The 125,254-nt window shown below is 49.2% G+C and overlaps 1 protein-coding gene across 7 annotated transcripts; it reads right to left on the bottom strand.

Annotated features, from left to right (window-relative positions):
• Nucleotides 1-5,780: 5,780 nt before the first annotated feature.
• NFASC (neurofascin) lies at nucleotides 5,781-80,974 on the bottom strand. 7 transcript variants are annotated; one of them, XM_059940055.1, is made up of 30 exons: nucleotides 80,869-80,959; nucleotides 74,744-74,761; nucleotides 74,026-74,131; nucleotides 71,518-71,714; nucleotides 70,916-71,038; nucleotides 67,829-67,999; nucleotides 57,383-57,494; nucleotides 56,758-56,942; nucleotides 55,327-55,458; nucleotides 52,727-52,870; nucleotides 51,955-52,066; nucleotides 51,493-51,659; nucleotides 50,848-50,995; nucleotides 49,449-49,573; nucleotides 48,534-48,578; nucleotides 47,190-47,291; nucleotides 46,703-46,900; nucleotides 45,813-45,883; nucleotides 44,250-44,472; nucleotides 42,132-42,247; nucleotides 40,305-40,509; nucleotides 39,012-39,134; nucleotides 37,726-37,899; nucleotides 35,296-35,310; nucleotides 29,617-29,847; nucleotides 26,005-26,121; nucleotides 24,672-24,824; nucleotides 17,251-17,382; nucleotides 14,905-14,974; nucleotides 5,781-11,433 (listed from the first exon to the last, which is right to left on the bottom strand). In XM_059940055.1, exons 1-30 carry the CDS (start codon nucleotides 80,957-80,959, stop codon nucleotides 11,202-11,204), a joined length of 4,038 nt encoding a protein of 1,345 aa, XP_059796038.1. In that variant the 3' UTR covers nucleotides 5,781-11,201. The 7 variants fall into 7 exon arrangements, with proteins under 7 accessions (XP_059796038.1, XP_059796049.1, XP_059796060.1 ...); XM_059940066.1 differs by lacking the exons at nucleotides 40,305-40,509; nucleotides 42,132-42,247; XM_059940077.1 differs by lacking the exons at nucleotides 24,672-24,824; nucleotides 26,005-26,121; nucleotides 29,617-29,847; nucleotides 74,744-74,761 and adding an exon at nucleotides 63,555-63,605.
• Between the last annotated feature and the right edge of the window lie 44,280 nt (nucleotides 80,975-125,254).

Genomic DNA, 125,254 nt, shown 5'->3' with positions numbered 1-125,254 from the left:
GGACACCCATGTGGTTCAGGAAGAAGGACTTTTTGTTTTTTGTTTCCCATGGAGGTTGTTGCTGGGCCTTGGGAGGGAGAAGGATGGCAGATTTTAGCTTCTCTGGACCTAAGAGCTGATTGCATCAATGATGGTCTTTGCCAAACTCCCCTTCCTTGGGGAGAGGTGTGTCAGTGTTGAGCAGGAAGGAGCCCTGAGTCTTATACCTGTGGCCTAGAAGAGGTGGTTTCTCCTGTGCTGACCTTGGGCACTGGGTTCCTAAATCTCAGGGGAAATGACCCCAGGGAGGTAACTATATCCAACTGCATCTGGACCAGGGCTGTGAGAGCTCATGGAGGGGACATTGGCTGAGTTCTGTCCTGTGGTCATTATCCCTTGGGACAAACCCAGGCCTTCCAGACATCTAGCCTCATCCCCTTTTGCCATGTGGGTTGTCTGGTGGGTAAAGGGTTGTGCTGTGTCCTAACATCCAGGCTGGAGCTAGAAGGGGCAGGAGGGAGGGAGGTGAAAGATGGACAGTCCTTTCCGATAAGTGAGAGTGGGTTCCTAGGCATTCAAGGGAGACAAGAGCACTTAGGGGACTCTGGGAAAATTTATTAATGGGGCTGTAGAATGAACCTCTAGCTCTCAATACTCATCACTGGCCCTTACATCCAACCACTTGGAATGTGGTAAACTTGCTTTTAGGAAGACAAAAACTGCCTGCTCCCATCCCCTTTCACCCCACCCTCCCCATCCCCTCACCCCCAACCCAGTTGATGCCCCACAATCTAAACCACTAGCTGGGCAGTAAATACAGTAATGCAGACAGCTTGAATACAAGGAGGGCCTGCTTACCCTGCGGGGACCATTGAGTCCTAAAGATCAGTGGCTCACCCACTGTGCATGAGGTACCACAAAGGTTCAGAGTCATGAGCTTCTGGTCCTGCCCTCCAGAGGCCTGTAGACTGGCCAGGCATAGGGGGGACAAGTTGGGCACTTATGCTGAAGGCCAAGCGGCAGGGGAGGCAGGAAGTTCAAGAGAAGCTCCTTGGAGAGAGACAGACCTGTGGGCCAAGGCACTTATGAAAGGAGGGGTTTGAGCCTGGCTGGAAGGATGGGAAGGACTTTTGAAGGAAGGAGTCAAGGTCAGGGTGAACATTCGAGAAGGCAGGAGAAGGGGAAAGTGTAAGGGGATTCATTCATTTATCTAAATTTAACAAATTATTATATAGTGCTTACTATGCATCAGGCATTTTTCATATTTTAACTAATTTGACCCTTACAACAACCTAAAAGGTAGCTACAATTATAACCCCTGTTTTATAGATGAAGAAACTGAGGCAAAGCAAGGTTAGGTAACTTGCCCAAGGTCACACAACTAGGACCTTACTGCCCTGTCTGCCGAGCCCTGTCTCTTTCTTGGTACTCAAGGCCGACTTGCAGAAGGATGAGCGCCTATGGCTTCCCTGTCCCTCATCCCATGACCAGTGGCTGCACGGCACCCCAACCTCTCCTGAGCTCTCCTGGGCTCTCTTGGGGTGGAGTCAGGAGCCCACATGTCCTGCTACAGCAGCGCAGAGCAGGAAGGGATAAACCGTTGCCGGGTCCTGTGAAGAGCTGGCAGGGGCTGCTCTGGCATGAAGCCTTCGAAGCACGTCGCCAGGGCTAATTCTTCACAATGATGCCCATTCATACCCAGGTGTAGCAGTGAAAGCTGAGGTTTCAGAGTCAGACGGACCTGACAGCTGGTTCTGGCTTTGTCACCTACCTTGGGCAAGCTATTCAGCCATGTGGAGCCACAGTTTCCTCATGAGTAACAGGATATAAAGCTACCTGCCTCAGAGGGCTGCTGTGAGGTTGAGAGAACATTTGCATAAAGTGCGCAGCCCTCTGCTTTGCACAGTTGGCCGGCGTCAACATTATTAGTTACTCTTCTCCTAAGTCACTTAATGTAAATGCACGGTGACCCAAATACCAGCTGGTGCCCTCTTGCCTCTTTGACATCTACATATAAATGGCTTAGTTGCCTGCCAATTCCATGGTCTGTGGAAATCAAAGTCTCTCGCATAATTTTTGCTAATTCCTGAGGTCTTGTGCTCTGACCTCTACATTCTCCTGTGGTCTCTGCTTCATCCTGCGTCAATTTGGATGTAGAATTCACCAACTTTGCTAGTTTTTATAAAACGTCTACTCACACGAAGCTAATTCATCAATTGGGTAAATTTGAGTGACAATTTGGGGGCACCAGGTAGGGCCACATCCCAGAGTGCCCAGCCTTCTCATTGTGGCCCTCTAGTCTAGGGGTCCTCAAACTTCAGTCTGCCTCAGAATCACCTAGAGGGTTTGTTAAAACACAGATTTCAGAGTTTCTGAGACAATAGATCAGGGTGGGGCCCAAGAATCTGCATTTTAATAAATTCCCAGGTGATTCTGATGCTGCTGGTCTAGGGACCATACTTGGAAACCACTACTCTAATCTTCCTTCTGCCTGTCTCTGCGCCTCAGCTGCCTTTTGCCCTGGATTGCTCCAGAGTTCTCAAATCTCTCCCCTCTGTTATGCAGGATTCTCTTGCTGCTATCTGCAAACTCCCTACCCAGACCAATCCTGGACCCTCCATTTAATAGGATTCAGCAATGTTAGAGGGCAACTGTGATTTTAAATATATACTAAGTAATTTTGTTTGTCTGTTTCAGAGTGAACTACTCCCCTGCCCTCCAGACACAGCCCGCCCTCTGCTGTGGTCTCTTACTTGAGCCTGAGGGGTCAGAGTTCCTGTTTAGGGTGGGTAAGATGAGTTCCTGCAGATCCTGAGCCAGGACGAGTGTCTGTTTGTGGACCCTGCCAGACTGTTCCCTGTCTACACAAAGCTGTGCTTCTCTATCGTGGGGTCTGGGGCTAATCAGCAGCAAGTTCTGGGGAGGGGGGTGGGAGTGGGGATGGGGAGCTGGGCCGCTGAGCCGCAGCTGTGGCTCCAAATTGCTCTGAGGCCCACTGCCTGGTCCGTGCTCCAGCAGGAACCAACATCAAACAAATGGGCTCTGATGCATTAAGTGGGGAGAGGGTGGCTGAAATGGGCCCTCCCCCGCCCGCATCCATCTAATATGGTGTTGAGCGGTAGAGGCTGCCTTGATGAGAGGAACCATAACGAATCCTCAGATTCCATCCCTTTGGGGGCAGCTGGGCAAGAGCGGGTATAGCCTTCACTCTTAATAAAGACTGGAAGATGACTTGTCCCCTCCCACTGGGTCAGTTAATCCAACTCCACGCTGGAGATTAGCATTTCTAATGGGCTGGGAGGCGCAGCCTTCAGAAGACAGGGATGAGGGATGACAGATATTCTGGGGGTTCCCGGGGCTCTGAAGGGAGGTGGGCCTCTCTTTGTTTGGCCTCAGTTAAATTGAGGTTGATGTTCTTCGAATAAGATGGTCGCTTCATCTCTCCACTTCTGTCCCCTTGAGAGGGGGCTCCTGCTCTAAAAATGGGCCAGTGGACCCCCCAAATGTCATATCCAAGTCCAAAATCCAAATATCCAAAGAGGATGACACAAAAGTCTCGAATTCACCTGACCACTTCTTTCCTTCAAAGCCACAAGCTGTCTCTGTCATTCATTCATCCACTTATTCACTCATATTCTTTCATTTTGTCCTTGCTCTGTGCCAGACTGGCCTGTGGATACAGAGGTGAAAAAATGGTCTCTTACACTTAGGATGGTCACAATTTAGTGAAAGAAACAGACAATAAATGTTGTATTACAAGCCCCAGTGAGAGATATAAAATAGGTGTTCTGGGGGCATAGCGAGGGGATCTCAACCAGACCGTGCTGATGTGTGTGTGTGTGTGTGTGTGTGTGTGTGTGTGTGTATACGTGTGTACTTGTGAGGTCATATCAGGATCAGGGAGGACTTCCTGAGACAGTGTCACCTGCACGTCCTGTTAAAGATGTGTGACGCAGCACGGAGGCGACAGCCTGCCTTCCAGGAGCCCAGAGAGATGATCTGTAAGGAGAAAGGTGATTAGAGAGGTATGAGAGCCTGGAATCAGGACTTACAAGGCTTGGTGTGAGCATCAACTCCAGGGATTATGAATTATCCAGAGGGAGGGGGGTCTGGAAGGTTGAGAGGAGAATATTCCAAGCGGACTCACCTTTGGGCCATAATTCATTTGTTGAACCCACAGTTGTTGAGCCCGCTGTCCTGGACACTATCACATTGCTTTTGTTACCTGACTGTCGCCCGTGACAGTCTGAATTTCCTGAGGACTGGAACTCTATCCTACTTACTTTATGTCATTAACTGGCCCAGAGTAGGTTATTAATAGGTGCTTTTTGAGCTCAATTGAATTTCCGAAGTTGAGAAGTCTGAGAAATCTTTGCATGTCAGGGGAGCTGGAAATAGCTTGAAATGGCTAGAATTTAGGGTATATGTGAGTAGTAAAAAAAAAAAAAAAAATGAGGCTGCAGATGTAAGGTCTAACATGTCAAACCATGGAGTTTAGATTTTATCCTATTATAGCAAACAAGGTTATTACAGCAAACAAGGTTATTGTAGCAAACTTGAAGGTTTCCAGTAAAGGAGTGACATGATCAGATTTGTATTTTAGAAGACCCTTTTGGCTGCAGTTTCAGGGGGAGTAGGCAACACAGGAGGCAAGGACACTGTCAATTCAGGATGAGGCCTTGGACTAATGGAGGGACAGTGTAAGTGGACACAAGGAGCAAATTTCTGAGACAATCTGTGAACTTGAGAATGATAAGGTCTTTCTCATATTCCAAGTGAATAGGGAGGTTCAGAGGTGGTGTGTGATAAACCCAATGAGTTATTCAGAAGGAGCCAGACCTGGAAATAAGGTCTTATTTTAATCTAATGAAGCAATAACCCCTCAAGTCAACGATCTTTTCTGAAGGAAGAATAAACACAGGTGACTTGGATAGTTACTTTGCAGTTCTTTGTCCGAGAGATTTAGGTCTACATTTGCAGGGGAATCTTTTTGCCCTTATTTCCCATTACTGCCTATAAACCACTAGTTATCTTTCTACACAAGCAGAACCACTCTACTCCCCACACTACCCTGAGGAAAGGGAGGGGACTTAACAGTGTCTGGGTGCATCCTCACGCTGCCTGGGCGATGGTCTTCAGCCTCTCCTCAGGGGGAATGTGCACAACTACAGGCCAAAGTATCAAGAAAGGCGGCGTGATGAAACTTGAGCGGTGTCCCTAACCAACACAGCTCTCTCTGTTTCCTTCCCTTCTCTACTTGCTTGTTGACTGAGATTCCTTTGAGTCTATTAAGAGGGGGTTTTGGTTTGTTGTAAGCAGTTTTATTCATCCTTTCAACGATATGAAATGTCTGTTCTGTGTCAGGCACAAGGCAGGGCATATGCCAATGTTCTCACATCTCAGGGCAGGCAGGGCTGCAAAGGAGGAGTGGCTAGGAGGCAGAGCTTCACTGCACATTCCTTTCCTTCTCCCAACATCCCAACACGGCACTTCTCAACAGGTGGTTGTGCACAAGCACACGTCAGTTGCGTTGAATCAGGGGTGTCTCCATGGCTGAGCACATTCCTATACCACTCGTTCTACGTTGAAAACACTAACTGTGCCAATGAGTTTTCCAAGATAAGACCAACTTCAAGATGGGGGCTGGTATCGCAGAATTCTCTGTGTATGTTGTCTGTTGCCCATGAAAAACCCCATGATTCATTTCTGTCATTAATCCCTGGACATCCCTCTTCTACCCACTAAGGAAAATGAACAAATTACACGGCCAGAGTCCATTTTGAACAACTTTTATTATACGTTTAGTGTTCTCTATACAAAAGAAATCAGTTTTTTTTTTACAGTGATTCAAAAAAAATTCTGAATAATTTGGCCTTTTCATTGCTCATGCAGTCAGTTTATAAGTCCACATATTAGATGGTCCTCACGACCCAGAAGCCTTCCCTGCTGAAGGTCGAGCGTGACACCCTCAGATATGCATCTGTCACTGACAACGTTGGTTAATGCAAAACAACTCGCAAAAAGGAAAGAACACGATGTGAGAGGGGTTAAAACAAGGTGTGCCATGGTGAGTTAAATATTTAACCAATGAAAGAAAAGATCAGACCAATTTGTGGGTGTGTGGGTAGGTGGGAAGGGATGGAGACATTCGGAAAAGATTTCCCCACTGAAAGGAACAAACTGGAAAATGTGTGCGTTGAAGGGAGGTGAAGGGCCAGAGGTCCTCCAGGGCCCAGCATGGGTGAGGGTGGGACCAGGACAGAAGGCGGCCACGTCACAGGCAACTGATGCTCAGTGCAGGAGGATGTGAGGTTGGCAAAGAGCTGGGAGCTAGGCAGAGGGACAACACTGACTGAGGACGTCAAATTTGGGAATCAGAAAGGAGAGCAGGGCAGGGTCACCTGATCCGCATCCTTTTTGAAAAAGAAACAGAGAAGTGCACAAAATTCTGGATTTCTTCTCCCAGATTTTTGTATTTATTGCTTCACTGAAGTCTTTACACGTGCTGACCTCCAGCCCAGCAGATCCTGGGGGTGGAGCTTCCATGGGCCCTGCTGCCCCTCGGCACCCTGCGGCCGGGGGTGGAGGGGACAGCGCCCTCCACACCCGCTCTTCCGAGGGACAGAGTATGCTGGGGGCCCGATGTGTTACGAAGCGAGAGACACCACCCTAGGGGATACTCTAGGCTTCATGGTGACAAACACCAATCAGCTCGTCACTCTCTTCTCTTGGCTTGGGTCTCCCCTTAACAGCATGGCTGGTTCACCACAGGCTGGCACAGACTGGCTGATGTGGGACTCAGAAAAATCCACTGATTTCATCTGCGGAGGTGTATGGGGATGTGGGAGAAGAGGAAAGAGACGTGGGAGACAGTGAACCAGAAGGCCAGATCTTAAGTAACACCGCTGTTCCCAAGGCGGCAGCTGCGGTGAGATGAAAGAACACTGAACAAGGAGTCCGAAGGCCTGAGCTCAAGCCCCACCTCACCTTGATTTACTAGCTGTGTGACCTCGGGCAAGTCCCTTTACCTCCCTGGATTTTAGCTTAGATGCATACTTTCAATCAGATCAGCTCTGCGATCCCTCTGCATGCTGAAATCTGATCCTGTCTTAAGCTACACAGCTTTGTACCTATTTCCCTTCCATCCTTATCATTACAAAACATCCATTTAATACTAATGTACTGCTAGAGGGACACTGGTTTCGGGTGTGGCTTGACACACTGGGTGGTGGGGTCTGGTGGCTTCCCGGGACAGCTGTCCTCCTTTCCCTCTGCTCCGTCTCAGGACCCGTTCTTAGTAGGGGAGGGAAGGAAAGGGCACTGCCCTGGCTTGGGCTGGGCAGGCTGGGGACAGCCACAAGGTTGGCTTGAACTCCCATGGGGTGGCCCCTGCCTGGTGTCAAGGAGGGGTTGCCCAGGAGTCGGGCTCTGACCGGGGCACTGAGTGTCCTCCTGACATTTCAAGCTCTTTGTTTCATTCGTTTGACTCCTCTGGTTTTCTATTTTAATCAGGGATCTCCCTATATGCTACTCTTAAGCCACCATGTAAAGATCAACCAGGATCCACAGGGTGATTTCTTTCCAGTGGACCTAGCTGGGTGGAACGATTTACAACACGGGCTTGTGTGTGTGTGGCAGGGGCTGCTGCAGTGGTGACCGAGGTATCGCGGGCGGGCGGGGAGTGGGCTCTGTGCCCCCCCACCGAGAAGTGATTCCTGACACCAGCCCCACCAGCTGAGAGCCCAGGAAGCCTCCCCTTTTCAGCGTGTTAGTGGAGCAGCCTTGCAAAGACTGAGGCAAGAGTGTGTGAAATCCCCACGGCTCTCGTCACACGGGCTGTTTGGGATGCTCTGTGACTTGGCTCTGATACTGCAAAGAGCCCCAGGAGCCTTAAAAAGCTGCTGCCTGTGCTGTTCCTGGGGAAAATTCGCTCTCCTTCGGATCAGACTCTGTCTCTCTTGGTTTGGCCTCCAAGAATCGCCCAAGTGGGGCCCAGCTTGGGCAGCCTCCTTCCCCTGCCCTGAGCTGTGCACGGCACCCCACACAGCCCTTTACATTTCATCTCCAGCGGGCCTGGCTATGGACTCATCCTCTTCAAGACAAGGTCGTAATCTGGATTGTTCCCCCGAAAGTGCCGCCCTGCAAAGGGGCCTAGGTCTGCCGTGAGTGTGCCGGTGCAGCTGCCGGCTGTGTGCAGGGAGGCAGTCCAGCAGCTGGAAAAGCCACAGACATCTGTGGGTCTGTTCCCACCCCTTTTCCAGGGCTAACTGCGTGCACGGAAACCATGAAAGCACTGTCTGGGCCCAGGCTGCGGTCCCCTTGCAGGGTGAGCAGTACTGGCACCGGCAGCCTCTCGGACCTTGGGACCCGCCAGGAAGGGGGTAGACCAAATGCCTCCGACCCCTCAGGGCAAAGGCAACGGACGAGGGAAGCGGCTAGTTTTCAGCTGAAACTCAACCATCTCCCCAAAAGCAAGGTAAGGAAAGAAGGGTCCCATTCATCAAGACCCAGGCAAGGTGAGAGGCAGCTGTCCCCCGGCCCTGCAGTGGTGCCCTCCCCAGACACTGGCCTCCCCGCTCCTTTAGCTGGGCCCGTGCCCCTCTGTGGGGACAGGTTTTCAAAGGAGGGACTGACTAGAGGAGACAGAGGCACCAAAATACAGACAAGTTCAGCAACTTGCCCCAAGGGGCAGAGAAGAGAGGCTCAGGAAGCAGGACTGCCCCTGTCTTGCCCAGCCTTCAGGACCAAGTTCCCCCTCCAAAGCGCTTCCCTTTGAGCCTGGAGCCACTGGCGGTTAAGCACTGAGTAGCCCCCAACCAATGCCACTCTGTCCCAAGACTCAGTTCCACGGCTGTCAGCCCTTCCCCCATCATCAGTTGTGTGGAGGACCTTCCTGAGGCAGGGGGACGGGTGTGACATCTTACGGCCCATCCTGCCTAAAGAGCTTACTTCCGGTGCAATGAGTTTACTAGTGCGGACCGTGCAGTATGGAATGAGGGCCCGAGAGACGGACTGCTCTGCTCAGATCCAGAGTGTTTTCTGGAAAGGCCGGCCCTGTAATCCAGCTCGCAGGCACACTTCCCTGACATTCCCTAGGCTACCGGAATGCCCGGCAGTATCCAGGCGGGTGGAGGAGGGGAGCCAGGGGAGGGGACCCCTGCGCCGGTTCCCCAGCCCCCTGCTGTTCACCCTGTCCCCTATCATCACGAGAGAGCTGCCCCCAGGCTTCCGGGCAGCACGCCTGGCTACGGCTTGGACCAAAGGACAGTTACTCGCTCAGGTTCAGACAACATAACTGGCTCGGCTCTGGGCTACATTTTCTCACCTGCAGACAGAGTAGGTGTGCCTATGGGCTTGACCTTCAACTGACTGATTATTAAGTGATGCAAGCATTGCTAATACCTTTGTGGCTTAAACGTGCGGCAAACGATGCTTTAATAACGTCTCTGAAGGACACAGCCCTGCTCCTGCCCAGGTCGCCTCGCAAGAAGCTGGAGGCTCCAATCAGAGGCTGTGTCTGTGGCAGGTGGTCCACTACTGGGGGTCAGCTTCATCCTCCTGAAACCGACTTTAGCTGCAGCAACAGCTGAAGGGTTACTCTTAGGCTCTAGGTCTCTCTCTTTCTCTCTCTGAGGCTAGGTACCTTTGGTTTCAAAATGGAATAGGTGGGGAGCATGAAGGCAGTGCCTTGGGTCTCAGAGAACTGCAGGTCTGCGAGTGTCTCCATCTGGGGCAATGGGCTGCAGGGCACATTTTGAGTGGCTGCTTCTGGTTCTGCTGTGACGCTTGCATAGGCCGCCCCATTCTCCTTGAGACAGATGTCACTGGAGGCTTCAAGGCTTGCAGGGAGGGGCTGGGAACCTGGGAACTGCCGGGACAGGTCAGAGCTGCATAAGGCATACGAAGAGCACTCCCAGGCCAGGCTTTACAGCACTGTTAGTGCCGCGTTCCTGCGGGGCGGGGGGTGGGGGGGGGGCGGTGTCTCCTGATAGGTAAATACCCTAAGGAAAGGACACACCGGCTCAGTCTTGGGGGCAGCAGGGCCCCATCCACACGCCACAAAACACCAGTTTCAACATCATACAGAACTGAGGAGCTGCTATCTGCTAGAGACGAAAGGGGGAGCAGTGATTTCCATCCCCAAGCACACCAGCACAGCCTTCACGTCGCAGGGGTCCATCTCCTGGAGGGCAGCAGCACAGACCCTGACCAGGTGGGAGGCACCCTCTACTCTGGATGCAGTGGGTGTGGTCCTCTCTCCCACATCCTTTCACTGATGGGGAGGAATGAAGTCCAAACCTAGCCCTTTCCTTCTCTCTCGAGGTGGGCACAGCTCCCTAGGGACAGATGCCTGGTTCTCCTCTGCTTGAGGTACACAGTCACTGGAGCTGAAGTCCTTCCCACTCCTGTTCCTTAAACTCCTTCAGTCAGTGCAGCTTTTGTCTCAGACACTCCAGAGGAAGGGGCAGGGTAAGAGTGAGGGGCAAGAGGTAAGCCCACCTCCCAACTGAACCAGAGCAAGGCAAGGAGGCCTGCTGACCCTCTCCCTGCCAAAAATACTGTCATTTTCCAGAAAGGAGCCAAGTCCAGCTCAGCAACTGACAAGGCTGAGGTGGATGGGTTGGGGGCCAGGGGAGGCATCTGGCGAGAAAGGCATCCTTCGGAAATACGTTGGCCCAGCCGCGGTTTGAATACTATAGCTTTTCTATATGTTCGTTTACGGATCAATCCTTTTTTTGCCTATCTTTGCAGTTTCCTGGGGGAGAATCCACCTATTCTTTCTTTTTTTCCAGGGACATTTCTTCAAAAGGAAAAGAAAATGGAGATGTTGGGTCTGGAGGAGAAGACCCACAAAGCAAAAATAAAGACAATGAGTAAGTACCGTAACCAACAGAAACTGGTGAGTGTGTGTGTTGAGGTCAAGGGCAGGCAGTGTGGGTAGAGGCTGGGGGTGGCTGTGAGGCTGAGCAAGGGACCTGGGCTCCCTCCAGCTGAGCTTAGCCATGGCTCCAGCTCGCCCACCGGTGGCACCCCGGGGGGGGGTCATCGGGAGGGGGCTTGCGGTTGGCTGGGTGGTCACTGGTCCTCACAGCTTGGCAGACTCCCATGTTGTACCCTTGTCCCTGAAGGTGGTGGCGGCTTTGTGGTAGGTCTGCAGCGGCTCATCTCCCCCTCTCCCCTCCTTCTACTTGCAAAGTAGTGGCTGTGCCTGGGGGGCTCTGTTAGGCCAGAGAATAGATGGCGTTGACAGGAGATGTGGCCTCTGAGCTTTCGTTGCCCTCTGTCTCTTCCTTGTCCTTTTTGACTGTGTACTGGCCGATGAAGGAGCCGTCCTCATTGAACTGTCCCTCGCCGCCCTCGCCATAGTCCACCAGGCTGTCATCACTCTCCTGCTGCTTGATGGTGCCGTCCAGAGACGTCTGGCTGCCCTGCAGGGGCTTGTTGTCCTCGTCACTGGATGGAGAGAGGACAGAGAGTCAGGGCTGGCCCACCCAGCGCAGCCCAAACCCAGGCCGGGCGGAAGAAGGCCTCCAGCCTATTGCCAGGCATGCGTACCACACAGCTCAGAGAGGACGGGACCTCAGGGATGACCCAGACCAGCCCTCACTCCCCTCCCTGTCCGGCCAGTTCTGCAGAAGGGAAGCTGAGGCCTAGAGAGGACGGCATCGTCTCCCAGGCGAGGGGCAAGCTGGTGCAGAGATGGGAGGGACCCACACTCCTGGACGCCGGGTCTGGGGTCCTCTCCGGGAAGCTGGGTCGCTCTCCGGGGTGGAAGCAGGCAGAGGACGCCACCCCATGGTGAGGCAGAGCCAGCCGCTTGTAGACCAGGGGGACAGGAAGGGTCAAAGAAGGGTAGTCGAGGACTTAGAGTTCTGGTCCCATGTGTGTCACTGTGTGGTTCTGTGGCCTCGGGAAAGCCCTTCCTTCTCACTGGGTCTTAGTCCCTCCATCAAGAGGGTTCAACTAGCTTTGACTCTCTGTGATCTGTGACTCTCTCTGGAAAGACTCTGCCCTTGACAAAAAGCAAGGGTCTGGGCCTTAAAGGGACAAACCTCTCCCTGCCTTTCGCCTTCTCTGTCTTGGTGGTGTTCCTCTCAGCTCTGGTTTATCCACAAACAGATGCTGTTGCTTCGGGGCTAGCAAGTGATGGAGGGAGGAGGGAGGGGCATGCAAATGAGATAGGAGGGGCCAGCAACTTGAGACAAAACCAGCATGGCTCAGAGGATCCAGCTCAGCCCCCCTCTGAGGCCCCAGGTCCTGCCCTTAAGCTCCTCTCATGCAAGGAGAGCTGGTAGTTAAAGTGGCATCTACCCACTGGGGTGCCTGCTGTGCCCCCAGGAAGTGAGATACCCCGAGTGGGCCAGCATCTGCTCAGGCACCACATCCCTTCCCCTGGCTCTTTTAGGCTCAGAGGCGGGGACCAGGTGCTGCTGGCTGCACTTCAGAGAAGAGACAAGGTCCCGGGCAGGGGGCAGCCGGACCAGCAGTGGGCATCTGGGTCCCGGCAGGCAGGACCACAGCGGGGCCAGGCAGTCTGAGCAGACACCCCCCACCCCCACTCCCCTGCCCCAGGCCACACTTAGCCCTTCCTGGGCTTGTGGCAAACCACCGGCTGAGTTGCCATGAGAGTGGGCAGTGAGGTCTCACTTCTAACTGCAGTCCTGGTCAAAGACAGCTGTCGGGGGAGGGCCGCGAGCCAGAGGAGCTAGGCATCAGGAGATGGAAGGCTATTAGCCCACTGCCCCCATGAGCTGAGTGAATGCGGCCCCGTTACCCTGCTTAACTGTGTTCTCTGACGGCAGAGCTGTGGGAGAGGCAGCTGAGTGAGGGAAGTGGGTGTCTGGGGTTATGTTGTATTTGTTCAGGGGGTGGAATTCACATTTTGAGAACCAGCAGATTCTAATGACCAGGCTCCTTGCCCCGCTTGCCAGTCTTTTTCACAGGCACCCTCTCCCCAGGGCCCTCCACTCCCCCTGCAGGGGAGTGACGATTGTGTCTATGTGGTTCTCGGGAATTCCAGGCCCCCAAGCTAAATGCAATCACTGAACAGGGTGGCCCAGTGGGGGTGGGAGGGGTCCTTAGTGTGTCAGGTTCTCGTGGGGAAAGAGGATCTAGGTCTGGAAAGAACAGATCTCTCCTAAGGGAAGCCTGAAAGGAACCCAGTGACTGTGGCCCCCTGGTCCAGCCACCTGTTAGCCTACCTTCCAGGAGACCTTCGAGGACCAGGTGGCCAGACAAGGGAGAGAGAAGCAGAGAGAGACACACCAGAGAGGTGCTTGGGCAGCGAGGTCCCAGACGAGCAGGGTGAGCCAGCCCCCCAGCCTGTCCCGCCCAGAAACTTGGCTTTTCCTCTAATGTATTAATTTCTCCCCTTTCCCAGTTTCGGACTCTTGGACTCATCCAAGTGGGGGCTCTAGGATGGATGCCGCAGGCCTCCCCAGAGCCAAAGCCAAGGGGTGTGTATGTGCGTGCGCGCATGTGTGTACATGCGTGTGTGTGGTGTGGAAGCCCGTGCGTGCGTGCACCAGTACATGTGTATCCAGCCTCAGTGTCGGTGGGTCAGGGGGTTGGGGTGGTGAGGAGGCAGGTGTTTTCGCCCAACAGCTTTGGTGTCTGGTGGAGGAGAGGTACCTGAGGAAGTGGCTTCTCATAGCGCAGGTTACCTGGCCCTGTATTTGAGGAGGTCCTCACCCTTCCTCACGCTGCACTGAGGGCCTGGGGAGAGAAGGCCCAGGGCCTTTGGAACTGATGGCCAGAGGATAGCTCCTGGCCCATGGGGAAGCTGGGCCCCACCAAGGGTGCTGAGGACAGCCTGGGGAGGGGTCTCTCGTGCTTGTTCTTTGGGAGGCTACTGGGGATGCATGAATTGGATGGATAGACAGGGTCTATAAGCCGCCAGACAGGCTCCTGTGTGGGCAGTGGCTCTGCCGCCCATTGATCTGATCCTGTTTGAGAGGCTGCTGATGGGCAAAGTGGCGGAGGCCCAAGATAGGATAAGGAGAGGTCAGAGGAGGATGGGGTGACCTGGCCCCAGAGAGTGACTTGGTGGGGGTGGGGAAGGAGGGCTCCAATCAGAACATTTCCTCCCTTTGCACTTGGCCTGGGAACGAGACCTCCATGACTCATCCTGCACCATTCCTTTACTCAAAGCATACTTGCCAATAAAATGGACAGATTACAACTTTTGTTAAGCCAGATACAAAGGCCCGTCCAGATCTGAGAGGGAGCATGGGCATAAGACGGTGGCAGTAGCTGGACGCTGGTAGCTGGACGTTGGGCCCCTGGGCTCTCTAGCTCTGCACTAGCTCACTGAGTGGAGAGTACAGGAATCTTCCAGGTCACTTCCCAGCCTGGGGCTTGGTCTTCTCATTTGGGACGCAGGCACTGGACCAAATGCCTCTCCAAGGCCTATTCCAAGCTTCAGCCCAGAGAAGTCATTCTAGTTCCTGAGGAAAAGGCCTAGAACAACCGCCCACGCCCCCTTCATCCCTCACCTAGTTGAGTTTTAAAGACAATACAACTTCCCCAGGTCATCATCTTCAGAGTTAAGGTGGGGTGTAGTCAGAGAGGAAGCTGAGAGCAGAGCTCATTTCACAGCAAGGGGGGCCTGGGTGCGCTTTCAGAACGAAAAGGTGGAAACACACATACAAAGAATGCGATAAATCTGAGTTGTGCAGTTGAATGAATGAAATGCTGTTCATCGAATGAGTGTAAGTGTGTTGGGCAGTGCTCCCCGTCCCCGGGGGGATGGGGGGTGCTGTCGCAGAGGCAGAGGTGACAGCCTGATGGGAGAGGACATCCGTGCAGGAGCGTCTCAGCCCAGCTGAGCAGCTCTGAGGGAAGGGGGCTGCCTCGGGGGGCGGTGAGGAGAACCCACCTGACAGGGGGTGCTCTGTGTGAACAGGAGTCAAGGAGATCGCGCACCTGTAATCAAAGGAGCCATCCTCTTCTTTGGGGTCTTCAGGGCCAAGGGGAACATCCTTCTTTTCTCGCACTTGGTCAGTAAGGGAAGCAAAGACACAGACATGATGACTGAGCGCGCTCCTGCTCTGCGGGGCCCCGAAGTACAGCCAAAGGAGCCGCCTCTGGGTTCCGTGACTCTCCCTCTTAACAAGGCCCCATCCATGCCCCCCTTGTTCTTGCCTCCCACAGTTGATCGGGTGCCAAATGAATTCTGCTTCCTCCTCCCCGTCACTGGGGCTTTTCTTACATCTCCACTGACAACTGAAATCTCCCCCAACCCGGCTCCCCACCACCGCTCCACAAGGTCTTCTCCAAACACACCAAATGGATGTGATCCTTGGCACCTTTCTTTTTTTCTTTTTCTTTTGGCTGCGGCATGTGGCATACTAGATCTTAGTTCCCTGACCAGGGATCGAACCCATGCCCCCTGCAGTGGAAGCGCCGAGTCCTAACCACTGGACCACCAGGGAATTCCTTGGCACCTTTCTTAATCTGGCTCCGTGTTATAATTATTTGTGCACATTTATTTTGCCTGTAACAGAATGCTAGTTCTTCTCTCGAGGGTGGGGACTGTGTGTTTCTTCAAAGCTCCTAAGAGAGTGCCCTGGGCAGACAGGACACGCCACACACACCTCTGGAATGGAAGGTGCTCTCTTCACTGTGACCTCACTTGTTTGTGCGACTCCCTCTTCCCACACCTCCTCTGTGATGCGTCAGCGTCCCTCCCAGGCCCTGTCTTGTGCTGTGATCCTCCTACTATGCCAGCTGCACTGTCCTTGAGGGAGAGGTCACCTCTCCTTCTAGTATCCTTAGCACCCAGCACAGAGCCTGGCACACAGCAGACACTGAGGTGAGTGACTTTGTTTCTTTCTGAGGTACGAGGCAGGATAATCATCCCTATTTTAGGGGAGGGAAGCTGAGGCCTTGAAGATGTCACGTAACTAATTAGCAACTAAACAAAGTTTAAGGTGGAGACTGGAGCCCTGGTCTCAAGGCTCCTGGTTCACTCATCTTCCTAATGGATGGCGGGCTTCCCTTGGAGCTGGAGGAAAGGAGATTAGCTGTAAGAAGAACTTTCTGGAACAGGCAGAGGAAGGCTCAGAGTTTATCTGATCAGTTCTCAGGTGCATCAGTTCCACCTGGAACAGAGGGTAAGCTCAGAAAGGCTGCCCCTCTCCTAACTCTGCCTTTCTCCCTTACAGAAGAAAACCAGTCCCAACACAGCACAACAAAGTGAAAGAAAACATCATTCACCAATAAAGAAGTATAATTTCCTGCCCTCCCTGACTTGAAGGAGAGGCATAACTCTTTAGAATCCTAGGGTCTGAGGGCACACGGGCCAGGGGAAGAAAATAAAACAGAATCTCCTCTCTCTTTGCGTTGAGTTTTAGGGGATCGTGGAGGAGGATGTGTTCACAGAGATGCGGAGAAGCTGGCACTTGGGGAGCATGGGGTGTGTCTGGCGATGGCTCTGGGGGCAGGGAGCAATTTCATTGTGCAATCCAGCCGGATTTTCACTCTCAGGGTCATCCATTATCCTGTCTCCTGTCACCCTACCCACTCCATCACAGACAGATGGCTTTCTCATCCCTGTTTGAAAAACAGTCAATATTTCCAGAAACAAAAAAGCCAGAGGTCCTTGTCCTTGACCTTGGTTTGTCTGGGCTGGAGGATCTTCAGGCCACAGAAGAGAAATACTACTCTGGGACTCAAGAAAAGCTCAAAGCCCTTTAAGGACTGGGGGTCCCTCTCAGTGCAACCCACCCCTCAGCCTCTGCCTGCTCCTCATGTAGGAGCATCTGACCCTCTGTTGGTGTATCTGTGATTTCAACCCAGCCATGCTGAGAGCCCAGCTCTGCGGCCTCTCTCATGCATGTGCTTCTTCCATCCAGACCTCTCTTCACTCCGGTCTCTCTCTTACGGTTACAGAAAATGCATCTCTCCTTCCCACTTCACTGGGACATAGGATCCTAATGAGATTCAGGCTGAAAAAAGCCAATTACTGAGCAGATGGGTGGTGAGTCAAGGGGAGGGAAGGTCATTCTTAACGGGAGCCAGGGTTCTTTCCATCTCCTCTCTGGCCGCCTGGACTGCTCCATCCCCCCACCTCAGGCGAACTTAATTAACTCAAGTGCTTTCTGGCAACTCTAAGATGCACAGAACAGGCAAGAGGACCCTACGTCCGAGCTTGGCAAGGACCGTGCTCACTGAGAGGACGGAGCCGCCTGGAGCTGGCAGGGGACCTGGTGACTTGCAGGAAAGCCTGCGGGCCCTGTCCCCCAAGCCCACTCCCCTGACACATCTTACCTGGGTACTTGCCGCCTCGACTCCTCTTGATGAAACAGACGATGAGCAGGATCAGCACGAGGAGGGCGACGGCGCACATGAGCCCAATGAACCAGCCCTGGGTGGCGATGTCCGCCTGGTTGTTGGTGTAGGCTGGCGGGGGAGGGCCAGAAGCACACATGCGGTGAATGATTCACGTGGGAGGAGGGGAGGAGGGGGCGGGGAGGGAGGAACTTCAGTTATTTCCTGTCCAGGTTCCTCCTGCAGCCCAACGGTACCACCCAGCAGCTCTCCGGCCCAAACTACCCTACCCTACTACAGGGACAAAGAGAAAATAATTCAAAAGTCAAGGTCAAAAGGTCAGAAAAGAGGCACAGGAAAGGGGTCCAGGGAGCAGAATAAGCAGCAGAAGGCTGAACAGGCCCTTTAGGAGGGGAAGTTTCCTGAGGATGAGGCACGGCACTCTTGCAAACGCGATGGCTGGGCACAGCCTGGTGGGGAATGAGGGAAGGCCAGGGATTCACTATGATTTCCCACGAATGAGCCAGGGGTGAGCCGGCACGCTACCCGTCAGGGAACAAGGTCAGCGGTCACATGGTGAAACCCCTGGAAGAACGCCTTCGCAGGCCTGCACAGGCACAGAGCAGCGGCCTGTCCCACCAGTATGGCCCCGAAGCCAATCAGGCTTCCCGGCAGTGGGTCGCAGGTGGGGTACAGTTCCAGGATGCCCTGTGCTTCCTCGTGTCTCCCCAACTGCACTGTGGGCTCCCTGACAGCAAAGACAGTCCCTGTGTGGGTAGCCCAGATGGGCCGGTGGCGAGGTTAGGGCCAGGGCTGTGCCGTCAGCACACCCCATGCTGCCGCTTCCAGACCACTTCCATACGTGGAGGCCCCTGTGACAGTGGGCCCCTCGCTGTCCCTGCCTGGACATGTGGAGACCTGTCTCAAAGTGGGCAGACACCTTCATGACGCGAGGGGCAGATGGGCGGGCCTGGAGACCAGAAGCAGATCTGATGGTGTCCTGGAGGACCAACGGCTAAGGTTAGAGATCAGAAGGGCTGGGGTGGGTAGGAGTCACCTGCCCTCCTCCTTTCTATGGACTGGAGAACAAAAGAAGCAGCCTTCCATGGAAACCACGACGCGGAGCACAGGAAGGATCACGGGGGCAGAACAGACCCTGGGTAACCCCGGGGCCAGCAGAGCGAGCGGAGTGGCCTCTGGGAGAGCCAGACAACAGCAGGAGTGCTGAGAGCCACGCAGCCGGAGCTGAAGCTCGGGGCCTCCTCGGGGAGAAGCACAGGCACAGAGGATGGACCCCGGGCCCGTGCTGTACTCTAGGGTCTGCAGCACACACCATCTTGCGGGGCACGTATCTGGGTGCAGTCTACCCTTTGCTCTTCTTGGACAGAGAAACTGTCTTTATAGCGTTCTCAGCATCTAGCCAAGGGCATTGCACCAAGATGGGTCTCCATGAACAATGAAGACTGATGAACAAGACCTTCCACGCTCTCTGTGCTCTGGCTGCCCAGGCAGCCCGGGCTGGAAAGCAGCTGAGTCCCATGGGAACATGGCTGTGACTTCCCTGATCCAGGTACGCTGTGGGGCAAGTCCCATCCCTGCCTCCACTCCTGCTTCCAAAGGCCATTGCCTGCACAGGGTCAGAGAGGTCTTCCTAAACCCCATGCAGGATCAGATCACTTCCTCACTTCAGCCTCCAATGCTTCTCATGACTGTTAGGAAAAACCGTCCACTCCTTATCCTGATCTGCTGGGCTCCATCAGCCCCATCTCCCACCACCCTGGACACTCCAGCCGCACTGGCCACTCCCACTCCTGCCTCAGGGCCTTTGCATCTGCTGCTCTTTTTTTCAGATGGCTGCCTCAGCAAAGGTCATCTCTTCAGAAAGGCCTCCCTGGAACTTCCCAGCTAAGGCAAAAGCCCTCTCCCCCACCCAGCCACTATCTGAGGGCTCCAATTTATCCTCTTCATAGCACTTATAACCATTTGCTACCTTACTACTACTAACAGTTTACACCTATAAGCACTTCCTATGGGCTGGCATGACTCCAAGTGCTTTCCCATGATTATCTAATTTAATCCTCACAACAACCCCATAAGGTGGATTTTTACTATTACCCCTATTTCACAGGTGGGGAAACTGAGGCACTGAGGTTAGTGATTTGCTTAGGGGCCCAGAGCTGGTAAGTGGTAGAGCTGAGCTGTGACTCCTGGCCATCACAGCTCGAGTCTGTGCTCTTCACTACTCTACTCTCATCTCTCCACCCAGAAAGCTCGCTCCTTGAAGGAGGGACTGTCAGGGCTACTGTCGTCCCCCCAGTGCTGGGACACAGCCTGGAACATAGAGGCACTTGATTCACATCTGCTTCCTGACTTCCTTCCCTTCGCTCAGTCCACTCATCCTCTTGGCTTGATGGGGTCTCTGCTTCCCTCAAACTCCACGCTGTCCTCCCTTCTGCATCACCCATTCCAGCACGTGACTCAATCGCCAGCTGTGGGTCCCCTTGGCAATTACTGCATCTTTCTGCGCTTGCCCTGAGCTTTGCTGGAGGAAGATGAAGACCCAGGCCCCTCACAGATTCATTAAGTCATACTTCAACTGGACCTTCGTTGCAGCCTGGCCACCCTTCCACTCCTTTCTCACTGCCCCTCCCAACTGCTCCCCCTCCCCCTCTCGCTGCCCCCACGTGACCCTCTTTCTGAGTCAGTGTCTCGGTGTCGAGCTCACCTGCTCCACTCTGGAGACCACTGAAACCTCACAGCCTCCATGACTGTCCCTTCCTTCTGTGTCCAGTAGGGCTCTCGTCTCTCCCATCTGAAGGGACCCAATGCCTCGCCTCCTTGGTGGCTCAATCCTGCAAGTATCTCTGAAAACTCTAGCATTTTCAATTTCTTCCTCTGTGCTGTCTCCTCCCTTCTGCTGTTAAACACATTGAAGCTCCTTGTATCTTAAAACAAAAAACGCTTGAGGAACCTGGCAGACTTTTTGGCTCTAGTGCATGCACTGTCCTCTTATAGGTAAACTCTTTAATCTTCCATCACCTCCAGTTCCTGCCAACTCCTTTCTCCGCCCCCAAGACGCTAACCTCGAGCCCCTCTGTACTCAGTGCTCATCCACCATCACTGAGGGCATCTTTCCCAGACTTACCTCGACACCCTTGACTCTTACTCTCACCTGCCCTCCAGTCCTGCCTTTCCAACTGGTGATCCTATTTTTCATCTCTCATTGTCCTTCCAGCCGGTTCCACACTGAGGGCTTGCTCCTGACATTTCCTTGGATGGTCCCTCTGCCCCCTTCTTGCCCCCCTGCTTCTGCCAGTGGCTTCACGACTCATCTCTAAGGGCTATCGTTTTACTCCTTCCAAAATGTCTCTCATATTCATGTCACTGCCCCATTCTAAAGGCGTCCCCTCACCCCAGTGTCCACCAGATCCCAAGGATACAATGACACATCACGTTATCATGTTCCCAGAACACTTCCGTCATGCCAGGTGCTCTGGTCTTCCCCTCCCTGCACCCTTCCCATCCTGCCCCAGAGAGCCTGGATTGCCACCCTTCTTGCACTCCACCTTTCCACATTCTACCCACTCCTTCCTGAATCTCCCATTCCTCCAGCTCACAACAATCAATGAACTCCCACTTCACCCCTATTTACTCTGCACAATGTAACATTTAATTGCTCTGTTTCCTGGGTTCTGATGTCCAATGATACTATTAAGGCTTGAGAAAAGGGGATTCCTTGGGCCCCCGCGTACTTAGCATGATGCTGGTCACCTAACAAGCAGTCACTGACTACTTACTGATTAATGACCAATTTAATCCTAATATACTATGGTTAACCTGGGGTATCTCTTTCATTTTCTCCTGATACCAGCTGGAGGGTCACATGGATATTGGTTTGACCACATGCCACCTGGGCACTGGGATGAAGGAGTCACTACAACTTGTGTTTGGATGGTGGTCACCACCTTTTGCAGAGAAGTTGGTCTGAATGTCTGCAGTGACCTGTTTGCTCCACCATCTTGCTGATAGCTGTCTCCCACGAGACTCCTTTCTCTTGGGAGAGAAAGTCACAATTCCAGGGAAAGTGGCCATATGGGCAATTTAGAAATAAAATGTAGCTTTCTATTCCTGACAGCACCATGTAAAGTTCAAATGTTACCTTCAGTCCTCACTGAAAAGATCAAAGAAATTTCTGTGAAGTTTGGACACAGAAGGCTGTTCAAAACCAAGTAAATTTTATAACTATGTTTGGTGATAGATGTTAACTAAACCTATAGTGATAATCATTTTGCAGTATATACACAGATCAAATCATTATGTTGTACGCCTAAAACTAATCAGTGTCAATGATACACAAAAACAAACAAAGAAACCAAAAACCCAGTGGGATCTGGGGTAAGGTGGGCTCAACCAGACCCCATCAAAATGACTTAGTTTCTCAAGAATCAAAAGAAATTTAGGACATGATCTCACTCACAATGTGACCCCACACACAGACTCTGAGAGGAATAAGGCGTTTTTGCAAGGCTTCAGGGCAGTTACATTTGTCTGCTAACACCACTCTTAATCGATCCGTTCAACATGTTTCCAGATTCCTAATGGACACAGTAATAGCAACATTCCAAGACCAGGGTATATTTACACTCACCACCTTTGCTGTAGCTAACGGAAGCAGAACAGCACCTGTTCACTGGGTACACACATGTCCTAATAACTCTTACTCTGGCCTAGAGGCCATATTTTGTGTGCCTTCCACACCACACCCTACAATCCTGCTCAGAAATGGGCAATTCACCTGCAAGGCAGACAGTTCCCATAACTCCTAACTCGAATCAGGAGGAAATTGGTTTGGCCATTGGAGAGAGGCCAGTCACTCAAAGTCAGCAAAAAAATTATATTTCAGAAATAGGGCAGATGAACAAGTATGACAGGGATGGGCTTCTTCAAATGCAGTTTAGCTTGGCTGCTCTCACTTAAGCGTCACTTTACACCTTTCCAACTTCACCTCGCTCCATCCTGGGTTTCTCCCAAACACAGCAGAAAGAGGCCAAATACAAGTAGGTCCCCTAATGTCCCTCCTCCCGGAGTCCCTGAGGTCTAAGGCAGTTTGCTGTCTATCTCGCTGGCCCCCGTCAGCCCCCCATCCCACGCGCCCCAGGACGTAAGAGCTGGCAGGCCTCTTGGAGTCCAGGGTTATGTGTTTGTGGTCCCTCGGGTCTCTTTGGCTTCAAAAGCTTCAAGAAGGTGATTAACTTCCCGTGTGGGATCTTTCTGGTGAGAGTCAGGGAGCTTGTTAGCATTCCTTATGGTTTTCTTCCATTTCCTGCCTGAACCACTGTAGCATGTTTGAGTCTATAGACTACAGTGATGGCCTGTGGTTGCCTAAATGACTAGTGGTTGGGCCCAGAGATGATCATAAACTTACTTTGATGAGACACAGGGACCTGGGAGATTGTGTGAACTTGACTCTGGAGTCCAGCCACTCCTTTGTGTGTTTTCAAAGGATCTGAACACACACTCACAGACACACATGAACTTCAGAAAGTGGAAATCTTTTCCTTCTCCATGTGGTTTGCACATAGTCGTTTCCAGCCAGCCAGTGAGGTAAGTGAGCAGTGTGTATTCAGGGCGAGGGTCATACCTGCCCTCTCCAGCTTGCACTGGGAGGAACTGGGAAGACATGCAAGTGCTGAAGGCCTCAATCACTCTGAAAGCAAGTTATGGGATCAGTTTCTCCATAGCAACCACAGGAAAAGAGAAATGAACATCTGAGTCAATATTCAGAAGTGTATTATCAATCATTAGTATTATTTTTCTGTATTGCATGTTTCATATCTCAAAGCAGATTGGGACATACCCCAGGGCAGGGGCTGGTCCTTTTTGCTCTGGCTCTTTCTCCCCAACCCTCACTCACAGTCCCAGGGCTCAGCTCTGGGAGAAGCCAAAGTCTGAAAGCAGGCTGAGCTGGCTTTTGCTGCAATCCCTAGGATGGAACGCTATCCTCAAATCTCATCTTCGCTTTCTGCCTCTGTGCTGGACTCAAGTTTGTAATGAGCAAAATCAAACGCACGCACTGGTGAGAAACAGCTTGGGACCCCGACTGGGTCAGACAGAGTCCGGCCACCTGCTCTGCTTGGTCAACTGTCCAGTCCCCTGGCCTGGCTCCCAGGATGACCTGGCTGCTCACGGACATCCTGCCTGAGTTGGCCTGGTGAGCCTCAAGCGGGCAGCCGGACTCTCAGACTCCCCGAGTCTTGATGGCATGGGCATGCACAGGACAGGCAGAGACACACAGAGGAGGCCGGGACGCCCAGACCAGGAGGCACCAGGCTAGAAGGGGTGGAGTGAGGCCCTTATACACATGGGCAGTGACTCTCAAGATGCAAGCTACCGAGATCAGCCTCGTCAAGCCAGGCACAGGGAGAGTAAAACATACTTAAGTCCACATTCAGAAGTTCATATAAACCATTGTGTGTTTTTTCCTTTATCCTGTGTCTAGTAACCTGCATCTGATTAGGATGTGCCTTGAGGCAGGGACTGGTGCTTTCCTCTCTCAGTCTCTTTCCCCACACTCATCCTTACCCCAGGGCTTAGCAAACTGGCCACTTGGCTAGCTTGCCTGGCTGATTTTAAAGAGACACACAGACAAACAAGCAAGTGTCCTCACGGTCTCCAGACTGCCAGCCACCCTGACCAACAGAGAGATTTCTGAACCTTGTATCCTTTACTGAGCCCCAGTTGGTATAAGTGAAGAAGCTTCTCTATCCACAGCCCTGATAGATCCAGAGCTCTTTTAGGATTAGAAAGCTTCTTCCCCTCCCCAGTACGACCAAAGGTCAACTACTTTTAAGCCACGACAAACTTGGGGCAAAATTAAACCAAAACAACTTGTGTAACACACTTTCGAATTTTTAAACAACAGATGACAGTGGCAAGGCAGTGACATACATGCTGATCCTTGGTTTGGTTCCTGGGAGGATTTTTGGGTCAAGAGCCTTGGGTGGCCTATCCCCTAACCCCACGTGCGAGAAGGAAGCCCCTGTGCCTCCGAGACACACTGCCCCCTGACCCACATACAGGGACCACGTCTGCATATACACCAAGACCTTGTGGTTCAAGCACAGTGGAGGCCAGGTGGTCTCCCCTGCCCTCATTCTACAACACCTCCGTTCACCTCTGACATTCCACTCATCCCCACAGGGTCAGAAGCATGGTTTCCTATCTACTGGCATGCACTTTTGGCTCGTTTTATCTTCCTGGGAGCTGCAGACTGACATATAAGAAGAGCCGAGCCATGTCATGCAAGGTGAGGAATGGGAGGATGAGTCTTCTTTCCGAGGAGAAGAGACAAGCAGGAAGCCGACAATGAGAACAACATGCCCCATGCTTGTAGGGGACGGCCAGGCCAGATCCCCTCTCACCTGTACTGGTCATAAAGGTGATGACGGTACTGCTGATGCCCTCGTTGTCCCGGGAATAAACTCGCAACGTGTATGTCATCCCGGGATAGAGGTCTGTCAGCTGTATGGGCTGGGCCTGGGCCTTAACAGGGACAGTTTTTTTCGTATGGTTGCCTGGGGAACAGAAACCTCAGTCAGCCTAAGGCTGGGCACGAGGAGCTGGAGAGGCAGTGCTTAGGCTCCTGGGCACCTGTCAAAGGTAGAAGCATGGAGGGTGGGGGAAGGGGCCAGGCTCTCTTGCAGACCTGGAGGTCACCGGGCAGCTCCACCAGCTTTCTCACATGCTGACTCTCCTACACAATGGCCCTGCAGCCTAGGACACTGTTCCCTCTCCTAAAGTTTTCTGTCCTCACCCCAGTCTTAAGCACTTAGCACATCATGACCTGCTTCCTTATGCTCTCGGGGTGTCAGCCAGCGCTCCGTTATCCTGGAGAGGGTCAGAGAGCCAGTCAGCATCCCTCACAGTAACCGGAGGCCAGACGGCCTCTGCTTCTCAGCTCTCACTCCTGGTTTCCCCTCTCATTTCTCGCTGCGTGGTGAATTCACACATCAGGAGAAGCGAGTGCCTGGGTGTCTGAAAAAGTACGGACCAAACTAGGAATTCTGGATTCTGTGGATGTGAATCTCTCTCCAACCGCAGACAACTAAGAGTTGGCTTTGTTCTCCCTCAAAGAGCTTCGGGTGGATTTCCAGCACAAGCCAAATAGGCCAGCACGGTGGGTCTGAGCCCTCAGGAACAGGGGCCTTCACTCAGAGAAGGCAGACAGCCTGACCACACTGTACAGCCTCACAAATCTGGACGCTTGCTCCCAAGATCCAGTAAAGAATGAACAGCTCAGCTCGAGCCACCAGCTGAGACGAGGGACCCTGGACGGTGTCTCTGACCTGTGAGCAGCTAGTGACCCTCTGTGAGCAAAGCACAGCTGAACCCCAAGTCTGGACTGGCCCAGCCTGTCTAGGGGAGACTGCTGAGAATCTGGATCCTGAATTAAGGAGATCCAAGCAAAGGTGAGATCTGGCTCATCTGTGGGCCACCAGAACCCTCATCCTGGGCAGGAAATGGACGAAGGGCCCCTCACCCAGGCCGCCCCCACCGCAAGGCACCCCTGGACCTTCACTAACGGCCGCAGAAACCCCTTCCTCCTCCTCGAGTCTGCTCTTCCTACCGCGCTGCTGCCTGAGCACATGGTGACTTCGTTAAGCCACAATGAAGCGGCTGGAAGGCCTCCCTGAGCCTGAGGGAGCGCATGGGATCTCTTTAATGGCATCTCCGCCACCCGCAAAGAATGCTTACTGTCGATGTACTCAACCACAAAGTCAGTTCCGGGCCCGAAATTGTGCTTCCAGGTGATGTTGGCCCATTTACTGTTGGGGAGCACTGTGACGTTCCAGATGGACTGCTCATCGGGGGCTGGTGGGGGGGTTAGAAGAGGAGTTAGTGGTGAGGAGGGAGGTAGCACCGGAGACGCACACACACACACACACACACACACACACACACACACACGGGCAGCTAGGAAAGGGGAGAGTAGGAAGTGGCTGTGTACAGGGCCCGACGGAGCTCCAAGCTGCAGCCTTGGTAGCCAGGCTATGTACGAGCAAGTACAGTCAGGAGGACCCGTGATGTGAGGGAGAGCCGGAACCTATGTGTCCACGTAGGTGGGAGTAGGAATGAAAGAGTGGGTTTGATCCAAGCCATTGGAGGCTCTAACCTGGGTTTATTCCCTGTTTAGGTCCCTTGTCGTGGATTTGAACAGTGCAGCGAAAGGGGCCGGTGAAAAGCCCCATTAGCTAGGATGCAGATGGGGCGGGAGAGGTGTGCCAGCCTCTTTCCCCTCAACTATAGACATTCTACAGGAAGGAGAGAGGGTATCTTGAAAAGCCACTCGAGAGTCATGATGAGATTTGCAGAAAGGACAGGACCAAACAGGGGAAAGCCTTAATGGCATCCTGAAACTGGAGGTGGAGAATGGCAACCTACACGGGTGACTCTGGTCTGAGGAGCCCCTGGGGTCATTCTTGGTCAACAAGATGCTGAATTACTGAACAATGGCCTCAGATTCTCTAAGGGGACTTGGGGCCTAAAACCCCAGGTCCCCAAGCAGAGACAGTACGAATCCTTCCTCTCTCTTTCATGGGCTAGAGGGGACCAGAGAAGATAACTCCTTCTTGACACCCAACGTTCAGTGGTCCAGATACCAGAAGAATCCTGCTCTGTTGTCTTCTCAGCACTGTATCTTTGAGGCCTGATCTCTATGTAACACAGAAGACATTAATTATCTAGTTCCTATGAGCTGGGAGCTACTTTATCAAAGCCATCACCCTGTCGGAAACCACAGCCTGTGGACAGGAGAATGGCACTAATCTTCAAATGTAATCATTTTTCAGGCATCCCAGCGGTCTGATTACCCCATTTCCCAGCAAAGATTTAATAGTGGAATAGTAGCATGAAGCCTTATATTTCAAAGACTTTACAAGTGTGGCTCCTCTATATTTTATTAGCATGCAAGGGGGCACTCTCACCGACTCACTTGTCAAAAATAAATGAATAGAGTACATTTGTGATGCATTTATTCATTATCTATTTGACATGTGACTGAGTCTGCAGGGCTGGGGAAGTGATAAAAGATCTCCTGGTCTCCCCTTCAAAGAAACACCTTCTCTACTACAACCTTGTCAGTTGTCAGTTGCCCCAGGTGAATATGATTCATTTTAGAAAGAGATTCCATTGATGGCACCAGGCATTCTCTGTGGGGAAGGCAGAAGGCAGCCTTCTTTACTGATCTGCCAAAGGTTTCCACTGTATTGGCTGCTTTAACTCAGCCCAAATCCCAGCTCCTTAGAATCTCATGGCTCTTTCTAGTGGGAATGAATTATGATCAGTTATGATTTGGGGACTTGAGATTTTTCCTCCTCAGCCCTGGGCCCTGGAAATAGCCAAAGGATTTGGGTTTAGACAGTCTGACCACCAATACAACCCTGGCCCAAATCTGACTGTCTTAAAGGTAATGGAGATTGGGGCACTATTAGATAAGGTCAAGCAATGGGAAACCAAAATGATTTAGAGGTGGGAGCTGGAAGAAGGCACTGCCATCTAGAGAGACCAAGATGACGATCACTAAAGAAGAGAAAAGCTCAAAGAAAGGCGCCAAGAAGGAAAGCTATCAATTACTACAAAAACAAGAGGAAGAAGTGATGGGAAGCATGGATTATCCTGTCAGCTCCTGGGATGTGAGACGTAAGGAGTATCCCTTGAAATCTGAAAAAGACAAGTTAAGGACAGAGAAAAAGTCCCATTTCACCACCCAAAAAAGTAAACTTAGGAAACATTTTGTCCTAAGTTGTAAGACACGATAAAGATGAACTTTCATTTTGAAAATCCTGGACAACAGAGCCACTCTGCTGCGTTGAGGGAGATGAGGATGTTGAGGGGAGCCCCCGAGCTGTAAGGATAAGGTCAGAGTGTGGCCAGGCCCCCGCAGCATCTCAGGCTCAGTTAGCAGTTGGGATGTGGGAGTCCATAGGCTAGTCCTCTGTGGCAGCAAGGCCAATCCTTCCAGAAGGAGCAAGACCCACTCCCTGTCTTCATTCTTGGTACATCTCTTCTGTGAACTCGGAGCATTAAAGTGGGGCACGGAGGCCCATCTGAATGCAAAAGAAGCCTCACTGTGGACCCAAAGAACACCCAACACCAAACTGCCAGTGGCAGCTTCTCATAGCCTAGCAGGTTTCTCTCAGCCAACTTTTCCCTACAGAGCATGCTGTTTAAATTCTCGTTATTGCAGCTTTAAAGCAAATCAGTGTTTTCAAGGTCTGAGGAGCATAATGTCAGCTACGTATCACGTGTCTCTCCTTATGGCTCACACAACTCCATGTAATTGGATTAAAGAAGATACTCACACATGCATTAAGCCTCTATCCTCATTCAAGTGCTGAGAGAAGAGGGGTGGGATGGGTGACAGTGAGGCCTCGGAAGGCGAAGGGACTTGCCCAGGAAACAGAGGGGGCCTACAATTCTACAGCTGCTGGAGGAGGGTTCTGGGTACTTCCTGCCAGCCCTGCCGGCTACATCGTGCTGACTTTACAGCTGGCCTGTGGGCTCCACAAGCTAGAGGCCCTCCCCTCCGTGGTAATAAGAGTGTTTGATGTCAGTTCTTAGAAGTACTGCTGGATTCCCGAAGGGGTCTCCTCATGCTGGAAGAACAGCGCTTCCTGGCCTGGCTGCGTGATGCAGGAACAGCACATTCTCTGGGCTCAGCAGGCCAGCCCTGGGATCGATTCTTACCACGGGCCCCTAGAAAGGCTGCGGTTTTCCCTCCGTGTGTATATCTGGGGGCGTGGGGAGAGCCACAGAGTACTCTCTGGCATTACAGGACTCCTGGGTAATACCATTGCCTGGAAGCTCTGACTAGAAAAGTCTGTAAGTGCGCCTTTCGGGGAGAGGTGCAAGGGAGGCGCAGGGTTCTGGGGACAGAGCCGCCTGGCATGGCTGGCCACTCCCCACTCCTCGCCCTCTGCTGCAAGGCTGGGGCATCATGGCAGACACAGGAAGCCTTCTCAGGCTGGTTGGCCAGTGTCAGGCCCTTTCCTTCCCCACTCTCCCCCTTCTGGAGTGCTCAGCCCTAAGCTGATCCCTCAGCATGTGGTTGGAGGCAGCCCTACAGTCTGGGGCCTGGGGGCCCTCTGTTAAAGAACGGGGATCCGAGGTTAGGACAGGGGCTCTGAGCAGTGGAGGCCACCACAGGGGCAGGTGCTCTGTGCCTCTAGGCCACCAGATTGAGAATGCAGCCTCCTGTGCTTTCAAAGCGGAAACAAAGGGAGGTGTTGACCAGCACCATCTCAGACCCCCCTCCTATCTGGGGAAGCCTGTGGGTGGAGGGACGGGAGCACGGATGATGGGCAGTACCGGATTCTTGAATCTTAGTCCTGGTGGTGGTGGGAGGACTCTCCGTGGTGGTGGTGGCGGCGGCAGTGGTTGCAGTAGTTGTGGCGACGGTGGTGGTGGCGATGGTGGAGGGTGCGACAGTTGGGATGGTGGGGACTGTTGTGGCTTCGGTGGTGGCAGCAGTGGCAGTGGCATCAGTACTGCCCACTGTGCCCGTCACACCCACCGTGGTCGGGGGCGACGTGGGAGGAGCTAAGGGGGAAATGTAAAACAGCCAAGTCTGGTCGGTGTGGCCGTCCCCAGCCTGGACACACGGCCCCACGTGCAAGGCAGGCAGCCCGCAGAAGAGATGGAGCTTAGTGACCAGAAGCCTCCCCGAGCAGGATGGACTGGGTCAGACAGGTCGCCATGAAAGAGAACAGGACCATGGCAAGGGAAGAGAATGAAGCCTGTGTGTTTCATTTTCTTCTCATGGTCTGTGTGGCTCAAAGCACCAGCATGCACACAGCCAAGGGCGGTGATGAAGACAGGACGCATACCAAACCACTCAGACCCCAGGGATGACATGGAGTCCCAGGTCAAGCACCACCCAGCACAGGCCAAGCAGCACCACTTGGGTCCAGGCCTGGAGCCCCGGCCTTGGAGGTGGGCAGGTTGTGGGGCCCTGTCCTGCAGGAGCACCGGGAAGCCTGCCATTCCCAACCATTCACTCCAAAATTACCCCCTCTCCTGCCTGCTTGAGTTCTACCACCACCCAAACCCAGTGACAGAGGGAGAACAATCCCCACTCTGTGGGCAAGACTTGCACCTTGGTTCATCTTTCCTGCCTCCACTGCCACCACCTCCCCAGGTTCTCAGCTCTTGTTCATTCCCTGGCCTCTCCTCCCTTCTTCTCTGCCCAGCGACGGTCCTTCCTGTAGACTACCTCAATCCATCCTGACTTGTAGTAACTGCCTTTCTCTCTAGGACATCTGGGGTCTGGGCACCCGAAGCCCTTTCCCTTTGATTAGAATGTGGGAGAAGGGCACTGATGGACTCACAGTGTGGCCTGCGCTCAGTAGCACCATCTTCCCAGCGCACAGTAGATGTAGAAATCCTAGGACACGAGTGAGGCACAGGCTGGGCTGCTCTTTTGCATAAATCTTCAGAGAAGTTCAAATCTGCACTACCTCTTACTTCCTCATCTCCCATCCAAAGCTACCCTTCATTGTTGGTCAGCCCTAAGGGGCTAAGTCTACCGTGACAACATTTCCATAGACCGTCTTTCCTTCTACAGAAGGGTTGTGGACACAAACAAAGGGCTGGCCTATTACTCTTTAGTTCCAGTATTGCTAAAGCTGAGGGTATGAGAATGATGGGCAAATCAGAGAGAGACAGAGCTGCCTCTCCTCCTTGCCCTCTATCTCCTGTGATCTGACCACAGTCTACTTTCTAGTGTCACTGCTGATGGGCAGAAGGCAGTGATGTTAAGACATAAGTAGGTAACTCTAACTTTCAAGGAAGAGTGATATCCTACCTTATCTCAAATCTGCAGAAGATCAGGAAAGTACTATCCCCACTTTCCAGAAGGGAGCCAGGGCAGGGAGGGAACCAGAGAGAAAATTGCCAGAAAGCCTTTCTCAAGAAAGAATCAAGAGATCCTAAGTCTTCTCAACAAGAGCCTGACCAACAAAAGCCCTTTCATTCCCCCGGGACTCCAATATTACAAGTCCCCATAGAGAAGGAGGGACTGTTCCCGGGATCCCAGTCACTTCCCTATTTGTAAGATCAGAGGCGTGATTGGGCCTGAGGGTGCTGACCACAGAAGTCACACTGGACAGCTGACTATGCCCCATGCATTCCAGAGATTCCTGGACAAGGTCAAGGCAGACAGCGCTATATTCCCCAAACCCCAGTCAACTCGCAGACATCAGGAAGGGCGGGGGGGGAACGTGCGGTGGGAAAAACTCTCCCTCTCACAGTCAGTATTCAAGGATGTATTTCAGTCCAAGGTGGCCCCAGGCCTGGAATGCAAGCTCAGTGCTATAAGAGCTCAGCCTGAGGAAATTCGCCTATCCCACCCACCAAGACACACACACACACACACACACACACACACACACACACACACACACACACGGGCCTGAGAGATCCACAAGGCAAAGGTGAGCTCCCTCTCAGGCCTGATGCCTGGCAGCTCCCGTGGCCACGGAACACACATGGGCTTTTCCTGCTGTTCTGAGCTGCTGGAAGGAACCCTGAGAAGCTATTTTGTCCATCTGGATAGGACTGCTCTGCTTTGGCTCCTTATCAATAGTGTATTTTCTAATAATTTCTGGCAAGTGCAATGTTCACAAGGTTCCCCTTTGCTATGACTATTTAAAAGGCGTCATCAAAAAACTGAAAATCCCTTTAAAGTTGAATCATCCCACTCTGTGCAGTGCAGAGACGCGGGCTTCCCTTCCTATGCGCGCAGTGGTGCTGCATTTCCCAGCCCCCGGAAGCTATTCGTACTCTCACGTGGGCCCTGGTCCTCATACAGGCAGGTACGTAAGCTCATGCGCACACAGGGCCTACAGCCAGGCCCACACGCTTCTCTGGGCGCTCCAGCGAGCAGCCCTAGAAACGGAGATGCTGAGAGAGGCCAGGCTAGAGCGAGTTTCTTCCTGGGTCCTGCTGGGCAGAGACAAGAATGAGCAATGACTGAGGATGCTTCCACACTCTCCTCCCCTCCCTCTGCCAAGTGTGACAGGAGGAAGGGTTTTCTTTGATGATGGCTACCTAGATGCTTTTCCTTCAGCTCAGCAGCAACAATCAGGTATTAGTGAGAGGGGACCAGAAGGGAGTGGGAGGAAAGGAGGCACTTCCCAGGCGTCCTCCCAGAGGGTCCCCAGCACTGGAGGCACAGTGGAGAAGGCACCTTGGCTGGCTGAGGTCACAGCTGGTAAATCAGCATCCTCTCCGGCCTACTCATTAGCTGTGTCTATTGTCCCAGGGTTTGACAGGGCCAGAGAGACTGGGAGGGCAGAGGCAAGAAGGCAAGGCTCTGAGGGAAGGGACAGAAGAGTCAGGTGAGTGAATTGTTAGTGAGTTGTTATAGGTGGGAGGGGAGGGCAGGTTTTCCACGGGAAACGGTCCAGCGCTCAGGTCTAAGGGGATTCAGATGATTTCAACCCCTGGGGCGGGGTGGGGGTAGCAGATAAATGGGGAATAAGGCCCAGAAGCGGGGCTTATAGTCAGAGTGGCCCACAGGCTAGACAGACTCGTTGCTGGGCTAGGGTGTCATCTTCAGCCACAGCAGGAACTATGGGCTGGAGAACCACCCTGGTCACTGCCCAGTGGAGACCACCAGCCTGGCAACCGAGAGTAATGGGGAGTCACAGCGGGCCTGGAGCTGGAAGCACAGGACCCCTACCTGAAGGCAGTGTCAACCTAATGGGTTACCTAATGCACACGGGAAGGCACCCCAGCTATGGCCAAGGGTTCTCCACCAGAGTTTTGGGCGACACCACGCAGGAGATGGAGAAAATTAAGACAACATGTCTCTTATTCACTTTTCGTTGCCCAGAACCTGCCATGGAGCTGCCCACCAAACACTGGCAGATCTGAGCCGAGTCAAAGACAAGGACAGCAGTTTCCAGACATTCCAAGGTGGAGGGCTCAGTCCAAAAATGTCCACTTGGTGCATGGACTACCCTGGCCAAATCACAGATGGCCAGGACAGATGGGCAGCAACCCTAAGAGACTGCAGATATGGGTGCATGAGAGGGATTATCTTTACCGGGTGAGATAGGAACAGATCAGTCTGGGGGGGAAAATGCCCACATTTGGAGAAGATGAGAGGGAAGGGAGCAGTGGGCTGGACTCCAGGCCCACGTCAGCAGTATAGAACCTGGGCGCCATCACTTTGCACCTGCAGATTGTGCAGGAGGTTCTTATGCATTTAAGGCTGGGAACAGCTGATGTTACCAGCACAGCTCATTTACCAAGATGCGCGTTGTGCCTCTACCACCATGTCACATGGAAGCTGGAGCCTAGGAAACACATCTGACAGATGGACAGAGGCCCTGGCACCCTCTGCACACCAGGGTGAGCTGGGATCTTTCCTAAATGAGAAGTAGGAAGTGGGGTGTTTGGAATTACATCCATCCCCCTCATACCTGCCACACACGAGAGGGGCAGCACAGACTGGCACGGATGCCCACAGAGCAAAGCATACTCCCCGCGACCAGATCCACCTGCTTTGGGTCCTGGGTGCCAGAATGGGGAAGGTGGACTGCAAGCTGCTTGACCAAAGAGCTTCTAGGTGATTCATGTGGTACCCTCCCTGCATCTCCCCTTCCATCTCCACTAAGTCGCTTCGGCTGCCCTGAGCACCTGCTATGATAGTCCCGGGGAAACCCTTATGCAAACTTGAATCAGGAAGTTAGGGCCACTCCCAGACTGCAAGGATGTCTTTCTCCCGGTCTCCAGGCCCAGGACACCTCTCTGCCTCACATCCCAGCAGAGGTGGGGAGGCACTGGCCCCTGCCGGCCTGGGTTATTTGGGGGCGGGGGGATGGAGAGGACTGGGGGTGGGAAGGATGATGGCAGCGCACCACCCAGATCTGACCGGTGGAGCAAACGCAAACAAAGGAAGCAGGGTGCGCAACAGAAACAGAATCAACCTAAAATGGCGGGGCGGGGGGCGGTAAATGAGCGAAGGTGGAGGGGAACCAAACCGGGTAGGGTGGCGTCCTCTTCCTAAGCCAACCCTCCAGTTCCTCGCGGCTCTGGCTCGCGGCTCTCCCTGCTGCCTAGAGCCTGAGAAGGCTCTGGCAAACCCTTGCCCTAGAGCCTTGGTTCTGCCTCGAAGGAGGGCAGCGGAAGGCACCCTGGGGCCCCTGCCTAGTTCCTCCAGCTTGAGGACCGGCCTTCGGTGGTGATGTTCCTCAAACCCACAACATGAGGACTTGAGACAAGGACCTTGGCTAGCAGGTCACCTCCTGCTGCAGACCTGCCTGCCCAACTCCTCACTGTGCGTCCACCTCCCAGACCCCAAGAGTGGACACTGCTCTTAACAACCAAGACTCTGAGAAGCTGGGTTTCTGAGGGGTGAGTGGGCCATCAGCGCATGGCGCCCACTGAGACTCCAGGTCCTGGGGCACCTGGCCCCATTCTGGGACATGCAGACTCGTTCTCACTGACTACAAGCCATGGTGGATGGCAGAGCTGGTGCCAGGCCCCATGCAGCATGCAAGGCCAGCGTGCACGGCGTGCTCACCCACAGGCCACCCTTTCAGGGTTTGGCAGCCTGACCAGGAGACAGGAGCCAGCTGCCCCCACTCCTTCTGGGGCGCAGCTGGCCACCCAAGGGCTGTGGACCCTTTCTCTGTGCTCTGAGATGTCAAGCCTGGGCAAGGCCCCAGGTGGCTCAGGGGAAGTAATCACTCAGCTTCAGAGAAAGCTGCAGCTCCAGAGAACAGGTCTGCAGCCTATGCATGTGGGGCCCCTTCTAAGCCAGCCTCCTTCTCTAGCGAAGGGAGGAGAATGCGTTTGATCTCCTCTGGTCCCATCCTCCACATACATCCTCCTGGAGAGTCTGGCTCCCCAACCACTGAAAGGGTGAGTCCGGAGCATGCTTTCACCCCAAGCCTCTCCCTCCTTCTCCGCTCTGGCTGGGCTGGACTCCACCTGCATTGCCCCATGCCATGCCCATTACCCCTGCTGCTGGTACGGTACCTGCGGTTGGAGCAGCTTCAGAACACAGCGCCCAAGATAGCCAGAGAGGAAGAGGGCGAAAGAACGAGAGGGAAGAGAAAACAGCACAGGTGAAATGACAAGACAAGCAATCACAGGACAGAGAAGGTTCTGGCTCAAATCTGACCCAGACGGTGTGGCCAAGTGCTGGTCACAGCCCTGAGGATGCCACCTGGTGTTCGGGGATCATGTTCAACTCCACTGGGGTCTGGCATGTTCCTATGGAAAACTTTCCTGGGTCTTGGAAACCTTTCTAATATACTCGCTTCTGCCTCTACTCAAGGACATCTAAGAGGTGGCAGCAGAAACAGTCCACCTCGAGTGCTATGTTCCCAGGTCTTTCTCAAAGGGTGTGTCCTTTCCTAGCTGGGCTGGGGTGAAGGAGTCTGGGTAACCCTCAGTGATGCCAGGAATTGAGGGCATAAGGTACAGGTGGTTTAGGAGGACATCAACGCCTGTCAAAAGGATGGTTCCTTCATCCCCAGGGGCAGGCGTTGAATAGTGCTGGGGTCGGGGGTGCGGGTCGGGGGGAGCGCATTTGGCTGAACACTCCCCACACCAGCTCAGCCTCAGAAGGCTGGGGCATGTGATGGACTGGAGCCCGGAGCCACTGTCCTGCTGTCCTGCTGCCCCGCTGTATTGTATGAAGTAAGAAACTCAACTGGGGCCTGAGAGCCCTAAAAGGAATTCCTGAATTTGCTGCAAACCCCTAGGTTGAGAAGAAAGTCTTTGTTCTCTTGTCCCCTGGAGCTGAAGATCCTTCCCTGAGGTGGTTACTGGGGCTGGGCAACGGGGCTTTGTTTATCTGATGTTCTGTAGTGGGGGGGAGATGGGGAGGGAGAAGAGGCTCTCTTTATGTATCTCCTTACAGAATTAAGTAATCAAGAAAGTGCATCATCCCTGGCCTGGCCTTTGGTAATAGGCATATATTAACCACTTACTCAAAGTCCCCCAGCCCTAATAAATTGCCCAAGTCCCCAGGAGATTGGAAGGGTGCACTAGGAGGGGAGCTTATTGTGTAGCTCACTCCTGGTTTACAAGAGCAGAGAGGTAGAGACAAAGCACTGTCAGCCTTTCTCTACATTCTGCCTGCCCCCTCTCCTCTCTGCTTCAGTGCCGGCCTGCTGGCCAGGGAAGTGGGGCCTGGGGAGGGATGCAGGGCTGCTTATGAAGCTGCACTGGGAGCCTGGGGTAAGGCAGCAGAGGCTGCAGGGTCTGGAAGCACTGCTCCTCTCCTGGGTTGGGGGTACGGGTGCTCAGGAGGTCCAATCAGGCCAGGGTCAGGCCACCAGACCTCAGCCTTCTGGGGAAAGCACTAGATAGGATAACCTGTTGTCAGCTTCAAGGATTCCTAATCACATCACCCGTTCTTTGAAGTTTTCCCTTGTAGGATCAACCCTCCTCCCCTGCACAGCCACTGCACTTCTGCCATCTAAACATACACAGCTCATGGTGAATTACAATTAGATATTCCTGTGGATGTCCCTCCTTCTAGACTGTGTGAGCTTATTAGCTTTATATCCCTTGTTTTGGGTACAGCGTCTGTCACCTCATGTTGTGGGTGCTCAAGAAATGGCCTTTGAAGAGACCATGGTACCTCTGGAGAGGCAGAGCCCCCCACCCGCTGTCATAGGGGATCTGCCAATATCGAGGTTTCTAGACGCTCGCCTGCCCGAGAGGTTCCTGGAAGCCAGCACGTGTGCAGATGGGCCTGGAGCCCCCTCTAGTGGAGTTCTCAGGCAGGCGCAGCTCTGGGGCGGGGTGCGACGCTGCTAGATGCCAGAACCCAGGAGAGGAACTCATGTGCTCTCTGTGGAGCTGGTTTGGCAAATGACTGTTTCCAAACCCCCTTTCCTCTCCTCAGCCTGACAACGCCCTCAATTCAGGCTGCAAGGAGGGACTACACCTCCTGCTCTACTCATGATCCCGGCAACCAACTTCAGTCACAGCTGTTCCCCTCTCTTCTCGGCGCCACCAAGAGAGAAGAAGGGGCACCCCCAGAGCCCTCACGGGGCGGTCTCCATAGTACCGCTGCCTCCCTCACTAGGCGAGCATCTTCACTACTCTTTGGAGTTCGTGAGCGCATTTACTTCCAGCACGCTTTCTCTCATCCCCTCAACTCAGCTACGATTCACACTCTCTTCCCTATTCCCCCACCAGAAGGAAAGATGACAGATGTTAAGTAGATGAGCAAGTCAAGGCCAAGTGGGGATCCAGGTCTGATTGCAACAGTAAGAAGATGTGTTTTCCAGATACATCGCCGGTACCTACCTCTCAGCACTCAGGGTGGCTCCCTCCTCTGGAGGGCTCGAGGGCCTGCAGCCTCTCCATCCCAGGAGGCCCAGTCCGTGTTTCTCTAGGCATCTGAATTCCCCGGGACCATTCGCCCCGAGGCTGCCGCAGTGCACCTACCTTCATTCGGGGGTGCTGGTGACTCCTCTGTGACTGCTTCCCCAGAGCCCACCTGCGTCCTGGCACTGAGGGAAAAGCGGTAGCGCGACACGGGGTCTGCTCTTTGCATCGTGAACTTGGTCTGATTGGGAGAGAAGTTTTCCACTATCTGCTTTCCTACTTTGGTTCCATTAACTGGGGAGAGACAGGTAAGTGGAATTGAACTTTAGCAACATTGACCATGATGGGTTATATAATCTGCAGCTGGAAGGACGAAGTCTTCCCGACTCTGTTGGGAAGGGAACCCGTGGAACCTGCCCGTGATCTTAAGGACTCAGGGGAGGGAGATGATTCAGAGGCCGAGGGCTGTGCAAGAACTCCTTTCCGGCTCTTTGATGACGCACCAGGGTAACACTTTTTCACTGATCTCATTATCGCCAGCTCAATGCAAAGTTATGTGGCTGATTCTGAAAGATTCAATTTTTAATCCTCAAGCCTTTTCAACAAGGACAGAACTTGAAGTTCCTTTTTTCCTTTCAAACAGAACTAGGGCAAAACCACTAGAGCTTTTCTTTGTTAATGCCTCCTTTGTAAAAGGCCTCCTTTGTAAAATATCTCAAAGGGGGAAGGTCAGGTCCAGAGATGGATTCAGAACCACATACAAGCACACAGCTGGCTATTAAAATCCTTAACAGCACAATACCTGTCCTTTGAGCTTCACATTGAGGCACAACATCACCCACTTTAGAAGACTTAAAGTTTTTCAAATGAATGACACTCCTGTCCCTGCCTGGTGATGCTGAACTCTTTAGGTGAGGTCGTCCCGACCCAGGCTCCTGACTGAGCCACTCCAAATTCCATGGCAGCTCTACATACAGCTGCCTTACCATAAATGGCATCTTATTAAGGTGTCCCTGAGTGTCAGTGTCGTGTGGATTCCTATGCACATACTATCTGCCCCATCGGATGGAAGGTCCATCAGGTAAGGAAACTTCTCTCCTAGACTTGTAGGTGTTAGACACTCTAAGATTCCTGAGGGCAGGGGTTGAATCCCTCATCAAACCAGAAGTCCCCTTTGTCTCACCGGGCCGACTGGAAGCTCCCTGCAGGAGGAGCTGTGTCAGGAGAGCAGGGATTGGGTCTCACTTGCCTCCCCTAACCCTACAGGAAACTTTTTCCCTGGCCCCTCTATCCCTCCACAATGACCTCTGTACCCATAGGCTTTCTACCTTGATTCCTTAGGAAAAGTGTTGAGAATGGGGTTTCTGATTCTCAGGTTATCCAAGAGAAAGAAGGGCAGAACGTACAGGCCACGTATTTGAGAGTATATCCAGTCAGGATCCCATTGGGGTGTTCTGGATGATCCCATTCCAGGTTGATTGTCTCCAGGTTGGGCTGCCGGACTCGGAAACGCCTGGGGGCACTGGGTACTTGGGGAAGGAGGAGAGAGTGGGGGAGATGGGGGAGAGAAGAGGGGCGGGCAAGATGAAGAAAACACAAAAAACAAAGCACAAGTATGCAGGCATTGACCTCTGGGCAAACCCCGTGCTGGATCACTGTTAAGCCAGAACCCAGAGAACTACGAGGTGGCCAGCGCCCATCGCCCCATCCAGGATGGCGTTTCCCCAGATCTAGGACAAGCATGGCTCAGACTCGGTTTACACGGGGAAGAAGTCAGTCAAGTTCTCCTTTAGCAACTACCCTGGATTCAACACGTTAGGCTCTGATCCTGCAAAGAAACCTCCAAGTTGGGCAGTCATTCCCAAGGCAGGGAACCAATGTTAGCCGTTTGGTAATAGAGGCTGCAGTTCCCAGTCCTCAGACAAGGATTCTCACCACTGGGTCCAAGCATCAGGCCCTGGCCTCTGGGCTGAGAATGCCGGGTTCAGGGGTGAAGAGAGAGAAACCCATGACGGAACATGTGGATGGTGCCCAGAGCACGAGCGATGGGGAGCGGCTGGTAATGAAAACCAGACGAGGAGGGGAGACAGGAATACAGAGACCGGGGAGAACAGAGGAGAGGACAAAGGAGGAAGAGAAGAAGAATGGGGAAAATAATAGTTAAGAAGGGAGAAAGGAGAAACAGAAGAGGACAAAGCCACTGCCCGGCTGGTTCAAGAGGAGTGGCAGGAACAGGAGATGCGCCGGGACCTTGGCCCGTGTCTGCCTCCCAGGACCGGGGCGCCCACTGCAGGGCAGTCTCTAGACTATAGTGGTGTAACAAGAGTGAAGGTCCTTGGGTATGGTAAACCAACCAGGTGCCTCTTGGGGTCAAGGTGCCTGAGCTCCCTCAGGAGGTGGTAGGCAGGCAGCCCCGGCTCCCGCAGTGCCCTCGGGAGTCCGTGTGCACATCCCGTCTGGAATCATGTCAGCAGCCAGCACAGTCTCGTCTTGACGTACAATCTCCTGTCAGGGCGGCCGCCTCGGTGACGGCGCTCCATGAGCACGGCCGGAGCTGCTCAGCTCGCAGCTCATCCCCCCTTGAGGTCAGGCAGAGGTCAATTTGCGCGGTCCAGGCCAAGCCACGCTGGAGCCGCGCAGGGCCACCTGGCCGCGCCACCCTCGTCCTGCCCTACCCAGGGAGCTGCGGCCAGACCTACCTCCTTCCGGGGTGGTGAACGCCTTGGTCTCACTGCGAGGCCCATCGCCTCGCCCATTGACCACAACCATCTCCAGCTTGTAGTTACTGTAGGGGAAGAGGCGGGACACCACGCCACGGAGGCGGTCGCCGGGGAAGCTGGCTTGCTGCCTCTTCTGAGACACCCACAGGCTCTTCAGCAAGCTGCTTTCCCTCCAGTAGTAGGCCTTCAGGACAGAGGCAGGCCGGTAAGGGTTCGGCCAGGCAGAGCCAGGTTAGTTGTTAATGGCGGTGCTCGTGGTGACCGGTGTTCCCTTTGCTGGCCACAGGCTCCAAATCCCCAACGACCTCGTCAGGCCCACAGAGGGCTGGGGGTGTCCTGACAGTCCCCATTCATTAGCCACTAGTGAGTGGGAATTGATGTCAAAAAAAATAAGAGTTTTTGGTTTCAATCATTTTCTGAGCCATGTCGCCTCTCTGGGGAACAGGCAAGTCAGCCAAACTTACAGCTGAGCGGCTCCATCTTGAGACTTCTTTCCAAGCTGGGAATAGGTTGCTCAGGGAGTCCATGCCAGAACCACAAATTTGAGCCAAGGGTCCAGGCACGGAAAGCTCTTTTCTGTGCTCAAAGACCGCATCACCTTGAGTTAGATTTAGTATGGTTTAGATTGGCAGCGGGCAGGAGTTGAAAAGCAGCAGGTTACCCCCGGAAGTCTGAATATAAGAAAGGGTTGGTTTAATCCATTGAAGTCAAATGGTTCCTTTTAATACTGTTTAAAGACCTTTAGGATAGTGACATGTCCAAGCCAATGGGAGACCAGGCTGTGGGGTGGCAAGAGCTTCGATGGGATGGGACGGCCTGTGCAAGGCGGTAGTGTCACAGGTACAGTCGAGAGAGTCTGAGACACGGGGTCTGATGAGCAGTGGAGGAGAAGCCCCAGGTCAGCTGTCACACGAGCATCACCCGGGGCCTCCAAGGGCAAGGTAAGGAGGAAGTCCAGACTTAAGAGGGGGACCCAAAGGGAGCTTTAGCCAAAAAAATCTCTAGGCAAGTAGGTTAAGGGTGCAAGTTGGGGAAGAGCTCATTTAAGCATATATATCACCTTGCCTTCCTTCCCCTACCCACCAAATCCATTTCCTGAGAAGAGACTGACTCCCTCTGTGTGCCCCCAACTGTCCATCAGCCAACTCTCGATGACCCCTAAGCCTGTGTTACCCTGGGGGCTACAGCCTCCCCAGGAACTTTTAAAAAGAGCTACTCATCAGGGAGAGCCTTGCATACCCTGGGTTTTCTCTCCCTTCCCTTTCAAAGAGAGAGACGTCAGGGATGGAAGAGGTGGCCAGGGAGAGCCAAAGGCCTTGATAATCGGAGTTGGCTGTGACAACAGGGAAGGGTTTGTACCCTTCTAGTGGCTCTTCCGGTTAGTTGGGGCTTCATGAAATCAGACTGGGTGAGGCAAGCAGCCCAGCGGGGGCCATTAGGAGAGGGGAGGGGTGTAGCTCAGCGGTGCCTCAACACTGCTTCTGGAGATACATGTGTGTCCACACACATGTATTACAAGCATAATGTGCTATGTATGGTCAACCCAAACCCAACACCCTTCACATGATTCTCTGCTGAGCAGAATCTCTCAGCATACCCGGTGCAGGATACATCTGGGTGTATATATATTTTTTCTGGGTATATTTTTGAACAGCTAACCCTAGACATCATCTTCTTGAACCAACTCTGGATCCAACAGCTATCCCGAGGGACCCATTCCAAATATCTTATGGCCCGCATCTGCTACCCCCTCGCCCTGGTTAGCGAGCTGGGTGGTTAGACAGGGCTCGGAGCTGGCTTCCTCACTCGGTACTCTCTGAGCTGGCCCTGGACCGTGTCGGGGTAGACGCGGTTCCACTGAAGGCTGATGGCTGTGCTGTTCAGGACTCGGATTTTAACATCAGTGGGTGCAGCCCTGGGATCTGCAATGTGTTGGGACAGAGAGCTGGTTATGCAGGCAGGGCTGGGCCCCCGACTCCAGAGTCCCCTCTGACTTGTTCTCTGCTGGCCTGCACCTCCAGCCCACTCTGGACACTGGGTACTCCCTGAGGGCAGGGGCCATGCCTCCTCCACCAGCCTGGACTTGGAAGAGTGTGGGGAGGCTCAGGACAAAAGGGCGGCAGCACAGGTGGAGGGCTCTGCCTACACGTTTAGAGGGCGATTATGTGCAACCATCACACAGAGTCTCTGTTTGCCCCCCCATCCCATTGTCCACCCTTCCCCACCCTGCTTCGGGTCCCGGGAGGCTTGTCCTCTCTGGACCGTGTCAGCGGGGCTCCCCTGTTCTCAGGCTTCCAGATGGGTCTGCCCAACAGGAGGTACCAACAGGAGCTCCCAGGGCAGGAGAGGGAAGATGGTATCTATCCCCCTGGCTGCCTCTTTGCGGGGTGGCAGGATGACAGCACCGCACTCTTCTACACAAGGGCAGCCCTCGCTGGCCATGGTGACTCGCCCGCCGCCAGCCCCTCAGGGCCAGAGTGGTGTAACAGCATCCTGCTGTTGCTGGCCCTCCAGCTGGTTTGCTGTACCTTGCTGTTGTCCCTCTAACCCTGTCCTCACATTAGAAATAGTCCCCTTTGAGTGGCATTTATTTCCTGCCAGGGCCCTGCAGGAAACGTTACCTACAGACTAAAGACACCCTAACCAAGTTCAGGAAAAGATTCTGATCCTGTGACTGCTTGCAAAGGGAGGGCCACTCCCTCCCCCATTACTAGTTCTCACCCCCGTTTTCTCTACTCTGCTGCAAAAGCAGTTGTGCCCCATCCTCTCTAAAGCATCTGCCGCAGGGGTACACAGATGCGATGGAAACTGTGAGGTGGTCCGTAAAGTCCATGGCTAGATGCTGCCTTTTCCATACTTACCCTCTAGTAGTCCCTACCGTCTTCTGTCCGGAAGTGTCTGCCACCACGGAGATGAGGAGTGGGATGGACGGAGGGCCTGCTGATCCCCTCTATTTATCTCCCAAGTGGGTCCAATACATAATCACTTCCAGGGAAGTGCCCAACCCTCACTTCCTCCCATCTCACCGTTATGAACCCCACTGGCCCCACTCCTGACCCCAGCATTGGCCCTTGTGACTCTGCTCCTCCCCAAGACTCTCCTCCTCCCTTCCTTCTGGTCACCTCATCCATCTACATGATTTCTTCTTGGATCAGACCCAAACACACCAGGACACGGATTGCCCTGACCAGGAGGGGCGTCACCGACCCTCCTGCCTTGCTCAAAAGCCTACAGGATTGATGTGCTGGGGGCAGAGAGGCTACCACCATCTGGAGAGCCAGGCACATACTGCTACATATATGCCCAGAATTGTGTTGATTTACCCAGTGACAGCCTCCAAAGAACTTCCCTTTTTATGTTCAATTCCAAGGGCCAAGAGCAACACTGGGAATGTTGCAGTGCCTGGTGTGGAGCATTCCAGGCTGGGGCTCTGTGGACCTTGCTCCCTCAAGGATTCCCCTGGGGAGCCCAGGGAGGAGTCTGGCCTGTGGCCCTGCTTCCGGTGGAGGCGTCTAATTATGCCCGTTGGGACGGATGGTCCGTGGTGCTAGCAAGCCCTGGCAGTAAGGTAGATCAGAAGGCCTGGGTTCTATTTTCAAGCCTGACATTTGCTATTGTGCAATATTGGCAGGGGTTTCCCTTGCAGGGCCTCAGTTTTCATGTTGATAAAGTGAGAGTGTTGGACTAGGTGACGACGTTCAAGAATACTAACTAGCGTTCAGATGATACCATCTCCGCTCCCGGCATTACCTGGGGCCTGTCTGCTCTAGGTCACTGTAGGGGATTTCTCTTCCCTGGGAACTGGGTGTCCCCCCAGGATGTTCTCGGAAGACCCCCGACCCGCTCTGAGGTTCCTGGTCTGTAAGGGTGGCCTGTGCAGCCCAGCCGTCAGGGTCCTGGGTGGGGACAGGGGAGGGTACTCACAATCTTCTCCGGAGTAACCGATGACAGTGCCTGGTTCAGGGCCCTTCCCAAAGTCATTTTCTGCCTGGACTCGGATCTCATAGGGCACGTAGACGGGGGTCTGCGCCACCACATAGCGGGAGCCCCACACAGTGACATTGTTCCAGGTCTCTCGGGTCTCTCTCCGCCGCCACTTGACGATGTAGCGCAGGTTGGGGCCAAAGGCGGAGGTGGCGTTCATCGGCTGAGCAGGGAGAGAGATGGCAGGAGTGGAGAGGGTGCAGGCAAGGAGCCCAGGCCACCCAAGGCTCGCACTCTTTCTGTGCCAGGCACCCTGCCCCAACCTGCCCAACAGCGGCCAGCCCCCTGGCAGAGCTGGGGAGACCATGGCCCCCACTCTGAGTCCCCCCGGAGCCTGGAGTCCTGTGAAGCCAGCAGCGTGCAGATTTTCCACCCAAGCCCTAGTCCCTCTGATTCCGCAGCCAGCCCCCTTGGCAGGTGCACAGGGAGCGAAAGCTTTATTGTCGACAGGACTCTTTCCTGTGATGGAGCAACCAGAAAACAAAATATGGACAGTGATATAATGTCTCCAAAGTCAGAAGGGGGTGGGTTTGGTTCAGCCACAGCATGCCTACTGCCAATGAACTCAAAATTCCAGATTTCAGTCCTACTTAATCCTTGCATGTCTGCCCTGTCCTTCCCAAAAGGCCGGAGCTGGGAGTGAGCAAAAACTCTGTTTTTGTTCCCTAAGGGCCTGGTCCGGGAAGCAGTCCCCCGGGAGCCTGGAATACAGAGCCGTAGACCAAGAACCGACCCTGGCAAGGTCCTGCAAGATGAGCCCCGGTGTCTTAAGTCTGGGCTCAGCCCAGTTGCCAAGGCTGCTGTGAAATCAGGCTCTCTGAGGATGGGGATGGTCGTGATTCCAAACTCTGTATCTCCCTGTTTCCATTACTCATGGCAACAGCACAAAAATGTTAATATTTCAGTGGGTGAATTTGCATCTCTTAGACTTGGCAGGGGTTTGGAAAAAAGTCATTTTGAGGCCACATATCCCAGTTTTGGTTTGGAAAATGTGGTCAGTGAGCTGAGATGAAGATGAGCTTTTTCAATCCTGGCCCGGAGGACATCTTTTGAGTCACCTTGTCCATCCTGGACTTACAGATGGCTGGCACTGGAGGACCACTCAGAGGCTGGTCTCTCCCCACTCCCAGCAATCTCCAGTGACAGGCTCCCAGAACACACCAAAGTGAGGTACTGGTGTTTGGGCTAAATCTTTCCTACAGACTAATCTAAATTTCTCCCTCTTCTGAAGAAGCCCATTGATCCCGCAGGACTCTCTGATTTTGCCAGACTGACATTCTCTGTTCCTTGGTCATCTCTGCTCCTGTCTCCTGTCTTAAATGTTGCTCTTAGACATTCCGCTGTTTGGTTTCTGGATGCTCAATGCAGAGAAGAGTAGCCCCCGCACCAGCCAGGTAGTCTGAGCCACCCTGCGGCCTTGGAGTCACAGGGGTGTAAAGGGTGAGGGCTCCCAGGCTGCGAGGCAAGCAAGCACATCATGGATGGGCTGCGAGGGGCTCTTACCGTCCACGTGATCTCCATGTTGTTCTTTCTGGTCCCCTCTCCCTTCACATCAGAGGGGTTGGACTCAGGGGCTGGAATCCAAATGGATGCAAAGTTCAAGTCCAGTCTGTTCATCACTGGGGCACAGTAAGCAACCTCTCTCCCTCAGCCTGACTGGTCCCTTCTACGCTCTGTCTTTTCTCAGCATCTCTCAACACACTCTGTCCCATAAGCAACTGAACTCGCTCTGCCACTTTCTCATACGGATGATGTGCCTTCCTAGCTAAGATTTAAACCCCCCAAAGCAGGGATAATTTCCTTTGAATTTTAATCCCTTACAAGACAGTATTTATCATAAGGCTTTCCACACTTTAGATGATCAGTACAGCCAACTCAGTGTGGATTATCCCCTTTGTGGATTATCCACTAAGTATGTTTAATACCAGACTGGTTTACCCTGGCATTCAACATTTTTTGGGAGCATCTCCACCCGCAATGAGCCAGCATGATTTTAGAAATCTAAACACTTCATTACCCAAGTGTGTTAAGAAACCTGGTGCAACCCCAGATTATATATTTCCACTGCAAATCTTTGCCATAGCTCTTCCCTTTAAAGCAGAGCATCAAGAATTATTCATAATATTAGTAATAATAAAAATGACAGTTAACTTTTATTGTGTGCTTGCTATATGCACATCACGGTAAGTACCCGAATCCCATTTTCAAACGTAATCCTCACAACAGCCCCATGACGGAGATGGTGTTATTATTCTCTGTTTCACAGATGAGGAAGCTGAGCCTTGGAGAGGTTAAGTAACTTGCCCAAATTCATGTGGCTGGGGACCGGGGGAACTCAGTTTGAACTTGGGGTACCTGGCTTCAGCACCTCTTGTTAGCCCTCAAGCACTCACGTGCTCCACTGGTTCGGTAGCGCTCGGACGGGAGGCTGGGATGGCTGCTGCCCACCTCATTGATGGCAATGACCCGGAACTGGTAGTTGACATAGGGGGACAGCTGGAGGATGGCTGAGTTGACACTGCCTGGGAACTTGGAATGGTCATGCCAGACCCCTGGCTGGAACTGGTCCTCTTCAAACTGGACAACGTAGTCTGAGGGGGCAAGGAAGACAGGGCTGTTTGGGGAGCTGAGTTAGTGAGTTCTTTCTCAAGAGCGCTCCTTCATGGTTTCCATTAGTCTTTATAATCTCCCTTGGGTAGACAAAGGCACAGGTACTCTTCCCAAGACCCAGAAAGGGAAACCAAGGTCTCCACGAGTTCTGTCAACAGGCCAGGGCACACGTCAAGTGAGGCCGAAGTGGGACCAGAAACCAGGGCCAGGCCTCTGGCTTCCGGGCTGCCGGCCCTCTTTTCTGGACAGCAGCGCAGGGCCCCGGCTGACCTGTGATGGGGCTGTTGTTATCGTCCCCCGGGATCCAGGTCAGTCTCACGCTCCTCTCGGCCAGGTCAGTGAGCTCCAGGTCCCGGGGTCGCTCTGGCCGTCCTGGCAGCAAAGGGAGAAGACACCACGCAGGCCTCCCGAGTTAGAGCCGGCCCGTCCCTGTGCTGGCCTCAGCCCTGAACACTGTCCCAAGGACAGGACTCTGACGGGCTGAGGTCACCACCACAAGAACCAACCCCAGCCTGTGCCGGAGGGTCAGCACAGGGACCGCCCCCTTCCCTCAGGGTTCAAGAAAGAACAAAGAGACAACCCCAAATTCCACCCCCTGCCCAAAATATCAAGGAATGCAGGGCACAGGGAGAGCTGGTGCCAACCCACCCCATTGCTGTGGATGTTCTCGGAGTGCAAGCATTTGGGAAATGCTGCCCTTTGCATTAGACCCATGTTCACAACCTTTAGGAAAACTGGTGAAGAAGTCTGGGATTTTGTCTCATTTTCTCATAATTATCTTCTACTCTGTGTGCCGAGGCTCTGAGGGGGCAGGAGCCGGGGGGTGTTTGGAGAGCTGGGCAGGGCAGACCAGTTAAGGGAATAGGGGGGACAAAGACAGAGGACCAGGCCAGGGAAGAGACAGGGACTCAGTCTAGAAGTTTCAGTGATGGACAGCAGGACAGAGGCCCTAACAAGGGTGGAGGCAGCACCTTTTTGGGGCTCCGGTCTCACTGGATTTCCTAAGTGTGTGTAAGTGCCCTCTTGGCCTGGGGATAAAGTCATCTGGCCACTGACTGGTGAGGGTAGGCGTGATTTTTTCTCCTATCCTGGCTCCTTGAACCAGCTATTTCCACATTTTGGCTGGTTACTGGAAGGATCTGGAAGGTGAGTCACTGGAGCCCACGTTTATCTGTGTTGCACACGAATGTGTGAGGATTGGAAATGGGTGTATGGTAGATGTGAAAGGCTGCAAAAAAGACGGGCCTACAGATAACTCAAAGCAAGTGGGTTTCCTGACTGAATACACTTCAGAGGCTAAGCTGGGGGAAGAGAACAGGCCACCCCAAGGGAGTGGTGGGCATGGCCAGAGGTAAGGGACTGGGGATGCGGGGAGTGACAGCCGGACTTCGGAGCTCAGTCTGTGAAAGGAGCAGGAAGCCGGGAGTCGGGCTGTGATGGGCTAAGGTAGGTGACGTGGGCCTCTTGAGAGGAGTCAGATTTGGCAGGGAGCAGGGCAGGCCGCCCCTTGCCGGTACACAGCACTCCTGTCCGGCAGTGCCTTCCTCCTCCTACACTCCTCCCTCCCACACACCTCGGGTGCTTGGCGACGGTCCCGGGATTAGTATGAATTACCTTTGGGCAGGGCAGCCAAACGGTTAGTTGGAGTGGCCTGATCAGCTGCAAAGGTAAGATGGGTTATCCAGGTTAGCAGGTTATCTGGGGATAAAGGTGTTCTCGAAGGGTGAGAATAGGCAGCCAAGGCTTGAACACCTGCCCCTGCACAGCTTCACCCTTCCCCCACTTCCATGGAGAGTGCCCCACCCTCACAAAGGCCTTCCTGTGCTCCCTCCACAGCTGGGGGTAGACACCCTGGGTCCTTCCTGTCCCAATGCTATGACTGTGCCTGGGCCCACTGTTCCCTGTGACCATGCAGGGACACTGCCAAGGGACAGGAGTGCACTGAGAGTTATGGCAATAGGGGGCCCGGAGACAGAAGAGATGAGGACGGGATTTGCTTCCCCGGATGGGAGAGGCTACGTCCCCAGGTCTGGGATGGCTTAGTATTTACAGTCTGGCCTGGACACGAGGGCAGGACAAGACAGGATCATCCGAAATGCACAGCACCCTGTGAAATCCCATCAGGAAAGGGGTGCAGAGAGGAAGGCTAGCAGAGGGTGTTGGAAGGACGAACACAAAGTTCAGTCTTGCTTCAAGGATGGATCGTTTTAATTGACTTAGTGGTTTAGAGTTAGCTGTAAAGTTGGTAAAAATGATCACAATGAGAACCCCCTGTCCATTCCCTCTCTCCTTCAGGCACCCTTCAGGTGAGGATTTGGGCAAGTTAATGATTCCATTCAGGAGGTAAGGCATCCAGCACTGCTTGTTCTGAAAGGAGCAGCTTCCTAACCCTTAAACCGGAAGGCAGGAGGATCACCAGGCCTGGCTGGCTCGCTGACCACAGGCTCTGCCCTTGGAACCGTCCTCTGCTTCTCTGGCCTCGGGAAGTAGGGGGTGGGGATCAGCGCCAGTGTGGGCAGCGGCAGTTACCTAGCACGGTCAGGTAGGCCTTGGCCAGGTCTTGGTCCAGCTCGGTGCTGGCAACGCACGTGTAGCTACCCTGGTCCCGCTCGGCCACACCAAAGATGGTCAGGGAGTCCTCTTCCTTCTTCATCCTGCAAAGGTACCGGGCAGGGGTTGGGAGGAAGGCGAGTAGGGTGCCAGTGAAGGGGGCAGGCAGCAGGAGTGCTGGGCACTGCCCGGCTGCTTTCTCCCTGAAGTGGGGATGGTGGGTCAGAAGGCAGGAGGCGGCGCTGTAGTCTGGGCTGGGCAGCCGCAGCCCCTCCTAGGGGACGTGAGGCTCCACCTCAGTGCTTCGAGAGAGGCAGGGTCTTCATGTCACCTTGAGCACTTACGGTGCTTGCTGGAGGGGACAGGAAAGTAGGTGGAGCCAAAGTGGCCCTGACCCGTATTCACTGTCCTCAGTTCCCACACTGGGTCTGCTCTCTGTGCCTTTCCTGTGCTGTGCTCCCCTCCCGAATTAGGGCACAGTTAGGCCCACCCCCAAAAGGCAGGTCTTCTCGTACTTCCAGCTCCGTCTTCAGCCCAGATTGATGCCCAGGCTCAGCCCAGGTGCCCCGGGCTCCTCTGCACTGTCTCCCATAGAGGGAGGAGGGCAGACTGTGAGCCTCGCTGAGGGCCATAATGCCTGCACCCACCCGCAGGCTACACCCCTGCAGAAAACCAGATCATCACTGGAAACAGCTGGTACCGATGCTCAACCTTCCCTGAGACGGACGAGGGTGAGTCCTGAAGGGAGGCTCGGATCAGCCGTTCTTAACCCTAGCTGCACATTACAAACACTTGGGGGGACTTTTAAACACTATCTATGCCTGGGCCCTCCCTCAACTCCAATTAAATCCGAATCTGGGATGAGGGATGGATGGGGCAGGCACGGGCCTGGTAAACGGTCCCAGGTGCATTAAGGGCGGAGAACCCCATTAACCACAAGGGTGAGAGTCTGCTCGGCCAACCTTGCCCTCTGCTGGAGAACAGGAGCACTGCAGGCAGGGCTGAGAGGATGGGGAGGGAGTCCTGGCTGTGAAAAGGAGGAAGGGAAAGGACAAAATAAAGGGAGGAGGACAGGAGAAGAAGTGAGGGAAGAGAGGGAGAGAAGTGAAGACAGAAAGGAGTGGGAAGGAGAGGAGAAGAGGGAGGGAGGAGGCGGAGAGAGAAGCAGAGCCCTGACGGGGGAGAGGGGGAAGCTGCAGTGGGAGGGGGGGTCTCGCCTGATGTGGAGGGAGTCGCTGAGGCTGTCACGCCCTCCTCAGCGGTTCCCCAGTGACACACATGACACAGGTTCCCTGTGTTCTTCAATGCATCCCCAAGAGCAAGGGAAAAGAAACCGCCCCAAAGGAGCAGCAGGAAGAGAGGAGGGAGAAGCAGAAACCTGTTCCCGATGTAGAGGGGCTCGTCGTCCTTCAGCCACGAGACTGTGAGCTTCAGGGAGGGGTCGTGCTTCACGCGACACTCCAGCTGCACCGTGGTGCCCCTTTTGGCGACCTGGTCCTCAGGCATCCGGTAGATCCTGGTGGGGTCTGTGGGGAAGCCCCCGGAGCTCGTCTCTGCCACCCCATGCCCGTGTGGCCACACAGTGTGACATGCATGACCTCCAGGTTAGATGGACCACGGAAGTGGCAGAAATAGGATTCGGTTACATGAATGGTAGGGGACGCCTGGTATGAGGGGGATCCCAAACAGTAGCCAATCCCCAAATCCTTTCTCTCCGGCTCAGGAACACAGGACGTATTTTCTGGGGTGGTAGTGGGGAGCTGGTGTGGGTAGCAGGCGTCCCTGCCTAAGTCTATTTGGACCAGGCTGGTAATGACTCAGTGCTCACAACACCAGGCCAGCCAGAGGCCCTGGCCACGAAACTTCCACGGAGAGGACACACAGACCTGGAGGGAGGTCCCACTAGGTATTAAACATTAGGTGTGGCACATTTTCAAAGTGAGTGACACACATGGATAACTTTGAGGAGGTGGCTTCCTTGCCCTCCCCACCCCTCCCTCTACCTAGCAACTCTCTCCTTTACCTTTGACCTCCAGGCGGACCTGGTTCTCAGCTTTGCCCAGGATGTTGGTGGCAACACAGGTGTAGATGCCTTGGTCCTCTTTGCGGATCATCTTGATTTCCAGACTGCCGTTCTCGTAGACATGGTAGTTGCCACCATCCAGGTTGCTTCCTTGCCCATTCTTAAACCTCACAACAGAGCAGCAGGACACACAGCATACTGAGAAAGGACCAGCCCGGGGAGCGGGAGGAGCCCCGAGCCTTGTGGGTCTTGCCTCCGACCACTGGGTGGCCTTGGCAAGTCTCTGGGCCTCGGTTTCTTTCTTTGCACAATAAGAGGGTTGACCCAGATGATCTGCCAACTCCTCCCAGCTTCAACCCTTTAAGGCTCCCAGGACTTGCTGAATACCTCTCATGGGCCAGATGGAATGAGAAAGGCGAGACAGATGACCCTGTGGGGGAGGCCTGGTCTCCTGGAACTTACCATCGGAGTGTGGGGATGGGAGACCCAAAGAACGGGCAGTCCAGCCGCGTCCGGTTGTACAGGATCACCCTGATGAGCTGGTTCCGGGGTGACAGCATCCGAGGCGGCACGTCTGCAATTCCCAGAGAACTGACCTTAGGTGGGGAGTCTTCCTCTTCCTCTCTGTGGACCAGTCTTATCTCTCTGTTCCTTCTCCTCACAGCAGCTTTCTCAGCACCAGTGTACCTTCCCCCATCAACCTCCCTCCTTTAAGAAGTCTCTGAGGGTTAGGTGAGGAAGGAGGAAGCTTATCCATTTGTCCTTCACCTACCCTACATCCAGTCCAGCTTTTGCAAAGGGTTCCCCCCAGTTTTCCAGCAGCTTCTATACCTGCCCCTCCACAGCCCCAAGGCTTCTCCTAGCTGCACCTGCCCACTGCCCTCTCCCTGCTCTGGGAATGTCACGAACATATTCAGGACTATTTCCCACCGAGACCATGGAGAACCCAGGGAGAGTCAACATGGACACACCAAGGAGACGAGACGGTCCCTCCTCTCATCAGGGGAGGAAGGGGACTGAGACTGACTTAGCGCATGGAATGAACTCTGTCTGCACACCCAGCTCTATGGATTTTAAGTCCTCCATCCTCCCCGCAAATGTCATTCTGGGTCTCTGTGCTTCTCCCATCCTGCCGCCCTCATACCCCACCAGCCTGGCCGATCACTGGAGGAGAAAGTGTGTCCATGAGGTGAGCAAGGTCCAGGCAGGCGAGCGGAGGGAGGGGTGCTCTCACCCAGCACGCTGACGAAGGCGTTGGCCAGCAGGTAGCCGTGCTCGTTGGAGGTGTTGCACTGGTACACAGCCCTGCTGCTGATCTGGGTGTCCCGGAAGATGATGGTGTCCCCGGCCACCTCACGGTTTGGGTTGGGTGGTGCCGCTACAGTCGGAAAAGACACTCCTTGTGAGAAAGGGGGAGGGCAGGGCGAAGGGCACTTGGGACAGGACTCCCTGGTAGGACTGGGGTGCTGTGGAGGCAGTAGCACTGGGCCAGCTCAGACCCAGCTTCCGGCCCACCACTGCCTAGCTGTGTGGCCTGGGTCCATCACTGAGCCCACTGGAGTTTATTTCTCAATCCATCCAATGGGAATAGGAATCCCGATCAAACCTACACAGCAGCTGGGCAGCTGTGGTTGACAGCGTAAGCTTTGGAAACAGGAGGGGTTTGAATTCTAACCACACTACCTGCCGGCACTATTCAATGGCTCTGCACTTCAGTCTCCTTGTCAACTGAATGGGGATAACATATCACCTTGTGGGGCTCTTATGAGGATGACGGGAGATTCTCTGCATGTCATTAGCAGAGGGCTCAGCACATACTGATGATTATCGTTGTTATTATTTTAACTCAATGCACATATACTCACATGTGTTTTGAAAAGGATAAAGCAATATCCAACTAGATGGGACCACTTTCCCCTTCTCTGAGCAGACCACCCTGCAGACATTCACAAAGTTAAATCCGGAAGTCGAGGCCTGATGAAAGCTGAATGAGTCCCTGTATTTGCCAAAGCTACCTGATCTTCCCAAGACGAGTGCACACTGAGAGGACAATCCCTGCTGCAGTTCTCCTGGTACCACTGGCTGGGGATGCAGAGAGCAGAGGCTGGGGAGTGGCCGTGGGGTCTCACACCTGTCCCCGTTATCACTCTAAGACCTGGGGCAAATCAATAACTCCTCTGGGCCTCATTTCCTTCATCTGTCAAATGCGGAAGCATTACTCCCATCTTTCCCCTACTCTGAGGAAGGTTAAGATAAGAGAATGATAATGAGATAATGAGCTGTACAAATAAAAGTTTTTTAGAAGTGTAAAGAATCCCTACTTTTCTCCTCTTTCACCACCAGAAGGTGCCTTTCCTCTGTAAGATTTGGGGACTGGGCCAGATGACTTGGTTTGCGTGATCTAGGAACTCATCCAGGATCACTCAGACCTACCACAGAAGTCAGCAGAGAAGAACCCAGGGTCTGGCCCCATGGGCTCCACCCCACAGATAGCAAGTCTGAGCCCGGAACTAGGGAATCAGCAGGTGAACAAAGCTGAGGTCAGCATCCTTATCATCCTTCCGGAGTCTCCACTCAGCAAAAAAGCACAAAGGAAGCCGATGCCAGCAACTTTAAGTCTCCTTGCCCGGCAATTCCCACGGACCAGCTTTCCTCCCGGTCACTCCCTTGAGTGATGGGGGACCTTTCCCTGGACCAAGGCTCAGCTGTAAGTCCTGAACTTTGCATTTATTTAATGGTGCTGTGAAGTTTAAAGCCTTTGTTTGCTTTGTCCCCAAACTGCTACCAGGACAGGGAGAAGGGCAGAGGGCAGGCCGTGTCCGTGTGTCACTCGTATCCAGAGGCAGGGTATTTCCTGGGATAACTAGATGCTCAGTACTAGACAGGGTAGGCATATTGCACTGTCACAGCAGCCCACAGCTTCCCCACTCACTAGCCATGTGACCTCGGGCAATTCCCTGCACCATCAGAGCCTCACTTCCTCATCTTTAATGTTTGAGGTTAAAGAGAGAAGAGGAATGCACAGTGCCTGGCACACAATAAATGTCTAGAAAGGTGCATTCTCCTCTACTTGTCTCCCTGCCTCTCCACCTGTTTCTATCAGCTGTTGCTTGTGAGTTAGGCTCTGAGGTCTCGCCATCTATTTTTGGCCCCATCGGGTTGATAACATTGTTTGCATTTCCTCTGACCCCTTAGAGAAAGTAAGGACAGGACACTTAAAAAGTAAATGCAACTGGAGCGAATATGATGTGAAAAGTTGACCTCTGGCTGGAAGGATCCCTGGAGTCACCCACTCCAGTATCTGGGTAGGACTAAATCTTCCTGATGTCTGTGCGCACTCAGTAACTGCACTGTGCACCTCTGCTCTCATAGGGAAGTTTTCCCTCATTTCTGACCATATCTTTCATGTTGTCGCATAACCCTGCCTCTTATTTTGCCCTCGGCAGAGAGAGGGACTTGGGTAAACGATGGAAATGAGTTACCGAGCTCTCCTCTACCTCCTGAGCCCCAGCCATCACTCAGAGCCTATACTCTCAGGAGATACAGGCTGAGGTCTCCAGCCCTTGAACTGGGCTCTGTAGTTGTAAAGGGTAGAAAGCAGAAATTTATGAAAAACCCCAGGGAGCAGAAATCCCCTAAACATGGGAACATAACCACAGGCCTTCTGTTCTCTCTCACACACAAATGAGGCAGGTTTCCTGCCTCTTGAGATGTCCAAAGAGATGGGCTACTCCCTCACTTCTGCTACAACAGGGCTGGCCCACAGGGATGGGGAGCTGGATCCTCTGGCAGGAGACAGAGCAGAGGCAGGCGGGAGAACAGTGCGTTACTCACATTGCAAAGGTTCCCCATTCACCATCCACTGGACGGTGGGCTTGGGGTTCCCATTGGCTCGACACACCAGTCTCCCGTCCTCGCCAGGAGCCAGGATAAGGTTCTTGGGTTCGTCCAGCCAGTAGGGAGCAGCTGGAAGACAAGGACAGGCATAGGCAGGGGTGTCAGATGACAGGAGCAGCCAGAAGGAACCAATGGGCCCCCTCTAGGAAGGCAGGAGCCCCCGAGTGCTAGCCCCAGGCCCCCGCCACCTGCCCAGGGCTCATCCTGATAGGGTGACAGTCTAGGCTGCCTTTGGTCAGCTTGGCACTACAGATGCTGACTGATTTATTTCAAGTTCACAGAACAAGAGTTCTCAACTGGGGCTCCCTGAAGAGCTGTTAACAAACATGGGTGCCAGGGCCCATCTTCGACCTACTAAGTTAGAATCATCGGGGGACGCCTGGGCGGCCAATGCGTTGAGAGCTCCCCAGGCGCTTGTGGTGTGCACCCAAGGGCTTGAGCCAGGGAGGGTGGTGAAGTAGCAGGGGTTGGCCCTCTGGATTCCTGCTGTTGTTGCTGCAGGATCAGACCATTTAGGAAAGGCCTGATATTCATTCTTTTAGACACTAAGCTTCGGTTAGAGCAGACGCTCTTAGCTGGCCACCCCTTCCAATTTTCTGGAAATTTTTGTGAATATGTGGATATGGATTTTTTTGAGAAGAGGGTCCTTTGGATCAGAGTCCCAAAGATCTTGAAACCCCAATAAAGGTTAAGAGGCCCTTGTTCGAGTGTGGTGCTGAAACCAAGGTCACAGGTCAACCTGAGCATGTACTAGGAAAGTTCTTGCACTGTGGTTTCAGACCTCATCACCCCAATCATCCATTCAGCCCACCATTCAGACTGAGAAGTGACTAGTGCACCCCCCTGCCACCCATGGCTGGGACCCACAAAGGCACGTGCTCTATTGCCTGCAACAGCTCAGGTGGCCCATCTATGCTTTGGGGGGAGGGAAGGATTTTTTGAAAAATAATTTGGGCCATGATGACTCCCCATTTTTAAAAGAGAACCACACACAAGTACACAGACAGCACAGGCCTAAGACAACACACCGTGAACAGGACTGAGAAACGAAAGACAGAAAGGTTCTGAGTGATCCAAATAGGCCACAGGAGAAAGTGCACCTGCTGAGGGAGCCCCAGGCACAAAGAGGAGTTGGGCAATGGTCAGGGCGGATTTCCTCCCTTAACACCTCCCTCTTTCCCCCTGCCCTTTTACACACACACACACACACCTGGGGGTGACACCATTCCTGCAGGACACTATTGCCACTAATCAGCATGTTGGACGTTTTCCCCACTCACCCTGCCCCCCAACCACGCTGAGAGGGAAGGGTGGCCATGGAGTGTAGGGCTGGCAAAATCATCGTAATGAGAAATACACACAACGTACCCTTTACTCTCACCGAGATCGTGTGCCGGATGCTGCCCATCTTGTTGGAGGCCAGGCAGAAATACTCCCCAGAGTCTTCCTCGGACACGTTGGTGATACGCAGGGCCTTGTTAAAGTTCTCAAACTTGGCCTTGTCAGATGGGAGGTCCCCACCTTTCTTGTACCATGCGATGTCTGGTGTTGGGCTAAGAGGGACCAGGCGAGAAACAGGGACTTATCACTAAATGTGGCTCTGCTATTATTGTATGGAGCCCGGGACACCCAGGTGTCCTTAAAGTGCACTCGGGCCCAGGAGGATGCATGTCCTCTGAGAGCTGATGCCGCCTATGCAGAGGGGATGCTCAGCCACAGGGCGCCTGAGGGACTTATCTAAGGTCACAGAGGGTCTAACACACATACAGGAAGCCTAGTCACCTCCTTTCTTCATTATCTAAAAAAGAGAGGCGGCCAGTGGGATGGAGATGACTATGATTTGCATCGTCCTCACTAGGAGCTGTTCGCCTCTCTTTTTGCACTGCCACACCGCCCCCCCCCACCCCAAAATGTGGCAAGAACAGAGCATGCATAAACCCCCAGCCCAGCCTCCTGGAGGGTGGCCAGAAGTCGGGGTGCAAACTGTACGTACACCCCGGAGGCGATGCACTCCAGCAGGAGGTCCATGCCACGCAGCACCATCTGACTGCTCGCGGTGCCCTGGGGATACATGAAGCTGGGTGTTCTTTCTGCAACTCCTCGGGCTGAAACAGGATGGAACAAGCTCTCGTGAGCTTATTGCCCAGAGGGCTGACCCAGCTAGGCCAGAGCTGTCGGGCTAGAGAGAAAGGTTATCATGCCCTCCTGCTTACCCCCTTACCCTCAGAGGCACCAAGCCCCAGACCCTCCCCGCTGAGACCACCCCAAGGGCCGGGACATCATTAAGAGAGGTGTGTTAGGAAGCGCGGGGCTCCTCGGCCCCACCAGCACATGTGTGTGAGCAGCTCTACGTTCTGACAGGACCTGCCAAGAGGAGCCCAGCTTTCCTCCCAGTTCAGTAAGCCTCTCTGGCCCTGGAACGGGGGAGGAGTTGCCTGAGCAGCGAGTAGTCTACTCCCCGAGCATCTCGTGTTGGGATCCAGAGGCCAGCACGGTGGCCCCCAGGGAGGCCATCTCAGCAGCAGTGGAAGAAAGAGAAGGAACATCTTGGGGCCACAGGATAACCTTCTCTTTGGGACCCTGGAGACAAGGAGCTGGGATGAAGCCACAGAGACTCAGATGAACAGTCAGAGATGCAGGGAGTATTATTAATGGTTTAGCAAAGACATGGAGAGAGTTAATGAACAGAGATGACAGGAAATCACTTTGGGGCCAAGACCATTCTGCTTCTTCACTAATGACTCTGGAAGGGGGCTGGGGAGGAGGGTGTTAATTGGACGTGAGAGGCTGGGGGAGGGGTGAGAGGCAAGGGGCAGCCAAGATGGCGGAGGCGATCTGCAATTCAACTAGGCTGGAGCAGCCACGGGGTCTGGCATCAATGACATGCACACAGCTTTTGGAAGCCAGGTGGCTCACAGAGAGCGACGCTGTCAGGGTGGTTATTTCCCTGTGGAAGGGGTCATGCAAGTCTGGGGACACTCCAGCGCAGTAGACCCCACCTTACCTCAGCCTCACCTCTCCCTCAGAGCACAGTTCTATGGAAGCGGATAAGATGGGACGGAGAAGAACAAGGATTTTGCAACCAGGAACCACAAAGCAAAGGAAAACTGGAGCAGTCACCCCTGCTCAACAGGTGTATGACTGCAAACAAGAAGAGTTAAAAATATAAATATAAGCTGGGCCTACCCATGGGTTTCATGGGTCTTCAACTCAGCTGGAGAGGTGAGAGCTGGAGGGGAGGCAGGGCTGCCAGGAGCTGGGAGCCCTCAGACACGCCTGGAGGGAGAGCAAGGCATTCTTCCCGGCAGGAGTCAGGTATTGTTACTGGGCGCTGGCAGAATGAGGACAGAGTGGCAGGGGGAACTCTGTGTCTGTGACATTGCTGGACTTATTGAGCTAGCTAATGGCTGGCTGGAACAGCGGGGCTCCTGTCCTAGGGGCGCCCAGCTTCTCTCCATCAGCCATCAAGGGAGTGGGTTTCGTAGAGTTGGCATCTATTTTATCCTTTTGTCGAGGGGAAGAACTGATGAAACATGTGGAGGTAGTTAGGCTACTGGCACAATATATGGCACATATCGAGTGTTCAGTAAGTGTTTGTGGGATGAATAAATTCAAGAGGAGAAGAGAATAAAAAAGAAGGCAACAATTTACCCCGTGTTATCTCTCTCTCTGTAGATATGCTCATCTGTCCCACCAGCACACACATATACAACAGTGGCTACTGAAGGGGTTAATCCATTATGTGGTTAATTGGTTACCGTCTATAACTCTTACAGCATCCAGCTCTCAGTACCGAAGAAGCCTGATACCAAAGCAGCAGCTTCCTCCCACCCATCATCCCGGAATCACCCAAACAGTCAGACTACACAAGGTCAGGGGCACCATGAGGAGACGATTTGGTAGCAGGAGGCTCTGGTGCCGGTTTGGTGAATCTGGGAGAGCTGGGAACCGTGGGGTTACGTGGAAGCTCAGTCGGCATACTCCCTCCACATGGGAACAAAACCTGCAGAAACCAATTTGTGACCCTGTGGACATTTAATTCACACCATAGGGTGCAGCCCTGCAAGTACCCACGACCAGCAAAGCATTAAGTACAGGAAAGGGGGAAATGAACACTGAGGCCTGCTGTGGCCGCCTTGACACGCTGCAGCTGTGACTATAAAACGGTTACGGCAATACTTCATTTGTAGGATGTGGGCTAGCAGCCACAGAGTTGTTCCAAAGGAGGAGAAGCTACTGGGAAATGAGCCAAAGTTCAAAACTACAGGGAAGAACATCCTAAAGGCAGAGGTAATAATCAGGGCCGCCACTCGGCCGTTTACTATGGGCCAAGCGCTGGGGCTCGGCTCCATCTCCATCACCATCATCACGTTCGATCCTCACAGCAAACTTGGAGGGTATTACTCCCATTTTCCACAGAGGAAACTGAGGCCCAGTGGAGTCAACAGACTTGCCAAGGTCACAAGCCAGTTATATTTTGGATTGTGGACCATCTGGTGTCAAAGCTTGTGTTCTAGCATCTATTCTATATTGCCTCTCTCTTTAAAGATGGATACCCTACTTGTTCCTGCTTCTGACAGTCAGCTTTGGGAAGATTTTTCGTACTCAAACTAAAGAATACCAAAATTCAAGGGCAAAAGAGGTAAAGGAGAAAGATATTTTTGTCTTAATGAGCTGCTCTGGTGAAACTCTTCCATGACGTTTTCCTCAAATATTGTTCTTACCATCTCAGCTGAGATTCTATCTCTCCTCGACGGCTATTAAATAAAGTCAGGCCCAAACTGGAAAAATAGAAGCTGGGCTGGAAATTAAGAGGCTCCAAAGACATCTCAGCTGGATTGTTCAAGCCACGGAAAGCTTGAAGAGGAGGCAGGGTGACACATGGTATCATTAAGGAATGAGAAAGCTGGACCCAAACGGGAGATCGTGAAAAAATGTGGTCTTACATGAAAGGGATTTGCAGGAAAATTTACAAAGGATAATCCAGCTGGTGGCTTTGGGAGCCACTGCTCCCAAGGGAGGGTAGCTCATTTCTTCCCCTGGAGACGTAGACCCAGAAGGAGGGTCGGAGACAAAGGCGATTGATTATTCTATGAGACTCTATATGGTGGAAGACGACAGAGTCTTTTAGGGCATCATAGGATCCCACCACCTTCTCAGAGGTGGGGATCCAGCCTCTCCAGCTTGATGACGCTTCACTGACTCTCCCAAATCTTCAGGGCTGGACCTAATATCTGATCATCTCAGAATCCAGATGCTAAAGCTCACATCTGTGAGGATTCGGGAAGAGCTTCCCATGCAGGCCCATCTGACCTCTAGGCCAAGGGCAGCCCATCCTCTCCTGCTCTCACAAGCTGTGGTACAAGAGCAGTTTCCAGGGAAATCTGGTCAGCAGGGGGACGTCAGGAGATGCGTCTGCCTCAACCACCTTGGCTTTAAAGAGCCAATGAAAAATGCCTCAATTGTCTCCTGCAAAAGTACGGGTCAAAATTGCTGAAAACCCGAGTTGCTCCACCTCTGTCAAGTACTGTGTGTTAGCAGAAGAGAGTTCAATGAATCAGATGTATCTGGAATCCACAAACAGCTTTTAGGGGCGGCTGGATCCTACCTTTAGCTGCTTGTGATTCTCAGAACTGAGAACTCATGGGCCTGGATCCCTGGCATCTCACCACCTCTCTGGCTCTAGAAACGGCTGACAAAACAACCCCAGAAGACAAGAAAAACTCTTTGTCTAGTAAATTTGATACCTTCTGCCAGGAAATCTCTTCCATAAATCTAACCCAAATCCCTCATGCTGTAGTTGGAGCTTTTTTCTTATCCAGTTCTCAGCATAGCTGAGAATCTGAAAAGCTTTCGTTTTTCTACTCTGCCCTAAAATTTCTCCCTCCGTAGTACTTTCTTCCCATAATCGTGCCTGCAACTCTCCCCTAAGCTTCTCTTCAAGTTCTCCACATCCCTCTTAATTTTAGAAGCAAAGAACAATTGTACTTGATACAGTCAACACTAAGCCTTTAACACCAATAATGGTAACATTTATTAATCATTGCTGTGTCTGACACCACACTAGGAACATAAACACATTATCCTGTTTAATCTTCACAACAATCCTTTGGGGCAGGTAATACACCCATTTTGCAGATGAGGAGATTAAAGGTCTGACGCACTAAATGACTTGTCCAAGGTCACTCAATGGTATGTCCTGGAGGCTGAGTTTAATTCAAGGCAGTCTGCCTTAGAGCACACATCCTTATCTTCCTTTCTCCTTTCCTGGATGAATCCTAAGTGGCAAGTTACAATTTTCAGACCAGCTTCCCCCTGCTACTTAGCAGGTCAGGGGGCATCTGGCATATGTTCAGAGGATACCAAACCACTATAGAGATCACTAGGACAAAGCATAGCTACGGGCTGGCCCTACTGTTACAAAAGGGGCATATTTCAAAGCCAAGTTCAGAGGTGTACTGGGTACTGTTCATCATACTGTGTCTCTCTGTCCAGCTTCCTGAACTCAGGAAGGACCTTATCTTCTTTCCTTTCTTTTCACTTTCTGTTTCTTTCTAGAAGCATTCAAGTTAGCTGTCCTTTGTTCAACATGTACCTCACTTTGACTTTATATCCTTTCCAGCTGGGGTCATACTTGGTCAGCCCCACTCTACCTTGGATTGAGGAGATGAGGTCAATCTTCTTCTGAGCTCTTGTGAGTTTTGCTTGGTTTCATAGCCCTGGATGATGCTTATAACTCCTACTTATTTACTTACAGTAATATCTACCACTGGTCACAAACTGGTTTAAATGGCTGGAATCACTTAAACTTATATAATTGATAAAACAACTCTATATGCATGTCCCCCTCAGTGGTTTATCTTATATAAAGCAAGGAGCTTGGACCAGATGGCCTCTAAGAGACCTTCTGGCTTTGATAGACTCCAGCTTTAAGAATACTTCCATAACAGATTACCCGGAGTCCAACTGAGAAAAAGGCACATTCCACACCAATGCTCTGGGGCTCTTGACACAATGGTGGTTGGCCCCATTATTTTGAAAACAAACAATGCCCTGAATCCAACAAAGGTCCCCTGCTTCCTCGGGTAGTAAATCTCTTTGGCAGGATCTCAGCGTGGCTCTGGTTGCTCGGTGCCAAGTTAAAGCCTTTGCCACTCTCGCTGGCTCTCACTCCCTCTTCCCATCCCCCACTCCAGACACCAATCATTGTTTATATTAGCACATCACAATACAGACACTTCCTATCTATTTGAGCCCACAATGACCCCCCTGGGGACCTGCAGCCTCAGCTTCCGAGGCATAACTGATGATGGGAGCCAGCTGCCTCTCCAGAGGCAGCAAATGATGATTCCTCTGGCTGCTCAAGGAAAACAAGACATTCTTGAGCCATGGTTGGGGGTAGCTCAGGTGTGGAAACAGCCAATTACTCTACTAATCAGCTTGAGCAACCAGTTGTGTAATGAGTTAGAAATATGCCTCATGGAAATTGTTCCATGACTTGCAAATGTGTGGGTGGATGGGCATTGGATTTGCATGCACTCTCATAGGAGGGAAGAGACCCAGGTGATAGATTGCAGTGGATGGTCCAACTTCTTTTATACTTACCTTGAAAGAGAACTCAGAGCTAGACTCTTCCTCCTATTGACCAGATGGATTTTAAAGGGATATGGGACCTGTGAAATGGTACCCCCAGTAACTAAGGCTAGAGCCCAACACAGGCAATTCATATCCAGACACTTAAGAGCTAGCTAAGCACACACTACAAAGCTTTCTGTGTTCTTTAAACCACTGATAGAAACGAGACCTCCCCTTTCCTCCTGACTGTGGGAACTCCCTATCCTCAGGTATTCTCCATCCATCCACCACTGATTCCTAAGTTTCTACTGAACCCTCCAAGAAGCTCTTTTGAAGTCCTACCCTGCCTTGACCAACTTGTCCAGAACTCAGACTGGAGGCTGGCACATTCGAAGAGATCGCACCTCCCCTCCCACACTGGCCACCTTCCTCCCCGTAAGCAGCGCTCTGGAGGTGGCGCCTTGGTATCCTGACCTGGCCAACTGTCAGACTTGGCACCCAGCATGAGTTAATGGCATCGTATCAGTCAAGTTAGGCAAACTGGGGTTAGGACCGGCAAGGTTACTCCCAAGGTTACCACGGCGACTCACCACTGTACATGTCAGGGTGGTTTCTTAAGGACGAGTCATTATAGGGGTGGTCTGCAATAAACAAAAGAGGGTGAGCAAACAGGGACCACGGAGAGGTCATGGAGGCATAAACGGGAGAGAACAACAAAAATGCAAAGCCACAAAACAACCAGGGAGCACCAGTGGTCTTTTGCAAAGGAAACACACAGCATATTTGGAAAGGAAATATGCTTGGTGAAGAACAAGCAACACAAAACAGCCCCCGAAAGGGAAGAAAAGGTTAAATCCTGCAAAAGAAGGCAATAATGTTTCTTTTTTAATAAAGAAATTAGGCTTGACCTTTAATTGCTTGGTCCTACTATATTTTCAAACAAATGAGACAAGAATTAGTGGTATCCCGTAGCAATTGCAACAACTCTTTCCCACCAAAATCCTCAGTTCCCAGGACTCTGGATCAGGCCAGCTCCTGGGGTCGCTGAAGAGAAAGGGGTGTTAGTGAGCCCTGGGGCAAGAGCGAAACCCTACCTGAGCAGAAGTTAACTTGCAAGGGGTGGGAGGTAAATGAGGGGAGAAGACAGAGAGAAACAGATCATCAACAGAGTGGGACAGAGGGACCCTTGGCAGTGTCCAGCAATCATGTGCTGACCAGCAACAAACACTCCCCAACCTGTCCAGCTGGGCACCGCCCTGGTCTCCAAGATGTGTCTGTTGGCAGAAAGGCCTCCTTCTGAGGAGGTGAGGAGTGGTCCAGGGAGGCGGGGACAGCCAGGCTGAGGTTCAGATTTTAGCATTAGAAAGGCAGCCTGGGACAGGGGAGAGAGTGTGAGCTGTGAGTTCTACACTTAGAACAGGGAAAGGCCTGCTGACTAAGATGGAGGTTCAGAGCTCTCTAGACTAGCTTGGGATGAAGCCATTCCTTAAGCAACAAGATCAGTGGGCTCCAATGTTAGGTAATTAAAACCTTTGGGCATTTCATCCTCAGTGAAAGAGACATTCTGGAATAGGGCACAATCATGCCAACATCCTTAAGTAGATTTTCATTCTCCTATCACTGTCCCCTTCCAGCTACTGGGTTCAAATTTTGACAGTACCAACAGGGGGTGGGGAGTGGAACAGCCGACTGGAAGCCAAGCAGACGGCCCTGAGAAGCCTGGACCGAGCCCAACTGCCTGAGGGGGGAGAGGTGCTGCCAGAACATTTGCATATTTGAAGACAGATCAAATCCTGTTACAACTCACGCCAGGGAGGCAATGCAAGCTCTTTTCTGGGACCCGCATTGTGCTGCATCCCAAATTTGCTTAACACCTGCTAGAAGGAGTTTCATTATTCAGAACCATGCTTTAAAATGGAGCGAGTTGTAAAAGACCTAGCCTGTGTTTGGGAAGTTGGCTCGGGTTTATCTGGAGCTAAAGGTGGGAACTGATCTGCAGTGGAAAGAAGAGACAGGGTGGCAAAGGGGCAGGAGGGGCAGCAACTGGCCTTGGGTGGTAACGTTCCCCTCCTGGGGAGGACAGGGCACACCCAGGTGAAAGGGCCCTTGCTTCATGCTCCCAGTGCCACCAGGTGAAACAGAAGTGACCAAGCTCAGGATTGACCTCTTGGTTTGTGGATTCTGGAGCACATCTGAGAGATTTAGGGAGACTTTCTGACTCCTCTAAGAAGGTCCCTGAGACGATAGACATTAGAAGGAAGCAGGGTTAGCGCTCCACCGTCCGCCTCAGGGCCAGTCCTCCTCCGGCACCACGGCTGCCTCTTGTCCCCAGGAGGCACCCGGTGCCTGTGTGGTGTGGACAAAGTGGGACAGGCATCTCTTTGTTACTCCGACTTCACTGTTCGTCTTTGACTGCACCCCAAAACAAAATTTTAAAATGATTTTATATTGCCCAGTATTTGGTATTAGATCCCTTTCTCTCCTTCCTTTAGTGCAGGTAATAAAAAATGGGCTGTGATGAGATGTATTTCTTCCCCAATGGGCAGACTGTGAAAGAAACCCCTGGTGAGAACAGCCTTGGAAGCTGTCCCAACTTGTCTGTTTTGTCTCCCACCCCCAGACCTGGTTCTGAAGGTACAAGAAAAAGCTTGTGTCCTTTCCAGGCAGGAAAGCAGAGAGAGCACAGCTGAGTTATTTTAAGCAACTGTGCCCAATTCTGGGCTGGTTCGGATGCCCAGAACTTGCTCCCAGCCAAAGCTGCCCTTGGGAGAACTCCAGGAAGCCGACAGGGTTCTGTTCCCATCACCCAGGGCGTTTCTCAGCATTTGGGGGAAAGCGATTTCAGTGGAGTAGGGGACCCAGAAATGAAGCAGAAACAAACATCCCTTACCTCCTCTGGTAGGGAAAAGGATGTTTCTGGAAAGTTCAACTTGTAAATGTTGTTGAAATCTCCAGCTGCTTAATTCTACAGAGGAAGGCTCTTCCCCGCCTCTATCTCCCTGCTTCTACCCCGTGTAACAGTGAGGGCCTCTGCTCAGGACTGCAGATGGTCACCTGACTCAGTCCCCAAACAGCAGGCAGATTTCAAGGTGGTGGCACTGAAGGCTGTCCAGGGAGCATCTTGCTCTTGATTTTCCTGTCTCTCCCACTGCCCAAGGCTGCCTGCTCTGTCCTGGCTCCGGAGGCCCCTCTGAGGTCCTGGGCAGACCACACTGTCCTCCCCAGCACAGCCAGCTGGCAGGCGATCGCCCCTGCACTGAGGCGACAGCTCAGACAACCCAACTTTCTTCGCAGGGGTCCTCTCTGGGCCTGGGTCCGGAATAAGAAAACCAGGGAACAGGTAGCAAGTGGATCGGAGCTGGGCGACCCTGCCAGGAACAAGGGGGGCTTGTCCCTGGGTTGCTGGCCATCGTGTTGGCTACCAGAGCACAGGCAGCTCAGAGCAGTCTGTGGGGAGCTGTACAGGCAGGAGGGGGAGAATTAGAGGAGGGTGAGACGGGGTTCAAAGAGAGAAAGATGAGAGGGGAAAAGAAGAGAGAAAGAAAGAGGGAGGCGAAACAGTGAAGAAGGAAGTGAAAAAGAAAAGGGAAGAACATGAAGAGAAAGGAAGAAAGAAAAGGCCCACAACAGGAGAAGGGGAACAGGAGGGACGCTGCTTCTTGTGGGTCCCCCTCCGTGCTGCGGTGGAGACGGAGTGTGGCGCAGGGCTGACTCTCAGCACCAGGGGTTCCCATCACCGGCAGGGACTGGTGGGGAGAGAAGAGCCCACGTGTCCTGACCGAGGGGCGAGCTCACCCGCACCTCCCCCCGCCAACCCCCGCCTCCTGCGCCCACCCAGGAGGCGTCGTCAACCTCCCACCCACTTCCCGGGTGCGCTCCAGGAAACCAGGGCTCAGCCTCTTTCCTTCGACCTGCGGAAACTGCCAGCGCCCAGGTGGGGCCCTCTGCCTGGCCTCCCCCACGACTGCCTCCGCCCATGGCATTGAAAACAACACTCATAGCTGTGTCAAACAGACGAAGGTCTTTGGGGGGGCTTTTCTACAGAAGGCCAGTTACAAATCCATGGTATAAACCAACAGAGCCACTTTCAACGTCCTGAGCAGGCTGAGGACTTTGCAGCCAAAGCTCCAGGCCGGCTGGCGCCTGGCAAAAAAGTGTCTCTCCGACCTGACTGGCTTCTCTCTCTCCTGGTGGAGGGTCACCAATGCTAAAATGGGTCAGGAAATGCTGATTCACTCTGGTACCAGCCACACAGAATCAGGGAATAAAAATGAAAACAAATAAAACTAAAAGATAAACCTGCCACTTTTAAACACAGCGACTCCACATGGTCCCGCATATACTTATTACAGAATCAAACACAATTCATTTTGCTGTACTCACTAATTTGGATATTCCATACTATTGCTTCATTCTAGAAATAAAGATAACCAAACAAGGACTAGAAATAATCAAGCTGGCTGCATGAGAGCGATGGTGGACGACCACTTACAGTAGAGCTTCTCAAACTGTGGTGTGTCCCAAGACACCTGGAGAACTCATGAAGCACAAAGAGGCCCCGGACTGCCGGGCAGAAGAGGGCTAGGCTTAGGTACGGGTGCCAAGTTTGCCAGGTGATTCTGATTCCACCAAAATTTGAGAAGCGCTGGCGTGGAGTAGGACCAAGTTTAACTCAAGGCTCCAGAATCAAGAGATGTGGCTGAAGAGCAGCTAAAGTCACTCAGGCACAATGAGCTGCGAGGATTTCTAGGTCAAGACTGGGGACAAGGCTCTTCCCAGACCCAGGTGCCAGGGGCCGCTTGGGCTCAGCGGGCTGCTGCCCCCGGCCCCCAGCTCCCAGCCCCGGGCAGGGGCCTGCACTTACTGGTAAGGACTTTGAGGTTGAATGGGTTCTTCTGCTGGATGGTGTGGGTGAAGTGGAAGCGGGCATTGCAGCTGTAGTCCGTCTGCATGTCCTGCAGCATCACATTAGAGAAATACAGGTCTCCGTTATGGCCCTGGGAGACACGCTTGTCCTGGGTGATGGGCTCCATGGCTATAAGGAAGCAGAGGTACAGTGGGAGGTTAGCAGTAACGATAACAGTAATAAAAATCATCATAGTTCTGGCAATTGAGCACCTACAGAGGGCCAGGAGGGGGCCGGGAGCTTGACATTATTTGATTTAATCCTTTCAACTCTGAGGCAGGGCTTATTCCCATTTTAAGGATAAGAAAGCAGAGGATTTAACATGATCTGGGTCGCAAAAGCAGCGAGAGGGGAGTAGGATTTCGATTCAGACCTGCCTGCCCACCATGCTCATGCTCCGTGACCATGCTTTTCTATCTCCTATTCATGCCACAGAAGATCTGACTGGCTCCGAGGCCAGAGGGAGGAAACACAATCCTTCAGCTGCTCCCCAAACTGGGAGTCAAGTTCACCTATTTTTTAAATGTCTACTCATCCCCAAGAAAGAGAAAAGTACCACCAATTATAATTGTAAGATGTATACCAATCAATGATGCATACCAACAATTTTAGGACACCTTCCAATTTTAGAGATGTTAAAATATGAAAATGTGTGCTTTTTAGAATTAATGACATCACAGGAGTGGCTGAGAATGCTGACAACATAATCTACATTTTTTTCAAGCATTGCATCTGTAAACTCAAATGATCAGATTTCTAGGCTGTTAGGTTTATAAAAATATACTTAATAAGGCTGACTACCCATAGGTATCTCCTTCTTATCCCTGATGCTTGTTTCTCAAGTCATCATTTCTTTTTTTTTCCTCTTGAAAAGTGGTTCTATTTTATTTATTTATTTATTTTACAATGTTGTGCTACTTTCAGGTATACAGCAAAGTAATTCAGTTTATTTATATATATATAAAATACTTTGTCAGATTCTTTTTCCATTATAGGTTATTATAAGGTATTGAATATAGTTCCCTGTGCTATACAGTAGGACCTTGTTGTTGATCTATCAAGTCACCATTTCTTAAAGCATTTCTTAAACATTAATGATGCCAACTTTCCAATAATGGTCTGGTGAGCTTTTCAATTCATTTATCAAAGATTTACTGTAGGCTTACTATGTGTCAGGCACTGTGCTAGGCACCGTTGAAAGAGAGATAAATAAGAAAGACAGTTCCTACCCTCAAAGCACCTTCGGTCTAGTAGAAGAGACAGCAGATAAATGCAATGCAGTGTGGTGAGTGGGAAGCCCCAGATAAGAAGGGGGAGCTGAGAGAAGGAGCACCCAGTCCATTCTGGGGTTTGAGCTGACGCTTGAAGGCTGCATGACATTTACCAGGCAGAAGAGAAAGGACCTAAGCGGTTTCTAAGCAGCAGGAACAGCGTGTGCTAAAGGAAAGAATCCACAGCCTGAGCAGGGGAGTGGGGGTGGGGAGAGGCAGGGGGTAGGGGAAGGGCTGGAGAGTCAGAGGGGACCACATCAGGAGCTGTGTGCCAGGGAAAGGAGTCTGGACTTTATGGGAAGTGATGAGGAGGCAGTGAAGGACTCTGAGCATGAATGAATCAGTTTTACATTTTTAGAAAGACAGGGGAGGCCAGGTACAGATGGTTACTCTAACCCAGGGAAAAGCCGATGGCAGCCTGTGCTGGGTAGATGCTAGAGAGGATGGAAAGAGGTGGGCCATGAGATTTGCTCAGGAGGTGGCATGGACACAACTTGGTGTGATGCAGGGGATGAGAGGAGAGTCTGAAGTCTGAACTGTTAGCTAACAAACCACCCCTCCAGCCTGTGGCCCACATATACACACGGTGATGAGGCAAGGCAGGGACAATGATTGAGCACAAAGCCATCCTCACCTCGCAAAACAACTGAAAGCAGTCTCTTTCGGAAGCAGGCTAATAAGAATTCAGAGATGGGGACTTCCCTGGTGGTCCAGTGGCTAGGACTCCACACTCCCAGTGCAGGGGACCCAGGTTCGATCCCTCGTCAGGAAACTAGAGCCCACATGCTGCAACTAAGAGTTCGCATGCCGCAAGGAAGATCCCGCACGTGGCAAAGAAGATCCCACGTGCCGCAACTAAGACCCGGCGCAGCCAAATAAATAAATAAATAAAATAAATATTAAAAAAAAAAAGAATTCAGGGATGGAGAGAATGATGGGTGATAGGGAGGAGTATCTACAGATTGATGAAAGGATGGATAGATAGGGAAGGAGGAGGGGAAGGAGGGGATGGGAGGTATTCAGGAAGGGAGGGAGGAAGGAAGCCAGGGTGATGCTCAGGTAGATAGCAGTCTTCTATCCATCTTCATAATGCCCCCTCCCTTTATTTGACTGAAAACACAGGAATAAACATCGGTCCAGAGTAGTTAAGTGAGTCTCTGTCCAAAACTGAGCCAGGACAAGCTCTGAATGAGGTACTCTGTCCCCGACTCCAAACATCCTGTCTCCCCATCACTCCTTTATCAAAAGTTTCATTCCTGAATCCCGCTTCTGTCCTACAAGAAGAGTGAATCGGAGTAAATCCAGATGGACCAAAGATTGAAAGAGGAGGCTTGGTTTCAACCTGCCTTCAATTGGCCGACTGAAAACCAGTTTCCCCTCCGTCCCATTCCTTTTGCTCTTCCTCTTCTTCATCCTCACAAATATTACTGAGCACTTATCGTGTGTCTGGCCCTGTTCTAAGCACTTTGGATGTATTAACTCATTTATCCTTACAATAATTCTATTAGGTAAGTACGATTACCAGCCCTATTTTTTGCAGAGGAGGAAACTGAGGCCCAGAGATGTTAAGCAGCTTGCTCAAGATCACACAGCTAATAGCAGCCAGGCTAAAAAGTGAGCCCTAGCAACCTCTCTCTGCAAAGCCAGTGTTCTCTGCCACATGGCCACCTTATATCTGCTTCTCACAAGTCAAGGTCGTCTAGCCTTGGGAAGACCCCTCTCCATTTAACACTCCCTAAGATTAAAAGAGAAATAAAACACCCCCAAGACTTACAGCTGCTCATCCAGAAGATGACTGGGGACGGAAGTCCGGGTGGGGGGTTGCACTGGAGCGTCAAGGGAGCACCTTCTTGAACGACGACAGGGTCTAGGTTTTCCTTGGGCCACAGAGGAGATTCTAGGGAGAAACAGGCAAAGGAGGATGCGATGAGGGTGATGGCTGGGCTGGGGCAAGGAGCAGGGTTAGAGGCTGGCACGCAAGGAGGGCAAAGAGAAGAGGAAATGGGAGAACAAGGGAGGCATGAGAGAGGGACGGGGCCTATGAGTCCAAGCGAGGCGCAGCCCTTGAGAGGCGGGAGAGGCCTATTTCATCTGACTGAATGGATGTACATCTTTAAAGCCTCTTCTCCTTCCCCGCCCTGCGCCCGGAGTGGCCAGTGAAGTTGTTCACGACTGGTTTGGAAACTTCTTTTCCAAGGAATCTTTTTGAGTTGGGGGAGGTGAACCCCTGCTCAGAGGCGGAAAAGCAAGCAGGACACACGGGGCACCGAGGTACCTGCAGGACAAGGGTGGGACAACCCGTCTGGAATGACCCTCCATGCCCTGCCCTCCACTGACCCAGAAGCAGGGCATCCTGGGCCTGCCCCATACACTCACTGGACACCTGCAGGCGGATCCTATTGGACAGGGCTGTGCCAAACTTGTTGCGGGCAAAGCACTGGTATTCCCCCTCATACTCCTCTGGCCGCCCACCGCTGCGGAAGTCGATCACCAGGGTGCCAGACCTCCTCCTCATCGACACCCGGGGGTCCTTGGCGATGTTGAAGAACCTACTGTTGCGAGTCCAGTGGAAGCTGTGGACAATGAAGGGGGTGGGGTGGAGGGGGGTGGTCAGGGACAACGAAGAGTAGCAGGGTGGGCTCCAGGCTCCGAGCTCCAGGTCAGAATCTCAGGGCCCTAGACTCTGACTCAGGCCCATAACTGCTCCTCCAGACCAAGGGGCCCCAGCCCTGGCTGAGTAGCAGGACCTGCTAGGACGCCTGATAAAATTCCGGGACCCGGGTCCCACCCAGGTGAACCTCTGGGGCAGGTCCCTGACATTAGTAGTTTTACCCAACCCACGCTGGGAGTCATGGCTCTGAGTGATAGATACCAAGTAGCCCCTGGGGGATTGTGCTCTTTAGAGGAGTAGGCAGCAATTTTGATTTTTTAAAATCCATTGTATATATGTGCCACATCTTCTTTATCCATTCATCCGATGATGGACATTTAGGTTGCTTCCATATATACAATGGAATATTACTCAGCCATAAAAAGAAACGAAATGGAGTTATTTGTAGTGAGGTGGATGGAGTTAGAGTCTGTCATACAGAGTGAAGTAAGTCAGAAAGAGAAAAACAAATACAGTATGCTAACACATATATATGGAATCTAAGGGGAAAAAAAAAAGGTCATGAAGAACCTAGTGGCAAGACGGGAATAAAGACACAGACCTACTAGAGAATGGACTCGAGGATATGGGGAGGGGGAAGGGTAAGATGTGACAAAGTGAGAGAGTGGCATGGACATATATACACTACCAAATGTAAAATAGATAGCTAGTGGGAAGCAGCCGCATAGCACAGGGAGATCAGCTCTGTGCTTTGTGACCACCTAGAGGGGTGGGATAGGGAGGGTGGGAGGGAGGGAGATGCAAGAGGGAAGAGATATGGGAACATATGTATATGTATAACTGATTCATTTTGTTATAAAGCAGAAACTAACACACCACTGTAAAGCAATTATACTCCAATAAAGATGTTAAAAAAAAAAAAAAATCCAGAGTCAGCTGCTACTTCCACCCCCAAACATTCCCAACCTCCGACTAGGAATGCAAACCCAAATTCCTATTCCACCCGACCCGAACACATCAGGGAGCCAGCCCTGCTCCTCCTGGGTCTTTATTTGATAATCGAAATGGCCCAGGTTATCTATGCCGCTGCTCAGTGGATGTAGGTTATAAAACGGTGGCTGTACATTTCGGGAGGAGCAATTTTGAAAGAAAAGGCAGCCTTAATAAAACTGAGCCCCGGGGTAGAGAGACTAGAACATCCCTCTGCTTTTCCTGGGGGGGACGTGTGTCTGCAGCTGCCCAGGACATAAGTAAAAGAAACAGGAGCAATAGTGGCTGCTCAGTGTCTCAATGTCCCTGCGAAGGACTGTGGAAGAAAGGCCAAACCTCAGAAGCAAGGTCACCAGTGCCCTGCCTGACTTTTCAGGGTGACTTCTGCTTCTCCCGTCATGGGCAAGAGAGGCTCTTCTTGCTCCCGGGCTCACAGCTCTGGGCCAGACCATCTCAGGCACACCCGGGGAGGGAGGCAGAAACAGGATGCCACACACCTGAGGCAGGCTCCCCTCGCCTCGTTTCTCCTGCTGACAGACACACTCTACATGGGGGCCTGTCACGTCTGGGTGTGAATCCAGCATGAGGCTCCTGAAAGCTCCAGCCTGTGGATGCTGTTTTGAAGATGGTGGACGCGTAGTGCATCCTTATCACCAATGCTTATCACTTGGTAGAAACGAACCGGGCCTGGGCAGTCAGAGGCCTGGGATTAGGTACTTCACACCTCTGTGCCTCCATTTTACTTCCTCTTCACGAGGACACGAGTCCTTCCCCAAAGGGCAGTGAGGTGGTTGAACAGACAGTGTGAGGAACATCTAACACAGAGCCTGGCACAGCAGGCTTGCAACTTGTGTCTGCTGACATCTCATGTGATCCTGATGTGCACACAAATAAGCAGAGACGAGCTCAGAATGAAAGACTCAAGTTAGCTTGAAGAGGAACTTCCTATAACCTAAGCATGGGGTGGATGCTGGGAACACAGGCAGTGGGAAGAATGTTTTACTCCAAGTCAGAAAACTTAATACCTAGTCCTGGCTTTTTGGTGTGAACTTAAGCCAGTTAAGTTTTCTGGCCCCCAGTGTCCTCATCAGCTAAATTTCCTGGCTATCCAAATTGTACCTTCTACCTTGTGGGTGCCTAATGGACACTTTTTGAATGGATACATTTAATTTCTCAGCTGCTTCAACTATCATCAGACCCCAGGGGAAGGGGACAGTTTAAATGCCCTCTTTGCAGGCCCCTTTCCCTCCACCCAGCTTGGATTTACCTGCCAGTACACTCACCTGGGGGCAGGGTTCCCTTTTGCTTCACACTCAATCAAGATGTTATCACGGGGATCCACGATGTGGTCCTTCACTGACTGCTTGGTGATGGTTGGGGGCTGGGACACTGCAACAGCACACACAGTGGGCAGTCAGGGCTGCAGGGACCTGCCCTTGGGGAGCGGCTGAAATTAAGAGCTTCAGGAGCCACACAGACAAGCAGGCAAGCGGGGGGTGAACAGTGCCCCATTCTAGAGACCCAGCTCCTTAAACGGGGCTGCAGGAAAGGGGGTGTGTGTCAAGGACCAAGCATAAGAAGAATCCCTTTAAGATCTCATAATATCTTTGTGAGAAACTGAAGGCCAGGCTTTTGTTTTACTCATTCTTGTACTCCAGTGCTTAGTACAATGCCTAGCGTACAACAGTTCTTGACAAATGTTTGTTGAATGAATAAAGGAGCCAAAAGCTGCTTGATTTCCAGAACCTAGCGGCCACGATGGTTCTGAGCCCTGGAGGATCAACAGTTGGCCAAACTGTGGTGAGGCTGGAGCTGAAAGACGCTTCAGTCCCCAGAAGCCCTCCCAGGGACTTGTCTGTAGCTGAAGAGCCAGCTCCTCTCACTCCCAGCCCCAAACTCCAAAGTTCTCCGGGGATCTCCTCCCTGGCCTTTTCCTGCCCCTCCTTGCTGCCCTCCTAACTCCCAGAGGCACAAGTGCAGACAGGCGTCCAGGGGACTTACGCTCATTCTGAATGCTTGCTGTTAGTTCCCGGTGGGTTAGCATTGTGAGGGGGAGAAAAGAAGACAACGGTTATCGGTTATCTGTGGTCAGACACAACTGATCGCCCAGGTGGCCTCACACCCCAGCATACAGGGAGAGGGCGAGGCAGGTCTGGGGAGGGCAGTGTGCGGGCTGTCTCCTCCCAGCTGCGGAACTCCGTGAATAGCCAAGCAGGGCTGGGGACAGACCCAGCAAGTGCTTCACGGAGAAGGTGATGCCTCCCCCAGGAGACCAGATCACGCAGCGGAGCAGAATGACCACCTTCTGACCAAATGATGACGTCTCCAGGGATGTCTCCCATCAGGAGTGGCAATGCTGCTCAAAAGAGGCTGGGGTCCGAAGATGCAGCCTGTCATCTCCAGATGCCCCCGAGAAAAGCAGGTTCCTTAGCCAAGGGCGCAAGGGTGAGGCTGGGGGCGCCAGGGAAGGAGTGGATCTGAACCACCGCTACAGGGTGAAGCCCGAGGGCCCAGCCAGGTCCACAGTCCTCACTCCTCCCTTTACACCTTCTTCTCTTTCACACCTGAAAGCACCTTCTCTCCTCATGGTCTCCTTTGCCATCCTTTGGAAAACTCGAGGGACGGATGAGTTATCGTCGTCTGCTCATGGCAGAAGTACATTGTTCTATGGAAACTCTGCTTCTGAAAAACTCTGGGGATGAAGAGCCCACCACTCCTTTCTGTGCTTTTTACAAAGAGGGTAAAGAGGCAGGAGGCACAAATTTTCCCCGGCGCTCACCTGAGATGTGCACGTGCTCATGTACGGGTGTGTGCACGTTTGGGGTTTGGGCTTCTCACACTTTGAGAAGCATGAGAATCACCTTGCAGGGGGGTCTGGTTAAAATGCAAGTTCTGACTCAGTAGGTCCGGGCGGGGTCTGAGCTTCTGCATTTTTGACAAGCAGCCAGGTGATGCCGGCGCTGGTGGTCTGGGGACCACACTTTGAATAGCAAGGTCTCAGAGGTTTTAGAGGGTATACTCTCTGGGGGGAGAAGGGCTTGGTTAAAATTTGTCTGCAGAAAAGACGACATGTGTTGCTCTAACTTTTTAACTTTTTCCCTTACGATTATACAATATATGTATTACATGATTATATTACTGTGTGCCATTCTTATTTCATGCTGGTGGGGATGTCAGACACTGCCGGTGTTGTGAGCTGACCTTTTCCGAGTGAGCGCTTCCTGGGGGAAGGCTGAGCCATGGTGACCTCAAAGCTTTCTGACTTGACCGCAGTGAGATACGCAAGAGGAGTTTAGGGGCTCAGAGAGGGGGCGGCCTGGGGAAGGCAGAGTTAAGACAGGGCTAAGAGATGCAAGAGGAGCCACAGGAGAGAGAAGGCAGACAGAGAGGGGAGATGGAGGGTAGCAGGGATGAGGGCCCTGCTACACATGCTATCAGGAAGTGAAAGTGTCGAGAGTAAGGCTTATGGAGAGGTTCAAAACAATTCTTTCATTGGGCCAGGGTTGTGTGGCCTGTTTGGGCACTGAAGAGAAATTTTATCTGCTTCACCATGTGCCTGGGGCAGCCTTGGCAGGAAACAAAAAGGAAAAGAAAAGTCCAGGGGAACACCAGAAGTCTGTGGTTTCTGAACACAGGCTCTGTGGAGCTCCCCACTGCAGCATCTTCACCCATCTATGATTTTCCTGCCACGGCCCAAGAAAGGTAATTCTGGAAAATCAGTGGGGCTGGGCAGGGAGGGGGAGGTGGGGAGAAGGGACCATTGTCAGGAGCAGCAGGGCTGACACCTGACCCACTCCTTTGAAAACCAGCCCAGGCCCCTGGTTTCTTCATCTCAAGACACAGTTGACGTCTCTGGGGTCCTCCTATCCAGTTGAGGGCTCTGGCCTCACCCTGGATGGAAAGGCTGACAAAGGATCTGCTTTGCCCACATGGGCTTCAAGCCTCTTTTATATAAAGGCCAGTTCAGTGGAAACAGCCCTAGACGTTGCCCAGGGAATCTCAGGTTCTTGGAAGGGAAGTCACTCAGTTAAGGTCACATAGGAAGTTTGGTGCAGAATAGGAATGAGAATCAGCTCTCCCACTGCTGGTTGAGAGCTCTTTTTGCAAATCCATCCTTGGCCGGAGAGATGAGCTAGTCTGGTGGGGTCTTGGCACTCCGTTCTCCTTGACACTTTGGACAGAGCTTGGGGGAGGGGAGACTCTCAGGATGCTGTCCCCAGCCCCACACTGATATCAGGCCGGGGGCCTCCTGAGAAACTACTTGCCTAAAGAGGTAATGACATCTGCAGCCACCATGGTGCTACCAAGGGGTTTATTACAGGGACACAATCAACCCAGAGGACATGCCGCCACAGGGAGAAGACAGCGAGGACAGCCTGCCTAGGGACAAAGGCGGCCCATCTAGTCCCGGGAACGCCCCTTCCCCCCATGTCACACCACCTGCCCTTCTCTCCTTCTGTGGAACTTGCTGGATGACGATGTCAAGTGGAGAATGAATTTGCTCTTTTGACTTCCAAGGGGGAGGAGAAGTCTTCCAATGGTCTCTGCAGGGGGTGAGGCAGATGCCTGCCCAGTCTGCAAGGTTTCTTTATTCATGAGCCACTTTTCTTTCCCTGGCTCTGATATCTACCACCCCAGCAGTCATCCCTTGGAGGATGGAGTGTGTGTGTGTGTGTGTGTGTGTGTGTGTGTGTTTGTGCTTTGCTGAGGTGTCCTGCAGCCTCACCACCCGGGATGACAGTGAGGAGGAAGTGTTTCTCCTACCCCAGGGCCCTCCTCTGTGGGTTCCTAGGAGAAAAATGCCGAGTTCCTTGATGTGGGGAGGGAGACGGAGCGGCAAGCTGCCAGCAGGCTCACTTTTCTGGCAAGATCACTCCTGTGGACGGGGCAACCCTTTGCTTTTTCCAAAGGTCATGCTGTTCTGCTTGGGGTGGTGAGAGTTGGGGTACATGTGACTCGGCTGGCAGAGCAGTGGGAGCGGGAGGCCGAGTGTTCAATGAGGGACTGTGCCTCGGCCCAGGGGGTCTGTTCCAGGAAGCCTGCTGCACCCAGTCTCCCCAGGGCAGAAGCAGCGCCCTGGTCCTCAGGGCACAGACGATGCCCTCGCAAAGGGGAAGCGAGCGGAGGGCACGCGGGGCAGGGGAGCCTCTGGCCTGAGCCCCTCAGTCCCTTCCAGCCACCACACAGAGAAAGTTACGAGTGCCTGATCTGAGGTGGTTCCCGTTGGCTGTTGTGAGCAATGCTGCATGAACACGGGGTGGGGGTGGGGGGGCAGATACCTCTCCTGCCTTCTGCAACAACATGGATGGACCCTGAGGTCATTATGCTAAGTGAAAATAAGTCAGACAGAGAAAGACAAATACTGTGTGTTCTCACTTATATGCAGAATCTTAAAAAGTCGAACTGAAAGAAATAGGGAGTAGGATGGTGGTTGCCAGGGGCCGGGGGTGGGGGAAGTGGGGAGATGCTGGCCAAGGGGCACAAACTTTCAGCTACAAGATGGATAAGTTCTGGGGATCTCATGTGCAGCATGGCAACTACAATGAACTGTACTGTACTATATACTTGTAAGTTGTTATGAGAGATCTTCAAAGTTATCACCACACACACAAAAAGGTAATTATGTGAGGAGATGGATGTGTTAACTAACCCTATTCTGGTGACCATTTCCTACTGTATATGTGCATCAAATCATCGAGTTGTACACCTTAAATTGACATATATGTCAATAATATCTCAATAAAGCTGGGGGTGGAGGGGAGAAAGCCTGATCTTTCCCCAGCCCATTCCACTGGGGCTCAGCCCAGGGTGAGATGGAAGGACAGGCTCAGATAATCTAGGGGGCGTCTATCCTGGGCCCAGGGGGAGGGAAAATCCTGGCTGAAGAGGACTTCTTCCCATGGCAACTGGGTATTCTCTGAAGGGCTTGCCTCACTCCTGTCTTGCATTCAGCTTTTGTAGACTCAGGCTGGAGACGTCGCCACGGCCACTGTGCCTGCAGCAACCAGGGAGGCACAGTATGTATGAGGCAGGCTCCCGGCAGTAGCTCCCAGGGCACTGGGAGTGGCTTTGCAGAAGGACTCACCTCTTCATTCAGAGAAACACTGGCCCTGCCACTATGAGCAGAAGAAAACAGCTTTGTTTTTCTGCTCCTCAGATTTCTAACCTGTCAGCTAAGGATAATACCTACTTCATGGATTCGCTGTGAGAATCATGGGAGATGATGCCTGGAAAGGCCTTAGCTCTCTATTAAGCACACGGCAGCTGCTATTCCAAGGAGAATAACAGGGGCTCCAAGAGGAGCTAAAAGGGGGCAGACTACCAGAGGTAGGGGTGCGGCATGTTGTGCCAGACTGGGGAGCCAAGAGGCCTGGGTTCTTTCCATGAGTCCATCACTCGTTTACTGTGTGACTTTGAGCAAGTAGGGACCTGAGTTCCCGTGAACACATGGGAAGGGGTCCTCCAGACCCTCCTCAGGGTCCTGGCAGCTCTCTGGCCCACAGGTGGTGCTCTGGAGAGACTGACTGCGGGGGTCCTGTCCGGGGCGCGGCTGAGCTTTAGGACTCCAGATTCCTAACACAGACATCAAAGCCATCTGTTTACAGGTTCACCTTGCAGGAACCCCTCACCCACCAGCCCCAGGGATCAAAGTGGCAGGTGAGTGAGTGAGGAGAAGCGGCAGAAGAGAAACGAGCCTTCATCACTTCCTTCATAACCCAATTTCCTCTGCAGCCCCTCTCCTCTCCAAGGACGTGGCCTTATCATGCTTCTTATTAGACTATCTGCCTGGGACTGTTAATGAGAAACTATCCTTGAGCCAGCAGTGCAGATGGTCTCCACGGGAACAGTCCCCTTTACAATTCCCCTCTCCCTCCCTCCCTAAGTGCATGAGCGCGAGTGCACGCACACACACACACACACACGTACACACATACACACGTTGGGGCCATAGGGAGGGCGGTAGGGACCTTGTCCATCTTTCTCTGGGTCCAACTTAGAGTTTCTCCTGGCCTTCTCCATCCAGAAGCACCCACTCCTCTGAGCAATTATTACTGGCGAAGTGGGGGGCGGGGAGCAGAGATACCTGCAACTCTTCTCCAAGCTGTGCTAATTCCAGGCCCCAGGGGCTGGTTTTGGAGAGCTCAGTGGGGACTTCTTGGAGGCTATATCACTCTCTCACCCCTCCCCAGACACCTGTCACCTGGAGAGAGCCCAAGTCAATGCTGGCATCACGTGGGCCCCATCTATTCCTAGAAGCAGGGAACAGGGGACAGAGGTGGTATGTCTACATCATAGCACTGGGATGCCAAGACTTTCTGGCAGAAGTGTCAGAATTGTGGCAAAGGTGGTACACATCTAAATGCAGAGCCAAGGAGCATGGCTGCCAGTCAATGGGCCATTTACGAATGCAACATCAGATATGGTTGGTGGAGACATGGCTATTAGATCAGCATTTTAAGCTTTACTTTATGATCCTGGTGGCCGAATAATGCCCCCACCATGGGAAACAGATGCCATGGATTTTACTTTTCGACTTTACCATGGGAAAGTTGAAAACAAACAGAAGGAATCCATGCCTGGTTCTCCCACGGTGACATTATAATGGGGCTCTATTTTAATGCCTCATTTAGCCACAGTCTTTTGCAAAAGTAATCTCCTTCTCAACCCTCCCAGGCCATCTGTCCTCCTCACCACTTCAGCCAAGAGGACCTGGACATATGAGAAAGGCAAATAAGAGCTGTCCACCACGCTCGGCCCCTGGAAACTCCACTTCGATAGGTAAGTCAAGACCACGGAGGGCCGAGGGAGGGGTGTGGAGGGAAGAACTCCCCAGTGACACTCAGACTTCCAAACTCTGCTGGCTCTGGTCCCACTCAGCAGGCTCCAGGCAGCCATCAGCCCAGCCATGGCCCTGAGAGACGGCACTGAAACTCAAGGTCTCAGGTTCCCAAATATGAGGCCACCTGCATCGATTCTTCGGAGGGAAACCCAGCTCTGAATCCAGAAGCCACTGCTTCCCCGTCCCCAACCTTCTTTGAATGGTCTTCACTCTCCCCTGACCTTCCCTACCCTCCAACTCCTCTGCCACAAATCAGGAGAATAAAAGAGGATAGCGCAGGACTCACGATCCATAGGAATCTCGATGGCCCCGCTGAGGCTGAGCAGGCAGAAGAGGAAGGCTGTGTGGACCCAGGGCGATGGCTGCTGCCTGGCCATCCTGAGCACTGGGCCTCGCTCCCTGCTCCCTGGCCCACAGCCTCCAGCCGCTGTAACTGGGCCTCCCGGACAGAGCTCAGCTGTGGAAAGAAATGTGACGACAGGTGAGTTTTTCTTGAACTCATGGTTTGCTCCAGCAATCCTACAGGGCCTCGAGGACTCAAGGGTCCCCTTGGTTATAGACCTATGTTCTAATACAGGGTTTCTTAACCTTGCACTATTGACTTTTGGGACCCAGTGATTCTTTGTGTGGGGAACTGTCTTGGGTATTGTAGGATGTTGAGCAGCATCCCTGGCCTCTACCCACTAGATGCCAGTAGAGTTCACTCCTGCCTCCGATCAAAAAACGTCTCTAGACATCGACAACTGTCCCCTGGAGGGCAAAACCACCCCCTGTTGAGAACAAGTATTCTAGAAGGAAGGGCAACTCAGCATAGAACAGTCATGAAAACAAACACTGGCCCCTAGGTCCAGCACCTAGAAGGTGCCATGCACTGAGCCAGTAGGAAATGCACCAATCTCACAGCCTCTATGAACCACGTGTGATGAGTGGACCCGAGGCCAAGTGTGTCTGGGGTAGCAGCACAGAGACAAGATCACAGTGCTGTCCTTTGACCCAGAGAGAGGGGGAGGGGGCAGCACTGTGGGCCAGAAGTTAGGTAAGTGAAAACTTGGTTGCCCCAAAGACTTTTTGTAAATGAATGATTTCTGCAAACACTTTGTGCAGCTAAATATTTGGTGGTGGTCCCTGATGTTGTCCCTTAAGAGATAAAGGCAGTGCTGAGATGAGGGCCCAGGATAGGAGGCTCCAGGAGGTTGGTAGAATAAGCAACATTTATGACAGCACGATGTTCACATCCTCAAGCACAAGACATCATTCCAGGGCTTACAGGGGTAAGGGTTAAAAATGGCTGTCCAAGGAGCCTGGAACAGGTCCTTGAGAGACAAACCCTTTTCCCTCTGTTCTGAGAGAGAAGAAAGAGCAAGAATGGCCTACAGCTGAGGCTCAGATACTGAGCCATAAAACTGCCTGAGGCTCTGAAACACAGAGTTGTAAAAACTGGTCCATTTTGCGGTTCTACCTACCATGGGGCCAAAGAAGGCAAAGAGGACAGTGGGAGGCAGTTTCCCCACAATTCCTCCAGCTTTGCTGGACCAACAGCTATCTATCAAATGGGCACATTGTTTAAAACAATTTGGCAGCAATACGAAGCCTCTATCACCTGTACAACCCCACCGTCTCTCAGGTTTCCAGACTGAGGGTGTAAGGCATGCCCTGTGCCGGGATGTGAGCAAACTAGAGGATGCTGATTCAGATTTCAGCAATTTCTTTCCTGAAAGCTGGGCCCAATACCAGCCTCCATCCTCATGTGTATTTCTGGACTCCATCTGCTGGTCTCCTTTCCCATTGCTTCCTCCTTGGTTTTGGGCACCACTGTTTCACGCCAATTACTGCAACAGCTTCCTAAGTGGTCTCTCCCCACTTCTACTCTTGCCTCTCTGGTTCATTCTCCAGCCACAACCGGAGTGCTTACTCCTCAAATGCACGTATAAATACGCCACTCCCCTAGTCAAACTCACTAGCTCACTGCTGCTCCAAACTTGAAGATGAAGTCCGTGAAATGGCTCAGAAGCCCTGCATGATGTAGTCCCGTCTGCAAGGTCATATCTTATCACCATCCCCTTGTGTTCTGTGTTCCAGCCAACATGGGTCTTCTACCAGGTCTCTTAGTGCATAATGCTCTATTGTGCTGACTTCTGCACAGATTAACTTCTGTCTAGAACACTCTTTGCACCTGCCTTCTCTCATTAGGCTATGCTAAGTATGACTTATGTGCCCCCTTGTCTGCGCTCCTGAACACTACTCATGACCCCCTATTATAGCACTTGTCACTTTGTATTCACTCTGAAAGTCACTAGTCTGTACCCCCTATAAAAAGGAAGGTACTGTAAGGGAAGGTGCCTCATCTTGTTATTCCTAGAATACAGCATAGTGCCTAAAACATAGCAGGCATTCAAAACCATGTGATGAGTGGATGAAAAATGAGCAAATAAAATAATAAACCACTTGGATCACATGTTTTAAACCTGTTTAAAACAGGTTTTGTGTTTCCCCACAAAACCACCAGGCGGCGCAGGAGAACACATGCTTTGGACCTGGGCAGCCAACTGTGAAGGCTTCCAATCAGTGGAGGACAAAATTCCCTCCCTACACAGGCACTATTCTCTGGCCAGGGAACCATCCAGCTGTAAGAGAGTTAAGAAAGTAGAAAATCTCCCAAGTGGGGGACTGTCTGGCTGGAAGGCATCACAGCAGGTCTTTGGTTCTTTCTCCTAAGATGATCCTCACACTGTCTCTGAAAGAGTCTGCTAATGCCTCTCCATGGCTCCTGCATTTCCAAAGGCTAGACTCAGGTTATCCAACTGAAACCTTAGTGCTGAGGGAACCAGCACCGGGGGGAGGTTCAGCTTTCCTTCCAGGAGGACAGCGGGGATGGCTCCAGTCTTGGCTCCGTGACCGCCATGTTTTGTTCAGGAGCTGCCAAGTGGTAGGAAGTGATGGGAAAGAGAAGGATATCTTATTCTGGGAATCTTGATGGAAACGGGAAGCCAGAAGCTATTCATTAACTAGATACACATTGGCAAGAAGCAAGTCCAATTATTTGGGGTATCTTTAACTCACAATTTAAAAACACAGTAGGGGGCTTCCCTGGTGGCACAGTGGTTGAGGGTCTGCCTGCCAACGCAGGGGACACGGGTTCGAGCCCTGGTCTGGGAGGATCCCACATGCCACGGAGCAACTAGGCCCGTGAGCCACAATTACTGAGCCTGCGCGTCTGGAGCCTGTGCTCCGCAACAAGAGAGGCCACGATAATGAGAGGCCCGTGCACCGCGATGAAGAGTGGCCCCCGCTCGCCGCAACTAGAGAAAGCCCTCGCACAGAAACGAAGACCCAACACAGCCATAAATAAATAAATAAATAAATAAAAATTAAAAAAAAATAAAAATAAAAAAAAATAAAAACACAGTAGGAAAAGAACAGAGAAATAATCAAATTTAGCTGTTTGACAATTCTCTCTCTCTCTTCTCCTGGAATCCAATTTTTCCAAAACAATCTTTAAAAAGGAAGATAATTTAAAGAGTATTTAGCTTTATGCAATCCCCTTACTTCTCAGATGAGGAAACAAGAGCCCAGAAAGGGGAAGTGATGTGCTCAAGGTCACTGTGTAGGTTAGTGGCAAAGCTAGGAAAAGAACCCAGGTCTCCTGATTCCTAGCTCAGGGTTTTTCCATCCAATTTCCCTGTCTCTCAATATGCATGACAGGTCCTAAGCAAAGCTGCAATTTAAAAAAGAAATGTATAGTTTGGCAGTACCTCAAAAAATTAAGCAAAGAATTACCATATGAGCCCGTATTTCTGCTCTTAGGTATATGTCCTAAAGAATTAAAAACAGGGACTCACACACGTACATGTACACACATGTTCATAGCAGCATCATTCACAATAGCTGAGAGGTGGCACGAGCCCAAATGTCCATCAAAGAATAAATGAATAAACAAATTGCAGGTTATCGCTAGGAGAGGAGAAGCATACCATCCAGCCGGGGGCGGGGCTTGGGGGTGGAGTTGTCAGGGCTCTTCAAGGGAAATGCAGTCTAACTATGGAGCATCCCGTGGAGGAATAAGGAAAATCCGATGTCCTTGAGAGGGCAGATAGAGATTGCAGAAGAGGGGGTGGTGATGACTGTCTTGGAAAGTCTGAAGAGGGCGTGGAATTTTTCTGTTTAGCTCCATGGGGGCAAAAGAAGAATCAAATGGGAGGAAGTTCCAGAGAGGCAGATGCTTCTCTGAGATGCAAGGAAGAATAATCCACAGCCATCGTACAAAACCATTCATGAAAATGAAACACACCACCCACACACGCTACCACTATGATGTATCTGAAGGATCCTTTTATATCGAATCAAACAGGTAAGAGGTGAACTGTAAGACTATAAAATACATTGAAGGGGGGTCTACTGCATGGGGAGTGAGGAAAAGAACAAAAATAAATAAAACCAAAGGAGAAATCTTGTGTGGACTGTTGGTGTACTATGAGCTGGAGAACATGATTAATTCAATTCTTGTATATCTGAGATGCCCCCACCCCCCAATCCACTGTGTGCAAAGAAAAGCCCAAAAAAAAAAAAAAAAAAAAAAGAAGAAGAAGAAGAAAGAAAAGAAAAGAAAAAAGAGAAGAGAATAGAGTCACCTGAATATGAAGTGTTCTGCATGTGACGTGCTGAGCTCACTGCTTTTCATAAAGAATCCAAACGGCATTTGGTCAGGTGCGTCCCTGACAATGTGCCCCCGCAGGAGGGAAACTGGATGCTTATCAGGATCACCTGGGTACTCGTTAAATACACAAATCCCTGGACCCTCAAACTTCTAGGTAGGGTGTCAAATCAAGCCTGCAGATTAGAAAATTTTTTTTAATTTGAATGTCCTTAGAACCTCTGTTATCTTATATGGGGGTGCTTCACACACTTAGGCAACCTTCCTGAACTCAAGGCCTTTAAATCTGCAAGCCCTGAGGGAGATTTGAATTCAAAATGTCTAAGATGGGGCCCAGGAAAGCACACGTGAGTTGATTGATGATCAGCCACTGGTGGGGACAGCAGACATGACAGCCTCTCTTAGTTGAGTTCAAGAGCATTGGCCAGGCAGCAAAACCACCTGGGTTTGAAGCCGCTCCCCACTTACAAGGTGGGGATCACGGGCAAGTACTGAAACTTTGGAGCTTTGTATTTCTCATCTGAAAAATGCAGATAATAGAAGCATCTATTCCAGAGGGCTGCCGCTGTGACTTGATATCCCAAATCCTATATAAAGCACTTAACAAAGCATGGGGGCACAAGCTCAAGAAATGTTAGCTACTGCTATCCATCGGGCTTTGAACTACCTCTAGGACACTACCAGCAACAGCTCCAAGGAGCAATACTACTTATCCAACCACAGTCAGTGTGCTTTTCTATTTTTCCTTTTTGCTGGGTCCTGGTTTGCTTTCTTTCCCCAGACTGGGGGGGCCCCTGGTGTTGATCCCACAAGCTGTCCCTGGCAGATGGATGAGAGGCCCACAGGTCCCACAAGCTGTTGCCGTCAGGAGCTCCCCGCTTTCCCGCAGCCCCATTCTGAGCAGGCTGGACCGGTGGTCACAACACATCTGAAGTGATGGGGAGAAAAGACAGGCTGCGCTGAGACACGCCTCAGTCGGCAGCACCACGGCCCCTGCAGCAGAACCCGCCTTGGACTTTTGGCCAGCAGTCAGCCGGCCATTCGTTCACTTACCAGACCTGGTGGCAGGCGCCAGTCTAGAGAATATACAGGGACAAGAGCTGAGGTTTCTCTACTCTTGCAGAGCCTATCTCTCAGTGGGGAAGACAGGAAATAAACGTTGAACAGCAACAACAACAACAAAATCAGGCAGCAATAAGTGCAAAGAAGAAAATACAATCTGACCTGCACACAACGTTTACAGTAGCCTTTTCCATAATTGCCAAATTTGGAAGCACCCAAGTTGTCCTTCAGTAGGTGAATGGATAAATAAACTGGTCCATCCAGACAATGGAATATTTTTTTAGCACTAAAAAGAAATGAGCTATCAAGCCTTGAAAAGACATGGAAGAAACTTAAATGCCTACTAGTAAGTGAAAGAAGCCAATCTGAAAAAGCTACCTACTGTATGATTCTAACTATGGAACATTCTGGAAAAGGCAAAACTATGGACACAATAAAAAGATCAGGGGTTGGAGGGAAGGAGGGATGAATAGGTGGAGCTCAGAGGATTTTTAGGGCAATGAAACTACTCTGTATGATACTCTAATGGTATCATTATAATTTGTCAAAACTCATAGAATGTACAATACCAGGAGTAAACCTTATTGCAAACTATGGACTTTGGGTGATAAGGATGTGTCAATGTAGGTTCATCAGTTGTAACAAATGTACCACTCTGGTGGAAATGGTGATGACACAGGGGTAGCTGTGCATGTGTGGGGGCAGGAAGCATATGGGAAATCTCTGTACCTTCTGCTCAATTTTGCTGTGAGTCTAAAAGTGCTCTAAAAAATAAAGTCTATTAAAAAAAAGAAAAAAGAAACCACAGTGATGGTGATGTGATAAAAGAAAGTGAATGGTCAAGGAAGGCCTCTGTGAAAAGGTGACATTTGACCAAGATCTATACGGCAATAAGGAGCCAACCTTGTAAAGATGGGTCAGAAAAACATTCCAGGCAGAGAGAACTGCCTGTGCAAAGGCCCTGTGGCAGGAAGCAGATGGGGACATGCAAGAAACTGAAAGAAGCCGGTGTGACTGGAGCTTGGAGGGTACGTGGGGAAGAACAGAACAAGTCATAGTCGGAGAGGGAGACAAGAGTATACTCCCAGAGGGCTGAAGGCCAAAGTAAGGAATTAAAATATATTCTAAGCATGTCAGGAAACTATTGTAGGGTTCTAAGTGGTGAACTGACCCGATAAGATTTGTTTGTAAAGACCACTCTGCTGTGTGGAGGGTGGAATGTAGATGGACAACACTGGAAGCAGGGAGACCTTGTAGGAGGCGCTGCATCCTCTGGGGCAAGGTCAGCCCCTCAGCTTCCAAACCCAGAAACTTCATCACACAAAGTATTCCCCGGTGGTGAGGGCAGAGCTGAAAAATCTGCAAGAATCTTTTAGTGCTGGGTGTTTACGATGGGTCCAGAGAAGCTGGGTGGCTTCTTTGGAAGTGCCTCAGGCCCTCTCCGAGGGGGAGGGTGGGTGGCTAGCTGCTTCACAGTCCTTGTTTTACATTGGGCTTTTGCATAAGGTTTTGTTTCAAGAAAGGATTCTGTTAGTAAAACAAAGAACTGAAAACCCCTGTGCAACAGCCTAACTTCCCAAATGCAGAAACCCTGCGCCCAGTGGCAAAAACATGTGAGTGCAACAGCCAGGTGCAGGCGTGAGGAACAGCACACCAGGCTGGGGCCGCAGCACTGCAATGGAAACCGTCTGGCTTCCCGTGGCTAGCATTTCCTCACTGAGGCCTGGGGTGCCTTCTCGGGACAGCCTCACAATCCCTGACACCTCTGGTCAACCTGTGTCCATCCCCACCCCAGCTGCTTCTGTCCTTTATGTCTCTCTTAAAATAAAACGTGCTTCGAAAGCCCTCCCTGATCAGGCCCTTGCATACCTGCCCAGTCTCATCCCCCGCTCCTCCACTCACCCCCAGTTATACTGAATTATTCCTAGTTCCATGAATAGTCCTTGCTCGCTCACCCACCGAGAGAGAACCGCACAGACGACGGCCACACCATCTACGACAGCAGGAGCCTGGCCCACAGCCTCTGCAGCAGACAGCCCAGAGTGGTCAGGACTCGGGCAGTGACTACAGGCTTTAAGAAATTTTTTACCAGTATTTCCAACTCAAGACCAACCAGGGAAAGACAAATATGCTTCTCAGACCAATCACATAGGATGCCTGCTTCTACTTAGCCCGCCTCCAGGTGCCCATGTCAGTCTGAGCATACAGGAAGCCTTCCCTTTCTTTCACTAAAAACCTGTCCTCTCCCCTCTCTGCCTTTAAGTCTCTGCCAAAGCAAGTGATGGTGGCTGACTCCCTTGCTATAGCTCACTCCAAATAAATAGCCTCTGCTTGTTCTCATTTGGGTGGCATTTATTTTCACACTAACTTTACATAAGTTACTCTCTTTTCCTAGTCTGCCTTTTCTGCTCTTTCACCCAACTTTCTGTTATCTTTCAGGCTCAGGGCAGGTGACACCACCTCTGGGAAGCCTTCCTTGGTTTCCCCGGAACACCCTGTCCCACCAAGGCTGGATGCAGTCCTCATCCTCCTTGCTCCCAGAGAATTCTGGGATATACTCGCTGTAATGAGTGCTAGGTCTTTGGTGTAGATTGTTGTCTCCCCAGTGAATTCCTTGAGGCTGTCAAGCACACAGAGAACCTAGTGGGCATTTACTGGATGTTTATCCAGCATCCTTGCTCTCCTCCTCCTGTACCTGTGTTCATCAGCTAGCACTGCCGTTACAAAATACCACAGACTGGAAATTCACTGTCTCACAGTTTTGGAAGCTGGCAGTCCAAGATCAAGGTGCTGGCAGGGTTGGTTTCTCCTAAGGTCTCTCTCCTTGGTTTCCAAATGGCTGCCTTCTTGCAGTGTCCTCACATGGCCTTTCCTCTGTGCAAAGGCACCTCTGGTGTTTCTTCCTCTTCTTATAAGGACACCAACCCTACTGGATTAGGGCCCACCGTAATGACATCATTTAACCTTAATTACTTCTTTAAAGGCTCAGTCTCCAAATAGAGTCACATTGTGGGTAGACCTTCAACATATGAATTTTGCGGGGGGACACGATTCTGTCCATAATAGTACCCACATTTTTCTTCAGCAGATTTATCTCTGCCTCTTTCTCAGAATGATCCTACCCCAATTCCAGGGTTGGCTTGTGATTAGTATAAGAAAATTAGCATTCCCTACCCCTCACCACTATGGTTGGTTTAGGAAAGGATACTTCATCCAGCCAGAGGCAGTGTGCTTCACGTAGACTTCTGCTAAAAGCTCTGGGAAAGACAAGTTTCCCCCTCTCTTCTGAAAGAGATCCAGTGAGGAACCCCCCTAAGGGGAGAGGATGGAGCTACAGTGAGTGGGAGTAGGGTGGTCTCCAAGCATAATGTGAGGACACTCCAACACTGCAGAAGGCAGAGAGAAGACACAGGAAGACCTGATCCTTCGCGTCACTGAGTCACTGATTGAGCATTTCCCGAAGCAAGCCCTACTTGGGGATTTTAAATTACTTGTGTGTTTATATTAAAAATTCTCTTGAATTTTTAAGCCATCTGGAGTTGAGTTTTCTATCACTTGGAAATGACAGTGCTATCAGAATCAGAAATGTCCCTAGTATGTTGGTTGAACACATACGCTTCCCGTGACCTCCACTTTCTGTATTAAAAAAGCATTCCTCCCTCCACCTACCTGCCTGCCTCTGCCTGGACCTGGCCCCAACCCTCTGCTCTCAATTGGTTAGCTAGTGGGAAGCTGCTGCATTGCACAGGGAGATCAGCTCGATGCTTTGTGACCACCTAGAGGGGTGGGATAGGGAGGGAGGGAGGGAGACGCAAGAGGGAGGGGATATGGGGATACATGTATACATATAGCTGATTCACTTTGTTATACAGCAGAAACTAACACAACAATGTAAAGCAATTATATTCCAATAAAGATATTAAAAAAAAAAAGAAAGAAAACTCAGGGCATTTCTATCTCCTGAGGCCCTTAAAATGTAGCCAAAGTGTGTACTGTGCTGGAAACGAAGGAGATAAAGCACCCCCCCCCCCCCACCAAACCCTCCCGTGCTAATGGGGTGTGTGAAGAGGGACACAGGAGGGTGTCATAATCAGTGCTTTTTTTCCCATCTTAAAATAAATAAATAAATTGGAAAAAAAAAACCCAAAAACTATCTGCTCTCTCCTGAATTTCCAAACTCTTCTCAACTTGCTCCCTGCCTTAGCAGAGAAATATCCTCATGAGTTTCTCTCATAACGAAACCATAACATCATTCTCTGTATCTCACAGCCTCCCTATATGTACCTGAAGTTTTTTCTTCCATTTCTTCTCATGAAAAATTTTTTTTTTTTTTCAACAGTGGTTGATGGCTTCTGCCTTTACTTATTTCATTCCCATTCACTCCTCATCCAACGACATCCTGGAACTCTCCTGTCTGGACCTCCCATTGGCCTCCTGATGGCCAAAACCAGTGTTCTCAGTCTCATCTTGCCAGACCTCCTGGAGGCACTAACACTTGTTAACCACCCCAGCCATCCCTCCTAACATCCTTTCCTCCTTGGCCTCTGAAAAACCACCCCGGGGCCTCGTTTTCTCTCTGTCCCTTCTAACCTCCACGGCGGCACTGATCACACTGCTGGATCCTCTTCTGCCTGATGTCCTCAGTGTCTCCATCAGGGTCCTGACCCTCCATCTCTATTCCCTGTCTTTGTTGGTGGTACCCACCTAAGTCACCAAGCTAGACACCTGGAATCACCCTTAAATCCCACCTCTTCTCACATCTCACATCCAGGCACCAAGGCCCTTGGACTGTCTCCTTCCTGGTGTCTCTCATTCCCCCTCCCTTCTGCATGTTCCCACCTGCTTACCTCTGATAAATATCATGTCTCATGAACCACTGCAATAACCTCCCAATTGGTCTCCTTCCAATCCATTCTCCGTGTTGCTATTACAGTGACTTTTCTAAAATCCCACCTGATCATGTCAGTGCTCTGCTGCAAACCTTTCCATTTCTCCCCATCAATCTATAAGATCAAATCCAAACCCCCAAGCGTAGCATATCAGGCTCTTTGAAATCAGGTTCCTGGAGGCCTCTCCAAGCCCACCCAAACCCTAAATGCTTCCTTACTGAATGCTGTGCCAGTTTCTAAGCATACCACACCATTTACAACCTACATACTTGACCCGTGCCATCCCCTGTGCCTGGAAAGGCCTTCCCTCCTTGTCATGTGATTAATTCCTACTCAGTCTTCAAGACCTCACTGCTCAGTGAAGAATTCCTTGTGCTTCGCCTGTGCCCCCCACCCCCAAGCAGAGCTGAGAGTCCATCTCATCTCTACTGTAGCTTAAACCTGCCTCTCTGAGGCCCTCAGCACACTGGCAAAACTATGTGATTAAAGTAAGGGTTGGAGACCTTTTCTGTAAATGTCTAGACAGTAAATATTTTAGGCTTTGTAAGACAGACGGTCTCTGTCACAAGTACTGAACTTTACTATTACAGTGTGAGGGCTGCCATAGACAATAAGTGAGCGGATGGGCATGGCTATGTTCCAATAAAACTTTATTTACAAAACAGGCAGTGGGCTGGGATTGGCCTGAGGGCTGTAGGTTGCTCACCACTGGCTTACGCTGTCTCCCCTCTTTGTGGAATTCGTGAGGCTCAGACAATGCCCTGATCAGTTTTGTGTCCCTAGTGTCTGGCAGGGTCCCTGGCAGGAAATATTTATGGCAAGGAAGATCCAAGTAAAGCTCTCAGTCCTGCCACTTTTCTTTTGTTAATTACTTGTTTTCTAAGCCTTTTTTAAAATCTCAAAAATGGAAATAAATATTCCCGCTTTGCCTGCTGCAAATGCTCATTGTGAGAATCACATGAATAATGCATAGGAATGTGAAGCACAGTACAGATGGAAGCTGTTTCACTGTTCAAGTGACTCCACTACACACAGACCTTTATCAGGTAAGCCTAAGTCCTAGAGAGGGCCTGTGATCTGCCCATCGTTCTTTCCATCTGCTGGCTGGTCTGGGGCTTAGCCACAGGCCACTCTCTGCCCTAAATCACCCTCCTGCTCTGGAAGCGAAGCCCAGGGGTGAGGTTTCTCGACCACTTCTCCTCTCCCCGTCACTCCACCTGCCTTCTCCTAGATTCCAGATTCCACAGGTGCCCCTGGGCAGGTGTGAAAGAGACTGTGTGTGTGACAGATGAATGGCTTGATGGCCTCCAAGGCCTCCCTGAGATTTGAGGATGGTCTCTGGGTTTGATTCAACAGGGTTAGAATCTGATGACCGACTGGTAGTGGATGGCGAGACGGAGGATGGCATCAAAGTTTCTAGGTTGGGAAACTGGATTAGGATGACAAATAACTGGCATCAAGAATAAAGAAAGGGGAAAAGTCTGGAAGTGGTTGGGGCTCAGGGAGATCATGAGCTTGGAACCAAGTTCAGTTAGAAATGCCCAGGGTCGTGAACAAAACAGCTCTGCAGGTAGTCTGAGGCTGTGCTCCTGAATTACTGCCTGGGGATACGCACACCAACAGATTAGTGCTACGAGGCCACGTGCCAGCAGCTAGCTCCTAGAGTAAACTAATGGAATGACTAGAGTAGTACTACAAGAACCAACTAAGGAATACACTCACACATCACTGCCACAGGATATTGTGGGGGAACAGAGAGATAATAAAAGCCCAACAGAGCCAACGCAAAACTCAGCCATTCTGCATTAGATTAAAAAAAACAAACAAACACGCAGCAGGGTTTATTACTATAGGTGCCCAGAAGCAACCTGTTCAGAAATCAGAGAGAGGAGCTGAAACAAAAGAGGAGACAGAGGCACATCAAAATAAGTGAGGAAGGGCCGTGTGTGTGAGGTCTGAAAAGAGCTCGGAAGTATTCCAGACTGGGCCAGGGGGTTCCTTGTAGACAGGCAGGCAGGCCCTCTTAGCTGGAACTCAGGACTAGGATATAAGGAATTTCTCAAGTAATCTGTTCCCAGTACAAACCAAGAACAGTTGTAAATGATTTATACATAAATATAAATCTGAGTGGCTCAGGTTACTGCTATAATAATCACATTTTCCCTCTCTTTCTGTTTTCTTTCTTGAAGAACAGAGAAAGAGCCAGTGTGTGTCCTCTATCACGTTTGTTTTGGCAGAAAAAACAGTCGAGGAACTGGCCTAAGAGACAAAATCTACACTCTCTGTGCACCATGCAAGCCCCTGTGACCGGACTCCCGCCCCGCTCAGCCTCCTCTCCCGCAGGTCCAGCCCAGACCTCGCACCACTCCCCAGATCGGCCATGAGCTTTCTGCACCTTTGGCCACACTATGCATAGGCTGGAAGTGCTATCCCCTTACCTCTCTACAAGGCCCTCAGTGGCAACGTCTCCGCGATGCTGACCCTACTTTCCCACTGAAAGTGGGCTGCAATTTCCCCTGTGCTCCCCAGCACACTCTGTTCCAGGGGTCATTTCCTCCTGCCTGTGGGAATAGTTGCTCCAGCATCCATCTCCTGCATCAGACTCTGAACTTCTTGAGGTCAGAGTCCGTGTTTTGTCTCCCTTTGTAGTGAGACAGTACAATAAATATTCGTGGGGCGAGTGAACAGCCATCTTATCAGATACTTCCTATTACTGAGAGATATGCATCCCATCAATGAATTAGTATATTATAAACCCTTGATTAAATCACAAATGATAAAAACTGTTGTTACAGTATAAGCCTGAGTAATAGAAATAACAGCAATAACCTAATAATAATATCTATTAAGCATCCCATGAAGTAGATAGATCCTGTCCCTGCTCAGCAGACACACTCATCTCCTTTTTTCCTGAAATCCTCCCCCACTCCCTCTCAGGGCTTCTGTCTGATCGCAGTCAGGCCACCCTGCTTTCTCCATCCCACAGACAGACTCTCAGAATCTTGGGATTCAGCTGCTCCAGGCACTAACCCCAGAACGGCCATCACCTCCGTTCCCAGCCTCCCTGCGTCCTCATCCCGAGGGCTTCCGCTTAGCTGTCCTGGTTCTGAGGTCACCTTCAGCAGAGGGTTGCCCTGGGCACTGTGGAGGACCCTCCTCCCTGCTTCCCCTCCTACCTCAGTTCTCCTCCTCCCTTCCATCTCTCATGCCAAGGAAGGAACCATGCAACAGATGGTGACCCCAGCCCACTCACTCCCTCCACTCACAGGCATCTGAAGGCCAGAGGGGTTTCCTAGGAAACTGGAAATGCCCCCTATTAATCATCAGCCTGTCCCAAAGAGACAGAGAACCAAGCAGGGAGAAGGAGGATAGAGGGGTCTCTGGAAGAGGACGAGACAAGACGGGGAAGCCGCAGCGGGAGCTCCCTGCCTTCCTCTTGAGAAAGCCCCACGGAAGCTTGATATCTCACATCTCCCCTTCACCGCCCACGAAATGACCACAGTCTCAGCATCTTTACAAAGTCTCTCTGCCCGCGCAATCCTCCCACCTCCCCTTTATGGGGCTGTAACTACACCGAACCCTCCCGGGCCCAAGGACTTGACAGCCTAAGAAAGCACTCGCCAGCCTGCTTCTAGATCTGCCTCTCCCCCTGCCCAGGAGGGGAGACCCTGCTTCCTCCCTGTGTGGGGTTGAACCAGTTGTCTTCTAGGATTTTCCAACAGCTAAAGACACCTTGTTATGGGATTCAAGCCCCCTCCCCCCTCCTCCCTTCTCAGGGTTGGAGGGGGGTGGTCTCCATCTGCTCGGTGGCTGTGTTTCATGCTTGGCTCCCTTGCGTGGTCAGGGGGAGAGATCTGGGAGGAGTGAGGGGCTGTGTGTTTAACCATTGATAGGGTTCTGCTTGGTGGCAGGGGCACCAGCAGGTCTGGCCCCTCCTCTCCCTGCCTGGGCTAAGTTCACAGAGGCCAACAGGGTCTCAGCAGGAGTGCAGGGTGGGGGAACAACAGTATCAGGTGGCCCTGATTCCCGCCGGGAGGGGGTGGAGGGGGACACCTGGGTTTAGGATTAAGGATTTGGCTGAAAACAGCTGTTTCCTGCTCAACACCCAGACCTAATCTATAGGTTGAAACCTGAACCACTTGGCTATTTATTAAGTTGGGGGTGAGGGAAGGAGGGGTCGGGAAAGAAGAAAGGGGGAAGGGACCTTTTCCTCGAGGTGCCCACGATAAATATCTAGTGACTTTCTCGAGTTCGCTCCAGGCTCTCTGGGGCACAAAGCACTTGCAGGGCACCTTGGTGTGCAAAAGCCACCAGGCAGCCAGGCTCCGCACAAAGGCTGCGCCCACCAGGAAAGTGCCCCCCTTCTAGGGGGAAAGGTGCAGGCACCTCACTGCGGGGGCAGAGCCGGTTGAGACACTAAGTCAACAGAGCTTGGACATAAGAGACCTGCTGCATACTTTTTCATAACTGATTTGTGTGGATCTACAACAAATCTTTTAACCATCTGCTTATAGTGGACCTTTAGATTATTTTTCTTTATTTTCTCTCCATCCCCACAATGCTACAATGAACACCCTTGTACATACAACACGATATATGGAAGAAGTGGGGTTGCTGCCTTATCCTGTTTCTTTGACCCCAGGCCAACTGGAGCCTGACACATCATAGCCTGGCATAGCAAGACGGCCCAAAGTATACAGGCAGCTGGGTCCACAGCCCAGCCCTGGACAGCCGACCGCACAGGCCGGCAGTTGCTGGGCACGCTGGGAGGGATATCGCTGGTGCTATAATCCAGCCAAGCCAGCTTTCTGAGGTTCTTTGGGGCTGTGCATTTTCTCCTCATTATTATTGCTTATTCGTTCCTCCTCCAAGAGGCAGGACTGGGAAACATACATGGAATGGAAAAGACTCTCAAATGTAGTCAGTATAGCTGCCTGTTAGCTGATGTGACACGCTGTGTAGGGGCTGCCTTCAAAAAGGTTTGTGGAGATCTGTGAATTTCCCTTATGCCGGCTCTACTCACTGCCCCTGCTCGGGGTTAACTGAGCTCTGACCAGTTTTCTTATAGAGATTAGCAGGTAAAGCAAATTGCAAAGGGAACAAAAGTTAACATGTAGGGTATGCAGACAGCCTCCACCTTGGAGACATCAGCTAAAGACACAGGAAACAATCTTCCCTCGGTGGGGGGAGAAATTCTGCCACCTCCAAGAAGGAGAAGAAGAGCCCCCACCTCTCTACAACTTAAGAACCAACTTCACACTCATCTCCCTGTTTTCTACCCTCAGGGAGAAAGTTTCACAGCAATTAGACACACATCTTCTTCACAGCTGGAGGGAGAAGAGAGAGGGCTGTGAAGCTCTCCATCCCCCTCCAAGTCGGGGAGAAGACACCCAGGATAGCAGAGCCGGCTCCCCTGGGCCTGTTAGGAAAGGGAAATGGCTCTGAGGAAGGCTGGAGGGGGAAGTAATCATAATCCTATGGACATAACCCTATGTGTCCAAGGGTACAGCCCAATATTTGGGAGGGGTAAGAAGGAGGGATCTGAGTGGGAGAGAAGGTGGAGACTGAAGGTAGAAGGCCTGAAAGGGAAGCTTAAATTTAGTATGAGAAGACCTAGGGTTCCTCAAAACATGAAACACAGAATTACCACATGACCCAGCAATCCACTCCTGGGTATATACCAAAGAGAACTAAAAATGTATGTCCACATCAGAACTTAAACATGAATGTTCACAGTAGCATAACTGATCATAGCCAAAAAGTTGAAACTACCTAAATGTCCATCAACTGATGATAGATAAGTAAAATGTGGTATATCTATATATAAAGGAATATTATTCAGCCATAAAAAAGGAATGACATATGGACACATGCTACAACATGGATGAACCTTGAAAACATCATGCTAAGTAAAAGAAGCCAGACACAAAAGACCACACATTGTACCATTCCGTTTATATGAAATGTCTGGAATAGGCAAATCTACAGAAGTGGGAAATAGATTAGTGATTGCCTAAGGCTAGAGGAAGACCAGGGTCAGGGGTGGGAAGAGGAGTGACTGATAATGGGTATGGGTTTTTTTGGTGGAAGTGGAAGGTAATTAAAATGTTCTAAAATTAATTATGGTGATTGGTGCCCAACTTGGTGAATATATTAAAAATCAGTGCATTGTATACTTAATTTTTTTTCAAATTTATTTTTTACTGAAGTATAGTTGATTAACGAGTTGTATACATTATATAGGTGAATTGTATGGTATGTGAATTTTATCTCAATAAAGCTGTTATTTAAAATATCAATGAGAAAAAAGAATTAATTACATAAGAACTTGGAAGACTTTGTTAGAAAATTGTGATACTTCAAAAAGGGAAATGAATGATTAAATTTATAAATGCAGTTTCAAATGTTCAAAGGAACTTAACTAAGTTTATTAATGGAATCAAACAAGTGATTGTTAAAATTTATGAGATTTATGAAGAGAATTGTAAAATTTGTCAGTTGAAATGAAAAGTTTAAGAAAAATTAGGTTAGGGGATTCCTAACTTTAATATATTGAATATTGATTTTTAAAAAAAGACCTAGGGCTAAGTTCCTGGATGCCACCCAGAACAAGTCACTGTTTGTCTTGTCCCTGTCTCCACAGTAAATTGCAAACTGCTGTACAAAGGGAATGCTGCAGAAAGAACAGACCGAAACCTCAATCTCTGTCTTGGCAGCTTTCCTAAAGGGTAATAGCTGTACAAACCCCTAGCCACCTTTCTTTCAAACCCCAGCTCCTCATTCTAGTCACTGACCAATGCATTCTCAGGCTCCCTGAGTGGGGTGTCCATTTGGAGCCCGGGCCTCTGTCCATCTGAAGAGCTACCATCTGGACCCATCTGCTCAAATGTCACTCACGTTAAGCTGCTTACTCCACCCTCGATTTGTGGGATTCCAAGCCTAGTTTCAACAGACCAGGGTTCTAAAGCCATTTGAAAACCATAGGATGAGCTCAAGCAGGAAAAAAAAAGGGGCGGGGAGGCAAGACTATTGAAGAAGCTTGGGATGAGGGCAAGAGAGATGACCTCCAGCCCCTTAACCGGACTGTGAGCTTCTTGAGGGTGAGGGCAGTGGCTTCTACCTTTTTCCTGTGTTCTTCATAGAAGCGAGCGCCAGCTCAAAGCAGAACGGGGCTAGCTAGGAAGATGCAGACCAGGGGAAACACCCCAGACATGGATTCTGAGATGCAGCTTCAAGAGTAAGTGACGTAGTATAATCCCTCTGGCACATGGAAGGGGCATGGACTTGCGAGCCACACACCTGAGTTTCAATCCCACCTCAGCCATTTACCTGCTGCGTGGTCTTCAGCAATTTGTTTACTCTCTCTCTTAGAGCCTCAGTTTTCTTGTCTTTGAATGGGATCATACACTTACTTATTATAAGATTATTGTGATGATTATTAACTGAGTTGATTTAATTCATCTTAAATGAATTAATGGGTTAATGTTTATGTATAGCATCTAACACAAGGCCTGGCCCAAACTAGGCATTCAAAAACTATTGGTCATTTTCCCTTCCCCACAAGTTACAGCTGGTGCAATGTTTTGCTACATGACTTTGGACAAGCTGGACTTCCCAACCTACAGATCTATTTTGTAGATGTACAAAATACACAATGCCTGTGCTAATAACCATACGTTAGCTTTGTGGCCAAGGAGTTATTATTCACTCTTAGAGCCAACATACAGTTATCTGCACAAGTGTTGTCTACTGTGGACCAGAGAGAAGGGAGGTTCCTGCAAGATTCCAGACCAGCCAAAGCAGCCCCGTGCTGCCCTCTCTCCTGCCTTTACCCTGGCCTCCTTAACCAAAGTGCTTCAAACTCCTGGAGACCACCCTGCACGGCTCCAATCCTGCCCTTGTTCATGCCAGCTTCTTCCACCAGTGGTCCATGACCTATGACATCAACTGCACCAGACGGGAGTCAACCTCAACGGAGCCAGGTCAGTTCTTCTGAGGCTTCCATCCTGCTGTCAATATTGGTCTCGCTGCTGATATTCCAAGGATTGCACAACCCTGGTTGCATTTTTAAGATTCCTGTCTGACATGATAAGGAGGCACAGGGAGGAAAGGACTAAGACAGCAGGAGAGAGCAGCATCTGTTCTTCCTCTCTCTTCAGCCCTCTGCATTCACATCCAACACAGACATCGGTCTGGATCCAACTGCCATCCTGGCAGGCTTCTACAGGCTGGAGGAGATGTGAAAATACAGGCGCGTGGAGGGGAGGTGGAACAGACAGGGGAAGGTTGTTTCCTGCATTATAAGATGCACCATTTGTCTAGAAGTCTGGGGCAAAGTGCTGGCTATTATGCTCATGCCGAAGACACCATTGGCTCCAGCGGTGTAGGGAAAAGCTTGGTGTTAATGCCCTGAGTGAGCGCATACACCTGCTTGTAGAAGGGCCTCCCTTTGCTAGTCTACAGTCCTCCCATTAGAAACGAAAACTCACAGGGTGACATGCTGTCTCAAACCCAACAGCCCAGCCTCCAGTAAAAAGGTGGGTTTAGTAGGGCAGCAAGGTAGGCCGAGAGGGGTGTAGAAGCGATTGCATCACCTCAGCAGAAACAAGGTAGATAGCACACGCTACTGAGGGGAATAGCTCTCACTGCTGCCAGCTGTGGCTCCACACCTAGCTCTGCAGATCTCAGCGCCCAGGAGAAGGTGGCTAAGCACGGATGCTGCCTCAGGGGCCCGGAACTGGTCCTGGGGCAGGGAGTGCGGAGGCACAACAGTTCCTAATGCAGTTCCACGGCCCTTCCCCAATCATCCCACAGCGGTGTGTCCTGAGCCCACGTTGGCCACAGCAGCCTGTTGTAATGTTTCTGGAGAGAGAAGGCCCAGCTTCTCACCAACAGGCAGAGGGGCTGAGGAGTGTGAGTGCCATTAACCAAATGACTCCATTTGAGAAACTGAAGGCCTGGCGGAGCTGGGTGGTTCTTCTGCCTTGCATCAAAGGGCAGGTGTCTGCTCTGAGTGCCTGGCGAGGCCCAGGGGCTGAAGCACTGGGGCAGGGGAGAGACGGGATGGGAGAGAGTAGTCTGTGTGGGAAGGTGCCTCACGCTGGGGCTGCAGGAGGAGGAGGGAGGGAGGAGACCCGTGCTGGGGAGCAGATGCCTGGGGCCGCTCCAGATGGCAGTGGCCCAGAACAAAAGGAGAAGAGCCAGAGGGAAGGAGGACAGAGAAACAGAGGACTCGCTCCTCTGAGGCTTCCCAAGTGGAGAGACAAAATCAGATTCTCACCTGGAACCTGGCCGGAGGCTTGCTCAGAAACATCTATGCAGCCCCACACCACCCTGAAAACACCCTGCAACCCCAAGCCCAAATGGTCAACCGTGTGGGTTCCAGAGCTGGAGAACAGCTGGGATTCGAATTCAGGTGCTGCCGCTTTCTCAGCTGTGGGGCTCTGAGCAGGTTCCTCCACCTTTCTGTCACCAGTAAAATGTGGGTAACAATGGGCCCTATTTCATAGGGTTCCTGTGAGGAGGATTAAATGGAAAATGCACGGCGCTGGCGGCTGGGGAGTCCTCCAGTGCTGATTCTGGCAAAGATGGCTGTTACCACCTCTAAAGAACCGCCTCAGCACCCCCCCAGAGCTGAGTGGTCCTCAGGTGGCCACATGTGTGCGCTCTTTTCTTCTTTTGTTAAAAGTTTCCCCGTGTGTCTGAAGGTCCTCTGATCCTTTGACACTTCCTGAAGTGTGGGTGCCTCAGACTGGAGGAGGCAGTGTGGCACCCCAGCAAGAAAAACGGCCCACAATTCAGGACATCTGAGTTCTTCCCTTTTTTAAAACATTTATTTATTTTATTTTTTTTTGGCTGTGTTGGGTCTTTGTTGCTGTGTGAGGGCTTTCTCTAGTGGCGGCGAGCCGGGGCTACTCTTCGTCGTGGTGCACGGGCTTCTCATTGTGGTGGCTTCTGTTGTTGCGGAGCACGGGCTCTAGGCGCTCAGGCTTCAGTAGTTGTAGCACATAGTCTCAGTAGTTGTGGCTCGTGGGCTCTGGAGCGCAGGCTCAGTAGTTGTGGTGCACGGGCTTAGCTGCTCCGCGGCACGTGGGATCTTCCCGGACCAGGGCTCAAACCCGTGTCTTCTGCATTGGCAGGCGGATTCTTAACCACTGCGCCACCAGGGAAGCCCCAGGACATCTGAGTTCTAACATGAGTTCTGTTGCTGTTCGTTTTGTGGACGTTGGAGAAGTAACTTCTTGAGCCTCATTGTTTTCATCAATCAAATGCGAATGATGACGCCAGCCTTGCCCACATCACAGAATTGTCGTGAAAGTCAAATGACACAACTAATGTAAATGAATGCACTGTAAAAATATAGTGAACCAATATTAGGTTCCAATTTTAGGGCTCGTGGATTAGACTGGCAGTGTCCAGAGGTGCAAGCTAGAATAGGTTTGCTCTGCATCAGGCAGGAGGCAGCAGGGTGTGACTTTGGCTGCCAGTCAGATGTGCTGCTGGGTAATGACACTGCTCTCATCAGAGAAGGTGGGGGGGCGCTCCCAGGTTCCTTAGGCAGGGATCTGGTTAGGCAACCCAGAGTATGTGTGACCAGGGAGGAGTGTGGAACGGCCTTAGGAGGGGGCGCAGAGATAGAAAGTAGGGAGGGTTCATGAAAAAGTGCCAAGAGAGGGGCCACGGTGACCACAAAGCTGGACTAACCCCTGATTCTGGCACAAACCTGGGGATCTGTTCCCATGCTGTTTTGCATATATTTACAGGCCCATTATAATAAACTGTACACTATTTTTGCAATCAGAGTCCTCCAAATACAAACCAAAAGAATGGTGTCCCCCCTGCTACTGCCAGTATGTTAAAGTTCAATACTTAGTAACAGGTGAAAAAGTCCTGTGGTCAGATGGATTTCCCTGGTGGCCCCTGAAACCTGACACTGTTCTAAGGCAAGTCGTAGACCTAAGAGAACCCACACAGAAACTACCTTCATAAAACAAGTCTATCTGAGCCGCTGTTGACATGACAAATAATTTCATTTACTGAATACCTAGTATAAGCCAGGCACAGTGCAGGGCTCTTTATATGTTTAATCTTTACAACAAGATGTCCATTATTATCCCCACTGTATAAACCTAGAGTGGTTCGAAACTTTCCTACAGTCACAAAGCAAGGACAGCCAGAATCCTTGTCATCAGCGTATTCTGTTCCTACCTTTCAACTCCCTCCCGGCCTGCATCCTCCCAGCCCAAATCTCCAACTCCTTCTGGGAGAACAGAAGCCATCTGAAAAGGGAGTTGGAGCAATGAGGCTGAGATGCCCACACTCAAGAACAGGGAAACCTTTCTCTGTTCAGGCCTCCAGGCCAGACTCCGCCAGCCCAGAAGCCTCCAGGCTGCTAGCGTGTGATTCAATGCCAATTACTCCTTGGTTAAATTTGTAGCCCTTATTTCTTGCATGTACTCCCCTGCCATCCCTGCCTTGAGACTAAGACAGGAGTTGCTGGGAGCAGCAGGAAATTTTACCCCAGAATGGAACAATGCAGACCCTGGACACAGGGTGTGGCTTCAGTGATGTCAGCTTCAGCTGTTTACGGCGCCCTGGACAGCTGCCCATCTGCCAGGGCCCACTGCTCCTCCCAGAGGAGGGGTTCTCAGACTGCCCCCCATATGCTGGGGCTGTCACTCAGGAGGCTCCCAGGTTGTAGAGGCCAGGCTAAGGGGGAGTGAGGGCCACAAACACAGCTGTTTCCCAATTTTTCAATTGAAGTGAACAGTTGGGACAATGGCAGGGCTAATGCCGGCTCACTGCATCTGCTGGAGAAAAAGGAACAAATGCTTCCCCAAAGTCAGCCTCCTGGCCTAGGAAGGCCTTGAGGTCTGGCTCTGTGGCCAACTCTGGGGAGAAGGAAGGAGATGTCCCCTCAGAAAATTCCGGGGCCTGAAACATCTCTCATCAAAGAGAAGGGGCAGGAGGTGAGAATTTCTTCCCACCCTACCCCTGAGACACGGGGTCCAGGCCCAGGCCCAAGCCCCACTCACCGTCTCTGCCTCATTCAGCCTCCTTCCTGTAACACCAGAGGGGGCTCCTTTCCAGTCTGCAGCGGGAAGGAACACTCCAGCGTCCCAAATTGCACATAAGTCAATCAACCTGTCACAAAGCAAGCACAAAGAAGAACCCCAGGGTCACTTTAGGAAAGGAAAAGAAAAGGCTTTGTGCTTTGCAGCTTGTTCATTCACTGGGAAATTACATCTTTGTCCACACCCATTTGGACAGTTTTACATAGCATAACAGCATCTTTGTTCACAGAAATTCAAAGCACTCTGCAAGAAAGGGGACAGATTCTGCAAGGTGCCTACGCATGCTGGACTTTGGGAAGGGAGGATCATCTCTCTCTTCATAAGATCATTATTGTGGCCTGACATCATAATCGAATTGCTGAATCCCTAGTCACCTGAAGGAGTTAAGCCATTTCTCAAAGAATCTCTCCTACACCCAAGGGAGAATTTACCCATAATTATCTCATTAATTTTTTTACTTAGGAGAACTATTATGTTTTTCTTCCCCATCTACAGATAATCAAACCAAGTTCACCATAAATAAATTACCCATTAAAAGGAGATCTAATTTTAGTGTTAGGAGACATAGGTTTTAGGTCCTAGCTTGTTTCATCATTTTGCATGGATTACGTCCCTACATGTGACTCATTTTCTTCATCTGTTAAATGGGGAGAAGGTACAGGACAGTGGGTCAGACCACTAGACTATTAGTTGGCATTTCAAGGGTTCAAGTCCCAGGTCTGGTCCTTTGGGGCAATCATTTAGCCTTTCTCACTACAGATAACATATCTCACTTAATCATTTGCTTTAACATTAAAACGTGTCTGCAGAAAATGGTCACATCCACCTTTGTAGAGGGGAATGCGGCAATATCTATCAAAATAAGTATGCATTTCCTCTTTGTCCCAGTAGCCTCAGTTCTAGGAATCTTTTTGAAATATATCTTATATGATGCCCAAGTTGTGACCTACAGGATTATTGTCAAGTGAAAAAAAACACGACAGGAAAAAGTGTGCTTAATATGCTACCATTTATTTAAGAAAGGGAGAATGAATGCAAAGATATATATGTATTTGCTTATATTCTGAAAAGACAATAAAAGGATAAAGCATAAAATAAAATTTAAAGGACTTATAGGGAGGGGGAGGAATGAGGTGGAGGGAACAGGGATATTGAATATATCTTGTTTTGTGGATTTGCTTTGGAACATGTAAATATTTGACATAATTATAAGGAACAATATTTTTGAAAGAAATTCCCAAAATGAAAGTGTAGCAAATGAGTCTGTATGTCCAGCTGGTTGGCATAACTACACATAGAGAAATTAAAACACAGTAATTTGACTGTAAATCCTTGGAGGGATATACCCTAAGAATAAAAAGAATTGCCCCATTCCCCCAACCCCAAAATCCTAAACTGTTTTCAATAATCATATTATTGATGAAGCTATGTTATTATTATTGTTGTTGTTATTCTGAGACATTTGTATGTGTATTGTGGGATAAACCAAATGTGTAATAATATTTATATTACTGAAAAACAAGAATTTCCTATTGCAAGAAGATACAAATGTAAGCTTGATGAGATCAGGTTAAATTTTTGTAGTCCTGATTGTGAACTGGGAGTATCAGGATGAACTCCATATGTTTTATGTTACATCCATACACACACACACACACACACACACACACACACACACACACACACACTGCCTAGCAAGACCTAGAAACAAGGATCATCCTGGAAGGAATGAGTAACCCTAGCAATCAGATTATGAACTCTATATACCATCCCCCCGAAAGAAATCAGGCTTCCTTGGAGAAGGATCTGAAGCAGCAAATATATAAGATGAGCCTAGAACATCTTGTCACACCATAAAAGCAAACAAAGCATCAAAGATTACTAGAGTTGGGGGGACCTTCAAGGTGGCGGAGGAGTAAGACGTGGAGATCACCTTCCTGCCCACAAATACATCAAAAATACATCTCCATGTGGAACAACTCCTACAGAACACCTACTGAACGCTGGCAGAAGACCTCAGACTTCCCAAAAGATGCCTGAGGGCGACCTATATGCAGAGGCAGGGCCCAAACCAAAGCTGAACCCTGGGAACTGTGCAAACAAAGAAGAGAAAGGGAAATTTCTCCGTGCAGCCTCAGGAGCAGCGGATTAAACCCCACAATCAACTTGATGTACCCTGCATCTGTGCAATATCTGAAGAGACAATGAATGTTCCCAAAATTGAGGCGGTGGACTTTAGGAGCAACTGTCGGCTTGAGGTTTGCTGTCTGCGACTGATTTGTTTCTGATATTTATGTTTATCTTAGTTTAGTTTTTAGCGCTTGTTATCATTGGTGGATTTCTTTATTGGTTTGGTTGCTCTCTTCTTTTCTTTTAAAACTATTATTATTATTTTATGTTAATAATTTTTCTTTTTAATTTTTTTTTCTTTTTTTTTCCCTCCCTTTTCTTCTGAGCTGTGTGGCTGACAGGCTCTTGGTGCTCCAGCCTGGTGTCAGGTCTGAGCCTCTGAGGTAGGAAAGCCAAGTTCAGGACACTGGACCACCAGAGACCTCCCGGCCCCATGTAATATCAATCAGTGAAAGCTGTCCCAGAGATCTCCATCTCAATGCTAAGACCCAGCTCCACCCAATGGCTAGCAAGCTCCAGGGCTGGATGCCCCATGCCAAACAACTAGTAAGACAGGAACACAACCCCACCCATTAGCAGAGAGGCTGCCTAAACTCATAAGAAGTTCACAGACACACCAAAACACACCACCGGACAGCCCTGCCCACCAGAACACAGGCACAAGTCCCCTCCACCAGGAAGCCTATACAAGGCACTGAACCAACCTCACCCACTGGGGGCAGATACCAAAAACAACGGGAACTATGAACCTGCAGCCTGCAAAAAGGAGACCCCAAACACAGTAAGTTAAACAAAATGAGAAGACAGAGAAATATGCAGCACATGAAGGAGCAAGGTAAAAACCCACCAGACCAGACAAATGAAGAGGAAATAGGCAGTCTATCTGAAAAAGAATTCAGAGTAATGATAGTAAAGATGATCCAAAATCTTGGAAAGAGAATGGAGAAAATACAAGAAATGTTTAACAAGGACCTAGAAGAATAAAGAGCAAACAAACAACGATGAACAACACAATAAATAAAATGAAAAATTCTCTAGAAGGAATCAGTAGCAGAATAACTGAGGCAGAAGAATGGATAAGTGACCTGGAAGATAAAATAGTGGAAATAACTACTGCAGAGCAGAAAAAAGAAAAAAGAATGGAAAGAATTGAGGACAGTCTCAGGGACCTCTGGGACAACATTAAATACACCAACATTCGAATTATAGGGGTCCCAGAAGAAGAAGAAGAAAAAAAGGGACTGAGAAAATATTTGAAGAGATTATAGTTGAAAACTTCCCAAACATGGGAAAGGAAATAGTCAATCAATTCCACGAAGTGCAGAGTGTCCCATACAGGATAAATCCAAGGAGAAACATGTCAAGACACATATTAATCAAACTATCAAAACTTAAATACAAAGAAAAAATATTAAAAGCAGCAAGGGAAAAGAAACAAATAACATACAAGGGAATCCCCATAAGGTTAACAGCTGATCTTTCAGCAGAAACTCTGCAAGCCAGAAGGGAGTGGCAGGACATATTTAAGGTGATGAAAGGGAAAAACTACAACCAAGATTACTCTACCCAGCAAGGATCTCATTCAGGTTCGATGGAGAAATTAAAACCTTTACAGACAAGCAAAGGTTAAGAGAATTCAGCACCACCAAACCAGCTTTACAACAAATGCTAAAGGAATTTATCTAGGCAGGAAACACAAGAGGAGGAAAAGACCTACAAAAACAAACCCAAAACAATTAAGAAAATGGTCATAGGAACATACATATTGATAATTACCTTAAATGTGAATGGATTAAATGCTCCAACCAAAAGACACAGGCTTGCTGAATGGATACAAAAACAAGACCCATCTATATGCTGTCTACAAGAGACCCACTTCAGACCTAGGGACACATACAGACTGAAAGTGAGAGGATGGAAAAAGATATTCCATGCAAATGGAAATCAAAAGAAAGCTGGAGTAGCAATTCTCATACCAGACAAAATAGACTTTAAAATAAAGACTATTATAAGAGACAAAGAAGGACATTACATAGTGATCAAGGGATCAATCCAAGAAGAAGATATAACAATTGTAAATATTTATGCACCCAACATAGGAGCACCTCAATACATAAGGCAAATGCTAACAGCCACAAAAGGGGGAATCAACAGTAACACAATAATTGTGGGGGACTTTAACACCCCGCTTTCACCAATGGACAGATCATCCAAAATGAAAATAAATAAGGAAACACAAGCTTTAAATGACACATTAGACAGATGGACTTAATTGATATTTATAGGACATTCCATCCAAAAACAACAGGATATACTTTCTTTTCAAGTGCTCATGGAACATTCTCCAGAATAGATCATATCTTGGGTCATAAATCAAGCCTTGGTAAATTTAAGAAAATTGAAATTGTATCAAGTATCTTTTCCGACCACAACACTATGAGACTAGATATTAATTACAGGGAAAAAAACTGTAAAAAATACAAACACATGGATGCTAAACAATATGCTACTAAATAACCAAGAGATCACTGAAGAAATCAAAGAGGAAATCAAAAAATATCTAGAAACAAATGACAATGAAAACACGATGACCCAAAACCTATGGGATGCAGCAAAAGCAGTTCTAAGAGGGAAGTTTATAGCAATACAATCCTACCTCAAGAAACAACAAACATCTCAAATAAACAACCTAACCTTACACCTAAAGCAATTAGAGAAAGAAGAAGAAGAACAAAAAAACCCCCAAAGTTAGCAGAAGGAAAGAAATCATAAAGATCAGATCAGAAATAAATGAAAAAGAAATGAAGGAAACAATAGCAAAGATCAATAAAACTAAAAGCTGGTTCTTTGAGAAGATAAACAAAATTGATAAACCATTAGCCAGACTCATCAAGAAAAGAAGGGAGAAGACTCAAATCAACAGAATTAGAGACGAAAAAGGAGAAGTAATAGCTGACACTGCAGAAATAAAAAGGATCATGAGAGATTACTACAAGCAACTATATGTCAATAAAATGGACAACCTGGAAGAAATGGACAAACTCTTAGAAGAGCACAATCTTCTGAACTGAACCAGGAAGAAATAGAAAATATAAACAGACCAATCACAAGCACTGAAATTGAAACTGTGATTAAAAATCTTCCAACAAACAAAAGTCCAGGACCAGATAGCTTCACAGGTGAATTCTGCCAAACATTTAGAGAAGAACTAGCATCTATCCTTCTCAAACTCTTCCAAAATATAGCAGAGGAAGGAACACTCCCAAACTCATTCTACGAGGCCACCGTCACCCTGATACCAAAATCAGACAAAGATGTCACAAAAAAAGAAAACTACAGGCCAATATCACTGATGAACATAGATGCAAAAATCCTCAACAAAATACTAGCAAACAGAATCCAACAACACATTAAAAGGATCATACACCACGATCAAATGAGGTTTATCCCAGGAATGCAAGGATTCTTCAATATACGCAAATCAATCAATGTGATACACCCTATTAACAAATTGAAGGATAAAAACCATATGATCATCTCAGTAGATGCAGAAAAAGCTTTCAACAAAATTCAACACCCATTTATGATAAAAACTCTCCAGAAGGTAGGCACAGAGGGAACCTACCTCAACATAATAGAGGTCACATATGACAAACCCACAGCCAACACTGTTCTCAATGGTGAAAAACTGAAACCATTTCCTCTAAGATCAGGAACAAGCAAGGTTGCCCACTCTCACCACTATTATTTAACATAGTTTTGGAAGTTTTAGCCACAGCAATCAGAGAAGAAAAAGAAATAAAAGGAATCCAAATCGGAAAAGAAGTAAAACTGTCACTGTTTGTAGATGACATGATACTATACATAGAGAATCCTAAAGATGCTACCAGAAAACTAGTAGAGTTAATCAATGAATTTGGTAAAGTAGCAGGATACAAAATTAATGCACAGAAATCTCTTGCATTCCTATACACTAACGATAAAAAATCTGAAAGAAAAATTAAGGAAACACTCTTATTTTCCATTGCAACAAAAAGAATAAAGTACCTAGGGATAAACCTACCTAAGGAGACAAAAGACCTGTATGCAGAAAACTGTAAGACACTGATGAAAGAAATTAAAGACGATACAAACAGATGGAGAGATATACCACGTTCTTGGATTGGAAGAATCAACATTGTGAAAATCATTACACAACCCAAAGCAACATACAGATTCAATGCAATCCCTATCAAATTACCAATGGCATTTTTCACAGAACTAGAACAAAAAATTTCACAATTTGTATGGAAACACAAAAGACCCCGAATAGCCAAAGCAAGCTTGAGAAAGAAAAACAGAGCTGGAGGAATCAGGCTCCCTGACTTCAGACTAGGGGAACCTAGGGACAGGAGAGGAATAAAGACGCAGACGTAGAGAATGGACTTGAGGACACGGGGAGGCGGAAGGGTAATCTGGGACGTAGTGAGAGAGTAGCACTGACATATATACACTACCAAATGTAAAATAGATAGCTAGTGGGAAGCAGCTGCATAGCACAGGGGGATCAGCTCGGTGCTTTGTGACCACCTAGAGGGGTGGGATAGGGAGGGTGGGAGGGAGACGCAAGAGGGAGGGGATATGGGGATATATGTATACATATAGCTAATTCACTTTGTTATACAGCAGAAAGTAACACAACATTGTAAAGCAACTATACTCCAATAAAGATGTTAAAAAAAAAAGATTACTAGAGTTACGCCAAAAGGACTTGGAAGCTACCCAGCATAAGGTGTCCCTGGTCAAGTTGAGCATTAAAAAGCATCATGACTACAATAGGTTGAAACATAACAAATGTGTTTAAACATTTAAATCTTATAAATCCCTAATAATATTCTTTAAAACCCCAAATAACCCGTGAGTCACCTTTTAGGGATGTTAGGAATACACTTTATTATTTTAAAATCTGGTCAGTAAAGCAAAAGAGGGAGGAGTGGGTAGAGGTATCGCTGAGACAAGACTGGCCTTGTACTGATCATTGTTGAAGAGAGTGATAGATACATCAGGTTCATTATATTATTCTCTCTTCTTTGTAACACATTTTCAAAATAAAAATAAACTTTAAATGATAGAACAGGTTGAGAAATGAGAAATCTTAGAATGTCTTGAAACTCTTTAGAACCATAGTCATTTAATCCTAACAACAATCCTATATGGTGACCAAGGATATAGATATTATTATCCCCACTTTACCCTGGAGGAAATAAGTGTAAAGAATCCTTTGAGTCAGGATTCAAGCCCACATGTTCTTAGCCCAAAAGCTCACTATTTCAGAGTTGCCTCTTTAATATTCTCATCTTTTATATCTGCATTAATAAAACTTTCCTTGCCTATGTGAGGCTAATGGGGGGCTGCAATGAGAAAAGTACTTGGAAAACAAATCTTTGTATAAATATTTTACTGTCATTTGAAAATTGGGGATAAGATCTGCCCTATGCGGTTGCTGTGAGGATCCACTGAGAACTGTGATTTGAAGATAGATAGACAGATATCAAGAGAGAGAAACAGAAAACCCTCAAAGATGAGTGAGGTTGCAATTACCCTGATACCTCTATCATCACTCACAGGACTTCAGGGTTAAATGAGAAGTGCAGCTTCAAACCCAGGGTCTAGACTCTCCAGCTGACCCAGGGATAGGAAGGTTCCAGGAGGGACACCTGATGCTCTGGGGACGATCAGGGATCAAGAAAGACACCTGATACCCTGCAAGCTGCAAGAAGAGCAGCTCTGAGGCCCAGCTGGGTGGGGACCATGGTCAGATTGCTGGGCATCTCAGGCACTGCCTCCAGGTTCCAGAAGGTCAGACACCTGCTCTCTCTCGGTGTTCATATCTTAATGTCTGCCTGGAGAGTACCTACAGATCTCTTCTCAGCAAATGTTCATTCTCAGATTGTCCTTCCCTCTGCCACAGAAGAAAAGTGGGTCTGGGGACTCTCTAAGACTTTTTCACCTTGGAATTCCATGATTCTATAAATGCTTATTTCTGAAGAAGTACAAAGTCAAACTTGTCCTGAGTCCTGGTTCATGTGCTCCCTCTCTCTGGATATTTAGTCTGAGCTCAGGGAACAAGAACTCTGTCTGTCTCTGTCTCTTGCTTGAGGTTCTTACTTAAACATTTAAAAAATTACTTTATTTGTTTTTTGAATAGGTAACCCCTTCACATGACATGAAACTCAAAAGATACAAGAGTGTATAGTAGAAGTATAGTATATATAAGTAAATTTCCCTCCCAATCTTGTCCTGCAGTTTCCTAGTCCCACTGAGCCCCTCTCCCCGACCAGCCACTCTTACCAGTCTCTTGTGTATCCTTCCAGAGACGTACATGCATACATAGATACACTTTAAAAATTATAGCATACTATACAAATTTTCTCCTAACTTGCCTTTTTCAGTTAATTTCTTAGATGTCTTTTTATATTAGTTCATATGAAACTGCTTTATTACTTTTAGCAGCTGTATAGTATTCCATTGTATGAACATATAATAATTTACTCAACCCTCTACTGATAGACATTTAGGATGTTTGTCATCCCTGGATGTAGAAAATTGCTGCAATACATATCTTTGGATAAATATGATTTCTCTCATTTGCAAGATTATTTTTAGGATAAATTCTTGGATGCAGAATTCTTAGGTCAAAGGGAATGTGGCTAAATTGTTCTCTATGAAAGTTTTCACAACTTAAACTCCCAACAGCAATTTATAAAAGTTCCTGTTTTCCTTCTCCAACATGCTGTTGTTATTATTATTTTTTAATTTTAACCATCTGATGCATAGAAATTGGTGTCCCTTTGTGGTTCTCTTACTATAGTGAGGTTGAGCACTTTTCTTTTCTTTGAATTATTGTATTCTTTGCCCAGTTCTCTACTGGGTAGTTGGTTTATTCTTATCAGTTTGAAGGAACTCTATTTTTTAGGAAAATTACCCCTTTATTTATAAGAGGAGCTGCAAACTGTCCATATCATTATTATTTTTTTTCTTAATTAATTAATTTATTATTTATTTATTTTTGGCAGTGTTGGGTCTTCGTTTCTGTGCAAGGGCTTTCTCTAGTTGTGGCAAGCAGGGGCCACTCTTCATTGCGGTGCGCGGGCCTCTCACTATCGTGGCCTCTCTTGCTGTGGAGCACAGGCTCCAGATGCGCAGGCTCAGTAGTTGTGGCTCATGGGCCTAGTTGCTCTGCGGCATGTGGGATCTTCCCAGACCAGGGCTTGAACTCGTGTCCCCTGCATTAGCCGGCAGATTCTCAACCACTGCGCCACCAGGGAAGCCCATATCATTATTTTTATCCTGACTTTATTTATGGTGTTTTGCCATGCAAAAAAAAGTTTTTTCATAGTTATAGATCTTTGTAATTGTTTTTGTCATACTTAGGCCTCTTATTTCAAGAATATTTTTAAGTATTCCTATGTTTTCTTTAGCATTTCTATAGTTTAATATTTATGTTTCAATCTTCTATTCATCTGGAAATTACTTTGAAATCATAGGAGGGAGGACTATAACTTTATAAATATATAAGATGGCTTTCCCAACACCATGTACTGAAGAATTCACATTTTACCCTTTGATTTGAAATGCCTTTTTTTTTCATATATTAAACCCCCTTATGTGTTTGGGTCTATTCCTGGATTTTCTCTTCCACTCATCTATTTATCTCTTCATACACAGGTACCACACACTTTTAATTACTGTAGTTTATTTTATTTGATTTTTAAGAATTTTCCTGTTTATTTTTGCTTTTTTTTTTCACATGAACTACAAAATCAGATTCTCTAGTTTTTTTTTAATCAGATGGTATTTTTAAAAAATCATATTAAAATTATAAATTAACTTAGAGAGAATTGACATATTTATGATGTTGAATCTACTTAAGAATGTGACATACCTTAAATTTGTTTAAATTTTCTTTGGGGTTTTTCAACTACATTTTGAAGTTTTCTCATATAGATTATATACATTCTTGTTATATTTATTATTATGCATTTGATCTTTCATTAAGCTATTTTAAAGAACTGTTTTAGGGACTTCCCTGGTGGTGCAGTCATTAAGAATCCACCTGTCAATGCAGGGGACACAGGTTTGATCCCTGGTCTGGGAAGATCCCACATGCTGCGAAGCAACTAAACCCGTGAGCCACAACTACTGAGCCCGCGCTCTAGAGCCCATGAGCCACAACCACTGAGCCCGCGTGCCACAACTACTGAAGCCCACGTGCCTAGAGCCCGTGCTCTGCAACAAGAAAAGCCACCTCAATGAGAAGCGCGCGCACCGCAATGAAGAGTAGCCCCCACTCGCCGCAGCTAGAGAAAGCCTGCACACAGCAACAAAGACCCAACGCAGCCAAAAATTAATAAAATTTAAAAATAAGAATTGTTTTATATTAATTTTGAATTCCACTATTTTGAATTTTATTTCCTAAATAATCCATCATTCAAAGGGAAAGCTTCAAGGGAAATTTAAAAAATACATTGAACTGAACGAAAATTAAAATACAACATATCCAAATCTGTGGGACACAGCTAAAGCAGTGCTGAAGGGAAATTTATAGCACTAAATACATATGTTAAAAAAAAAGGAAAAGTTTCAAATCAGTAGTATAAGGTCCCACTTCAAGAAAGTAGAAAAAGAGGAGCAAAATAAACCCAAAGCAAGCAGAATGAAGGAAATAAAAAACAGAAATTAATGAAATAGAAAACAAAAACAATAGAAAAAAAAATCAATGAAATAAACTGGTTCTTTGAAAAGGTTAATATGATTGACAAACCTCTAGCAAAACTGAAGAAGAAAAAAAAGAGAGATGACACAGTTGCCAACATCAGGAATGAAAAAAGCGAATGTCATTACAGACCCTGCAGACATCAAAAGAATACTAAGAAAATACTATGAACAATTCCACACCCATAAATTAAAAAACTTAGTTGAAATGGAACAGTTCTTTGAAAAACACAAACTACCACAGTCCTCAGTAGGTACTAGATAATTTGAATAGGTTTATAATCATTAAAGAAATTGAACTCATAATTTTAAAATTCCCCAAAGAGAAATCTCCAGGCCCAGATTCTTTCACTAGAGAATTTTAACAAACTCTTAAAGATAATCAACACCAATTCTATAAAATCTCTTCCAAACTATAGAAGAGGAGAGGACACTTCCGAATTCATTTGATGTAGCCAGTGTTATCCTGATAAAATCAAACGAAGACAGTATAAGAAAGAAAGAAAGAGAGAGAGAAAGAAAGAAAGAAAGAAAGAAAGAAAGAAAGAAAGGAAGAAAGAAAGAAAGGAAGGAAGAAAGAGGAAGGAAGGAAGGAAAAAAAATGAGCAGATCAATAATACCTCTCATGAATATAGATACAAAAATCCTTAACAAAATATTAGCAAATAAAATTCAGTAATATATAAAAAGAATTATACACCATGACCAAGTAGGGTTCATTCCAGGGATGTAAGGCTGGTTTAATATTCTAAAATCAATCAATGTAATTTACCATATTAACAAGCTAAAGAAGAAAAACACATGACCATATCAATCAATGAAGAAAAAGCATTTGACAAAATTCAACACCCAGTCATGATAAAGAAAAAAAGTCTCAGAAACATAGGAAGTGAGAGAAAATTCCTCAACTTGATTTTTAAAAATCTACAAAAATCCACAGCTAACATTATACTTAATGGTGAAAAACTGAATGCTTTCTCCCCTAAAACTGGAGACAAGGCAAGGATGTCTACTTTCACCACTCTTTTTTTTTTTTAAAACATCTTTATTGAAGTATAATTGCTTCACAATGGTGTGTTAGTTTCTGCTTTATAACAAAGTGAATCAACTACACATATACACACGTTCCCATATCTCCTCCCTCCTGCATCTTCCTCCCTCCCACCCTCCCCATCCCACCCCCCCAGGCAGTCACAAAGCACCAAACTGATCTCCCTGTGCTATGTGGCTGCTTCCCACTAGCTATCTATTTTACATTTGGTGGTGTATATATGTCCATGACACTCTCTCACCCTGTCACATCTCACTCCTCCACCTCCCCATATCCTCAAGTCCATTCTTTAGTAGGTCTGTGTCTTTATTCCCATCTTGCCACTAGGTTCTTCATGACCTTTTTTTTTTTTTTTCCCCTTAGATTCCATATATATGTGTTAGCAAGCTGTATATGCTTTTCTCTTTCTGACTTACTTCACTCTATATGACAGACTCTAACTCCATCCACCTCATTACAAATACCTCAATTTCATTTCTTTTTATGGCTGAGTAATATTCCATTGTATATATGTGCCACATCTTCTTTATCCATTCATCCGATGATGGACACTTAGGTTGCTTCCATGTCCTGGCTATCGTAAATAGAGTTGCAATGAACATTTTGGTACATGACTCTTTTTGAATTATGGTTTTCTCAGGGTATATGCCCAGTAGTGGGATTGCTGGGTCGTAGGGTAGTTCTATTTTTAGTTTTTTAAGGAACCTCCATACTGTTCTCCATAGTGGCTGTATCAATTTACATTCCCACCAACAGTGCAAGAGTGTTCCCTTTTCTCCACACCCTCTCCAGCATTTATTGTTTGTAGATTTTTTGATGATGGCCATTCTGACCGGTGTGAGATGATACCTCATTGTAGTTTTGATTTGCATTTCTCTAATGATTAATGATGTTGAGCATTCTTTCATGTGTCTGTTGGCCATCTGTATATCTTCTTTGGAGAAATGTCTATTTAGGTCTTCTGCCCATTTTTGGATTGGGTTGTTTGTTTTTTTGTTTTTGAGCTGCATGAGCTGCTTGTAAATCTTGGAGATTAATCCTTTGTCAGTTGCTTCATTTGAAAATATTTTCTCCCATTCTGAGGGTTGTCTTTTGGTCTTGTTTATGGTTTCCTTTGCTGTGCAAAAGCTTTTAAGTTTCATTAGGTCCCATTTGTTTATTTGTGTTTTTATTTCCATTTCTCTAGGAGCTGGGTCAAAAAGGATCTTGCTGTGATTTATGTCATAGAGTGTTCTGCCTATGTTTTCCTCTAAGAGTTTGATAGTGTCTGGCTTTACACTTAGGTCTTTAATCCATTTTGAATTTATTTTTGTGTATGGTGTCAGGGAGTGTTCTAATTTCATACTTTTACATGTACCTGTCCAATTTTCCCAGCACCACTTATTGAAGAGGCTGTCTTTTCTCCACTGTATATGCTTGCCTCCTTTATCAAAGATAAGGTGACCATACGTGCATGGGTTTATCTCTGGGCTTTCTATCCTGTTCCATTGATCTATATTTCTGTTTTTGTGCCAGTACCAAACTGTTTTGATTACTGTAGCTTTGTAATATAGTCTGAAGTCAGGGAGCCTGATTCCTCCAGCTTCATTTTTCGTTCTCAAGATTGCTTTGGCTATTCGGGGTCTTTTGTGTCTCCATACAAATTGTGAAATTTTTTTGTTCTAGTTCTGTGAAAAATGCCAGTGGTAGTTTGATAGGGATTGCATTGAATCTGTAGATTGCTTTGGGTAGTGGAGTCATTTTCACAATGTTGATTCTTCCAATCCAAGAACATGGTATATCTCTCCATCTATTTGTATCATCTTTAATTTCTTTCATCAGTGTCCTATAATTTTCTGCATACAGGTCTTTTGTCTCCTTAGGTAGGTTTATTCCTACATATTTTATTCTTTTCGTTGCAATGGTAAATGGGAGTGTTTTCTTAATTTCACTTTCAGATTTTTCATCATTAGTATATAGGAATGCAAGAGATTTCTGTGCATTAATTTTGTATCCTGCTACTTTACCAAATTCATTGATTAGCTCTAGTAGTTTTCTGGTGGCAGTTTTAGGATTCTCTATGTATAGTATCATGTCATCTGCAAACAGTGACAACTTTACTTCTTCTTTTCCGATTTGGATTCCTTTTATTTCTTTTTCTTCTCTGATTGCTGTGGCTAACACTTCCAAAACTATGTTGAATAATAGTGGTGAGAGTGGGCAACCTTGTCTTGTTCCTGATCTTAGTGGAAATGGTTTCAGTTTTTCACCATTGAGGACAATGTTGGCTGTGGGTGTGTCATATATGGCCTTTATTATGTTGAGGAAAGTTCCCTCTATGCCTACTTTCTGCAGGGCTTTTATCATAAATGGGTGTTGAATTTTGTCGAAAGCTTTCTCTGCATCTATTGAGATGATCATATGGTTTTTCTCCTTCAATTTGTTAATATGATGTATCACGTTGATTGATTTGCGTATATTGAAGAATCCTTGCATTCCTGGAATAAACCCCACTTGATCATGGTGTATAATCCTTTTAATGTGCTGTTGGATTCTGTTTGCTAGTATTTTGTTGAGGATTTTTGCATCTATGTTCATCAGTGATATTGGCCTGTAGTTTTCTTTCTTTGTGACATCTTTGTCTGGTTTTGGTATCAGGGTGATGGTGGCCTCGTAGAATGAGTTGGGGAGTGTTCCTCCCTCTGCAATATTTTGGAAGAGTTTGAGAAGGATAGGTGTTAGCTCTTCTCTAAATGTTTGATAGAATTCGCCTGTGAAGCCATCTGGTGTTGGGCTTTTGTTTGTTGGAAGATTTTTAATCACAGTTTCAATTTCAGTGCCTGTGATTGGTCTGTTCATATTTTCTATTTCTTCCTGGTTCAGTCTCGGTAGGTTGTGCATTTCTAAGAATCTGTCCACTTCTTCCAGGTTGTCCATTTTATTGGCATAGAGTTGCTTGTAGTAATCTCTCATGATCGTTTGTATTTCTGCAGTGTCAGTGGTTACTTCTCCTTTTTCATTTCTAATTCTATTGATTTGAGTCTTCTCCCTTTTTCTCTTGATGAGTCTGGCTAATGGTTTATCAATTTTGTTTATCTTCTCGAAGAACCAGCTTTTAGTTTCATTGATTTTTGTTATTGTTTCCTTCATTTCTTTTTCATTTATTTCTGATCTGATCTTTATGATTTCTTTCCTTCTGCTAGCTTTGGGGTTTTTTTGTTCTTCTTTCTCTAATTGCTTTAGGTGCAAGGTTAGGTTGTTTATTCGAGATGTTTCCTGTTTCTTGATGTAGGTTTGTATTGCTGTAAACTTCCCTCTTAGCACTGCTTTTGCTGCATCCCATAGGTTTTGGGTCATCGTGTCTCCATTGTCATTTGTTTCTAGGTATTTTTTGATTTCCCCTTTGATTTCTTCAGTGATCACTTCGTTATTAAGTAGTGTATTGTGTAGCCTCCATGTGTTTGTATTTTTTACAGATCTTTTCCTGTAATTGATATCTGGTCTCATAGCGTTGTGGTCGGAAAAGATACTTGATACGATTTCAATTTTCTTAAATTTACCAAGGCTTGATTTGTGACCCAAGATATGATCTATTCTGGAGAATGTTCCATGAGCACTTGAGATAAATGTGTATTCTGTTGTTTTTGGGTGGAATGTCCTTTAAATATCAATTAAGTCCATCTTGTTTAATGTATCATTTAAAGCTTGTGTTTCCTTATTTATTTTCATTTTGGATGATCTGTCCATTGGTGAAAGTGGGGTGTTAAAGTCCCCTACTATGATTGTGTTACTGTCTATTTCCCCTTTTATGGCTGTTAGTATTTGCCTTATGTATTGAGGTGCTCCTATGTTGGGTGCATAAATATTTACAATTGTTATACCTTCCTCTTGGATCGATCCCTTGATCATTATATAGTGTCCTTCTTTGTCTCTTGTAATAGTCTTTATTTTAAAGTCTATTTTGTCTGATATGAGAATTGCTACTCCAGCTTTCTTTTGATTTCCATTTGCATGGAATATCTTTTTCCATCCTCTCACTTTCAGTCTGTATGTGTCCCTAGGCCTGAAGTGGGTCTCTTGTAGACAGCATATAGATGGGTCTTGTTTTTGTATCCATTCAGCAAGCCTGTGTCTTTTGGTTGGAGCATTTAATCCATTCACATTTAAGGTAATTATCAATATGTATGTTCCTATGACCATTTTCTTAATTGTTTTGGGTTTGTTTTTGTAGGTCTTTTCCTCCTCTTGTGTTTCCTGCCTAGATAAGTTCCTTTAGCATTTGTTGTAAAGCTGGTTTGGTGGTGCTGAATTCTCTTAACCTTTGCTTGTCTGTAAAGGTTTTAATTTCTCTATCGAACCTGAATGAGATCCTTGCTGGGTAGAGTAATCTTGGTTGTAGGTTTTCCCTTTCATCACCTTAAATATGTCCTGCCACTCCCTTCTGGCTTGCAGAGTTTCTGCTGAAAGATCAGCTGTTAACCTTATGGGGATTCCCTTGTGTGTTATTTGTTGTTTTTCCCTTGCTGCTTTTAATATGTTTTCTTTATATTTAATTTTTGATAGTTTGATTAATATGTGTCTTGACATGTTTCTCCTTGGATTTATCCTGTATGGGACTCTCTGTGCTTCCAGGACTTGATTAACTATTTCCTTTCCCATATTAGGGAAGTTTTCAACTATAATCTCTTCAAATATTTTCTCAGTCCCTTTCTTTTTCTCTTCTTCTTCTGGGACCCCTATAATTCGAATGTTGGTGCGTTTAATGTTGTCCCAGAGGTCTCTGAGACTGTCCTCAGTTCTTTTCATTCTTTTTTCTTTATTCTGCTCTGCAGTAGTTATTTCCACTATTTTATCTTCCAGGTCACTTATCCGTTCTTCTGCCTCAGTTATTCTGCTATTGATCCCGTCTAGAGTATTTTTAATTTCATTTATTGTGTTTTTCATCGTTGCTTGGTTCCTCTTTAGTTCTTCTACATCCTTGTTAAATGTTTCTTGCATTTTGTCTATTCTATTTCCAAGATTTTGGATCATCTTTACTATCATTATTCTGAATTCTTTTTCAGGTAGACTGCCTATTTCCTCTTCATTTGTTAGGTCTGGTGTGTTTTGACCCTGCTCCTTCACCTGCTGTGTGGTTTTTTGTCTTCTCATTTTGCTTATCTTACTGTGTTTGGGGTCTCCTTTTCACAGGCTGCAGGTTCGTAGTTCCCGTTGTTTTTGGTATCTGTCCCCAGTGGCTAAGGTTGGTTCAGTGGATTGTGTAGGCTTCCTGGTGGAGGGGACTAGTGCCTGTGTTCTGGTGGATGAGGTTGGATCTTCTTTCTGGTGGGCACGTCCACGTCTGGTGGTGTGTTTTGGGGTGTCTGTGGCCTTATTATGATTTTAGGCAGCCTCTCTGCTAATGGATGGGGCTGTGTTCCTGTCTTGCTAGTTGTTTGGCATAGGGTGTCCAGCACTGTAGCTTGCTGGTTGTTGAGTGAAGCTGGGTCTTGATGTTGAGATGGAGACCTCTGAGAGATTTTCGCTGTTTGGTATTACGTGGAGCTGGGAGGTCTCTTGTGGACCAGTGTCCTGAAGTTGGCTCTCCCACCTCAGAGGCACAGCCCTGATGCTTGGCTGGAGCACCAAGAGCCTTTCATCCACATGGCTCAGAATAAAAGGGAGAAAAAAATAGAAAGAAAGAAAGATGATAAAATAAAATAAAATAAAGCTATTATAATAAAAATAAGAAAAAAATTATTAAGAATAAATGTATTCAGAAAATTTTTTTTAATTTTTAAAAATAGATTTATTAATTTTTATAGTAAAAAATAAGAAAAAAATTATTAAGAAAAAAATTTATTAAGGAAAAAGAATTTTTTTAATTTTTTAAAATAAAAAATATGAAAAAACTTACTAAAAAATTTTTTTAATTTCTAAAAATAGAAAATAAGGAAAAAATTATTAAGAAAACATTTATTAGGAAAAAAAATTTTTTTAAGTAAAAAAAAAAAAAAAAAAAAAACCACAGACGGACTTAACCCTAGGACTAATGGTGAAAGTAAAGCTATACAGACAAAATCTCACCCAGAAGCATACACATATACACTCACAAAAAAAGGAAAAGGGGAAAAATTAATATATCCTGCTCCCAAAGTCCACCTCTTTAATTTGGGATGATTCGTTGTCTATTCAGGTATTCAACAGATGCAGGCACATCAAGTTGTTTGTGGAGCTTTAATCCGCTGCTTTTCAGGCTGCTGGGAGAGATTTCCCTTTCTCTTCTTTGTTCGTACAGCTCTCCGGGTTCAGCTTTGGATTTGGACCCGCCTCTGCATGTAGGTCGCCTGAGGGCGTCTGTTCCCCGCCCAGACAGAACGGGGTTAAAGGAGCAGCTGCTTCAGGGGCTCTGGCTCACTCAGGACGGGGGTAGGGAGGGGTACAGATGCGGAACGAGCCTGTGGCGGCAGAGGCCAGCATGACGTTGCAGCAGCCTGAGGCGCGCCGTGTGTTCTCCCGGCGAAGTTGTCCCTGGATCACGGGACCCTGGCAGTGGTGAGCTGCACCAGCTCCCGGGAGGGGCGGTGTGGAGAGTGACCTGTGCTCACACACAGGCTTCTTGGTGGTGGCAGCAGCAGCCTTAGCGTCTCCTGCCCGTCTCTGGGGTCCGCGCTGATAGCCGCGGCTCGCGCCCGCCTCTGGGGTCCGCGCTGATAGCTGCGGCTCGCACCCGTCTCTGGAGTTCGTTTAGGCGGCGCTCTGAATCCCCTCTCCTTGTGCGCCGTGAAACAAAGAGGCAAGAAAAAGTCTCTTGCCTCTTCGGCAGCTGCAGACTTTTTCCTGGACTGCCTCCCGGCTAGCACCGAAGCCCAAGCCTCAGCTCCCAGCTCCCGCCCGCCCCGGAGGCTGAGCAGACAAGCCTCTCGGGCTGGTGAGTGCTACTCAGCACCGATCCTCCGTGCGGGAATCTCTCCACTTTGCCCTCCGCACCCCTGTGGCTGCACTCTCCTCCGTGGCTCTGAAGCTTCCCCCCTCTGCCACCCGCAGTCTCTGCCCATGAAGGGGCTTCCTACTCACCACTCTTATTCAACATAGTGCTGGACGTTTTAGCCATTGGAATAAGACAAGAAAAGGAAATAAAGGGCGTACAAGTCAGAATGGAAGAAATAAAACTGTTTCTATGTACTGATAACATGATGGTCTATGTAAAAAATCCCAAGAAAACTACAAAAAATTGTCTTAGAACTGGAGCCATCAAAGTCTCAGGATACAAGGTAAACACACAAAAATCAATTGTATTTCTGTATATTAAGCAATGAACCCATGGAAAAATTTAAAATACCACTTACAGTCCCTCAAAAAGATAAATACCTAAGTATAAATGAACAAAACATGTATAGGACTTGTATGCTGAAAACTACTGATGAAGTAAATCAAAGATCTAAATAAATGGAGAGACATATCATGTTCATGGACTGGAAGACTCAATGCAGTAAACATGCAAATTCTCCCCAAATTGATACACTGGTTTAAAGCAACCTTTATCAAAATTCCAAGATTTTTAGTAGATATAGACAGATTATTCTAAAATTTATATGGAAATACAAAAGAACTAGAATAGCTAAAATAATTTTGAAAAAGAAGAAGAATGGGAAAAATCAGGCTACCCAATTGAAAGTCTCATTATATAGCTACAGTAATCAAAACTATGTGGTATTGGTGGAGGAACAGACACATAGTTCAATGGAACAGAATTGAAAACACAGAAATAGCCCAACACAAATATGCTCAACTGATTTTTGACAAAGAGGCCAAAGCAATCGAGGAAGATAGCCTTTTCAATAAATGGTGCTGGAGGAATTGGACATCCGTAGGATCCACAGGCTAAAAAAAAAAAAAATTCTTAACTCAAGTCCTTATTCAAAAATGGGCTCCAAATGGATGGTGGACTTAAAATGTAAAACTATAAAACTTGTAGAATAAATACAAGAGAAAATCTAGGCAAACAGTTCTTAGATTTGATGCCAAAAGCAAGAACCATAGAAGCAAAAATTGATAAACTAGACTTCAAAATTTAAAACTTTGCTTTTCAGGAGATAAGAGTGGGAGAAACCATGCATATGACAAAGAACTAGCTCTTTGTCACAGAATATAACTAGAATATAAAATAAAGAACCTAAAAACTCGGCAGTAAAGATGCAAACAACCCAATTAGGACATGGCCAAAGTCATGGTAAAGACACTTCACTGAAGTAGATATTCAGATGGCAAATAAGCACTTGAAAAGATATTCAACATCATTAACCATCAGGGGAATGCAAATTAAAACCACAATAAAAAGAAAAACCCAGTGAGATATCACTACACATCTATCAGAATGACTAAAATAAAAAATAGTGACAACAGCAAATGCTGACAAGAGGTGGAAAAACTAGATCACTCATACATTGCTGGTGGAAATGTAAAATGGTACGTCCAGCCTAGAACACAGTTCGGCAGTTTCTTAAAAAGAAAAACTACACATGTAACTATCATGTAACCCAGCAAATGCACTTCTGGGCATTTATCCCAGAGAAATAAAGACTTATGTTCATACCAAAACCTGTACAAGAATGTTTATAGTGGCTTTATTCATAATAGCCCAAAACTGGAAACAACCCAGGTATCCTTTAATGGATGAATGGTTAAACAAAACAGCAGTATGTCCACATCATGGGACACTACCCAGCAATAAAAAGGAAAGAACTATTGAAACATACATTAACTTAGATAAATCTCCAGAGAATTATGCTGAGTGAAAAAAGTCAACCCAAAAGGTTAAAGTGTGTAATTCCATTTATATAACATTCTGGAAATGACAAAATTATAGAAATGCAGAACAGATTTGTGGTTGCCACGGGTTAAGGAAGGGGGGTGGTGATGGGAGGAGGTGGGTGTGGCTATAAAAGGTCAACAAGAGGTATCTTTGTAGTGATGGAAGTGTTTTTTATCTTGACAGTATATCGTCAATATCCTAGTTTTGCAAGGTGTTACTACTGGTGGAACCTGGACAAACTGTATAAATGATCTCTCTGTATTATTTGCTGTAACTGCATATGAATCTATAATTGTCTCAAAATTTAAAAATTAATTAAAAATAGTTTTCAGTTGATTCCTTTTGAATTCCATGTAAATAATTATATCACCTGTAAATAATTATAATATCTCCTCATTTCCAATTTTTATACCTCATTTCTTTCTTTTGGCAGATTCAACTTAATGTTAGGCATAGGAAAACAAATTAGGAAAGAAAAATCTGCTATCATATAAAGTAATACAAACTGGATGGAAATAATTTTTTAACATATTCTCATTACAGGCTAGCACAGATTACAGAATTTTGACAGTATTTCTAAAACCTAGATGTATTTAAAAGCGATTGCTCCTCAGAACAAATTGCCCAATGCTAAGAGCATCATGAATGTTCAAAAATGACATTTCCAAGAAAAGAGATTCGTTAGCCTTCCTTGATAACTTGCTTCACTAAGTGGGTCTCACATTCCAAATGAGCAAAAAAAATCCCACTAAAATCCGACACTGTTATTTCAGTACAGCTGGACCTGCATTCTGAAGCCATCAGCAAGAGGAAAAAGAGGTTCTCTAAATGCAAGAAAGATGGGCATTCACTCTGGAAAGTTCCAGACAGATGTGAGCACTCTCACTCACAGTTTCAGCAAAGTTAGACCAGTCAAACAGAACAGTAAACAATGTGGAGAAACATTATCTTCAAAATGTGCCCAGGGTAGAGGGGTAGAGGATCAAGAGGTACAAACCATTACGTATAAAATAAGCCACAAGGATATGTTGTACAACACAGGGAATATAGCCAATATTTTACAGTAACTATAAATGGAGTATAACCTTTAAAAATTGTGAACCACTATATTGTACACCTGTAACTTATACAATATTGTACATCAATTATGCTTCATTTAAAAAACGTGCCCAGAGTGATTGCTGGTGATAGTGGGGAGGCCAGCATCAAGTGGGCCCCTGCAGCTCTGCCTGCTGCATAGTAAGGGGAGGAACAACCAGGAGAGGCTAGAGGGGTCTGCACAGCCACT

Source organism: Balaenoptera ricei, chromosome 1 (genome assembly GCF_028023285.1).
Source record: "Balaenoptera ricei isolate mBalRic1 chromosome 1, mBalRic1.hap2, whole genome shotgun sequence".
NCBI classification, from domain to species: Eukaryota; Metazoa; Chordata; class Mammalia; order Artiodactyla; family Balaenopteridae; genus Balaenoptera; species Balaenoptera ricei.
The sequence above is the reverse complement of the archived record's forward strand: the minus strand, read 5'-3'. Positions and strand labels throughout refer to the sequence as shown.

Coding starts and splice junctions, on each gene's coding strand:
- NFASC (XM_059940055.1), bottom strand. CDS start 80,959: ATGGCCAGGCAGCAGCCATCGCCCTGGGTCCACACAGCCTTCCTCTTC. Junction 68,000..70,915: donor CATCTTCTGGATGAGCAGCT/GTAAGTCTTGGG, acceptor GCTTCCTTATAG/CCATGGAGCCCATCACCCAG. Junction 52,871..55,326: donor GAATGGGGAACCTTTGCAAT/GTGAGTAACGCA, acceptor TTCCGACTGTAG/CGGCACCACCCAACCCAAAC.